This window comes from Pseudophryne corroboree, chromosome 5 (genome assembly GCF_028390025.1).
Source record: "Pseudophryne corroboree isolate aPseCor3 chromosome 5, aPseCor3.hap2, whole genome shotgun sequence".
NCBI lineage: Eukaryota > Metazoa > Chordata > Amphibia > Anura > Myobatrachidae > Pseudophryne > Pseudophryne corroboree.
In genome coordinates, this window is record NC_086448.1 from 198,381,332 (window position 1) to 198,525,510 (window position 144,179).

Consider the following 144,179-nt stretch of genomic DNA (forward strand, 5'->3'; position numbering starts at 1 on the left):
TATATCGGAGGATGATGATGAGGTGGACATCTTGCCTCTGTAGAGCCAGTTTGTGCAAGGAGAGATTAATTGCTTCTTTTTTGGTGGGGGTCCAAACCAACCCGTCATTTCAGTCACAGTCGTGTGGCAGACCCTGTCACTGAAATGATGGGTTGGTTAAAGTGTGCATGTCCTGTTTATACAACATAAGGGTGGGTGGGAGGGCCCAAGGACAATTCCATCTTGCACCTCTTTTTTCTTTCATTTTTCTTTGCGTCATGTGCTGTTTGGGGAGTGTTTTTTGGAAGGGCCATCCTGCGTGACACTGCAGTGCCACTCCTAGATGGGCCAGGTGTTTGTGTCGGCCACTAGGGTCGCTTAGCTTACTCACACAGCTACCTCATTGCGCCTCTTTTTTTCTTTGCGTCATGTGCTGTTTGGGGAGTGTTTTTTGGAAGGGCCATCCTGCGTGACACTGCAGTGCCACTCCTAGATGGGCCAGGTGTTTGTGTCGGCCACTAGGGTCGCTTAGCTTACTCACACAGCTACCTCATTGCACCTCTTTTTTTCTTTGCGTCATGTGCTGTTTGGGGAGTGTTTTTTGGAAGGGACATCCTGCGTGACACTGCAGTGCCACTCCTAGATGGGCCAGGTGTTTGTGTCGGCCACTAGGGTCGCTTATCTTACTCACACAGCTACCTCATTGCGCCTCTTTTTTTCTTTGCGTCATGTGCTGTTTGGGGAGGGTTTTTTGGAAGGGACATCCTGCGTGACACTGCAGTGCCACTCCTAGATGGGCCCGGTGTTTGTGTCGGCCACTAGGGTCGCTTATCTTACTCACACAGCTACCTCATTGCGCCTCTTTTTTTCTTTGCGTCATGTGCTGTTTGGGGAGGGTTTTTTGGAAGGGACATCCTGCGTGACACTGCAGTGACACTCCTAGATGGGCCCGGTGTTTGTGTCGGCCACTAGGGTCGCTTATCTTACTCACACAGCTACCTCATTGCGCCTCTTTTTTTCTTTGCGTCATGTGCTGTTTGGGGAGGGTTTTTTGGAAGGGACATCCTGCGTGACACTGCAGTGACACTCCTAGATGGGCCCGGTGTTTGTGTCGGCCACTAGGGTCGCTTAGCTTAGTCATCCAGCGACCTAGGTGCAAATTTTAGGACTAAAAATAATATTGTGAGGTGTGAGGTATTCAGAATAGACTGAAAATGAGTGTAAATTATGGTTTTTGAGGTTAATAATACTTTGGGATCAAAATGACCCCCAAATTCTATGATTTAAGCTGTTTTTTTAGTGTTTTCTGAAAAAAACACCCGAATCCAAAACACACCCGAATCCGACAAAAAAAATTCGGTGAGGTTTTGCCAAAACGCGGTCGAACCCAAAACACGGCCGCGGAACCGAACCCAAAACCAAAACACAAAACCCGAAAAATTTCCGGCGCTCATCTCTAACGTCAGACAGTCCGTACTTATACTGGCAGGAAAAAGAGTCAATTTGGAGGCCCTTGCACAAACTGGCTTTATTCTACCTAAGTTGCCCTCCCACAAGTGTGTACTCCGAAAGAGTGTTTAGTGCCGCCGCTCACCTTGTCAGCAATCGGCGTACGAGGTTACATCCAGAAAATGTGGAGAAGATGATGTTCATTAAAATGAATTATAATCAATTCCTCCGTGGAGACATTGACCAGCAGCAATTGCCTCCACAAAGTACACAGGGAGCTGAGATGGTGGATTCCAGTGGGGACGAATTGATAATCTGTGAGGAGGGGGATGTACACGGTGATATATCGGAGGATGATGATGAGGTGGACATCTTGCCTCTGTAGAGCCAGTTTGTGCAAGGAGAGATTAATTGCTTCTTTTTTGGTGGGGGTCCAAACCAACCCGTCATTTCAGTCACAGTCGTGTGGCAGACCCTGTCACTGAAATGATGGGTTGGTTAAAGTGTGCATGTCCTGTTTATACAACATAAGGGTGGGTGGGAGGGCCCAAGGACAATTCCATCTTGCACCTCTTTTTTCTTTCATTTTTCTTTGCGTCATGTGCTGTTTGGGGAGTGTTTTTTGGAAGGGCCATCCTGCGTGACACTGCAGTGCCACTCCTAGATGGGCCAGGTGTTTGTGTCGGCCACTAGGGTCGCTTAGCTTACTCACACAGCTACCTCATTGCGCCTCTTTTTTTCTTTGCGTCATGTGCTGTTTGGGGAGTGTTTTTTGGAAGGGCCATCCTGCGTGACACTGCAGTGCCACTCCTAGATGGGCCAGGTGTTTGTGTCGGCCACTAGGGTCGCTTAGCTTACTCACACAGCTACCTCATTGCACCTCTTTTTTTCTTTGCGTCATGTGCTGTTTGGGGAGTGTTTTTTGGAAGGGACATCCTGCGTGACACTGCAGTGCCACTCCTAGATGGGCCAGGTGTTTGTGTCGGCCACTAGGGTCGCTTATCTTACTCACACAGCTACCTCATTGCGCCTCTTTTTTTCTTTGCGTCATGTGCTGTTTGGGGAGTGTTTTTTGGAAGGGCCATCCTGCGTGACACTGCAGTGCCACTCCTAATTGGGCCAGGTGTTTGTGTCGGCCACTAGGGTCGCTTAGCTTACTCACACAGCTACCTCATTGCGCCTCTTTTTTTCTTTGCGTTATGTGCTGTTTGGGGAGTGTTTTTTGGAAGAGCCATCCTGCGTGACACTGCAGTGCCACTCCTAGATGGGCCAGGTGTTTGTGTCGGCCACTAGGGTCGCTTAGCTTACTCACACAGCTACCTCATTGCGCCTCTTTTTTTCTTTGCGTCATGTGCTGTTTGGGGAGGGTTTTTTGGAAGGGACATCCTGCGTGACACTGCAGTGCCACTCCTAGATGGGCCAGGTGTTTGTGTCGGCCACTTGGGTCGCTTAGCTTAGCCATCCAGCGACCTCGGTGCAAATTTTAGGACTAAAAATAATATTGTGAGGTGTGAGGTGTTCAGAATAGACTGAAAATGAGTGGAAATTATGGTTATTGAGGTTAATAATACTTTGGGATCAAAATGACCCCCAAATTCTATGATTTAAGCTGTTTTTTAGGGTTTTTTGAAAAAAACACCCGAATCCAAAACACACCCGAATCCGACAAAAAAAATTCGGTGAGGTTTTGCCAAAACGCGTTCGAACCGAAAAAACACGGCCGCGGAACCGAACCCAAAACCAAAACACAAAACCCAAAAAATTTCCGGTGCTCATCACTACTAGAAACCCATATGGGCTAGGTGCATCAGGGTGGGTGCACTGTGGACCCTATGGACCTCGAAGAAAGAGTTAACGAAGGTAAGCCTACCATTACTCTAGCTTTTTTTCCTAGGGTTCCATTAGGCTCTACAGGGAATACATTGGGGTATGTCCAAAAGAAGTACCGTATATACTCGAGTATAAGCCCACTTTTTCAGCACATTTTTCTATGCTGAAAAAGCCCCCCTCGGCTTATACTCGAGTCAACGGCTGCAGCGGACGCCGTGGGCTGTGTGGGGGTCCGCTGCAGCCAGCTCCAGGGACAGACAATAGAGGTCATTATTGACCTCTAGTGTCTGTGCGGCATTGCTATGGGAGAGACGTCATGACGTCTCTCCCATAGAGATGATCGGGTGCCGGGAAGCGGGCGCCGTAGCGGGCGGCCAGACGGAGCGGAGCAGCGCAGCAGCAGAAGAAGCGGTTGGGAAGCAGGAGCGGGGCAGTGGTAAGTATTGTTTTTGTGTGTGTTTGTAAGGGGCGACGGGGGCACAGCAACAGGGGGCAAAGAAAGAGGGGGCACAACTACTGGGGGCAAAGAAAGGGGGCACAATCACTGGGGGCAAAGAAAGAGGGGTCATAACTACTGGGGGCAATGAAAGAGGGGGCACAACTACTGGGAGCAAAGAAAGAGAGGGCATAACTACTGGGGGCAATGAAAGAGGGGGCACAACTACTGGGGGAAAAGAAGGGGCATAACTACTGGGGGCAAAGCAACGGGGGCATGTTTTTATCTGGCACTGTGGGGGGATATCTGTCACTGGGGGTATATGTGGCACTGGGGGCACAACCCTACCAACAAGCATTACCCCCTGGCAACAAGCATAACACCTACCGCATGAAACCCCTGGCAACGAGCATGACACCCTGAGCATGAAAACCCCTGGCACCGTGCATTTCCCACCCTAGGCTTATACTGGAGTCAGTAATTTTTCCCAGTTTTTTGTGGTAAAATTAGGTGCCTCGTCTTATATTCGGGTCGACTTATACTCGAGTATATACGGTACGTTAAGGGAGCGGAAAGCCAGTGGCACACACAGAAACCCCCCTTGACGGAACAAATGTGGTTTTCAGAGATGGAGAGACAGCTTTGTCTCCATCTCTGCACTCACCGCGGGACACCCGCGGGTGTGATCAGAGCTGCTGTGCTGCTCCCTCTCGCTGTTCCTTGTGAGCCTGAATGTGGCAGAGATCATGCTGCCACTGCTGTACAGCACCTGCCTTCTGGCTGTACCGTGCACTTCAATGCAGAGTATCCACCAAATGTGTAGTTTGTGGACAGGAAACGGGGGAGAGAGCAGCAGCCTGCACACACTTCTCTCTTCCTCCAGCTTCCTGCCGGTTCAAGGCATATGGGTAACTTTCTGTGTGAGTAGTGATTACAGGGGGTTGTAATTATGTTCAGAGGGGTGTACATACACATGTGCAGGGGGTGTATTATGTACATATTGTGTAAGTGTGACCAGGGCTGTGACAGAGGGCAGGGGTGTGGCCAGGGCTGTAACTGCAGGGGATGTACATACATGTGGGCAGGGGTGTTCATACATGTTGACAGTGCTGTAACTGTGCAGGGGGTGTTCATACATGTGGACAGTGCTGTAACTGTGCAGGGGGTGTACATACATGTGGGCAGGGGTGTTCATACATGTGGACAGTGCTGTAACTGTGCAGGGGTGTACATACATGTGGGCAGGGGTGTTCATACATGTGGACAGTGCTGTAACTGTGCAGGGGTGTACATACATGTGGGCAGGGGTGTTCATACATGTGGACAGTGCTGTAACTGTGCTGGGGGTGTACATACATGTGGGCAGGGGTGTTCATACATGTGGACAGTGCTGTAACTGTGCAGGGGTGTACATACATGTGGACAGTGCTGTAACTGTGTGCATAGGGGGTGTACATACATGTGGGCAGGGCTGTAACTATGTGCATAGGAGGTGCTCATACATGTGGGCAGGGCTTTAACTGTGCATAGGGGGTGTACATACATGTGGGCAGGGCTGTAACTGTGCAGGGGTGTACATACATGTGGGCAGGGCTGTAACTATGTGCATAGAGGGTGTCATACATGTGGGCAGGGCTGTAACTGTGCCGGGGTGTACATACATGTGGACAGTGCTGTAACTGTGTGCAGGGGGTTGTATGTACATACTGTATATGTGTGACCAGGGCTGTCACTGAGTGCAGGGTGATGCACATACATGTGTGGGGAGGGCAGTGACTGAGTGCAGCAGGGTTATGTATGTGTGTGTGCACGTCTATCTGTCTATTACAGATATATGTACATTAGGGGTTCAGTATGATTTACCAGCGGATGGGATGCTGGCTGTCAATATCCCGACAGCGGTATCCCACCAGACTGCTGGCAGCGGGGCGAGTGTACAGTCCCCTTGCGGGCTCGCTGTGCTCGTTTTCACGTGGAAACACAGGCTCTGGGTTAAGTACCCAAACCCATTTGTTTTCACAGGTTGCGATCGTGAAAACAGGTAATTTATCATAGATCTTTTTTCTCAGATAACTGCTGGCTTACAGGGTTTATTTGGACAGCACCAGGTGTAGGATACTGGCCTTAATAAGTGAATCCCTTTGACCAGTGGTTCCCAAACTATCAGAATTTTTGTTGCGGCAACCCTAGGCCAAGAGTTTCTTATTGAGAAATTCAGATAAAATATTAAATGGTTCCGGTATGAATGGTCAACAATGTTAAGGTCGACCACTATTGGTCGACATTGACATGGGGGGTAATTCCAAGTTGATCGCAGCAGGAAAATTTTTAGCAGTTGGGCAAAACCATGTGCACTGCAGGGGGGGCAGATATAACATTTGCAGAGAGAGTTAGATTTGGGTGGGTGATTTTGTTTCTGTGCAGGGTAAATACTGGCTGCTTTATTTTTACACTGCAAATTAGATTGCAGATTGAACACACCCCACCCAAATCTAACTCTCTCTACACATGTTATATCTGCCTCCCCTGCAGTGCACATGGTTTTACCCAACTGCTAAAAATTTTCCTGCTGCGATCAACTTGGAATTACCCCCCATGTCAATGTCGACCAATAGTGGTCGACCTTAACATTGTTGACCATTCATACCGGAACCATTTAATGTTTTATCTGAATTTCTCAATAAGAAACTCTTGGCCTAGGGTTGCCGCAACAAAAATTCTGATAGTTTGGGAACCACTGTTCTAAGGGATTCACTTATTAAGGCCAGTATCCTACACCTGGTGCTGTCCAAATTCCTGCTGCGAACAACTTGGAATTACCCCCATGGACTAATGGTCGACACATAAAAATGGTCAACAGATGAAAGGTCGACACATGAAAAGGTCGACATGAGTTTTTTTTTAACTTTTTTTGGTGTCATTTTCATCGTAAAGTGACTGGGAACCCCAATTAGTGCACCGCGTCCCCTCGCATGGTTCGCTTTGCTCGCCATGCTTCGGGCAAGCTGCCTTGCTCCGCTACTGCTGCGCTCGGCACAGGTTACTGTTCCCAATCGCAGTCCTTTCATGTGTTGACCATTTTCATGTGTCGACCATTTGTCCATGTCGACCATGTCAATGTCAACCAATAGTGGTCGACCTAATGAGTGTCGACCCTAACATTGTCGACCATCTGAACGGATACCATATTAAATTACGTAGATAGTATTTATATATCATCCTTAGGTTCAGTTATGTGGTGAGGGACAGGATTCACTGCAGTTTGCCCACATATTTTATGATTAAAAGCCACAAGCAACAAGCACTAGTTTTGCCTACTACATTGACCGTAAATAAATTGATTTGGTCCTGGACCACCAACTCTGGCACCCCTGTAAGTGCTCCGAGACACCCTAGGGTACCAGTGGCGGAACTAGCGAGCGGTGGGCCCAGGTGCGACAAAATGCTTTGCCCCCCCCCCACATCCCATCCAAGTACACCCCCTCACCCCAGGAGAGGATCTGGTGAAGGGGACCTGCTCAGGGCCAGAGAAATGGATACCTAGCAACAGTGCCGTAACTAGACATTTTAGCACTGTGTGCAAGAAACGGCATCGGAGCCCCACCCCTGCATGCAAAACAGGGGCAGTGCGTGCCGTAGGAGCGTGCAAAAATACATAGTGGCATGGCTTCATGGGAAGGGGTGTGGCCACAAAATAATACCAATTCATAAAACGGTGCTCAGTAGTCTCCATTCTTCAAATTACGCCACACAGTAGCACCACTACACCAGGTAGAGACCCTTTTACACCTTACAGCGGACAGATTCCTCTTTTTACACATTACGGCAGACAGCGTCCCCTTTTTACACATTACGGCAGACAGCGTCCCCCTTTTTACACATTACGGCAGACAGCGTCCCCCTTTTTACACATTACGGCAGACAGCGTCCCCCTTTTTACACATTACGGCAGACAGCGTGCACTTTTTACACATAACGGCAGACAGCGTCCCCTTTTTACACATAACAGCAGACAGCGTGCCCTTGTTACACATAGCGGCAGACAGCGTACACTTTTTACACATAACGGCAGACAGCGTGCCCTTGTTAAACATAGCGGCAGACAGCGTACACTTTTTACACATAACGACAGACAGCGTGCACTTTTTACACATAACGGCAGACAGCGTCCCCTTTTTACACATTACGGCAGACAGCGTGCCCTTGTTACACATTACGGCAGACAGCGCCCCCCTTTTTACACATTACGGCAGGCAGATTCCCCCTTTTTACACATAGCGGCAAGCAGATTCCCCATTTTTACACATAGCGGCAGGCAGTCCCCCCTTTTTACACATTGCGGCAGGCAGATTCCCCCTTTTTACACATTGCGGCAGGCAGTCCCCCGTTTTTACACATTGCGGCAGGCAGATTCCCCATTTTTACACATTGCGGTAGGCAGATTCCCCCTTTTTACACATTGCGGCAGGCAGTCCCCCATTTTTACACATTGCGGCAGGCAGTCCCAACAAAGAAAGAAAGAAAGAGACAGAAAGAAAGAGACAGAAAGAAAGAAGAATTATACTTACCCTCTCCGCTGGCTCAGGCTCCTTGGTGCAGCGTCAGACGATTCCCGGGCTGGAGAGAAAGAGGAGGAGGAGGAGGGAGCCGCAGCAGCGCTGTGTTATTGGTGGAGGCGCTGCTGCTGCTGCCCCTCTGCTTCACTATAGGCTGTTCTCGGAAGACAGCCTATAGTGAAGCAGAGGGGCAGCAGCAGCAGCGCCTCCACCAGTAGTAAAGCGCTGCTGCGGCTCCCTCCTTCACCTCCCTCCTCCTCCTTCCCCCGTACCGCTGCTCCTCTCTCCGGGCGGCTGTGCGCTGCGGCAGCGGTTGCCCGCAGCGCACAGCGGCATGTAATGAGTCAGTTTGACTCATTACATGCTTTGGGCCCCTGGACAGAGGCGGGCCCCAGTGCAACGCACTGGTTGCACTGGCGGTAGTTCCGCCTCTGTAGGGTACCACGGTCCACAGTTTGATAACCACTGCCTTAGACATAGATCTATACAATACTTAATAGACTTGAATAATTTGTATTTTATGATAGATGCAAAAATTATACTCAATATTTAAATATCCAAAGAAGCAGTTTATTGACATCCTTTTAACATTTTAATTTTTTTAGTATACCAATAGCTTACAGTAGCAGTCAAATAACCATGTCTCTAAGCACTTAGTACAGTAGACATACACTAACTGTTGATAGCATTTAGAAATGTTAACCAGAAAATCATCATCATCATCATCATCATCATCATCATTAATGACTGACACCAGCTATCATACGTTAGTGAGTATTTGATTGTGTCAGAGACAATAGTGTAGATAAACAAGATCCAGTACTGGATATTTAACACCTGATTACATTATTAGTCATACTATATCATGGGTCAGGTTAAGTTTTCCAATTCTGTAAGTCAGTAAGTCTCCCAATTTTACCTATTCATTTTAGTGCAATAATACAAAACATTTACCTATATGGTACAATAATGTCCATCAATTAATGGGAGTTTCCATGCAATAATGCATCAATCCAGGTCATCTGTAACACCCCAAATAAATGATTGTATACGTAACTTGGTATCAAATAAAGATGAGACTCGTAAAAAATAAATCAGACAACCTAGTTTTTAAAATAAGAATTTACTCACCGGTAATTCTATTTCTCGTAGTCCGTAGTGGATGCTGGGAACTCCGCAAGGACCATGGGGAATAGCGGGCTCCGAAGGAGGCTGGGCACTCTAGAAAGATTTCAGACTACCTGGTGTGCACTGGCTCCTCCCACTATGACCCTCCTCCAAGCCTCAGTTAGGATACTGTGCCCGGACGAGCGTACACAATAAGGAAGGATTTTGAATCCCGGGTAAGACTCATACCAGCCACACCAATCACACCGTACAACTCGTGATATGAAACCCAGTAAACAGTATGAAACAACTGAGCCTCTCAACAGATGGCTCAACAATAACCCAATTTAGTTAACAATAACTATGTACAAGTATTGCAGATAAACCGCACTTGGGATGGGCGCCCAGCATCCACTACGGACTACGAGAAATAGAATTACCGGTGAGTAAATTCTTATTTTCTCTGACATCCTAGTGGATGCTGGGAACTCCGTAAGGACCATGGGGATTATACCAAAGCTCCCAAACGGGCGGGAGAGTGCGGATGACTCTGCAACACCGAATGAGAGAACTCCAGGTCCTCCTCAGCCAGGGTATCAAATTTATAGAATTTTGCAAACGTGTTTGCCCCTGACCAAGTAGCAGCTCGGCAAAGTTGTAAAGCCGAGACCCCTCGGGCAGCCGCCCAAGATGAGCCCACCTTCCTTGTGGAATGGGCATTGACAGATTTTGGCTGTGGCAGGCCTGCCACAGAATGTGCAAGTTGAATTGTACTACAAATCCAACGAGCAATAGTCTGCTTAGAAGCAGGAGCACCCAGCTTGTTGGGTGCATATAGGATAAACAGCAAGTCAGATTTTCTGACTCCAGCCGTCCTGGAAACATATATTTTCAGGGCCCTGACCACGTCTAACAACTTGGAGTCCTCCAAGTCCCTAGTGGCCGCAGGCACCACAATAGGCTGGTTCAAATGAAACGCTGACACCACCTTAGGGAGAAACTGGGGACGAGTCCTTAATTCTGCCCTATCCATATGGAAAATCAGATAAGGGCTTTTATAAGACAATGCCGCCAATTCTGATACTCGCCTGGCAGAAGCCAAGGCCAATAACATGACCACCTTCCACGTGAGATATTTCAGATCCACGGTTTTTAGTGGTTCAAACCAATGTGATTTTAAGAAACTCAACACCACGTTGAGATCCCAAGGTGCCACAGGAGGCACATATGGGGGCTGAATATGCAGCACTCCCTTTACAAATGTCTGAACTTCAGGTACTGAAGCTAGTTCTTTCTGAAAGAAAATCGATAGAGCCGAGATCTGTACCTTAATGGAACCCAGTTTTAGGCCCATATTCACTCCTGCTTGCAGGAAATGCAGAAATCGACCTAGTTGAAATTCCTCAGTTGGGGCCTTTTCGGCCTCACACCATGCAACATATTTCCGCCATATGCGGTGATAATGATTTGCTGTAACCTCTTTCCTGGCTTTAATAAGCGTAGGAATGACTTCCTCCGGAATGCCCTTTTCTTTCAGGATCCGGCGTTCAATCGCCATGCCGTCAAACGCAGCCGCGGTAAGTCTTGGAACAGACAGGGCCCCTGCTGTAGCAGGTCTTGTCTTAGCGGCAGAGGCCACGGGTCCTCTGAGATCATCTCTTGAAGTTCCGGGTACCATGTTCTTCTTGGCCAATCCGGAACCACGAGAATTGTGTTTACTCCTCGCTTTCTTATTATTCTCAATACCTTTGGTATGAGAGGCAGCGGAGGGAACACATAAACTGACTGGTACACCCACGGTGTCACCAGAGCGTCCACAGCTATCGCTTGAGGGTCTCTTGACCTGGCGCAATACCTCTCTAGTTTTTTGTTTAGGCGGGACGCCATCATGTCCACCTGTGGACGACCCCACTGATGTACAATCATTTGGAAGACTTCGGGATGAAGTCCCCACTCTCCCGGGTGGAGGTCGTGTCTGCTGAGGAAGTCTGCTTCCCAGTTGTCCACTCCCGGAATGAACACTGCTGACAGTGCTAGTACATGATTTTCCGCCCATCGGAGAATTCTTGTGGCTTCTGTCATTGCCATCCTGCTTCTTGTGCCGCCCTGTCGATTCACATGGGCGACTGCCGTGATGTTGTCTGACTGGATCAGCACCGGCTGGTGTAGGAGCAGGGATTTTGCTTGACTTAGGGCATTGTAGATGGCCCTTAGTTCCAGAATATTTATGTGAAGGGAAGTCTCCTGACTTGTCCATAGTCCTTGGAAGTTTCTTCCCTTTGTGACTGCCCCCCAGCCTCGCAGGCTGGTATCCGTGGTCACCAGGACCCAGTCCTGAATGCCGAATCTGCGACCCTCCAGAAGATGAGCACTCTGCAGCCACCACAGAAGAGACACCCTGGTTCTTGCAGACATGGTTATCAAGCGATGCATCTGAAGATGCGATCCGGACCACTTGTCCAACAGGTCCCACTGAAAGATTCTGGCATGGAACCTGCCGAATGGAATTGCTTCGTAAGAAGCTACCATCTTTCCCAAGACCCGCGTGCAGTGATGCACCGATACCTGTTTTGGTTTCAGGAGGTCTCTGACTAGAGAAGACAACTCCCTGGCTTTCTCCTCCGGGAGAAACACTTTTTTCTGGACTGTGTCCAGAATCATCCCCAGGAACAGTAGACGTGTCGTCGGGACCAGCTGTGACTTTGGGATATTCAGAATCCAGCTGTGCTGGTTCTGCACTTCCTGAGATAGTGCTACTCCCACCAACAACTGTTCTTTGGACCGTGCCTTTATTAGGAGATCGTCCAAGTACGGGATAATTAAAACTCCCTTTCTTCGAAGGAGTATCATCATTTCCGCCATAACCTTGGTAAATACCCTTGGTGCCGTGGAGAGTCCAAACGGCAGCGTCTGGAATTGGTAATGGCAATCCTGTACCACAAATCTGAGGTACTCCTGGTGAGGATGGTAAATGGGGACATGCAGGTAAGCATCCTTGATGTCCAGGGAAACCATGTAATCCCCCTCGTCCAGGCTTGCAATAACCGCCCTGAGCGATTCCATCTTGAACTTGAATTTTTTTATGTACATGTTCAAGGATTTCAAATTTAAAATGGGTCTCACCGAACCGTCCGGCTTCGGTACCACAAATAGTGTGGAATAGTAACCCCGGCCTTGTTGAAGTAGGGGTACCTTGATTATCACCTGCTGGGAATACAGCTTGTGAATTGCCGCTAGCACCGCCTCCCTGTCTGAGGGAGCAATCGGCAAGGCAGATTTTAGGAACCGGTGGGGTGGAGCCGCCTCGAATTCAAGCATGTATCCCTGAGATACTACTTGAAGGATCCAGGGATCCACCTGTGTGCGAGCCCACTGATCGCTGAAATTTCTGAGGCGGGCCCCCACCGTACCTGGCTCCACCTGTGGAGCCTCACCGTCATGCGGCGGACTTGGAAGAGGAAGCGGGGGAGGACTTTTGTTCCTGGGAACCTGCTGTCTGTTGCAGCCTTTTTCCCCTACCTCTGCCTCTAGACAGAAAAGACCCTCCTTTTCCACGCTTGCTTTTCTGGGTCCGAAAGGACTGAACCTGATAAAATGGCGCCTTCTTAGGCTGTGAGGGAACATGGGGTAAAAATGCTGACTTCCCAGACGTTGCTGTGGAAACTAGGTCGGAGAGACCATCCCCAAATAATTCCTCCCCTTTATAAGGCAAAACTTCCATGTGCCTCTTGGAATCTGCATCTCCCGTCCACTGACGAGTCCATAAGCATCTCCTAGCAGAGATAGACAATGCACTTACTTTAGATGCCAGCCGGCAAATTTCCCTCTGTGCATCTCTCATATGTAAGACTGAATCTTTTATATGGTCAATCGTTAGCAGAATAGTGTCTCTGTCTAGTGTGTCAATATTTTCTGACAGTTTTTCTGACCATGCAGCGGCAGCACTGCACATCCAAGCTGACGCAATAGCTGGTCTAAGTATAATGCCTGAGTGTGTGTATACAGACTTCAGGATTGCCTCCTGCTTTCTATCAGCAGGCTCCTTAAGGGCGGCCGTATCCTGAGAGGGTAGTGCCACCTTTTTTGACAAACGTGTGAGCGCTTTATCCACCCTAGGTGGTGTTTCCCAACGTGACCTATCCTCTGGCGGGAAAGGGAACGCCATTAGTACCTTCTTAGGAATTACAAATTTTTTATCAGGGAAAAGCCACGCTTCTTCACACACTTCATTTAGTTCATCTGATGGGGGAAAACTACGGGTAGTTTTTTCTCCCCAAACATAATACCCTTTTTTGTGGTACCTGGATGTAAATCAGAAATGTTTAACACCTCTTTCATTGCCTCAATCATGCAGTGAATGGCCCTGACAGGCATTAGGTTTGGCTCATCGTCGTCGACACTGTTATCAGTATCCGTGTCGACATCCGGGTCTGCAAACTGAGGTATCGGGCGTTTTAGAGCCCCTGACGACCCCTGAGGCACCTGGACAGGCACGAGCTGAGATCCCGGCTGTCCCACATTTGGCATGTCGTCAAATTTCTTATGTAAAGAATCTATACGTGCACTCATTTCTTTCCATAAGTTCATCCACTCGGGTGTCTGCCCCGCAGGGGGTGACGTCCATTCAAAATGCATCTGCTCCGCCTCCACCTCATTATCCTCATCAAACATGTCGACACAGCCGTACCGACACACCCCACACACACAGGGAATGCTCAACAGAGGACAGGACCCACAAAAAGCCCTTTGGGGGGACAGAGTGAGAGTATGCCAGCACACACCAGAGCGCTATATATATACAGGGACTAACTGAGTTATGTCCCTAATAGCTGCTTTTCATATAATATATGTATATATACTGCCAAATTTAATGCCCCCCCCCCCCCTCTCTTTTCCCTCTTACTGTTACTGTATATTGCAGGGAAGAGCCAGGGAGCTTCCTTCCAGCCGAGCTGTGAGGGAAAAATGGCGCCAGTGTGCTGAGGAGATAGGCTCCGCCCCTTTTTCGCGGCCTATTCTCCCGCTTTTTATGGAATTCTGGCAGGGGTATTTACCTCATATATAGCCTCTGGGGTTATATATTGAGGTATTTTAGCCAGCCAAGGTGTTATTATTGCTGCCTCAGGGCGCCCCCCCCCAGCGCCCTGCACCCTCAGTGACCGGAGTGTGAAGTGTGAGAGGAGCAATGGCGCACAGCTGCAGTGCTGTGCGCTACCTTGGTGAAGACAGAGTCTTCATGCCGCCGATTTTCCGGACCATCTTCTTGCTTCTGGCTCTGTAAGGGGGACGGCGGCGCGGCTCCGGGACCGAACACCAAGGACTGGGCCTGCGGTCGATCCCTCTGGAGCTAATGGTGTCCAGTAGCCTAAGAAGCCCAATCCGACTGCAAGCAGGCGAGTTCGCTTCTTCTCCCCTTAGTCCCTCGCTGCAGTGAGCCTGTTGCCAGCAGGTCTTACTGAAAATAAAAAACCTAAGTCTATTCTTTCTAAGAGCTCAGGAGAGCCCCTAGTGTGCATCCAACCTCGGCCGGGCACGAATTCTAACGGAGGCTTGGAGGAGGGTCATAGTGGGAGGAGCCAGTGCACACCAGGTAGTCTGAAATCTTTCTAGAGTGCCCAGCCTCCTTCGGAGCCCGCTATTACCCATGGTCCTTACGGAGTTCCCAGCATCCACTAGGACGTCAGAGAAAAATACATGAGGTTTTAGTGAGGAACTTGGGTTAAGTATGCAGCAAACTCTGAAAAAATAATTTCCCAGCCTAACTTCTCCCATCATATTAAAATACCATAGTGGATGAGCCAGATCCATAGCAGCATATGCAATGGCTATGGCACCTGGCAGCACTGGTCACCAAGAATAATGATGACATTTATGTTACCCAAAGACAGCACATTCATTTATCCAAGCATTAATCAGATTCAACAACTATTGAAGATACAAGAAAGGAGTATAAAGAACCAGGGGATTGCTGAACTTGGTGGATCAAGAAGACAGTGGTTGTAGAACTTTTTAACTTTCATTATACAGCAGAGCCTCCTCTTGAAAAATTGATTTTCAGTCCCCTTAGTCTCTACATACTCACCAGCTAGCTACATACAGTGCATCCGAAAAGTATTTGCAGCGCTTCACTTTTTCCACATTTTGTTATGATACAGCCTTATTCTAAAATGTAAGAAATTCATTTTTCCCTCAAAATTCTACACACAATACCCCATAATGACAACTTTTTTTTAGATTTTTGCAAATTTATAAAAAAAAATCTAAAAAATAACGTACATAAGTATTCACAGCCTTTGCCATAAAGCTCAAAATTGAGATTGAGCTCCAGTGCATCCTGTTTCCACTGATCATCCTTGAGATGTTCCTACAGCTTAATTGGAGTCCACCTGTGGTAAATTCAGTTGATTGAACATAATTTGGAAAGGCACACACCTGTCTATATAAGGTTCCACACTTGACAGTGCATGTCTGACCACAAACCAAGCATGAAGTCAAAGGAATTGTCTGCAGACCTCCGAGACAGGATTGTCCCGAGGCACAAATCTGGGGAGGGGTACGGAAAAATATCTGCTGCTTTGAAGGTCCCAATGAGCACAGTTGCCTCCATCATCTGTAAATGGAAGAAGTTCGGAACCACCATTACTCTTCCTAGAGCTGGCCAGACGTCTAAACTGAGTGATCGGGGGAGAAGTGCCCTAGTCAGGGAGGTGACCAAGAACCCGTTGGTCACTCCATCAGAGCTACAGCATTCCTCTGTGGAGAGAATCTTCCAGAAGGTCAACCATCTCTGCAGCAATCCACCAATCAGGCCTGTATGGTAGAGTGGCCAGACGGAAGCCATTCCTTAGTAAAAAGCACATGGCAGCCAGCCTGGAGTTTGCCAAAATACATTTGAAAAATGGTTTGTCAGTTCCGCACTGGCTGTGTACAGTAAAGCCACATTGAAATATAGAAAAATCTGAAAATAACCAATATAAACGGTGCCAATATTCAAATCCTTTAAAAGCACCTTGTTTATTGGTGGTGCTCCCAAAAAACTTTTGTAGATTAACTACATAAAAGGAGACAAGACAAAAGAAATCCTTTTCGGGAGCACTCTTAATTGAAAATAGTAATGATAATTAATCAATATATGGTGAAGTGATATGATGATGAATAATCTAAAACTTAACTTTTATTTTATTCCATTAAAATATCGACCTATATGGTCCAAACATATTAAATATCTATTAATCAAAATAGAAGAGAAAAGGAGGTGAAATATAGATTAATGAGTGAGAGTAAGCAGATTAGAACTGCCCCACCAGTGTTTTCACATGAAGATATAAGTGATCATCTTAGTGATATCCACAGTGCCTGGTATTCCTAAGTGGTCCCCCTTCAAAGTACTAACCAGGTCTATCCTATCAGCTTCCGAGATAGAAGATCGGGCTACTCTCAGGATAGTACGACCTTGAATAATGAAGATGACATATGAAGGAAGAGAGAACCCACTTCTGCTGTCTGTACTCTGCCTGCTATACGTCACTGGATAACTTGGCCCCAGGCTTTTCCAGATGAGAGAGTGTTGGAAAAGAGAACCTTCACCAGTTTTAATAGGGGAAGATCATGGATTGGTTGATCTAACTCCCCTTAGGATCAAGGCAGAAGGAAGAAGGAGCACTTCTGCTTTCTGTTGTGATAGCCAAGTGTACGCTGGGAAGGGCAGACCCCGAGCCAGCACGGCTATCAGCCAGATGAGAGAGTGCTAAAAAGAGATAAAGCTCTGATAAATAATCCGAAATGTAAACTTTGTTTGAACTAATTCATTCAAATAACATTCAAAATATTGTAGCTAAACTCCTCTTATTCTCCTATGCCAAAGTGCATAAGAATAATATAGTGATTTTCATATACAGGAAATCAATTAATATTCACACACTTTTTCTGATTGAATTATATCCTAAGCATTTATCAATCAATATATGCTGGTAATACAGATGAGACATTTAGGCAGAGGTGGCAACTTGTGGTAATCATGCAAATTCATAAATATCTAGAGTACCTTAAATTATAAATAGTTGTTGGCAGGAAGGTCCTAATCTCTCACATAAAGGTATAAATATATAAAAAACAGTGTTGCAGAGAAATACTCCAGCAGAAAGTCTGCAGGATCAATTGGTTAAAAAATAAGAGAAACAATGTTGCAAAAAAAGGGTTTTTTCCAGCAATAGATCTACAGAATCAATCACTTGGTAAATTAACCTTGTATAGGCTTCTAATAATTCTGCAATCAGAGAAAACACTGTCTCCTAGGCTTGTAACAGTTTAGCAATTGACAGACCTATCGGTTTTGGTCTTTTGTCAACACAAGAAGTACAGTTAATCAGCAAACTAATTATGATTTATACTGATTGAGAACAAATGCATGACTGTCTGATATAATAATGTCACCTTGCTAGCACCAGAGTACAAAAAGCTCTGTTTTGAAATTTCATTAGTATCAGTTCAGAAATGTATAAGTCACATAAATGGAAAAATAGTGTGCAACAAATGTATCAAAGTGTAACAGAGTATCACATAAGCATGCAACATGTATATTTTTGAATGAAATAAATGCACCTTTTTGATGCTTTCATTTTTGTGCATCAAGTGAGGACAACATAAAATGATCTAAACTAATGAAGATGTTTAGAAGAAATATATATTCTATTTTCTCTTTGTGCATTTAAATATTGAGTCATGCACAGGGGTGTGAATATTATAACCCCTAGTAATGATCCTCGATTGATAACAGGCAATGTGGGAGGAGGGGAGGGAGGAGGGAAGTGGAAAGAGAAAACGTAATGAATGTAGCCGTGAGTGGAAAATATATTTTAAATATATTGTTCAATTGGTCATATACAAGGTTAATTTACCAAGTGATTGATTCTGTAGATCTATTGCTGGAAAAAACCCTTTTTTTGCAACATTGTTTCTCTTATTTTTTAACCAATTGATCCTGCAGACTTTCTGCTGGAGTATTTCTCTGCAACACTGTTTTTTATATATTTATACCTTTATGTGAGAGATTAGGACCTTCTTGCCAACAACTATTTATAATTTACGGTACTCTAGATATTTATGAATTTGCATGATTACCACAAGTTGCCACCTCTGCCTAAATGTCTCATCTGTATTACCAGCATATATTGATTGATAAATGCTTAGGATATAATTCAATCAGAAAAAGTGTGTGAATATTAATTGATTTCCTGTATATGAAAATCACTATATTATTCTTATGCACTTTGGCATAGGAGAATAAGAGGAGTTTAGCTACAATATTTTGAATGTTATTTGAATGAATTAGTTCAAACAAATTTTACATTTCGGATTATTTATCAGAGCTTTATCTCTTCTTAGCACTCTCTCATCTGGCTGATAGCCGTGCTGGCTCGGGGTCTGCCCTTCCCAGCGTACACTTGGCTATCACAACAGAAAGCAGAAGTGCTCCTTCTTCCTTCTGCCTTGATCCTAAGGGGAGTTAGATCAACCAATCCATGATCTTCCCCTATTAAAACTGGTGAAGGTTCTCTTTTCCAACACTCTCTCATCTGGAAAAGCCTGGGGCCAAGTTATCCAGTGACGTATAGCAGGCAGAGTACAGACAGCAGAAGTGGGTTCTCTCTTCCTTCATATGTCATCTTCATTATTCAAGGTCGTACTATCCTGAGAGTAGCCCGATCTTCTATCTCGGAAGCTGATAGGATAGACCTGGTTAGTACTTTGAAGGGGGACCACTTAGGAATACCAGGCACTGTGGATATCACTAAGATGATCACTTATATCTTCATGTGAAAACACTGGTGGGGCAGTTCTAATCTGCTTACTCTCACTCATCTAATCTATATTTCACCTCTTTTTCTCTTCTATTTTGATTAATAGATATTTAATATGTTTGGACCATATAGGTCGATATTTTAATGGAATAAAATAAAAGTTAAGTTTTAGATTATTCATCATCATATCACTTCACCATATATTGATTAATTATCATTACTATTTTCAATTAAGATTGCTCCCGAAAAGGATTTCTTTTGTCTTGTCTCCTTTTATGTAGTTTGCCAAAATACACCTGAAGGACTCTCAGACCATGCGAAACAAAATACTCTGGTCTGATGAGACAAAGATTGAACTCTTTGGCGTGAATGCCAGGCGTCATGTTTGGAGGAAACCAGGCACCGCTCATCACCAGGCCAATATCATCCCTACAGTGAAGCATGCTGGTGGCAGCATCATGCTGTGGGGATGTTTTTCAGCAGAAGGAACTCGGAGATTAGTCAGGATAGAGGGGAAGACAAATGCAGCGATGTACAGAGACATCCTGGATGAAAACCTGCTCAAGAGCGCTCTTGACCTCAGACTGGGGCGATGGTTCATCTTTCAGCAGGACAACGACCCTAAGCACACAGCCAAAATATCAAAGGAGTGGCTTCAGGACAAATCTGTGAATGTCCTTGAGTGACCCAGCCAGAGCCCAGACTTGAATCCGATTGAACATCTCTGGAGAGATCTGAAAATGGCTGTGCACCGACGCCTCCCATCAAACCTGATGGAGCTTGAGAGGTGCTACAAAGAGGAAAGGGGCGAAACTGCCCAAAGATAGGTGTGCCTAGCTTGTGGCATCATATTAAAAAATACTTGAGGCTGTAATTGCTGCCAAAAGTGCATCAAAAAGTATTGAGCAAAGGCTGTGAATACTTATGTACATGTGATTTCTTAGTTTTTTATTTTTAATAAATTTGCAAATATCTCAAAAAAACTTTTTTCACGTTGTCATTATGAGGTATTGTGTGTAGAATTTTGAGGGAAAAAATTAATTTATTCCATTTTGGAATAAGGCTGTAACATAACAAAATGTGGAAAAAGTGAAGCACTGTGAATACTTTCCAGATGCACTGTAAAGTTGTAAGTCTTTTCTGATGCTTGGATAACAACAAAAAAAGAGAAAAAACAAACAAAATAAAAACACAAATTTTGGCGTTGCCAGTCAGTAAATGGATAACCGCTTTAGGACAAAAATTTGAGGCACTATCTGAACATCAGTACACAGTTTAAACAGGATTTAACATGATGCTTAATTGACAACATCACATTTCTGCTACTATGACTTTAATGATTAGAGCAGTGGTTCCCAAACTGTTTGCCTAGGCACCCAGGGGGGCACAGCTGTCACAAGGCTTTTGCACAGGTGCCTCGGGTTGGTGGTCCAGGACAGAATCAAATTATTAATGGTCAAAGTGATAAGCAAAACTAGTGCATGTGGCTGTCAATCATAAAGCATGTGAAAATCAGAAGAATAATTCTGTGCACCACCACATAACTGACCCTAAGGATGACTGGTAGGCACAATTTACTTAATGTAATAGTGTTTTTTACAAATATATCAATAAAAACTTTTATCCTAGGGGCACCGTGATAAAATTGCTGATACTCTAGGGCAGGCATTCCAAACATTGGTCCTCAAAGCACACTAACAATGCGGGTTTTAGTGATATCCAGGCTTCAGCACAGACAGTTCAATCAAAATGACTAATTAAGTCACCTGTGCTCAAGCAGGGATATCACTAAAACCTGCAGTGTTAAGTGTGTCTTCAGGACTGCGGTTGGGAAAGCCGGTTCTAGGGTGCCATGATTCAAGAAAGTTTGGGAACCACTGTATTAGAGGGTAGATTTATTAAATATTCCAAAAAGAAACATTGCTTGTAGCAAGCAATCAGACTATAGCTATAACGTCTAGTACATTCTGGAAAATGAGCTAGAAAGTAACTGGATGCTACAGGCAACACTACCACGTTTGCTACTTGGACATTTTAGTAAATCTACCCCTAGATTCCTTGTTTCTCTTATTCTACAAAAAATAACTCACTTCCTTTTGTACTATTAATTGTATCTAAATTACCAAGCAGCCTTGGCATTCTAGGTAAGGAGTACATATTGATAATCACTGTCAGTTACTGGCTACAATATGTCTGACTTGAAATGTTATTATATAGGTTAGTTCTTTTCAATTGTGAGTATTATGTAATTACTGATATGTAAAAGAGACATTTGTCCCACCACACAAAACCATGCACTGACAAATCCTTATTTATATAAGCATGCCTTAAGGCTAGCTCAGTACAGGATTACATAGGTTTTATTTTCGTAGCCTATAAAGAGTATGCTTTATTTTTTTATTACTAGATAACCACAAAGCTTTATCCTAGAGGAAGAGTCTAAGGTCCCCATACACTACTGTGACTTCTCCGAGGGGAGAAGTCGCATACGATCTCCCTTGAACTGCCCGGCAGCTTCCCGGCCGGCATGGCAAACGATACATGGTGGGTCATTCCGAGTTGATTGCTCGCTAGCAGTTTTTAGCAGCCGTGCAAACGCTATGCCGCCGCCCACTGGGAGTGTATTTTAGCTTAGCAGAAGTGCGAACGAAAGGAACGCAGAGCGATTACGAAAAAAAATGTGCAGTTTCAGATTAGCTTCAGACCTACTCAGTGCTTGCGATGACTTCAGACTGTTCAGTTCCTGTTTTGACGTCACAAACATGCCCTATGTTTGCCCAGCCACGCCTGCGTTTTTCCTGGAACGCCTGCGTTTTTCTGATCACTCCCTGAAATCGGTCAGTTGACACCCAGAAACGCCCACTTCATGTCAATCACTCTGCGGCAACTAGTGTGACTGAAAAGCTTCGCTAGACCTTGTGTGAAACTACATCAGCCACTGTGAAAGTACGACGCGCGTGCGCATTGCGCCGCATATGCATAAGTGGCATTTTTTTGCATCATCGCTGTGCAGCGAACATTTTCAGCTACCGATCAACTCGGAATGACCCCCATTGTACGCAGTCCTTCCCAGCCAAGGCTGCTGGTTCCGATAAATCTATAGTGCAGCCCTTGCGATTATCATCTCTGATCCAATGCGCACGGGACCACGGATCGGAATCGGAGGTAAACACACATGCGATTTGACACTTTTCATCCGATTTCTTGGCCCGATGCATCGGAATCGGATGAAAAGGGCCCAAATTGCACTAGTGTATGGGCACCTTAAGTTTTATTTAGTTTAATAATCTATTTAACAATACAGGTGTAAAGTGTTGCACAACTGCAAACTGGGTAAAAAGTATCAAGTTTAGAGCTGTCTGCCAATCCCCATTTATTTTGTTTCAATTTAAGTCATACAGAAATGAAGTAAAAAAACAGGTGGAGACAAATACTGCGCAATCAAATAAACAGAACACATATTGGTAACCATGAATCTGAAATGAGTCAAATTATAAAGCTATAAAACAGCTCTGGGCGAATGCCACATAAATAGGAAAACAGTAGCTAAACTACACATACTGTAGTTCCTATATGAAAGAGCACTTTTAGCTTTCACAAACACATAAAACATTTATACTTTGGTTTAAGATATTTACGTATAGATGTGAGTATACAGATGGCAAATTATTAGCACACAATAGCCATCAGCTGATAGGTTGAATTTTTTGGTATACCAGTAGCTGCAGTACTCTCTCGTCACACACAGACGCATGATGTGCCGGACTACAGCAAACTATCATGAAACTTTTGAAATACTTTTGGCATTGTCAAAACAATACATGTTCTCCTTGGTCTTTATTAGCAACATGTCATTGCCATTTTGTCTCATGCTCCTCCCCAAATCCTGCACACACAAGCCTACTGCTGTTCAAAACAGGCGGATTGCAGAAATACACAGACTGGGAACCATTATACCTTTTTTTAAAGAGCTCTGCAGAATGGGATAGGTTGAGAGATAAGACGGGTTACATACGTTATATCGGCGGGCGGGATGCTGGCTGTCAATATCCTGCATCCCATCCGCCAGAATGCCGGCAACGGGGCGAGCGCTAAGAGTCCCCTTGTAGGGCTGCTGCGCTCGCCACACTGTGGCCTCAGTAGCTCACCACAGGATCTATTTCCACTCTATAGGTGTGGTGGGCACCCACGAGTGGGAATAGCCTCGGTGCGCCGGGATTCAGTCTGTCAGCTGTCGGGATTTCAGCGTCTGTATCCTGAACGCCGGGATCCCGACAGCCGGCATTTTAACTGCGTCTCGATAAGACAACGTTTCACAAAGTCAGCTTGTATAAATTCAATGCTTGTTATATTATAAACTGATATAGGCAAATAATAACAATGCCCACAATACTACACATTGTATTATCTATAAGTTAGAAATTCCCCTTAATGTTGTTAAACATTAATCAAATGTGGGTGTTGATAGTTTGCTTGTATAAATCAAGGCATTACTTTAGTATTGAAATAGTTTGTGTTGTTTGATATTATTGTCTCGCATTTAAATGGCTTAAACAGGATTTAAATATATATATTCTATAAGCATACAGTATATTGAAACTGTTGCAGTGATATATGCCTCTTCACAAAAATGATAACTTGCAGACTAAGGTTACAAAACAAAATGTCTCTGACATGGCAAAAAAACACACTTAAAAAAGTAGTGTGCATTTTTGGAACGCCCCTTAATAAAATGTGTTTAACTCTTTCCATTACCTTAAGCTGGGAGCCGCTTGTAATAAGACCAATTTGCTGTAGTGTCATTTAAACTTCTTATTACAATCTTGGAAAGAGTCCTCAGGCAATATGAGGTGTGGGGAGGTTAGCAGCCAGCCTGGACCACTACTTACTACAGTGGGGCAAGTAGGCAATATTATGGTTGATTGTTCAAACTGGGACATACCATTTAAACATAACGTAAAAATTATGAATGGATGTCTAGGAGAAAAAAAAAGTGTTCTATCCCTGTAGTATAAATGCAAAATAACATTATTGTAAATGAACTCATTTTTTTTTTTTTTTTTAGCAAATATCTCCATGGTAAAAAAACAATACTCTGTCTGAAAACATGTACACTGGAGAAATTACATATAAGATAATATAAAGTCAGCAACTCCAGCTTGCCAAAATGATAGTCATAAATATATGAAAATAAATCGTGATCAGCCACCAAGACCTCTTCAAAAAGTCTGGATAGAACAAGTACAAACCATAATTTATAGATCAGTAAAAAGACCACATGTATAAATAAAAATAAAATACACCACAATGTACTCAACTAAAGTATAAAAGAAAAACATCTTAAGCTACAAATTGCAAAATGTGCTCCAGTGCGACAGACTAAATCTAAGGTCACTTTGTATTTTAACAATTACGTTCTTTTTCGGTGGCAAGGTCTTCCATCGATTTGCCAAATGTCCATTTTCTCAATATGCTTTCATTTAAAAAAAACTAAAACAAAAACAAACCTGAAAAAATATCCAATTTTACCAGAAAATTGGCCCCCAATTTTTTTACGTTTTCTATTTTTTGCATCTAGATTCTATCATATGTTGTATTCATACATATGAAGGTAACTAAGTAAGCTGCATGACGTAGAACAGCAGATATTAATTTATGGCATACATGGAGGTCTGTACAAGTATATAGCCAGGATAGTAAGGTAAAAGCAGCTTCTTTGTGTTTTTAGAGGACCATTAATAATGTATAGCCAACATCTGAACAAACAACACCACTTTGATTTCTATGCTCTGGTCAAATGTTTAACAAATTATATTATTCCACCTTGCACCACTGCCACTAGTCCTTAGTTATTCATTACCATTACTTAAGGAGGTCAAGGTTCATTTTTGTTTCTTTTCCTTCTGTGTCTCTTTCTTTTGCTCTGATTTGTACAGTCTCCTTGGGACAACCATAATGCTGCCATCACTATTGCAGTGCAAGGCGTACTGGCTTGGATTGACGGGTCTGCCCTGTTCGTCTCGCAGTCGGCTGAACACATCTCGGTACAGGTCATTCAGTTTCTGTTTCATGTGGCTCACGGACTTGCTGCACTGAGCCCGCTCTTTCAACAGCTTTTCCTTCCGTGCTTTCAGCTGACTGACATTGTCCTCCAGGTTCAAAATGACATCCAGCTTACGTTTACGACAATTCTGAGCAGCAACTTTGTTTTTACCCCTGCGCCGAATGTCTCGAATAACGGACACCTGGGTCTCTGTCAAGTAATGCTTGGACAGCATATTGTTAAACATCTCCACAGGCATGCTAACAATTTCGTCCACTGAGAAAGGAATTCTTAGGGATTTTGCCCGCCGTTCGTCTCGACTGAGGCTTTTGTCTATTCCACCAACACATGGGCTTTTTATTCTGTTAGATTTTGTTGGCCAGCTGTAATGATGTTCAGGACTGGGCTCCAACTGTTCAGACAGCTGATAATATGTATGATTATGATGAACGGTGTGTAAAGTCACCTCATCACAATAGTTTGTATTGTCCTGATAATCCATCTGACAAAATTTATTGATTTCTGAGCAACTTCCGCCAACTGCTCCTTCCAATCCATCGTATGAGACTGATTCAGAGTCGCTGCTGTATCCAGCTGCTCCTTCATCCTCCCCAAAGGTGACAGATGACGAGTCCGATATGCTTGCAGATGTTGGGCTATGGCTTGAATTCAAAGAAAGTCCAGAATCTGAGTCCGGCTCTTCAAATAACTGTGAGACTTCCAGTGGATCAAAGCCTTCTTCCAGGGCTAATGACATTAAATTAATTTCATCAAATACATTCTCATCAAGACCAGAAAGAAGATCTTGATTAGTTAAGTTTCTGGAACTGTTGTCGGTTGTTGGGAATAGGGCTGTTAGATTTGTGGTACTTAGGGGTCCTCCAGGTAGAGTGCTTGAATGCATTAAATTATCTGGTCTATTGGTCAAATCCTCACTAGACCTGGCAATGTCGCTAGATGCAAATATGGCTTCCTGCAGACATACGTCTTGGCTTATTGCATCGGTAAAATCCACATTATAAGGTGCTGAAGGGCTGATGGCATTGTGGTTATTGGAAATGGACTGGATGTCTTCCAGTGTAATCTGAAGAAAAATAAATAATTGTATATTAGAAAGAGCTGCCAGTACTTTTGTTGCAACTGATCACAATAGGATACTAATATGTTATGATTCCCAGGACTAGAAAGTGATACATTATACATCCACTATGTCTGTGAATGATGTCATTCACAGACATATCGCGTTCACATATTCACAGACCAAGCCCAATATATTGTTGCATCTGGCTGTTTGTACGAGCAGTCCACTGACCACCTGGACACTGGTTTCAGGGCAGATGTATCACTATGCTGTGTGACACCCGGTGCAGTGGGAAATACCCGGTGCATGCACCGGCAAAAGGGCCCTCACAGACTGACCTCCGTTTTCATCACTCCGGGGATCCCAGGGATGCTGGGCTGCCTCCAGAAACTGTCTGTCTGCTTTGCCGGCTCATACACTGTGACAGGAGCCGAGTGCTGCATGAACCAGGCTCCTGTCACTGAGGAGGTGACGACCCGCACCCCTGTAGTGACATCACTGCTGCAGGGACTGATGTCAGAGCTGTGATGTGAATACCGACATATAGAGCAGCCGATTGGTAAGTGTGTATAGCTTGCCTAATTAGCCGCTCGGTCACTGCAGTTCAGGGGGCAAGTCACTCTAATGTATACCCAGCATTAGGTACTCACCTAATTGCAGCACCATAGTGATGATGCAAGTATCGATTGCATAGATATTCACAGGCCAATCAGCAGCTGCATTATAGAAATGTTATACATGTTCACATTTAATCAATAGAGTAACTTTCTGTTCTGATCTAAACATAATGGGAAATATATGGCCACCTCCCAACCGACTTGCTACAGGCACTTCCACATCTGTATCATTCATCATCATCATCATCATCATCAGTTTAGATTAAAGATGCAAAATGTAGACTACAGAATCTAAACACAAAAAGAAACTTACATTCAAATCAGGCAGAGAAAGGAAATCTTGCCACAACTCTCCCACTGGGTTTCCTGGTCTGGAGGAGGGTTGATCACTATGAAGAGCATTTTCACTTGTACCCTTTAAGAAAGAACAGATACAAGCACAACTATGAATTTATTATTATTTCAATGATGCCACAAGAGCAGCGCCATACATAGTGGGTGAGATATACAGCACAATTACATTGTACGTGGCTGACCTGACAGGACAGTTATAGACAATATCTTGACTGTACAAATATACATAATAACATCATTATAATCTGCACATATTATTATGTAGAGACCACAGTGGGAAAGAGGGTCAAAGCTTACATTGTAGAGTGCCTATGGATGAATACCAAGAGAGAAGGGATTGCAGGCTGGAACATTGGGAATTGCAGGGGATGCAGCATTAGGAGGAAGGGAGGCATTTATTTATTTAGTATCAGTTATTTATATAGTGCACACATATTCCGCAACGCTTTACAGAGAATCTTTGGCCATTCGCATCAGTCCCTGCCCCAGTGGAGCTTACAATCTATATTCCACATGTACACACAGTACATGTATATATTCACTAGGGTTAATTTCGTTGGGAGTCAATTAACCTACCAGTATATTTTTAGATTGTGGGAGGAAAATAAGATTTTACTCACCGGTAAATCTATTTCTCGTAGTCCGTAGTGGATGCTGGGAACTCCGAAAGGACCATGGGGAATAGCGGCTCCGCAGGAGACTGGGCACAACTAAAGAAAGCTTTTAGGTCACCAGGTGTGCACTGGCTCCTCCCACTATGACCCTCCTCCAAGCCTCAGTTAGGACACTGTGCCCGGACGAGCTGACATAATAAGGAAGGATTTTGAATCCCGGGTAAGACTCCTACCAGCCACACCAATCACACCGTATAACTCGTGATACTATACCCAGTTTAACAGTATGAAAACAACTGAGCCTCTCAACAGATGGCTCAACAATAACCCTTTAGTTAACAATAACTATGTACAAGTATTGCAGACAATCCGCACTTGGGATGGGCGCCCAGCATCCACTACGGACTACGAGAAATAGATTTACCGGTGAGTAAAATCTTATTTTCTCTGACGTCCTAGAGGATGCTGGGAACTCCGAAAGGACCATGGGGATTATACCAAAGCTCCCAAACGGGCGGGAGAGTGCGGATGACTCTGCAGCACCGAATGAGAGAACTCAAGGTCCTCCTCAGCCAGGGTATCAATTTTGTAGAATTTTGCAAACGTGTTTGCCCCTGACCAAGTAGCAGCTCGGCAAAGTTGTAAAGCCGAGACCCCTCGGGCAGCCGCCCAAGATGAGCCCACCTTCCTTGTGGAATGGGCTTTTACTGATTTAGGATGCGGCAGTCCAGCCGCAGAATGCGCCAGCTGAATTGTGCTACAAATCCAGCGAGCAATAGTCTGCTTAGAAGCAGGAGCACCCAGTTTGTTGGGTGCATACAGGATAAATAGCGAATCAGTTTTCCTGACTCTAGCCGTCATGGAAACATAAATTTTCAAGGCCCTGACTACGTCCAGTAACTTGGAATCCTCCAAGTCCCTAGTAGCCGCAGGCACCACAATAGGTTGGTTCAAGTGAAAAGCTGATACCACCTTAGGGAGAAACTGGGGACGAGTCCTCAATTCCGCCCTATCCATATGGAAAATCAGATAAGGGCTTTTACATGACAAAGCTGCCAATTCTGACACACGCCTGGCTGAAGCCAAGGCCAATAACATGACCACTTTCCACGTGAGATATTTTAGATCCACGGTTTTAAGTGGCTCAAACCAATGTGAATTTAAGAAACTCAACACCACGTTGAGATCCCAAGGTGCCACTGGAGGCACAAACGGGGGCTAAATATGCAGCACTCCTTTCACAAACGTCTGAACTTCAGGTAGTGAAGCTAGTTCTTTCTGGAAGAAAATCGACAGAGCCGAGATCTGTACCTTAATGGAGCCTAATTTCAGGCCCATAGTCACTCCTGCTTGTAGGAAATGCAGAAATCGACCTAGTTGAAATTCCTCTGTTGGGGCCTTTTTGGCCTCACACCAAGCAACATATTTCCGCCATATGCGGTGATAATGCTTTGCAGTTACATCTTTCCTGGCGTTAATCAGCGTAGGAATGACTTCCTCCGGAATGCCCTTTTCCTTCAGGATCCGGCGTTCAACCGCCATGCCGTCAAACGCAGCCGCGGTAAGTCTTGGAACAGACAGGGCCCCTGCTGCAGCAGGTCCTGTCTGAGCGGCAGAGGCCAAGGGTCCTCTGAGATCATCTCTTGAAGTTCCGGGTACCATGCTCGTCTTGGCCAATCCGGAACCACGAGTATTGTTCTTACTCCTCGTTTTCTTATTATTCTCAGTACCCTTGGTATGAGAGGCAGAGGAGGGAACACATAAACTGACTGGTACACCCACGGTGTCACTAGAGCGTCCACAGCTATCGCCTGAGGGTCCCTTGACCTGGCGCAATTTCTCTCTAGTTTTTTGTTTAGGCGGGACGCCATCAAGTCCACCTGTGGCCGTTCCCATCGATTTACAATCAGCGTGAAGACTTCTGGATGAAGTCCCCATTCTCCCGGGTCGTGCCTGCTGAGAAAGTCTGCTTCCCAGTTGTCCACTCCCAGAATGAACACAGCTGACAGTGCTAGTACGTGATTTTCCGCCCATCGGAGAATCCTTGTGGCTTCTGCCATTGCCATCCTGCTTCTTGTGCCGCCCTGTCGATTTACATAGGCGACTGCCGTGATGTTGTCTGACTGGATCAGTACCGGCTGGTGTAGAAGCAGGGATTTTGCCTGACTTAGGGCATTGTAAATGGCCCTTAGTTCCAGAATATTTATGTGTAGGGAAGTCTCCTGACTCGACCATAGTCCTTGGAAGTTTCTTCCCTGTGTGACTGCCCCCCAGCCTCGAAGGCTGGCATCCGTGGTCACCAGGACCCAGTCCTGTATGTCGAATCTGCGGCCCTCTAGAAGATGAGCACTCTGCAGCCACCACAGCAGAGACACCCTGGTTCTTGGAGACAGGGTTATTAGGCGATGCATCTGAAGATGCGATCCGGACCATTGGTCCAACAGGTCCCACTGAAAGATTCTGGCATGGAACCTGCCGAAAGGAATTGCTTCGTAAGAAGCCACCATCTTTCCCAGGACCCGCGTGCAGTGATGCACCGATACCTGTTTTGGTTTCAGGAGGTCTCTGACTAGAGATGACAGCTCCTTGGCTTTCTCCTCCGGGAGAAACACTTTTTTCTGGACTGTATCCAGAATCATACCCAGGAACAGTAGACGTGTCGTCGGAACCAGCTGTGATTTTGGAATATTCAGAATCCAACCGTGCTGGTGTAGCACCTCCTGAGATAGTGCTACTCCAACCAACAACTGCTCCTTGGACCTCGCCTTTATTAGGAGATCGTCCAAGTACGGGATAATTAAAACTCCCTTTCTTCGAAGGAGTATCATAATTTCCGCCATTACCTTGGTAAACACCCTCGGTGCCGTGGAGAGTCCAAACGGCAGCGTCTGGAATTGGTAATGGCAATCCTGTACCACAAATCTGAGGTACTCCTGGTGAGGATAGTAAATGGGGACATGCAGGTAAGCATCCTTGATGTCCAGGGATACCATGTAATCCCCCTCGTCCAGGCTTGCAATAACCGCCCTGAGCGATTCCATCTTGAACTTGAATTTTTTTTATGTATGTGTTCAAGGATTTCAAATTTAAAATGGGTCTCACCGAACCGTCCGGTTTCGGTACCACAAACAGTGTGGAATAGTAACCCCGTCCTTGTTGAAGTAGGGGCACCTTGATTATCACCTGCTGGGAATACAGCTTGTGAATTGCCGCTAGCACAGCCTCCCTGTCTGAAGGAGTAATCGGCAAGGCAGATTTTAGGAACCGGTGGAGTGGAGAACGCCTCAAATTCCAGTTTGTACCCTTGAGATACTATTTGCAGGATCCAGGGATCCACCTGTGAGCGAGCCCACTGATCGCTGACATTTTTGAGGCGGCCCCCCACCGTACCTGGCTCCGCCTGTGGAGCCCCACCGACATGCGGCGGACTTGGAAGAAGCGGGGGAGGACTTTTGCTCCTGGGAACCTGCTGTTTGTTGCAGCCTTTTTCCCCTACCTCTGCCTCTGGTCAGAAAGGACCCGCCTTTTCCACGCCTGTTTTTCTGAGTCCGAAAGGACTGTACCTGATAAAATGACGCCTTTTTAGGCTGTGAGGGAACATGGGGTAAAAATGCTGACTTCCCAGCAGTTGCTGTGGAAACTAGGTCCGAGAGACCATCCCCAAATAACTCCTCACCCTTATAAGGCAAAACTTCCATGTGCCTTTTTGAATCTGCATCCCCTGTCCACTGGCGAGTCCATAAGCCTCTCCTAGCAGAAATGGACAATGCACTTATTTTAGATGCCAGCCGGCAGATCTCCCTCTGTGCATCTCTCATGTATAAGACTGAGTCTTTTATATGCTCTATGGTTAGCAGAATAGTGTCCCTGTCTAGGGTGTCAATATTTTCTGACAGGGAATCTGACCACGCAGCGGCAGCACTGCACATCCATGCTGACGCAATAGCTGGTCTAAGTGTAATGCCTGAGTGTGTATATACAGACTTCAGGATCGCCTCCTGCTTTCTATCAGCAGGTTCCTTGAGGGCGGCCGTATCCGGAGACGGTAGTGCCACCTTTTTAGACAAACGTGTGAGCGCTTTATCCACCCTAGGGGGTGTCTCCCAACGTGACCTATCCTCTGGCGGGAAAGGGAACGCCATTAGTAACTTCTTAGAGATTACCAATCTTTTATCAGGGAAAGCCCACGCTTCTTCACACACTTCATTTAATTCTTCTGATGGGGGAAAAACTACGGGTAGTTTTTTCTCCCCAAACATAATACCCTTTTTAGTGGTACCTTTATATCAGAAATTTGTAACACCTCTTTCATTGCTTCAATCATGCAACAAATGGCCTTAGTGGACATTAGACTAGACTCATCGTCGTCGACACTGGTGTCAGTATCCGTGTCGACATCCGCGTCTGCCATCTGAGGTAGCGGGCGTTTTAGAGCCCCCGATGGCCTTTGAGACGCCTGGACAGGCACGAGCTGAGAAGCCGGCTGTCCCGCATTTGGCATGTCGTCAAATTTTTTGTGTAAGGAGTCGACACGTGCACGCAATTCCTTCCATAAGTCCATCCACTCAGGTGTCTGCCCCACAGGGGGTGACATCCCTTCTATAGGCATCTGCTCCGCCTCCACATCATTATCCTCATCAAACATGTCGACACAGCCGTACCGACACACCGCACACACACAGGGAATGCTCTAACAGAGGACAGGACCCACAAAAGCCCTTTGGGGAGACAGAGTGAGAGTATGCCAGCACACCCCAGAGCGCTATATAATGCAGGGACTAACTGAATTATGTCCCCTATAGCTGCTGTTATATATACTGCGCCTAAATTTAGTGCCCCCCCTCTCTTTTTTACCCTTTTCTGTAGTGTAGACTGCAGGGGAGAGCCAGAGAGCTTCCTTCCAGCGGAGCTGTGAGGGAGAAATGGCGCCAGTGTGCTGAAGGAGATAGCTCCGCCCCTTTTTCGCGGACTTTTCTCCCGCTTTTTTATGGATTCTGGCAGGGGTAATTATCACATATATAGCCTCTGGGGCTATATATTGTGGTATTTTTGCCAGCCAAGGTGTTTTTATTGCTGCTCAGGGCGCCCCCCCCCTAGCGCCCTGCACCCTCAGTGACCGGAGTGTGAAGTGTGTATGAGGAGCAATGGCGCACAGCTGCAGTGCTGTGCGCTACCTTGGTGAAGACTGATGTCTTCTGCCGCCGATTTTCCGGACCTCTTCTTGCTTCTGGCTCTGTAAGGGGGACGGCGGCGCGGCTCCGGGACCGAACACCAAGGCCAGTTCCATGCGGTCGATCCCTCTGGAGCTAATGGTGTCCAGTAGCCTAAGAAGCCCAAGCTAGCTGCAAGCAGGTAGGTTCGCTTCTTCTCCCCTTAGTCCCTCGCTGCAGTGAGCCTGTTGCCAGCAGGTCTCACTGTAAAATAAAAAACCTAATTATATACTTTCTTTTTAGAAGCTCAGGAGAGCCCCTAGTGTGCATCTAACCTCGGCCGGGCACAAAATCTAACTGAGGCTTGGAGGAGGGTCATAGTGGGAGGAGCCAGTGCACACTAGGTGACCTAAAAGCTTTCTTTAGTTGTGCCCAGTCTCCTGCGGAGCCGCTATTCCCCATGGTCCTTTCGGAGTTCCCAGCATCCACTAGGACGTCAGAGAAACTGGAGTACCTGGAGGAAACCCACTCAAGCACGGGGAGAATATACAAACTCCACACAGTTACGGCCATGGTGGAAATCGAACCCATGACCTCAGTGCTGTAAGGCAGTAATGCTAACCATTACACCGTCCGTACTGCCTATGGGCTGCTCTTAAAAACAGTTTTTTTTAATTACAGTACTGAAGCATAATTATTATCATCTTAAAAATGTATGTAGTGATAAATATGTCTCTCTCTCTCTCTCTCATAGGTAGGCTTCGGTGCTGAAATTATATTTCAGGGAGCATTTGAAGACTAGGTGGAAGGGCGAGTGTCCGATAGACTATGAAAGGGCATTCCATGGGAGTAAAGGGACAAAGGAGAGGAGTTTATCAGAGAGGAGGACAGAGCAGTCATTGGCAGAGTCAGGTGAGTCGGAGGGAGTATGTGGGAATGAGGCTAGAGATATAGGATGGGGAGTAGTGGCTGAAGGTTTTAATAGTGATTCATTAATGACTATGATCTACATTTCCTGTATTAGCACATGAACAATATTGAAAGGCAAACTGCTATATTTAATTAATTTGCATTAAAATTGTATACAGGATATAGTCTGTTAGTGCTCATAAAGAACATATGTCATGGACATCACAATTGTTTCAACTGCTCATAATAGGTGTCTAAAAATAAGTTTGCCTTCCTGATATAAAAAAATGGGCGTAGCCAAATACCACATGGGGCGTGGTCAAAGTAAATGGGGGCGTGATACACATATGGGGAGGCCAGATACACATATGACCCCAATAGTGCCAGATACACGTTGCCCCACAGTGCCAGATATACATTGCCCCCACAGTGCCAGATACACAAATGCCCCCACTGTGCCAGATACATAAATGCCCCCACTGTGCCAGATATACATTGCCCCCACTGTGCCAGATATACAATGCCCCCACCGTGCCAGATATACAATGCCCCCACCGTGCCAGATATACAATGCCCCCACTGTGCCAGATATACAATGCCCCCACTGTGCCAGATATACAATGCCCCTACTGTGCCAGATATACATTGCCCCCAATGTGCCAGATATACATTGCCCCCAATGTGCCAGATATACATTGCCCCCAATGTTCCAGATATACAATGACCCCCCTGTGCCAGATATACATTGCCCCCCCGTGCCAGATATACAATGCCCCCCTGTGCCAGATATACATTGCTCCCCCCCACCGCTGGCTCTGTTTCTTCTATGTCAGGGGAGGAGAGAGCAGCGCGCGCCTCTCCTGCCCATTAATGCTCCAGAAATCCGGTGAGGTCTCCGGCGGCAGGTATCTCACATGAGGCGCCGGTACGTTAGCCAATCAGAGCTCGCGGACCGGCAGCCAATCTGGAGCCGCGGCTGCCGGTCCGCAAACTCTGATTAGCTAGCAAACTGGTGCCCTATTCAGATTGACCCCGCCACTGGATAGTGAGACCGGACATCACAGAGAATTGAGGGGCAGGAGATGCGCTGTGCTGCGCTCTCCTCCCCTCACACAGAACAAAGCCAGCGGGATGCAGTATGGTGGACGGCCCGACAGTACGGCGTACCGGCTGGGAATTTCTTACCGGTATGCCGTACCGCCATACTTGCAGCACTGGCTGTAGCTGTGTCCCTACTCTGGGCGCTCCGCTTGATGTATGGCTGCGCAAAGCTACAAAACAGAGGCTACTATGGAGAAAAGAGTGGAAATGTGCCAATCTTTCCTGCTTTGTTTGGCTTGGTGCATAGACTGGTTTAACAGGAAAATCACAAGTGCCCCTGTTTCACCACTTGTAAAGCTGGTGTCACGAACCGATCTCTCACCTCTGCGGGTTCTGGGGTTCATCCGTTGCCGGTGCGGTTGCTCGCGGTGCTGTGCGGCCGTGTGGGGACGCGGCGTGGTCAGTGGCACAGGTGATGCAGGATCTGGGAGTGCGGAGACCAAATGGCCAAAGGCACCGCTGTGTGTCTGCAGTATAGGTGGCGGCCATGTTGGAGACCAAATAAGCAATACAGAGCAGTTGTGAAACACCTGTGGGTAAGTGTAAGCCAATCCCGTGCTTGTGCTGCCTTTAAGTAGGCTGGGATTATGTTACTCTGAGCCAGTGCTTTGTTGTATATACTCAATGCCCTAGCTCTGTGCTCTCTCCGTGCATTCCCGTGTGATTTCCGTGGTCCAGATATCGCCTCCACTCCCAGAGGTCTGCCTGCAGCCTTCACTGCTAAAGATCCACCAGCTCCCTGCTGTGCTGTCAGTCAATCACTCTCCCAGTGGCAAACAAGTGGATTCCCAGAGTCTTGTAAGAGGTTACCCTGTCTGCCTGCTTCAATCACACAGACTTTGGAGGATTCTACTAACATCAGCTGTTCGTTTATTCTGCTCTAAACTTAACCCATTCATCACCATTGTCGTCTGCTGCAGTTTCATAGTGCTGTGTTATCTTCAGAACTCGCAAGTAACCCATTTCAGTATTGTATTGTCTTTGTTGCTGCGATCAAGGAAAATTCTTCACAGCCTTTCAGTTTAATCTCTAAGCTTCATTACAAGTCTCTACAGTTACTCATTTATGTCTGCATTATCCAGTTAAACACTCTTTACAGTTCAGCATCAAATATTGTTTCTTTTGGACAATTCATTCTTTCACAAGCCTGTTTAAAACTCAGTTCTATGAAAATTTCCTCAATGTATCTTTAAGACTGTTCCTGCTTATCATTCTACCACTCTATGCAATACGTCAGTTTATATATGGTGATTAATAATTTGTCATTTAACTCCTCACTGGAATTGTTGCTTTAAATAAATATATGAAACGGAACTTTCTTCGTCCTCCCTGCTTTCATCATACCCCAGCACCTACACCTTTGGTTGGTCCAGGGTTAACGGATTCACAAAAACACTCGGCCCTGACAGTAAGCACTGACCACATGGATCCGTCGGGTGACCAATTCGCAGGAGGCGGTGCTACGACAGACATCCTTTCCCGTTTGGAAAATCAGGAGTCTATACAGACACAAATAGTTCAGTTTATGCAAACTATGGCAGATCGTTTGGAGGTTCTTCATACGGCTATAAAGACATCTCAAGTCCAAGTTCCAACTCCGGTCGTTTCGGCTACCACAACGGTTTCTCCTGTGACGTTGCCTATGTCCCGTTTGCAGTTACCCTCTCCAAGTAAATTTGACGGGACCCCAAAGCTTTGCAGAGGATTTCTGAACCAATGCGAGATCCAGTTCGAACTGTTGTCCGCTAGTTTTCCATTAGCCCGTTCTAAGGTCGCATATATTATTGCCCTCCTGTCCGGTCAGGCCTTGGAGTGGGTGTCGCCACTGTGGGAGAGGGGAGATTCTCTTCTCTCTAATTACAAAGAGTTCGTATCATCCTTCCGGAAAATCTTCGATGAACCAGGCAGAACCACCTCAGCATCTTTGGAGATTCTCCGTCTACGTCAAGGTTTACGTCCTGTCAGTCAATATATTATTCAGTTTCGCATGTTGTCTTCAGAGTTAAACTGGAATGAGGAGGCCCTGATCGCGGCGTTTTGGAATGGACTTTCAGAAAAAAATCAAGGATGATTTAACCATTCGGGATGTGCCAACTAAGCTGGATGAATTGATTTCTATCTGTAATAAACTTGACCTACGCTACAGAGAGCGATGTTTAGAGAAATCCAAGGCAGAGCGACCTAGTCCGCGCTATCATCCTAGACCTCGACAAGATTCTTCATCTCAGTCTCCTGTAACGACAGAGGAACCTATGCAGATCGGGCGCTCTCGCCTCACAGAGGAGGAACGAATTCGTCGTCGACAGGGTAACCTCTGCATGTACTGCGGGTCCTCCGAACATTTAGTTAAGTCTTGCAAACTCCGGCCGGGAAACTCTTCCTCCTAGCTTATTCAAGCGAGGTTAAGCTAGGAGTTACTTTGGAATCACGTTCTGGGAAAGAGACGACTTTGCCTATTCATTTAGAAGTTCCAAGTTCTACAGTTAAAGTTTCAGCTCTCCTAGATTCCGGTGCAGCCGAGAACTTCATCACCTCAGCCTTTGTCATACGATCTAAAGTTCAAACCATGCCTCTGGGAGCAGCAGTTGCTGTTACAGCAGTGGATGGAAGTCGAATTCCAGACGGCATAATTACTCATCGAACCGTATGTCTCAAGATGAAAGTAGGTGTGCTCCATTCCGGATATATTTCCTTCTTCGTGATACCCAAAACCTCTCATGATGTGATACTTGGATTACCTTGGCTACAGAAACATAATCCACAATTTAATTGGCAAACCATGGAAGTTCTTTCGTGGGGTAAATCCTGTACCAAGGACTGTTTAGCTTCAATTATACCCCTCCGGTCAGTTAGTCTTCCCGAGTTACCCTCAGTCTACCAATCTTTTGTGGATGTCTTCAGTAAATAAGCGGCAGACTCCTTACCCCATCATCGCGAATGGGACTGCCCAATCGTTTTGGTACCGGGCAAAACACCTCCTAGGGGGCGAATTTATCCGCTATCCATCCCAGAGACTCAAGCTATGTCTGATTATATACAAGAGAATTTAACCAAAGGATTTATCAGACCATCTTCTTCACCTGAAGGAGCCGGATTCTTCTTCGTTAAGAAGAAAGATGGTGGGTTACGACCATGCATAGATTACCGTGGACTTAATGAGATCACTGTGAAAAACAAGTACCCATTACCGTTAATTCCAGAATTATTTGACCGGGTAAAGGGAGCTACTGTGTTTACAAAATTAGATCTTCGAGGGGCCTACAATTTAATCTGCATCCGTGCAGGGGACGAATGGAAGACTGCCTTTAATACCCGGGATGGGCATTACGAATACCTTGTAATGCCTTTTGGTCTTTGTAATGCGCCTGCAGTTTTCCAAAGCTATGTGAATTAACTTTTTCGTGATCTTCTCTACAAGTGTCTAGTACTGTACTTGGATGATATCTTAATATTCTCCAAGGATCTGAAGTCTCACCGTCACCAAGTTAAAGAGGTACTGACACGTCTGAGGAAAAATCGATTATATTGTAAGTTGGAGAAGTGTACTTTTGAAGTATCCTCTATACCGTTTCTTGGTTACATTATTTCCGGATCAGAGCTATGTATGGATCCTGTAAAGGTACCAGCTATCCGAGACTGGTCCACTCCTACGACTCTCAAGGGGATTCAGCGATTCCTTGGCTTTGCTAATTTCTATAGGAGATTCATTAAGAATTACTCTACGTTGGCCGCTCCCATCACAACCTTGACTCGCAAGGGAGCAAATCCTATGAACTGGTCTTCTGAAGCAATCAAAGCCTTCTCTGATTTAAAACAAGCCTTCGTGTCAGCTCCCATTCTTCGACAGCCAGATTTGAACCGTCCCTTTCTACTGGAGGTGGACGCATCTACGGAAGCAGTGGGAGCTGTGTTGTCACAAGTCTTTGAAGATAAAAAAGTCCATCCCTGCGGATATTTCTCCCGTAAGTTCCTACCGGCCGAACGGAATTATGCAATTGGGGAGCAGGAATTACTTGCCATCAAGTTGGCATTTGAGGAGTGGAGATACCTTCTAGAGGGAGCACAACACCCCATTACAGTATATACTGATCATAAGAATCTTCTATATCTGCAGTCAGCTCAGTGTTTGAATCCACGACAAGCTCGATGGGGTCTTTTCTTCACACAATTTAATTTTAAGCTCACCTATCGTCCAGGGTCTCAGAACAAAAAGGCAGATGCCCTTTCTCGGTCCTTCAATTCTTCTGAATTAAATGATGCTACCACGAATCAAGCCATTGTGAGTCCTACGTCCTTTTTAATGACTCGAACTTCTCCGGTTCCTCCGCCTGGCAAAACCTTTGTCGCCACTAATCTTCGAAAACGACTGCTTACTTGGGCTCACTCTTCATCCTTCATGGGTCATCCTCGGGTTCTAAAGACTATCAAATTTATTCAACAGTCTTACTGGTGGCCACGTCTTAAAGCCGATGTTCAAGAGTTTATAGCAGCATGTCCTAAATGTGCCCAACATAAGAGTCCAAGGGGTTCTCCGCCAGGTTTGTTACATCCATTATCTATACCCAAACAACCGTGGACTCATATCTCAATGGATTTCGTGACCGATTTACCTCCATCAAAAGGGCGGAATACCATTTGGGTGATAGTGGATCGATTTTCGAAAATGGCGCATTTCATTCCATTAATTGGATTACCATCAGCCCCTTCACTAGCCAGATTGTTCATTTCTGAGATCTTCAAGTTGCATGGCCTTCCTCGAGAGATCATCTCTGATTGGGGAACACAGTTTGTAGCCAAGTTTTGGAGGTCACTTTGTTCATCTTTAAACATTAAGTTGAATTTTTCTTCTGCATATCATCCTCAGACAGATGAACAAACTGAGAGAGTAAATCAAGATCTTGAAACCTTTCTCCGGCTATACATATCGTCCTCACAGGATGATTGGGTTGACTACCTTCCATTGGCAGAATTCGCTCATAATAATCTCTTTCATTCGTCTTCAGAATCTACGCCGTTTTATACTAACTTTGGTTTTCATCCTCGTGTGCCAGAGTTCCATCGATTGCCAGCCGTAGAGGTTCCAGCAGCAGATCAAGAGCTTCAACGTTTATCTAAATTCTGGAGTTGTGTGCGCAAGTCGTTGATCAAATCTTCTGCTCGTTATAAATCTTTCGCAGATAGAAAACGTAAGGCTGTACCAAACTACAAAGTAGGAGACCAAGTTTGGATTTCGATTCGCAATCTTAAGTTCAAAGTTCCTTCTAAGAAGTTTGCTCCCAAGTTTATTGGCCCATTTCCCATTGTAAAGGTAGTCAATCCTGTGTCATACAAAGTCAAGTTGCCACCGTCTTTGAAAATTCCTAACGCCTTTCATACATTGTTGTTGAAACCTTTGATTCTCAATAAGTTTCGTACTACCCTGTCCAAACCTCCTAAAGTTTACTCTTTGCAGGATGAGGAATTTGAAGTTAAGGAGATTGTGGACTTACGACGCCGATATGGACGTCTGCAGTTTTTGGTCGATTGGAAGGGTTATGGTCCGGAGGAGAGGTCCTGGGTTTTTGCCGAAGATGTTCATGCTCCAAGACTGGTACAGAAATTCTATTCCAAGAATCCTGATAAAGCTCAAAGGTGTCCGGAGTCCACCCTTAAAGGGGGGGGGTACTGTCACAAACCGATCTCTCACCTCTGCGGGTCCTGGGGTTCATCCGTTGCCGGTGCGGGTTGCTCGCGGTGCTGTGCGGCCGTGTGGGGATGCGGCGTGGTCAGTGGCACAGGTGATGCAGGATCTGGGAGCTGGGAGTGCGGGGACCAAATGGCCAAAGGCACCGCTGTGTGTCTGCAGTATAGGTGGCGGCCATGTTGGAGACCAAATAAGCAATACAGAGCACTTGTGAAACACCTGTGGGTAAGTGTAAGCCAATCCCGTGCTTGTGCTGCCTTTAAGTAGGCTGGGATTATGTTACTCTGAGCCAGTGCTTTGTTGTATCTACTCTATGCCCTAGCTCTGTGCTCTCTCCGTGCATTCCCGTGTGATTTCCGTGGTCCAGATATCGCCTCCACTCCCAGAGGTCTGCCTGCAGCCTTCACTGCTAAAGATCCACCAGCTCCCTGCTGTGCTGTCAGTCAATCACTCTCCCAGTGGCAAACAAGTGGATTCCCAGAGTCTTGTGAGAGGTTACCCTGTCTGCCTGCTTCAATCACACAGACTTTGGAGGATTCTACTAACATCAGCTGTTCATTTATTCTGCTCTAAACTTAACCCATTCATCACCATTGTCGTCTGCTGCAGTTTCACAGTGCTGTATTATCTTCAGAACTCGCAAGTAACCCATTTCAGTACTGTATTTTCTGTGTTGCTGCGATCAAGGATAATTCTTCACAGCCTTTCAGTTTAATCTCTAAGCTTCATTACAAGTCTCTACAGTTACTCATTTATGTCTGCATAGAAACATAGAAACATAGAATTTGTCGGCAGATAAGAACCACTTGGCCCATCTAGTCTGCCTTTTTTTTTTTTTATATTATTTTTATCTCTAACCTTATTTGATCCTTATTTCTTTGTAAGGATATCCTTATGTCTATCTCATGCATGTTTAAATTGCTCTACTGTCTTAGCCTCTACCACCTCTGATGGGAGGCTATTCCACTTGTCCACTACCCTTTCTGTGAAATAATTTTTCCGCAAATTTCCCCTGAACCTCCCCCCCTCCAGTCTCAGTGCATGTCCTCGTGTCCTATTGCTTCTCTTCATTTGGAGAATGTTTCCCTCCTGGACTATGTTAAAACCCTTGATATATTTGAAAGTTTCTATCATGTCCCCCCTTTCCCTTCTCTGCTCCAAACTATACATATTGAGATTTCTTAGTCTTTCTGGGTATGTTTTGTGATGTAGGCCATGCACCATTTTAGTTGCCCTCCTTTGTACAGTTTCTAATGTATTAATATCCTTTTGAAGATATGGCCTCCAGAACTGAATACAGTATTCTAGATGAGGCCGTACCAATGACCTATACAGTGGCATTATTACTTCTTTCTTTCTGCTGCTGATTCCTCTCCCAATGCAGCCAAGCATCTGACTAGCCTTCCTCATTGCATTATCCAGTTAAACACTCTTTACAGTTCAGCATCAAATATTGTTTCTTTTGGACAATTCATCATTCTTTCACAAGCCTGTTTAAAACTCAGTTCTATGAAAATTTCCTCAATGTATCTTTAAGACTGTTCCTGCTTATCATTCTACCACTCTATGCAATACGTCAGTTTATATATGGTGATTAATAATTTGTCATTTAACTCCTCACTGGAATTGTTGCTTTAAATAAATATATGAAACTGAACTTTCTTCGTCCTCCCTGCTTTCATCATACCCCAGCACCTACACCTTTGGTTGGTCCAGGGTTAACGGATTCACAAAAACACTCGGCCCTGACAGCTGGAAGGTGCACATATTGTCCTCACTTTCCAGGCTGCTCGTGATAACCAGAACTTTTTATATGAAAAGATGAGAAGGCAATTAAGGGTCTCAGTTGACTAAATAATAGTTACTAGTTGCTGGACACAACTGTGGAACTGATTACTGTAAGAAAGCCCAGGAGCACAGCGCACATCTGCTCCTACAGTCATTTGTCTCTGATACTATACACAACAGCAGTACTGGGACAGTAGTCAACCTAGATAGGCTCTTTAATAAAGGCTCTGCTAGCTATATATGTGCCTGCATTGGCAGTTTCTATGCAAACTTGTGTAGTAATGGCATTTTATATACTACCACAGAGATTAACAGTTTTATTTAGAAAATGCGATTCGTCTATTTATGCTGCTATATCATAAGTTAATGATGATGAGTTAATAGCATGTATACTTATATTGGGGATCATTCCAAGTTGATCGCTCGCTAGCTACTTTTACCATCCGTGCAAACGCATAGTCGCCGCCCACGGGGGAGTGTATTTTCGCTTTGCAAGTGTGCGAACGTGTGTGCAGCCGAGCGGGACAAAAACGTTTTTTGCAGTTTCTGAGTTGCTCTGGACTTAGCCCTTGCGATCACTTCAGTCTTTTTGGTCACGGAATTGACGTCAGACACCCGCCCGGTAAACGCTTGGACACGCCTGCGTTTTTGCTAACACTCCGTGAAAACGGTCAGTTGACACCCACAAACGCCTTCTTCCTGTCAATCTCCTTGCAATCGGCTGGGCAAATGGATTCTTTGTTATATCCATCTTCCAGCAACGATCCGCTTTGTAGCCGTACGACGCGCCTGTGCATTGTGGTGCATACGCATGTGCAGTAGTAACCTGTTCGCTGCGCTGCAAAAAACGGCAGCTAGCGATCAACTCTGAATGACCCCCATTGTCCTAACTAGTCATAGAAGTTGAAAAAAAAAAAGTTACATTTTACACTCCGTGATCAGTAACATGACACAAGCTTATGGATTAGTGTGCAGCGTCTAGTGACACCAATGCCAACAACCTCAATGTATTGAGAGAAAGAGCAAGGGCCGTATCAAAGGGCACAACACTGAGTTAGCACCTGCTCAGATGTCAATGAGAAGTGGTTCAGGGCCAATCTTGCCTGTCACAGTGAGTAAGAGACTCTGAACTACTACTCACTCAGATCATCACAGAGAACAACAGCTTTAGGTTAACAAAGGTAAAACAACCACGTAGCGGAGAGCAGCACAACTATCCCCTTTCTGGTTGTATAGTCATAAGTTTGTTGGTCTGTTCCACGCTGTCAGGAGTATGCCTCAATGAAGCTGCACTGCTTGAAAGGGGGACTGCTTGCCTAGAACAGTGCGTTTGAATGAGAAGGGTTGAGCTTAGAGGTAGGCCAACCCTGTAGTGGACAAGAAGCCACAACAACAAGAAAGGCTACCATTTCTATTTAAGTGCCTGATCCACTATGACTGAGTTTGTGACTACATACAGATGACCTAGATATACACAATAGTACTGTTTGCTGCATTTTGGCACAACTTCAAATGCATCATATAGATAAATCTGCAAAGCCTGGTTAATAAGTCAGTTTTCCCAATTGCAAAGTCCATTCACACCAATTCAAAATGATTTACCTCGAGTGCATTTTCTGTCTGTGCTAGCAGCTGTATAAATTCTTCAAAGAAGAGGGAAGGCTCCGATGTGTTCCTGTCAATCTGTCCAATTATAAAGATTTAAATATGGATCAATGTCATTATTACCAAAACAGCATTTCCAAATCTGCTGAAATAATAAGACACTTGTGTAGAATAGTGGAAATACAATCATGAATACAAATAACTCTGATCTATTGGTGATACAGCTGAGATGTGCCAAAGGCTCCTGAATTCAGTTTATCAAACAATACAGCAATAATCTTTACAGCTCTACAGATTATCTACAATGACACATACTGTGACCATCCACTGGCAAGTTGTTATCAGTGGCCAACAGACATTTCATTATTTGTGATTCATTGTATAGGCTCGGAATGACCTGTGAGGCAACAAAGAATACAAATATGCTGTTACCAATTATTAGTTAAAGCAGTATTTGTATATAGGGAGAACAATAACCACTCTACCCATCACTCCTCAGACCGAAACCCTGGGGACCGCTAATTGAAATAGTTTGTATCGGGGTTCCTCCATTTCTGTAACTCACCATCAGCAGATGTTTACCACCATAAATTTACTACTGCAATGGGTGTAAACTGGGGACCAATCAACAGGCGTAATCTTGTTGTTTATACCTTCTTTTTGGACTGTACAGTCATATAGCCCTTAGCAGTCAAATGATGGAACCTCTGGAAAAATGGTAAAGGCCCATATAGACGGGCCGATGTGCGAGAGATGTGTGCTGAGCGAACCGCTCAGCACACATCTCTCACACCGCTCAGCACAGCGCGATCTGTGCTGAGCGTGCGGGGGGAGACGGGGGGGGGGGGCGCTCATTCCACCCAGCGGGTGAAGTGAGCGACCCGCTAGATTGGCCTGCACGGCAGGCCAATCTAGCACCAGCGATAGCGATGCGCGGGGCTGCGCATCGCTATCGCTGTATGGGGTACACACGGAGAGATCCTGCTTCAATTGATTGCTTAGAATATCGCTCCGTGAGTACCCCCCTTAACACAGGGACACCCACAAGAACTACAGTGTGGTATGTAGTGGGTAGGGGGATTTTTTTCCTCCCGATTAAATTATAGATGATGAATGGAAATATCTTAATGGTTGCTGTGGGTTACCGGTTACCGCCCATTTGATATTTCCCTGGTGCAATCAGCAAGTTTGTTTAGGTTCTTCTTATGATTCATGAAATGATTCCTAAATTACTACACAACATATTCAGGGCTCTGGGTATGATTGCCTCTCCTTTGTAATGTAGCACTTCATTTCATAGTTCACTGGTGTACAACGTTTCTTACAAGGTCTGAATCAACACAAACATGAAGAATACGGCATCTTCTCTCTGAGAGCAACTAATCAGCTTCAGGTTTGTCATTTTCTGGAGCGGTTTTCAAAAGACTGTCATGAAAAACACTAAAGAATTGTAAAAGGTGAATTTATCAAAAACTGTAGCCGTCGCTGGTCATTTCAGCTTTCTCTACACGGATGTGATCATGGGCAGAAATGTACAGCGTTACACTGATTTTGATGAAGTGATGTTTTTATTTTATTCTAATTATTTAAATGCACAACGACTTCCCAGCATATGTCCTGGTGCACAGGTGTATTCATTACTAGTTAAGATGTGCTGCATTCATTCATAACTGACAATTCTACAGATCTCCGGGAGGCCTGGAAAACATGAACTGTTGGTAGATATCGAGGACTGGTTTGGTTTGGTCCTATAGTGTTCTGGGCTGTTTCTGCATCAGAGATCAGGTGCACAGATGGTCCAGCGCCCCCTTCTAGGTCTATCTACTCTGCAAGGATCTAAAGGAGGCAGGTGCAGAAAAATCCCAGCACACAAAATGGCGTATGTTGGCAGGTGCCAGGGATTAAAGTAAAGCAGTATCCAACATGTGGCATAGAGTGAAATATGCTGGGGATACAGGAATACAGTTTTTAATCTCGCTGGCCATACTACAATAATCCCTTAAAAGTTTGAAATTTCAGTGTAAAACAGGATCACATGGTCCTCCTTACATGGTAAATTCTCTTCCTAGTGTTTATACTGCCATAGTGTGTAGTGTGGTCTATGTACCATATTAGTCTGTGATTGATGTGACGTCTTCTTACTAACCTAACTAGCTACAAGCTACCCATAGGCTAACCTAGTGTTTAGGCTCAATTAACAGTTGTCACATTGTTTGCTCCTGTTTATTTCATCCAGCAATCCAGCAGCTTTGGTGTATGACATACTGTAGGCTTTGGATATTGTTTTGCATTCACGCTGCTTCCCCTGGCCTTTCTTACTATGATCCAGTCTCCACCTGCCATCAGTCTGCTTCCTAACTTTCCATCTTATCTAGGGCCTACATAACCTGGGAGCCTCAGTGTTCGCTGGTATTAGGCCACTCAGTTTCCTCTGCACTCTTCCTCAGCTAAAAAGTCCACAGGAAACATTCTCATGTGTATAATTCCCTCACAATAATCAGTACTGTTGCTACCAAGTCTGACTGCACCTATGACAATGACAGGCAACTTACCAGACCCCTGAAAAATGCCATGGTGCCAGCACTTTGTAAGAGCACCAGCAGCTGAAGAGAGCCTTGTAATCACTACTGTCTGAATCACAAAGCTTGGCATATAATGGTCTTACCTCTGTTCCTATGTGGTTACTGTCAGCCGAGTCTGTACTTCTAGTGTCACTAGTATGGTCTTCTGTATGTTGCAGCGTTAACTCCTCATCTACTCCAGCTTTCACATTTTCATTCTGAATGTTGTTGTAATCATAGGAGTCTGCACTGTATCCCAGCTTGTTTTCTTGTTTCTGTAATATTGTCAGACTAAGATTATTTCACAGTGGTTTTATTTAGGACATATATGTAGCTATTCAACCACAAGTTACATGGGGAGAGATAAAAGGCAAAACCAAGTTGATTTAAATCTCCTGGCTGAATTGCAAGTCTCAGCACTTGCCTCCATTTGTAGGGTATTAACTCTAAGGGCCGGATGTAATGAAGTCCAAGTTGCCGGAAGGTGCGGGTTTCTGGCCGAACTCGGACGTTTTTTAAAGCAGTAATCATGTACAAGGCAAAACCATGCCTTGTAAATTATTACCGCTTTAAAAAAACATCCAAGTTCGTCTGGCAACCCGCACCTTCCGGCAACTTGGACTTCATTACATCCGGCCCTAAGGGGTCTATTCATGAAGCAGTGAAAGGGGTGGAGAAGTGAGCCAGTGGAGACGTTGCCTTGAAGTAACATTTATAATTTGCATACTATACAATTGTATGGAGCAGCTGATTGGTTGCCAAGGGCACCTTCTCCACAGGCTCACTTCTCCACTCTTCTGACTGCTTCATGAATAGACTCCACAATCTCCACCATTGGGACATATGGAATTAATGTGCATGTTTCAGTGTTGAATTGAATCCTCTGCTCTACAGTATACTGTATAGATCAGTGGAATAAATTAGTATAAATAATGCTGTAAAAAGAGCTTGGTAAACTCTGCTTCATTTTAGTTAATAATTGAACAAAACTCGGCTCCAACTTTGCAGTTTTTTTATCTAGACCAGGGGTGGCAGTCCTCGAGATCTACCAACAGCTCACGTTTTCCAGGCAACCTGTGGATCTGTAGAATGTGTCAGTTAGGAATAAATGCACCACATGTTTGAAAATGTGACAGTTATACCCCTTTTCCACTAGCTTTTTAGAACACGGGTAAATGCGCTGGGGCGCGCATTTACCCGTGTGTTTTTCCCTAGTGGAAAAGGGTTCCCCGGCAAATTCCCGGATCAAGTGATCCGGGAATCCTACACGGGTAGCTAGCCGGGTTGAACACGTGTTCAACACGGCTAGCTGTCTAGTGTGAACGGGAGCCGTGTCAAGGCGACACGGCTCCCGTTCACTGTGTATGGGAGTGCAGCGCTGGGAGATCATGTGATCTCCCAGCGCCGCCCCTGCCGCGTCACTAGCCACGTCACCAATCCGGCAATTCCCGGGTTGGTGAGCGCTGTCATTAGGGGACTGTAGCATGGGTCGCAGCCGTGTCAGGTGACACGGCTGCGACCCGTGCTACAGAACTGGAAAAGGGGTATTAGTAATGACTTCACCTGTGCACTATCTAGGTTGTCTGGAAAACGTGAACTGTTGCCAGATCTCGTGGAGCAGGTTGACCACCCCTGGTCTAGACAAATCTACATCAATTTATAAAAATGTATGTGTGTGTGTGTGTATGTATGTATGTATGTATGTATGTATGTATGTTCCAGCATAACTCTGGAGTGCCTGGAGCAATTTACAAGAAAACTGGGTACACATACATGCCTTACAATCTGGATAGAAATACTGTGGGGGTAAGACACCCCTAGGGGTGGGAGTGGGAAAGGGGTGACATGTAAAAATCCATAGTTTTGGCATAACTCTGGAATGCCTGGAGCAATTTACACAGAGGCACACATGGGTAGGGGCAGTGGCACCCACAGGTAGGGGCAGAGGGTAGTGGCAGAGGCACACACAGGTAGGGGCAGAGGGTAGTGGCAGAGGCACACACAGGTAGGGGCAGAGGCACCCACATGTAAGGATAGAGACACAGGTAGGGGCAGAAGCACCCACAGTTAAGGAAAGAGGCACACATGGGTAGGCGCAGAGGCACACATGGGTAGGGGCAGAGGAACTCACGGGTAGGGCAGAGCCACTCACGGGTACAGGTATAGGCATACGGGTAGGAGCAGAGGTACCTACAAGTAAGGGCAGATGCACACACGGGTAGGGAAAGAGGCACACACGGGTGGGGGCAGAGGCAGACTTTAGTGTCGAAGCTAAGCAAGGAGACCAAGGGCCCTTTGACATAGAGTCAGTCTCCAAACCTAACATATTTACAGGGGGCGAAGCTTGGCCTGTCATCCCAGCATTTACAGCACTGAGCTGTGCAGCATCATAGGCAGGACGGAGCAGAGAGGGAGGCGGTTTATTCTCCTCAGCACCAGCATTCTGACAGCATCAATCCGGGGAAGCCCAGAGGTGCGGCCTGGCAAAGAGTGGCATTATCCTTTAAATTCCGTAGCGAAGCACGGGTATTCAGTTAGTCATTTATAAAACCAGGAATGGTTCAGCACACTGGGCCTGTAATGCAGAGCAGGACTGATCACAGGGGAAGGTAAATCTTGCAGGATACCCTAATTCAAAATGCAAACATGCAGATAGATCAACTTTTACTGTTCAGCAAATGATCAATTCTTTTTTATTATCTACAATTCTTTACTTGCACCATATTACAGCTTATTCTTTATGCACAAGAAACATACAAATATTGGGGCAGAATTAGAAGTGAATGAAAAAGGAGAAATCTGTTGTCAGCATAAGCCACGTTGCAATGCAACGGGCGCAAATGTATATATTCTCCTTTCTGGAGGGTAAATAATAGCTGCTTTTGCATACGATGGACAATACTGGCATCTTAGTTTTTACAATGAAATTTAGAATTAAGTTGGGACATACCCCTCCCAACCAAAACTCTCTCTGCACATTTTAAATCTGCCCCATCTGCAATGCCACTGCCACGAGAGGGCAACGGGTGGCGGGTACTAATTACCCAGGCCTAATGGAGGGGCTTAGGTCCGGCACAATCCCCCTACCTGTCAGTAGCAGCAGCTTCGTTCTTCACCCTGCCTGTGCGGGGCTGAGTGATCAGACTGATCATGCAGCCCTCTGGATTTGCCCCTGGCTGAGGGACATGATAGTGCCCCCAAGAATTGCGCTCAGCGCCGCTTACGTTAATTTATATAAGGGGTGTGGTCACGATTCCCGCTATTAGGTCACGCTAATGCTGCATAAGTCCAATATGCACCAAGACATTTTGGAAAATCGGACTGCAAGTCCTGGACACACATTAAATATATATGTGCACTAATGATCATACTTTAGTTATCCTATTATAAAGAACAAGTTTCCTTTTCTGAGACCTCCTTATTGGACTTCATTATTTATTTATTTCACACCGAGCCTTCAAAGCAAATGTTTGCAGGGAAAATGGATCAGCTATTCTGTAACAGTGTCCCTGATGTATGATAAACTGTGGAACATTAAGGGGCCAAATAAAGTGTGTTTGCCTAGCATAAGGCTAGTAGTATACCACAAATAGCTCTCACTGCAAAGCACAGCAAGTGAATTCATATGGTATCCGGGTGGTAGGTCGAAAGTACTTAGATTGACAGTCAAAAGGTCAACCACTATTGGTCAACATGGACAAGGTCAACATTAGAAAAAGGTTGAAACGGTGAAAACGTGGACAGGTTGACATATGAAAAGGTCAACATAAGGTTTTTTTTTATTTCATTTTTAACTTTTTCATACTTTACCATCCACGTGGACTACGACTGGGAATAGTAAGCTTGACCACTGCCACTCGCCATGCAAGGAGATGCGGTGCACTAATTGGGGTTCCTGGTCATGTTACAGAGAAAACAACACCAAAAACTCATGTTGACCCACTGATCCATAACCATTCATACTGTACGTAGTGCCAAGAATTATCTGACACATTTACACTTTCTTTCAATACAGACCAGGCAGAGTTTGAGCTGCTGGTGGACTAATAGCACTACTCAACAATATTACACTTTTTCAACAACATGAATGAATGAAATAGGGTGATTAGGACTGTGCTCACTGAACACTAATTTGTAACATGTCACATTTTTATGTTATAGTCTGGTGTTCTTTGTTTTAAAAATGTTTCATTATTTTACCAAGGTTAATTAAATGAATAACCTAAAGTAGGGATAATATTGGAAAAACAATAACAATCCCAACAAAAAGGGGGGGTGGATAAATTCAGAAAATATACTTAGTTATTATTTTCACTTATAAGTAGTGTGGTCCTCCCTTATCAAAAACTAGCAATAATCACCTATCACCGCTGGATCAAATCTCCCCTGATACCGTTGCGCCACTGTACAAATAGCTAGATGGAATCATTCCCCATGCTCACCACTCACAGCTCCCAAATGTAAAAAATGTATCTTCAACGACTTAAGGCATCCTAACTTTTTGTAGTTATTCAGTAACTCAGCTATCAACTCATTGTGCTTTTTTCTTTCCAAAAACTAATCCACCACAGGATTTCCATGCAGCTAACCCTGCTACGTTAAGTTTAACTTTAAAGGTTGTCTTTTAAATGTAATACAATTTCGGTGCTTACAAATATACCTTCCTTCCACTTGGCATCACTAAATTTTGGAAATTAACCTTTAAAACACTCAAATTTGTCCATAGCCTTTACAACATAACTTGGGCCCTCATTCCGAGTTGATCGCTCGCTAGCTCTTTTTAGCAGCCGCGCAAACGCATAGTCGCCGCCCACGGGGGGAGTGTATTTTCGTTTTGCAAGTGTGCGAACGCCTGTGCAGCCGAGCTCTGCAAAAACATTTTGTGCAATTTCAGAGTAGGTCTGAACTTACTCAGCCCTTGCGATCCCTTCAGTCTTATTGGTGCCGGAATTGACGTCACACACCCGCCCTCCAAACGCCCGGACACGCCTGCGTTTTCCCTACCACTCCCAGAAAATGGTTAGTTGACACCCATAGACGCCCTCTTTCTGTCAATCTTCTTGCAATCGGCTGTGCGTATGGATTCTTCGTTAAATCCATAGCTCAGCAACGATCCGCATTGTACCTGTACGACGCACGTGCGCATTGCAGTGCATACGCATGCGCAGTAGAGACCTGATCGCAGCGCAGCAAAAATTGGCAGCGTGCGATCAACACGGAATAACCCCCTTAATTTGTAATGGAGGGAGTAGTACCATTTAAGGCTTCACTAGAGATGCATGCTGTACTTGATCTGGGCCAGACTTAAGGGTGTGCAAGTCGTACCGCCACACGGAACACAGGGCCACGAGGGCGGTATCATTGTTGCCCCAAAAAACTAGCATGTTGCTTGCAGGGTTGTTGGAACAGCCACTAGCGCTACTGCGGAGCCGTCCTGCAGCGGATTTAGGATGCTGTGGTCAGTGCTCTACTTACCGGAGCTAGTGGCAGTGTCAGTAGCCTAGCCCCTAGGTGTGATGAAATGACGCCACGGCGGATGTAGGGGCAGGGCCGGCACAGGGTGCAAGTGCTGCCTTGTTACGGCACTGTACTTCATATTGTGCTTTGGGCGGACAAATTACTCTCTTATGGGCCAGTCCTTCATAATGTAATGCTGTGGTGGTGCCCGGCTATTCCATAAGCACAGAAAACAACAATACTTTGTAAAACCACCCTGTAGTCCAAGCAACAAAGCAATAACTTTCAAATCAGCACAGATACAAAAATATTCTAGTTGACAGCATTTAACAAGACACGTCATCAAGTTTCCTTCATAAGCTACAGAATGAATCACTGGCACTGACAGGTTGGTGTTCCCATTATCTGAAAACGTCTTTTAAACTCTGATTAGAAGAACTGATGAATAATCTCTATTCTTCAGGGTTATGTTCAAACCTAGTTCATCCATATGCAATTACATATTTGCAGACCCAAAAGGAACCTTGCATTTAATAGTAACATGCAAGGTTTTCACGTCATTTCCTAAATACAGAAATCTTGGAATGAACTGGATCCTAATATTTCTGCCTGTTGCTTTGAAAGTTTCAAATCCTATAAAATCCTTAAAAACTATGTCGTTTAGCTCAGTTTGGTCAATTAAGTGGGGGTTTTTTGTCCTGCTTCGGACTGCTCTTCTTCTGGAATGCTGTAATACTCCCAGTTAGATGGAGGCACAGAAATCGGGAGTTATGGGGTAAGTGGCACTGGTCTTATAGCAGATGGGAGATTTGGATATTCAGTGTTAAATTTACTTTTCTTTGAAAATCCCTCAGTGTTTGTTAGACAGGAATAACAATCATCTAAGTGACTGGTTGGTTCTCGCCAGACCACTGGAACCGCAAAAGCCATACTATTTTTTTCCCCTTCATCCATTTTATCATACTTACATGCAGCACGTAAGTGGTGCCCATCTTTTATCTTGACCACCCACACGTCAGTCAAAACAAACAGAATAAGCTTATATTAGCTTCTGCATGACTGACTGGCATTGTGACGTCACTGTAAATTGTCCACAAAAATAGCAAAAACTACTTAGTGAGTTTATATACTGTATGCACGTTTTTTCTTCGTTTTAAAATAATTCACAAATCAAACTCCGCACTCAGACTAGGCAGTCTGCCACTGCAGTTTATAAGCCAGAACTATCTCCTGATAACATCTGTATTGTTTGGTTTAAATGTAGACAAACTTTATTGATTAATGCTCTGCTAACAACCGCTTATCTCAGACGGGGGTGGGTCGGAAACATTATGTTTTCGTGTAATAAGTAGTGATGAGCGAGGTTCGGTTTTACTCGGTTCTCAAAACGGCATCTTATTGGCTATCCAAAACACGTGACATCCGTGAGCCAATAAGATGCCGTTTTGAGAACCGAGTAAAACCGAGTAAAACCGAGTAAAACCGAATCCGCTCATCACTAGTAATAAGAGCTTTAACAATACCAATACAATACTGTATGCAATCGCTATTCCTCCACATGTAAACTGGAAAGATTAAGGGGTATATGCAATTGCGGTCGAATTCCCGAAATTGTCGAATTTCGGGACTTTTTCGCCCAAAAAAAAAAAAAAATCGGCAATGCAATTCAGTACTTTCCGTCAAAAAAACGGACTTTCAAAATTCGACTTTTTGAAATTCGACTTTTGTCAAATTCGACTTTTCTGCAATGATACAAGTGCTGCAATTCGACCAAAGTATATTCAATTGAAGTTTGGAAATTCGACAACAGTGCTTTTAGACAGTAAATTCGACATTTTCAATCCGCCACACTTTGGTGGGTGAAACTAGTAAAAAAAAATTAAAACATGTTTTTTTGTGTGTTTTTTTTATTGATAATAGCATATCTATTTATATTAGAAGGGATTAGGTACTTGGTTTGTCTTTTTTGGAGGCACAAGTATTATTTATATATTTTTTAAAATAATATTTTTTTTTAATTTTTTTTTTTTAGATGGAATGGTAAAATTCAGAAAAAAAAATGGCGTGGGGTCCCCCCTCCAAAGCATAACCAGCCTCGGGCTCTTCGAGCTGGTCCTGGTTCTAAAAATGCGGGGAAAAAATTGACAGGGGATCCCCCGTATTTTTAAAACCAGCACCGGGCTCTGCGCCTGGTGCTGGTGCAAAAAATACGGGGGACAAAAAGAGTAGGGGTCCCCCGTATTTTATACACCAGCATCGGGCTCCACTAGCTGGACAGATAATGCCACAGCCGGGGGTCACTTTTATACAGTGCCTTGCGGCCGTGGCATTAAATATCCAACTAGTCACCTCTGGCCGGGGTACCCTGGGGGAGTGGGGACCCCTTCAATCAAGGGTTCCCCCCCCCTCCCAGCCAGCCAAGGGCCAGGGGTGAAGCCCGAGGCTGTCCCCCTCATCCAAGGGCTGCGGATGGGGGGCTGATAGCCTTGTCAAAATTGAAATATTGTTTTTTCCAGTAGTACTACAAGTCCCAGCAAGCCTCCCCCACAAGTACCAGCATGCAGGAGAAAAACGGGCCCGCTGGTACCTGTAGTACTACTGGGAAAAAAATACCCAAATAAAAACAGGAGACACACACCGTGACAAGTACAACTTTATTACACACTGCCGACACACACATACTTACCTATGTTGACACGAAGCAGTCGGTCCTCTTCTCCAAGTAGAATCCACGGGTACCTGAAAATAAAAGATAATTATACTCACCTGATCCAGGGTCCAGAGATAAATCCACGTACTTGTCAAAACAACAAAACGAACACCCGACCAGCGGACTGAAAGGGGTCCCATGTTGACACATGAGACCCCTTTCCCCGAATGCAGACACCCCCGTGACAGCTGTCACTGAAGTGTCTCTTCAGCCAATCAGCGAGTGCAACGTCCTTGCACTCTGCTGATTGGCTCTGTGTGCGTCTGAGCTCAGACAGCGCATCGCAAAGCCTCTCCATTATATTCAATGGTGGGAACTTTGCGGTTAGTGGTGGGGTTACCCGCGGTCAGCGGCTGACCGCGGTCAGCGGCTGACCGCGGGTAACCCCGCCGCTGACGGCAAAGTTCCCACCATTGAAAGTAATGGAGGGAGCTGTGCGATGCGCTGTCTGAGCTAAGACGCACACAGCCAATCAGGTGAGCGCTACGACGTGGCACTTCCTGATTGGCTGAAGGGACCTCAGTGACAGCAGTCACGTGGGGTCCCGGCATTCGTGGAAAGGGGTCTCATGTGTCAACATGGGACCCCTTTCAGTCCGGTGGTCGGGTATTCGTGTTTTTTTTTTTGCCAAGTACGTGGATTATCTCTGGACGTGGATTATCTCTGGACACTGGATCAGGTGAGTGTTTTTTTTTTTACACAGGTACCCCGGATCGTCGGAGTCGAGACGTGGCAGTCAACATAGGTAAGTATGTGTGTGTCGGCAGTGTGTAATAAAGTTGTACTTGTCATGGTGTGTGTCTCCTGTTTTTATTTGGGTATTTTTTTCCCAGTAGTACTACAGGTACCAGCGGGCCCGTTTTTCTCCCGAATGCTGGTACTTGTGGTTCTCCAAGTACCAGCTTGCGGGGGAGGCTTGCTGGGACTTGTAGTACTACTGGAAAAAACAATATTCTTTCAATTTTGACAAGGCTATCAGCCCCCCATCCGCAGCCCTTGGATGGGGGGGACAGCCTCGGGCTTCACCCCTGGCCCTTGGGTGGCTGGGGGGGGCGCCCCTTGATTGAAGGGGTCCGCACTCCCCCAGGGTACCCCGGCCAGCGGTGACTAGTTGGATATTTAATGCCACGGCCGCAGGGCGCTGTATAAAAGTGACCCCCGGCTGTGGCATTATCTGTCCAGCTAGTAGAGCCCGATGCTGGTGTATAAAATACGGGGGACCCCTACTCTTTTTGTCCCCCGTATTTTTTGCACCAGGCGCAGAGCCCGGTGCTGGTTTTAAAAATACGGGGGATCCCCTGTCCAATTTCCCCCCGGATTTTTAGAACCAGGACCAGCTCGAAGAGCCCGAGGCTGGTTATGCTTTGGAGGGGGGACCCCACGCCATTTTTTTTCGGGTTTTTCCCCGTTTTTTTAAATCGCTGCAAAATCCGGCAAATCGGCCGTTTTTCGCCCGCGGGACTGTCGAATCCGTTTTCCATTGAATATGGTGAATTTCGGCAACCACTTGCCGAAATTGGACGGTCGAATTGTGTCGAATTAAAAAACGTCGATAATTTGCCGCGATTCGCCGCTAATTGCATATACCCCTAAGTGTCCATTTTTATAAATACGTTCAACGTGGAAATGGATGTAGTTTGATTGCAGATGGCATCGTACATTTTTAAGCAGTTTAAAGTGTTTTTTAATATATTTTTTGCTTGTATCTAAAAAAAGGCGATAAAATAGAAAATTTTAAGTGTCACACACTGAATCAGCACATAAAAGTTAACACAAAACGATAATTTTCATCCATATTGCCGAAACCTTGCTGACTAGCGTAGTAGTTACAAGTGGTTCCCATATAGAAAAAGACCCACCATAACATAGGTAAAGAAACAGACACATGGGAAAATGGAGTGTACACAAAGAGAGATGGTGGCAGAAAAGAAACAGACATGGATAGGAAGAAATAAATTGCTTGAGTCAGGTTGCATTTGTTTAGTATGGAGGTCAGGCCTACAGAGAGTTCTAATGATAACATTTCTAATTGACAGAATTGCACATATGTTATGTGTTAGTCAAACATGATCTGTCAGAGCAATTACATAGTGTTGGATCAGCCTAATGGTGCATACACACGGTGAGATTCGGGCTAACCCCGATTCTCACTATGCGACAGCGGCTAGGTAGGCACTGCAAACACATAATGACTATGCTTGCGATACTGACTATGTGAGATTTTGGATAAGTGTCAAGTTTGACTATCTTTTCTACGAGTTAGTCAAAATTGACTTGCCTGCACAGTCTATCTAGGCTTGCGATGCCGAGCACAGACCCATTCATTTTCGCAGCTACCATATCTTAGAATACATGTCTGCGCGTACATGGAAGAAAAACCACTCATTAGCAGAAGGCCTTTGTAGTTTCTTGGAGGAAGGAAAAAGACTGGCAGAACGTTCCATGTACACAACTGTGACAAATAAGGAACAGTAATTACCCCATCATATTTTTTATATGAACTGATTAGTATGAGTTTCCTGTGTTCAACTAAGTGTTATTTAGATCTATATTTGTATAATTGGGTTTTAATAAATATATTGCACCAGATCTAATGAAGTCCGAGTTGGCCGGAGGTGCAGGTTCTCGGCAGAACTCGGATGGTTTCTTAAGGTAGCAATCAATGTGCCTTGTAAATGACTGACGCTTTAAAAAAACATCCAAGTTCGGCCAGTAACTCGCACCTCCGCCCAACTTGGACTTCATTATATCCTGACTATTTATTTGAAACATTTTCACACCAGCAGCTAACTTAAGGTTCATACACACCTGCCGATAAAGTAAATTCCGTCACATTTTGTTCTTCCTGAGCAACATCACTTACCATATCGACTAGTGTGTACGCTACCGATCGACAAGCGATGCGCAGCTCTGCGGGTCGTTAATGACCCTCGCTGTTGGCCGTGCATGAAGCTTAATTTGGACTGTTGTCAAAAAGCTGCATGCATGGCCCGGCCGCGACGTGATGTCACTGAGCGATATCGTTTACATAATCGCTCAGTGTGTATGCACTGCCAACGACCGCCCCAGCAGGGAAGGGAACACACTAGGCGACGTCGCTCATAGAGCACATCGCCTAGTGTGTACCCACCTTAAGAGCGCTCTCATTTTTTTTTTTTGTACATACCCCACTACTGCCTGTGCACTTCCCCCCCCCCCCCCCCTACAAGGCCAGTGGCATTAATGTAATGTTTCTATAGCAATATAAGTTGTATTGCTTTCTACTCTCTCCCCACTGTGCTCAGCTAAGCTTAGCAATCAGGTTGTGGATTCAGAACACTTTTTCGGAACTTGATACATTTTGAAAACCTTGCAGTCATCATAGAGTTCTATGGTTCAGGCAATGTTATGCACTAATTTCCAAGTTGTTTAGCAACTCCCAAGACATTTGCACCTCCTAAATAAATAAACTGGCCCCTAAATGTAGAGACTGTAAAACAGTGACAGAACTGACAGCAGCCTCATCTCTCTTTCCAGTGTTATGTGACCTTGGACAAAACGCTTTGCCTCCGTTTCCTGCCAACTAAAAATAAGAGTCTGCATTATCTGTTAATGCAGACATCCATTGTGAATTATTAGCTACTTATAAAGGGTGTCTGACTTCCCAGTGTCTTGAACTATTTTCTCACACTCCACTATTGGAGCAGGTAAATTTGAGTTACAAGAGGCCTACCAACAGGAAAACCTGCCTGGAACAGAACAGTATCATTTGGAAAGAATAATGGCCATGCTAAAACCCACACTGTGCAAGCTACAGCTGATATGGCACAGAGGCCAAGACAGGGCTACTAATTATCACAGGTAATGCAATCTCTACGTAAGGAGGGTAGAAAATAGCTAAACACAAGCCATTCATTATTAACACACAGCAGATGTTAACTTGCATTCTAAGCCTATTGTTCATAAGCATTCTATGGCAGCTGCTGCCCCTTCAGTAGGACAGCTGTCCATCTATCATTACCCAGAATGCTCTGCTAGTTTTCTTATTGGGGGAGGGCAACTCCTGTTAAAAGGTTCTTCAAAGAAAAGTTGGTATATAATAAGAAAGAAAAGAGAAATCGACCCTCATAAAGTAGAAAGAGAGTGTTAGGTTACCTTTCATTTACGTACACTGTTAAAAGGGAGATTCACAGAGCTGTGCCGCTGTGTAGGCTAAGTTGATACCTTTGGGAAATATAATGTCGTTAAAATAGTCTGACTACTTGTATAGTTTCAATCTGAAGTTTATACGGCCTTCTCTAGACGATAGGTTATTTGGCTTCTGACAGATTAACCCAATGTGTGTGTGGTAGGGAATATAGATTGCAAACACCATTGGGGTGGGGACAAAATATTTTCTGTAAAGCTCTACATAATATGTAGGCCCTATTTAAATAACTGTAAATAAATATGCTTCTTCCTTTGCACAACTGACTTCCTGTAAGGAATCTTAATTATGGACACTGAAGCCAACCTCTTAGCAGACAACAGCTGATACTTGTCTTTTTATGTTCTGTACAGAGGGCCTAATTCAAAGTTGATTGCAAAACAACATTTTCCTCTAATGGGCAAAACCATGTGCACTGCAGGTGGGGCAGATATAAAGTGCAGAGAGAGTTAGATTTGGGTGGGGTGTGTTCAATCTGAAATCTAAATTGCAGTGTAAAAATAAAGCAGCCAGTATTTACCCTGCACAGGAAGAATATAACCCATCCAAATCTAAAGGTGCATACACAGAGTGCTTTCCCCCACTGCCCAGCGATGTCAGCTGGGGTGAGCGGCTTTCCATAGCAGGACGCTATGAAAAGCCGGTCACCCCGGCGTTCATCTACTGGTAATACCAGTAGATGAACAGCGGCTGCCGGCGATGAAGCGGGAGCACGCATCAGTGCTCACCGCTCATCGCCGGGGTATACACACTGGGCGGCTTTGAGCTGAAACCAGCTCAACACACCAAAAGTGACCTGCTTTCAGCTCAAAATCGCCCAGTGTGTACGGGCCTTTACTCTCTCTGCACATGTTATATCAGTTATAACTTACTGGGAGTGCATTACTTTTCTGTCCAAACGTCATCTCTGTTTTATAATACACAAAGCTAACATTTAGACAGAAAACTAATGCACTCACAGGCCTCAATGTAACTAGAATATATTGCAGAGATTATAATGACTAAATGCAGTAATATATGTATTATGAATGTATTGAGCCCAGAGGAAACCAATATCAATCTAGTTGCAGCATAATTACTTACGGTTATCCACAGTCAGGAATGCTTGCCTGCACCTCCCTTTGAGATATGTACATTTCTTAAATGAGTTTTTGCCACCTGTGCTAAATGAAATCTTGAATAATGTTCTTCGGTACAAGATGTTCCCGCACGCTTTCCCCAACCTCAGACCTATTTCCCAATATTCTCTGAGTGCTCGGCAGGTTTCTTCATACTACAGTGCAAGGGGGGTAACTACCAATGGGAACATCTGCTTACATGGCAGACCATGTAGCTCCGCTACTGGCCCACACTGAATCTCTAAGGAGCAGAAATCTCATAGGGAGGTGTCACCAACACATTTATATTTACACAACAAGAGGTAATTACGCTGCAACTAGATTGATAATGATTTCATTACAAATAAGCATATGGCCGCATTTACTAACTACAGCCTCTGAATAAAATATACAATAAGGTCTGGGAGTGCACTAGTATTCCATGTAGAGTTTGGGATTTACAGTAAATGTCAGAATGGTCAAATATACTACAACACACTAAATGACATTTAAAGAAGGTCCTGGCTCTCTACTTATGAAATGGTTTAGAAGTGTTCTTCACAGTGACTGTATGAAAAAGCATGGATGACCATATTGTAATGGTTAGCATTACTGCTGCACAGCACTTAGGTCATGAGTTCAATTCCTGGCCATGCCGGTCTATGTGCAGTTTGTATGTCCTCTCCATGTTTGCGTTTGATTCCTGCAGACGCTCCGGTTTTTCTGCACGCACCAAAAACAATACAGGTATATGGGGATCATTCCGAGTTGTTCGCTCGTTGACGATTTTCGCAACGGAGCGATTAAGGCAAAAATGTGCATGGTACGCAGTGCGCATGCGCTAAGTATTTTAGCACAAAACTTAGTAGATTTACTCACGTCCGACTGAAGAATTTCCATCGTTGAAGTGATCGGAGTGTGATTGACAGGAAGTGGGTGTTTCTGGGCGGAAACTGGCCGTTTTCTGGGAGTGTGCGGAAAAACGCAGGCGTGCCAGGATAAAACGCGGGAGTGTCTGGAGAAACGGGGGAGTGGCTGGCCGAACGCAGGGCGTGTTTGTGACGTCAAACCAGGAACGAAACGGCCTGAGCTGATCGCAGTGTAGGAGTAAGTCTTGAGCTACTCAGAAACTGCTAAGAATTTTCTATTCGCAATTCTGCTAATCTTTCGTTCGCAATTCTGCTAAGCTAAAATACACTCCCAGAGGGCGGCGGCCTAGCGTGTGCAATGCTGCTAAAATCTGCTAGCGAGCGAACAACTCGGAATGACCCCCTATATGTGTACATGTGAAAAGGAATATAGGGGGTCATTCCAAGTTGATCGCTAGCTGCCGTTGTTCGCACTGCAGCGATCAGTGAAAAAAACGGCTAATCTGCTCATGCATATGCACCGCAATGCGCACGCGCGACGTACGGGTACGAAGACCTTTGTGGTTTTGCACAAGTTCTAGCGAAGCTTTCAGTCGCATGGCCGAACACAGGAAGATTGACATGAAGTGGGTGTTTCTGGGTGTCAACCGATCGTTTTCAGGGAGTGCTTAGAAAAACGCAGGCGTGTCGGGGAAGACGCAGGCGTGGCTGGGCGGGTGTGTGACGTCAAAAGCCGTCCCTCCGTCGTTAGAATCAATGCACACGAAGAGTAACTACAGGGCTCGTCTTGTTTTGCACAAAATGATGTTGCAGGCGCTCTGCTGCACAAGCACGGCGACAATGCGTTTGCACAGCTGCTAAAAGTAGCTAGTGATCGATCAACTTGGAATGGCCCCCATAGATTGTAAGCTCCACTGGGACAGAGACTGAGGTGAATAACTGATATATTCCCTGTAATGTGCTGTATAATATATGTGTGTTATATAAATAACTCTTAGTAAATAAATACAGTACATGCAGTGGCGGATCCGGGGGGGGGGGGGGGGGGGGGGGCACTCAGGCCCGTGCCCCCCCTGTCATTTGTGGCCTCCGCACCCCCCCCCCCCCCCCCCGGCGCCACACAGGGAGCTGACGGGTGCCCGCTGAGATTGTGTCACCAGCGGGCGCCCGTCTCCCTGCACAGCGGCAGCCGGAGGTAGGAGCTCAGTACTGAGCTCCGGCTTCCGGCGCTGTCACTGTGCAGCGTGCACTATGGGAGAGACGTCAGTCATGACGACTCTCTCATAGTGCTCAGGAGCGGACGCCAAGAGGAGGACTGCAGCGGTCTGGAAGCGGGAACGGGGCTCGGTAAGTATGATGTGTTTTTCTTCCTTAGTGCATCCACTGGGGGCAAACTACGGGGGGACATTACTACTGGGGGGGCATCAACAAGGGGCATTACTACTGGGAGGGGAGGCATTACTACTGGGGGCAAACTACTGGGGGCATTATTACTGGGGGGCATTATTACTGGGGGGCAAACTACTGGGGGGCATCTACTGGGGGCATTACTACTGGGGGGTCATCTTTTGGGGGCATTACTACTGGGGGCAGCTACTGGGGGACATTTTTACTGAGGGCCATCTACTGGGGGCATTATTACTGGGGGGCATCTACTGGGGGCATTACTACTGGGGGGTCATCTATTGGGGGCAAACTCCTAGGGGGCATTACTACTGGGGGCAAACTACTGGAGGACATTATTACTGGGGGGCATCTACTGGGGGCAAACTACTGGGGGACATTATTACTGGGGGGCATCTACTGGGGGCAAACTACTGGGGGACATTATTACTGGGGGTCAACTACAAAGGGGCTAACTACTGGGGGCATACTACAGGAGGGCATTACTACTGGTGGCATAACTACAGGGGCATTACTACTTGGGGGCTAAACTACAGGGGGGGCAAACTACTGGGGGCATAACTACAGGGGCCAAACTACTGGGGGATAACTACAGGGGCCAAACTACTGGGGGCATTACTACTGGGGGCTAAACTACAAGGGGGGCATAACTACAGGGGCTAAACTACAATGGGGCAAACTACAGGGGGGCATTACTACTGGTGGCTAAACTACAAGCAGGCAAACTACTGGGGGCATTACCACTGGGAGGCTAAACTAAAAGGGGCGGGGGTAAACTACTGGGGTCATAACTGCAGGGGCATTACCACTAGGGGCATAACTACTAGGGCGCTAAATGACTGGGGGCATTACTACAGGCAACATTACTACTGGGGGCAATACGAGCATTGCATAAGGGGCACCACTACTATGGGGTCTATATAAGGGGCACTACCAGTACAGTGGACATTGCATAATGAGCGCTACAACTGTGGGCATTGTATAAGAAGCGCCACCTCACATGCACCGAAGCCGCACGCAAATGTACTTGCCCCTTCCATGGTGCCCCCCCTATCATTTTCTTCTGTATCCGCCCCTGAGTATATGTGTATAATATTAACAAATAAAAAAAAAAATTCTCTAGGTTTCAAAACTTTGTGAGTAATGCATTTCCATAGAACAGATCCCATATCTTTATTTTATGGATACTTTACCTAAATGTAATGGGCGGGGTGTAATGAAGTCCAAGTTCGGCGGCCACGCGCGATGCTGGCTGAACTCTGTCGTTTTTTTAAAGGGGCAATCATGTACTGTACAATAACTAATTAATAAAAAAAATGCTTGGGGTAAAGATTAATATGATATCCCAAGGCACAATTCTCATTTTTGTGCTCCCTCCCTACATTCTCCAGTGAATCTTGTAAGACTGCTGAAGCAGTAAACCTCAAACATGCAGAAGCATCTCCACACCTGAGTAATAAAGAAGCTCAAATAACCAGGCTTACAGGCAATGACGGAGACCAACTCATCCTAGAAGCTGATACAAGGGCAGGCAGGGACTGCTAGGGGGAGACGTTAAGAAATAATGCACTCCCTGCTATAAATTATTACAGATATTAGAAGTCAAATGACCACATTAGAATCTTCCCACAGTCACTGCCTGTCGTACTGCTGGTCACTGCTGATTGGTCAGCCTGGCAGCACCCTCTCCCTACCCAGTGGCTGCAGAAGAAGCAGCCCCTTACCTTTCCTCTGGACTCCCGAAGTCTACAGAGAGAAGCAGGTGCCAAAATAGTGAAGTGTTATTCCGTCCATGTTTTTACCGACGTACCGTTTTTTTTTTTTCAGAATGGAGAGACGTAAACCTGGGCAGCATTCAATATACAAATATACAGCAATAATGTGCAAAATTATAATTCAACCTTTTAAATTTACACTTGTTGTGTATAGAGTATGACAAAACAAATAGTTTGGTACAATACATTTTCCACTTAGGTTTCTGAATGGGATCCGGTCAGCATACCGGCATTCAGAATACTGACGCCGGAATTCCGACATAAATCAAAATGCCAGCGCCGGAATCCTGACTGATGGCATCCTAATGTATGCTGGGGCTCCTTAGAGTCAGGCCATGCAGGAGGGGACAAGGGGCTTAGGTTTAAGCTGCGGGGAGGGGGCTTAGGTTCAGGTACCACCGTGGGAGGGTTAGGGTCAGGCTGCGGGGGTGGGAGGGTTAGGTTTAGGCTTCAGACTGGGGATTGGGTTCAGGCACCACCAGAGAGAGTTAGGGTAAAGCTGGGGGGGGGGGGGGGGGGAGCAAGGGGGTGGTGGCACTTAGTTGGGGCCAGACTGCGGGAAGAGAGGGGAGGGTTAGGATACTTACCTCGCTGGCGTCGGGATCCTACGCGTCGGGATGCCGCTGTCGGATGCCCTACTCATCACCATTAGTACTAGCCAATGATTTTATTAGGTCTGTAAATTCTCAATAAAAGTCAGTATTTATCATGCAGATCTGGTTTCACGCAATTATTAAATGGCTTAAGTAGAAACACACCATGCCAGATGACAGCATTAGTTAGATATGCATTAAATTGATAATTGATGATGGTATATGTATGCACTGGAACAAACGAGGCGGCAGTCCCAGATTCAAACGGCTAAAAAAGGCTTTTATTCCTGTAACAACGTTTCGGGCAGTTTCACCCCAACATCAGGTTAACTCCCCGAAACGTTGTCACTAAAAGCCTTTATCACCGTTTGAATCTGGGAGTGCCGCCTCGTTTGTTCCAGTGTATATATGGGTTAAACACCCTGGGATGGCACACCAGTAAGTTGCATCTACCTCAGGGTCATGCTGCCCTGGGTGAGTGCCGGGTTTGGACTTGTGTGTGTGTGTGTGTGTGTGTGTATATATATATATATATATATATATATATACTAGGTGCTCATCGCGCCCTACGGGCGCTCTTCACACCGTCGCAAGGGGCTACTCCCCCTTAAGCCTTGCACGTGTTTGAGTGTGCAATATGTTGATTATATGGAGTATTACCTCCAAACATAATTGTGTGATTGGTTAAATATTGTGCAGACAAAGGGCGTGTGATGGTTAAGGGGCCTTAGCCCCTTGCGGCTGTGTGAACAGCGCACGCAGGGCATGATGAACACCTAGTAGGTGCTGTGATTGGGGGTGTGGCGGGTGCGGGGGAGAAACGGATGGTGGAGGGGGGCCAGGGGTGTTGCAGGTGGGGGAGGCGCGGTTGCAGGAGTGCTTTGAGTGGTGGAGGGGCGGTTGAGGGGGGGGGATTGCGGATGGAGGAGGGTGTCTGTAGATGCTGCGGGTGAAGGGGGCGGCAGATGGGGGAGGAGGCCGGAGAGATGTGGATGGTGGAGTGTCGGGTGCAGGATAGACGCGGATGGGGGAGGATGTCCTGGGGTGCGGCGAGTGGGGGAGAGTCCTGAGCCACCGTGGTGTGGGGGGTAGCGGGGGTGCCGCGGGGGGGGTTGGGGGTGGTGGGTGGGGGAGGGTCGAGTACGTGGGTTGCGTGGTTGGGGGAAGGGCGGATGCGGGGGTGCCATGGTGGGGGAGGTGGACCGGAGCCACCACGGGTGGGGGAGGGTACGATGATGCTGCGGTTGTGGGATTGCATGAGGTGCATCCAGCTGGAGCACCGCAGAGGTGACAGTATAGGGGACACAGGCACAGCATAGGTGACACCTGGTGCCGCAAGGTCGTGACCGGCAGAGCCGGGACACAGCAGCGGAGCTCTCCCGGAGACAGGCAGCGCAGAGCCGGGCCATGTGTTGTGCACGGCAGGAAAAGGGAGAGCAGCAGCACACTGCCGGCCTCCTGCAGCCCTCCGCTGATGCAGCCGCACTACTTACTGAAGTCCAGCCGGTAGTCTCCTGTGTGGACACGCCCCCTCTCCTGGGTGCTGTAACGCGGCATGCAGCCGAACCAGCCGCGGTAACACTCTACGGTGCTCTCTCCACGGCACGGCTTACGGCCAGCATGAGCAGCTCAGCAGAGGCTAAACGGCGATCCGGAGCAACACAGCACGTGCATGTTACTCTGGTGGCGGAGGCGCGGGCCCTACACACAGCCGCAGCAGCGCTATCCGACATTTCCAGTAATACCAAGTTGTGAAGTGACCTCTGACGTCACCAGGGGGAGGAGCTACCCTGGTGGTAACCCAATGAGAGCTCCTAGCCACGGCCAGCGTTAGCCACACATCACTCTGGGCAATTATGTAGGAGATGGAGTATTACCTGCATGCCTAGTTATGTTAGTGGTAAAATATTGCAAGACGAAGGGGCGTCCGATGGCGAAGAGGGCGTAGCCCCTTGCGACAGGGAGATGGTGGGGGCTGTGGATGCTGGCAGGGGTCTGGAGGCACTGCGGTTGGTGGAGGGGCGGGTGCGGGGGAGCCACAGGCGGGGTAGGGGGTCCAGAGGTGGCGCGGGTGGGAGAGGGGTAGGTGCGGGGGTACCGCGGATGGGAGTGGAGATATAATATATAAAATTGTACATACTATTAAGTAGAGAAAATCGCGGGTGGGGGAGGGGTTGGTGCGGGGGGTGCTGCGGGTGGGGTAGGGAGTCCGGAGGTGGCGCGGGTGGGGGAGGTCAAGAGATTAATGTTAGTGGTTAAATATTGATGCATGGGCAGGTGGAGGGGTGCCGCGGGTGGGGTAGTGGGTCCGTAGGTGGTGCGGGTGGGGTAGAGACGTTGGTGCAGCGGATGGGGGAGGAGATCTGGAGATGCTGCGGTTGGTGGAGGGGCGGGGGTGCCGCGGGTCGGGTAGGTGGTCCGGAGGTGGCGTGGGTGGGGGAGGGGTGGGTGCGGGGGTACCGCGGATGGGGGTGGAGATATAATATTATACATATTATTAAGTAGAGAAATTCTACATTGGACCACACAGAGTACTGCCCTACATACACACATATGTAGCTGCAGACACACATGTACACTGACATGTATGACCCCACATGTCACAATGTCCCCCTAGTTACAGGATACATATAATGGCCATCCTCATCTAGTGCCCAGCCATTGTGTCAGCAGCAGGGAGATTGCAAGTGATTGGGTGGCAGCAGTGACCCTGGTGCAGCTGGAAGGGACACTTCCCGGCGCTGACACCAGGCAGAGAGAGAGGAGGCGGCTCATTGAGCGGGGCCGAGGCCAGACCCGGCCGCTCCCCTCGCGTAGGTGCAGGGCCGGGAGGCGGGGGCAGGGATAGCGATAAGCCTCAGTGCTATAGCGGGTGGTCTTCAGTATGCCGGCGGTCGGGCTCCCGGCGACCAGCATACCGGCGCCGGGAGCCCGACAGCCGGCATACCGACACTTATTCTCCCTCGTGGGGGTCCACGACTCCCCTGGAGGGAGAATAAAATAGTGTGGCGCGCCCGTAGCGTGGCGAGCGCGAGCCCGCAAGGGGCTCATTTGCGCTCGCCACACTGTCGGTAAGCCGGCGGCCGGCCTCCCGGCGCCGGTATGCTGGTCGCCGGGAGGCCGGCCGCCGGCAGATCGTAGTGAACCCGCTATAGCTGTACGCACTGATCTCTGTGGTAGCTGCCGCCTCCTGCTGCACGGCACCCATCGGACACACAGCAGCAGGCAGGCCAGGAGAGGGGAAGAGGAAGGTGGCCGGCGGCTCTTACCTGCTCCCGGCACACGCCGCTGATCACCCGCTCATGTGAGACGGACGGGTGAGGACAACGGGGCGGTGTAGGGGGGTCGGTCTCCTCTGTTGGGGTGAGGGTTTTTTGGGGGCGTTAATTGGAGGCGGGGTGATGGTGTCTGTAACCTATAGATTAGGCCAGATCTGTGACTCCGCCCAGCGTTAGCACATGAGTCACAAAGTCACAGATCTGGGCTAATATATAGGAGATATATATATATATATATATATATACAGAAATGGTATCAAGTTGCGCTCGGGATAAATACAAGCAGCTCCTCTAGAAGAACCCCTCGTCAGCAAGGATTCATTGTGTGTGTGTATATATATATATAAATATATAAAACCAGCTTTGTAGTTTGAGGCTTCACATTTACTATTGAATGGCCCATATTTTTACATTGGAGAATATTTTCAGGGCTTCACAGAGTCTCATTGTTTGTACTATGCAGAGTACACACAGTTAAAGTGTACCTGTCACCTACACACAGGCAGGAAAGGCAGTCACTGGTTGAGCTAAGCCAATATTCAGTCTATCAAGTCACTAAAAGCCAGTGACATCACTTAAGACATGAAGCACAAAGTTCTTGTGAATTGGAACAGGCTGTATTCTGCTGCATATTGGTTCAGCCAGAAGTGCTTATTGCTCACATAATCTTTGCTTTGCACAATCCAGTGATCATGGAGCTGAAAGCAAATCACTAGCTCTTTGGAATCAGTTTAACCCCAGCAGGATTTCGGTATCGGTATCATCGATGACCGAGCTATAGGAGGAAACCTAGTGAGGTCACTATTATTAACTTTCACAGACTTACCTGATTCAAACCTAATAAACTACTATCAATAACAAAACCCTCAAAGCTAAGGTTATTCTTATGCGCAGCATAGCACAAATACAAATTGTGGAATCATATATACGCTACTTTCGTTAAGGCTCCTATCTTCAAAATCAGTGATATGTTCTTATAATATACCTTCAGAATTGGCCATACTTTCTGAAGCTGTTCTAATTATTCTCCCCTTTTTACTTTTTGTTCTTTAGTTGTCCCTCATCATATAAATATGAGGGGAAAAGCATAGCACAGAAAAGCAAGCAAGAAGAAACTACAACACAAAATGCTATAGCCTTTAAAAGAAGCAGATGAAAGGCTCAGATAACAATCAAATAGTAAAATCTCTACCCAAAATACTCAAGTTATTTAGTCAGATTTATACTTACGTTAGGACAATGATAGTATTTATTCTAATTTAAAAAAGTCCATATTTATCCCTTGAAAAAATTATTCTTTAAGAATATGCTTTGACTTTGATAAGGGACAGCGACATCTGCAGGTACTAAGGTAGTATCACAACATACAGTATAAAATGAATACTGAATGAGAGATTAGTATTTCACTGGGTAGACATTCTGTGCTAGGTGCCACAGCTCTTATGTTTCTATAGTATATATTTCCTAATTATTAATTGACTTAGTTCTTTTTTTATCCCTGGGACTACTATATTTAGATGTAATATTTTTTTCCCATCTATATACATATTTAATTACAATTTTTTATATTTGAAAGTGGAAAAAACTTGTCCATTGTTGCAGATTTCTGTTTACAACCCACATAAAAAAAAAAAGATTAAAAAAATTACAACAATGCTCAGAACTGAATATTTCCATTATGAACCTGTCTTTGTAAGCTAGGCACAGTACAGGTAACAAGTGACATTGATATGCTGCATCTGAATTGTGCAAGTACAAAGCATGCAACGGCACAGAGCTGCATTCCTCCAGTTGTATCAGTGTAACGCCCCATACACACTAGGCGATATTGTTCACAATATTGCTCAGAAAGGGCTTTCTGAGCGATATTGTTCACAATATCGCCTAGTAGTGTGTACACTCATTATCATTAACGATGCGCACTCCCAGGCGTCATTAACGACCCCCTCCCTCATCTGAACATGTACAGATGAGAGAGGTCCTCGTTAACGCCTGCGTACCGCTAAGGAATTGTCAGCCAGTACGCAGTACCGCCGGGCCGTCCACCATACCTGCAGCCGCTGCTATGTGAGGGGAGGAGAGGAGAGAACAGCGACTCTCCTGCCTCTCAATGCTCAGTGATGTTGCCCGGTCTCTGGCTGTGGCGGCGGGGCAGGGTGAACCTCAAATGAGGCACAGGTTTGTTAGCCAATCAGAGCTCGCGGACCGGCAGCCGCGGCTCTTGATTGGCTGCTGGTCCGCGAGCTCTGAATGTCTAACGAACTGTCGCCTCATTTACAATACCCGCTGCCGGAGACCGGATTCACTTCACTCACTGAGCATTGAGGGGCAGGAGAGGCGCGTGCTGGGCTCTTCTCCCTCAAATAGCAGCAACAACAGAAGCAGCGGTGAGCAGCAGGGGGGCACTGTGGGGCAATGTGTATCTGGGACTGTGGGGGCATATATATGGCACTGCTGGGGGCATTTGTGTATCTGGCACTGTGGGGCAATGTGTATCTGGCACTGTAGGGGCATATATGGCACTGCTGGGGGCATTTGTGTATCTGGCACTGTGGGGCATTTGTGTATCTGGCACTGTGGGGGCATATCTGGCAAGGTGGGGGTATATGTGTATCTGGCACTGTGGGGGCCATATGTGTATCTGGCACTATTGGGATCATGTGTATCTGGCCCCCCCATATGTGTATCACGCCCCCATTTTCAATGGCCACGTCCCATGTGGCATTTGGCCACACCCATTTTTTGGCGCACACAGTACCACTAAGACATTTTAACTACTTGCACCACTGCTCACAGAGGAATCACAATAGTTATTTTCCTTCTCAGATAATAAGCAGCACTAACTTTCAATATTCTAGGATTATCTGTATCTTCTTTTTATGAAAAGGCATAATATAACGGTTCATTTCCTTCCAGGAAATCAGCCTGTCTCCATTGCTAGGCTGCGAATCAAGGATATGTGATTACTAGCTGGAGAACTACTGTACACGTTAGGAAAAAACCTACTTACCAATATACAACATATATTCACTTAGCTGCTATAACGTGGCCATTTATTGCGATGGGACTTTTTGCGGACATCGCCAGTATATTACCATGAAGAGTGGCTTATCATGGTTTGCACACTCCCGCAATTTACCCTATTCAATTGCAAATTGTCGAAAAGGAATTCTTGCAATAATTCTTGCCATCAAAACCAGAGGAAAGTGTAGGAGATAATGGGGAAATCTGTCTGCACCTCCAAAAAAGCCAAACTAATATAGAATAACAGTATAGAAGTCTATTAGTGGCCATAATAAAAAAAAGATCTGGGGTACTTAAATTGTGTCAAATGACTGTTATATGCATTTTCCTAAAAAAAAAAAGTAAATAAATGATATAAAGAAAGTGTTTTTTTTTAGCAAAATAAGTGCCTGCAAGCCTAAAAACACTTGGACGCCTCATAAAGAACCCCAGTATACCTGTCCTGTAACTTGTACCCCAATTTCCATCATTTTGAATTTTTTATCCCAAAAATGACGCCATTATTGGCCAATTAAAAATAATTAACAACTACCAAGTGCCTAATTAGTCATTCAGGGGCGTGTCCCAGGGCATCGGAACCAAATACTTAAATTTTTACCTTAAAATAGGGATTTTCCCCAAGCTTATCACCTACTCATAGAAGTGAAATTCGTGGTAAACCTATGGAGAATTATCGCTGGCAATTAATCGCAGACAATTGAATAATGTATTTTCACGAGTCTCGATGAAAGCCCCATTTTTACCACGTCGCTCATATACAGGTGTAGCCATGCTCATCTTACTGCAATGCGGCATGTTGCATCACGAAATGCTACATGGAGTGGCAGGCTGCGACTATTCGCATATGGCGATCATTTCATTAATTTCATGCAGCAAGCCGTGTTGCAGCATGCTGCATCGCAGCAAAGATGAGTATGGCTACATTGTTAGTAGTCAATGTTAATCGAACTTCTAAGAGTTTGTAATACAACAATGGACAATTCACAACCGGATTTCGCTATGTATTAGTTATTCACCACCAGACACATTTTTAACTCTTGAACGGTCGATCTGCTACTCGCTAAAGTAGGAGCACATTTATCATCTTCAAACAATGGAAACATTAATTGTGCCCTCTTCATTTTACTATTGATTTCCATGTGGATGAAATTCTGCTAGTGAACATGTGGAGTATTTAATAAACATAATTATCTCCAAAAAAGAAAGATAAAATAAGAATTTACTTACCGATAATTCTATTTCTCGGAGTCCGTAGTGGATGCTGGGGTTCCTGAAAGGACCATGGGGAATAGCGGCTCCGCAGGAGACAGGGCACAAAAAGTAAAGCTTTCCGATCAGGTGGTGTGCACTGGCTCCTCCCCCTATGACCCTCCTCCAAGCCTCAGTTAGGTACTGTGCCCGGACGAGCGTACACAATAAGGGAGGAATTTTGAATCCCGGGTAAGACTCATACCAGCCACACCAATCACACCGTACAACTTGTGATCAAACCCAGTTAACAGTATGATAACAGAGGAGCCTCTGAAAGATGGCTTCCTAAACAATAACCCGAATTAGTTAACAATAACTATGTACAATTATTGCAGATAATCCGCACTTGGGATGGGCGCCCAGCATCCACTACGGACTCCGAGAAATAGAATTATCGGTAAGTAAATTCTTATTTTCTCTATCGTCCTAGTGGATGCTGGGGTTCCTGAAAGGACCATGGGGATTATACCAAAGCTCCCAAACGGGCGGGAGAGTGCGGATGACTCTGTAGCACCGAATGAGAGAACTCCAGGTCCTCCTTAGCCAGAGTATCAAATTTGTAAAATTTTACAAACGTGTTCTCCCCTGACCACGTAGCTGCTCGGCAAAGTTGTAATGCCGAGACCCCTCGGGCAGCCGCCCAAGATGAGCCCACCTTCCTTGTGGAGTGGGCCTTTACAGATTTAGGCTGTGGCAGGCCTGCCACAGAATGTGCAAGTTGGATTGTGCTACAGATCCAACGAGCAATCGTCTGCTTAGACGCAGGAGCACCCATCTTGTTGGGTGCATACAATATAAACAACGAGTCAGATTTTTTGACTCCAGCTGTCCTTGCAATATATATATTTTTAATGCTCTGACAACGTCCAGTAACTTGGAGTCCTCCAAGTCACTTGTAGCCGCAGGCACTACAATAGGCTGGTTCAGATGAAATGCTGACACCACCTTAGGGAGAAAATGCGGACGAGTCCGCAGTTCTGCCCTGTCCGAATGGAAAATCAGATATGGGCTTTTGTAAGATAAAGCTGCCAGTTCTGACACTCTCCTGGCCGAAGCCAGGGCTAGTAACATGGTCACTTTCCATGTGAGATATTTTAAATCCACCTTTTTTAGTGGTTCAAACCAATGAGATTTTAGAAATTCCAAAACCACATTGAGATCCCACGGTGCCACTGGAGGCACCACAGGAGGCTGTATATGCAGCACTCCCTTAACAAAAGTCTGGACTTCAGGAACTGAAGCCAATTCTTTTTGAAAGAAAATCGACAGGGCCGAAATTTGAACCTTAATAGATCCCAATTTGAGACCCATAGACAATCCTGATTGCAGGAAATGTAGGAATCGACCCAGTTGAAATTCCTCCGTCGGAGCACTCCGATCCTCGCACCACGCAACATATCTTCGCCAAATGCGGTGATAGTGTTGCACGGTTACTTCCTTCCTTGCTTTAATCAAAGTAGGAATGACTTCTTCCGGCATGCCTTTTTCCTTTAGGATCCGGCGTTCAACCGCCATGCCGTCAAACGCAGCCGCGGTAAGTCTTGAAACAGACAGGGACCCTGCTGAAGCAAGTCCCTCCTTAGAGGTAGAGGCCACGGATCTTCCGTGATCATCTCTTGAAGTTCCGGGTACCAAGTCCTTCTTGGCCAATCCGGAACCACTAGTATCGTTCTTACGCCTCTTTGCCGTATAATTCTCAATACTTTTGGTATGAGAGGCAGAGGAGGAAACACATACACCGACTGGTACACCCAAGGCGTTACCAGCGCGTCCACAGCTATTGCCTGCGGATCTCTTGACCTGGCGCAATACCTGTCCAGTTTTTTGTTGAGGCGAGACGCCATCATGTCCACCATTGGTCTTTCCCAACGGGTTACCAGCATGTGGAAGACTTCCGGATGAAGTCCCCACTCTCCCGGGTGAAGGTCGTGTCTGCTGAGGAAGTCTGCTTCCCAGTTGTCCACTCCCGGGATGAACACTGCTGACAGTGCTATCACATGATTCTCTGCCCAGCGAAGAATCCTTGCAGCTTCTGCCATTGCACTCCTGCTTCTTGTGCCGCCCTGTCTGTTTACATGGGCGACTGCCGTGATGTTGTCCGACTGGATCAACACCGGTTTTCCTTGAAGCAGAGGTTCTGCCTGGCTTAGAGCATTGTAGATTGCTCTTAGTTCCAGAATGTTTATGTGAAGAGACGTTTCCAGGCTCGTCCACACTCCCTGGAAGTTTCTTCCTTGTGTGACTGCTCCCCAGCCTCTCAGGCTGGCGTCCGTGGTCACCAGGATCCAATCCTGTATGCCGAATCTGCGGCCCTCCAATAGATGAGCACTCTGCAACCACCACAGAAGAGATACCCTTGTCCTTGGAGACAGGGTTATCCGCTGGTGCATCTGAAGATGCGACCCTGACCATTTGTCCAACAGATCCCTCTGGAAAATTCGTGCATGGAATCTGCCGAATGGAATTGCTTCGTAAGAAGCCACCATTTTTCCCAGGACTCTTGTGCATTGATGTACAGACACCTTTCCTGGTTTTAGGAGGTTCCTGACAAGCTCGGATAACTCCTTGGCTTTTTCCTCCGGGAGAAAAACCTTTTTCTGAACCGTGTCCAGAATCATCCCTAGGAACAGCAGACGAGTTGTCGGCATTAACTGGGATTTTGGAATATTCAGAATCCAGCCGTGCTGTTTTAGCACTTCTTGAGACAGTGCTAATCCCCTCTCTAGCTGTTCTCTGGACCTTGCCCTTATTAGGAGATCGTCCAAGTATGGGATAATTAATACGCCTTTTCTTCGAAGAAGAATCATCATCTCGGCCATTACCTTTGTAAAGACCCGAGGTGCCGTGGACAATCCGAACGGCAGCGTCTGAAACTGATAGTGACAGTTTTGTACAACGAACCTGAGGTACCCCTGGTGTGAGGGGTAAATTGGAACGTGGAGGTACGCATCCTTGATGTCCAAGGACACCATAAAGTCCCCTTCTTCCAGGTTCGCTATCACTGCTCTGAGTGACTCCATTTTGAACTTGAACTTCTTTATGTACAGGTTCAAGGACTTCAGATTTAGAATAGGTCTTACCGAGCCGTCCGGCTTCGGTACCACAAATAGAGTGGAATAATACCCCTTTCCCTGTTGTAGAAGAGGTACCTTGACTATCACCTGCTGAGAGTACAGCTTGTGAATGGCTTCCAAAACCGTCTCCCTTTCTGAGGGGGACGTTGGTAAAGCAGACTTCAGGAAACGGCGAGGCGGATCTGTCTCTAGTTCCAACCTGTACCCCTGAGATATTATCTGCAGGATCCAGGGATCTACCTGCGAGTGAGCCCACTGCGCGCTGAAATTCTTGAGACGACCGCCCACCGCCCCCGAGTCCGCTTGAGAAGCCCCAGCGTCATGCTGAGGCTTTTGTAGAAGCGGGGGAGGGCTTCTGTTCCTGGGAAGGAGCTGCCTGTTGGTGTCTCTTCCCCCTTCCTCTGCCTCGTGGCAGATATGAATATCCCTTTGCTCTCTTGTTTTTAAAGGAACGAAAGGGCTGCGGTTGAAAAGTCGGTGTCTTTTTCTGTTGGGGAGTAGCTTGAGGTAAAAAGGTGGATTTCCCGGCTGTAGCCGTGGCCACCAAATCTGATAGACCGACTCCAAATAACTCCTCCCCTTTATACGGCAAAACTTCCATATGCCGTTTTGAGTCCGCATCGCCTGACCACTGTCGCGTCCATAAACTTCTTCTGGCCGAAATGGACATAGCACTTACCCGTGATGCCAGTGTGCAGATATCCCTCTGTGCATCACGCATATAAAGAAATGCATCCTTTATTTGCTCTAAAGACAGTAAAACATTGTCCCTATCCAGGGTATCAATATTTTCAATCAGGGACTCTGACCAAGCTACTCCAGCACTGCACATCCAGGCTGTCGCTATAGCTGGTCGTAGTATAACACCTGTATGTGTGTATATACTTTTTTGGATATTTTCCATCCTCCTATCTGCTGGATCTTTAAGTGCGGCCGTCTCAGGAGAGGGTAACGCCACTTGTTTAGATAAGCGTGTGAGCGCCTTGTCCACCCTAGGAGGTGTTTCCCAGCACGCCCTAACCTCTGACGGGAAAGGGTATAAAGCTAATAACTTCTTTGAAATTAGCATCTTTTTATCGGGGGCAACCCACGCTTCATCACATACATCATTTAGTTCTTCTGATTCAGGAAAAACTATAGGTAGTTTTTTCACACCCCACATAATACCCTGTTTAGTGGTACCTGTAGTATCAGCTAAATGTAACGCCTCCTTCATTGCCAAAATCATATAACGTGTGGCCCTACTGGAAAATACGGTTGATTCGTCACCGTCGCCACTGGAATCAGTGCCTGTGTCTGGGTCTGTGTCGACCGACTGAGGCAAAGGGCGTTTTACAGCCCCTGACGGTGTTTGAGGCGCCTGGACAGGCACTAACTGATTGTCCGGCCGTCTCATGTCGTCAAACGACTGCTTTAGCTTGTTGACACTATCCCGTAATTCCATAAATAAAGGCATCCATTCTGGTGTCGACCCCCTAGGAGGTGACATCCCCATATTTGGCAATTGCTCCGCCTCCACACCAATATCGTCCTCATACATGTCGACACACACGTACCGACACACAGCAGACACACAGGGAATGCTCTTAACGAAGACAGGACCCCACTAGCCCTTTGGGGAGACAGAGGGAGAGTTTGCCAGCACACACCAAAAGCGCTATATATGACAGGGATAGCCTTATAATAAGTGCTCCCTGTATAGCTGCTTTTATAATATAATTTTTGCCACTATTTTGCCCCCCCTCTCTTGTTTTACCCTGTTTCTGTAGTGCAGTGCAGGGGAGAGACCTGGGAGCCGTCCTGACCAGCGGAGCTGTGTAAGGAAAATGGCGCTGTGTGCTGAGGAGATAGGCCCCGCCCCTTTTCCGGCGGGCTCGTCTCCCGCTCTTTAGTGTATTCTGGCAGGGGTTAAATATCTCCATATAGCCCCCGGAGGCTATATGTGAGGTATTTTTTAGCCAAATAGGTTTTCATTTGCCTCCCAGGGCGCTCCCCTCCCAGCGCCCTGCACCCTCAGTGACTGCCGTGTGAAGTGTGCTGAGAGGAAAATGGCGCACAGCTGCAGTGCTGTGCGCTACCTTTAGAAGACTGAGGAGTCTTCTGCCGCCGATTCTGGACCTCTTCATGTTTCAGCATCTGCAAGGGGGCCGGCGGCGAGGCTCCGGTGACCATCCAGGCTGTACCTGTGATCGTCCCTCTGGAGCTGATGTCCAGTAGCCAAGAAGCCAATCCATCCTGCACGCAGGTGAGTTCACTTCTTCTCCCCTAAGTCCCTCGTTGCAGTGATCCTGTTGCCAGCAGGACTCACTGTAAAATAAAAAACCTAAGCTAAACTTTCTCTAAGCAGCTCTTTAGGAGAGCCACCTAGATTGCACCCTTCTCGGCCGGGCACAAAAATCTAACTGAGGCTTGGAGGAGGGTCATAGGGGGAGGAGCCAGTGCACACCACCTGATCGGAAAGCTTTACTTTTTGTGCCCTGTCTCCTGCGGAGCCGCTATTCCCCATGGTCCTTTCAGGAACCCCAGCATCCACTAGGACGATAGAGAAATATCTATTTTCCAGTGGCAGTTGCAGCACAGTCCAAAATTCAAATAGGGAAGCCACACCAACTGCCAGTGAGTCCCGGCCAGCAATGTCTGGCAGCGTTTGCTGTGGCAGTTGGTGTGGCTCCTCCATTTGAATTTTGGGCTGTGCTGCAACTGCCACTGGTTATTTTTTTGTGATAATTATGTTTATTAAATATCCCCCATAAGAATGTCTAAACACTGCCATAACTGACTGTTTAATGGAAGAGATCCCCTGCAACAGCCTACACATTTATGGTACATTCTAAGATTATTTGCATAACTTTCACTTTAAACCTATGCTTTCTTTTTTGGGTCTGCCATATTATTCACAATGCAAATACATAGGAAGACAAATTGATATATATGCAAATCAGAAAAAGTTTGTTTTACCAAGAAACAGACACAAATGAGATCCAGGATGTTGGTTTAATTGCTGTTCAGACTGAGAGTAAGGTACATGCAACATAAAGACTGTTTGTTTTTAGAGATGAGCGCCTGAAATTTTTCGGGTTTTGTGTTTTGGTTTTGGGTTCGGTTCCGCGGCCGTGTTTTGGGTTCGAACGCGTTTTGCCAAAACCTCACCGAATTTTTTTTGTCGGATTCGGGTGTGTTTTGGATTCGGGTGTTTTTTTCCAAAAACACTAAAAAACAGCTTAAATCATAGAATTTGGGGGTCATTTTGATCCCAAAGTATTATTAACCTCAAAAACCATAATTTACACTCATTTTCAGTCTATTCTGAATACCTCACACCTCACAATATTATTTTTAGTCCTAAAATTTGCACCGAGGTCGCTGTGTGAGTAAGATAAGCGACCCTAGTGGCCGACACAAACACCGGGCCCATCTAGGAGTGGCACTGCAGTGTCACGCAGGATGTCCCTTCCAAAAAACCCTCCCCAAACAGCACATGACGCAAAGAAAAAAAGAGGCGCAATGAGGTAGCTGTGTGAGTAAGATTAGCGACCCTAGTGGCCGACACAAACACCGGGCCCATCTAGGAGTGGCACTGCAGTGTCACGCAGGATGGCCCTTCCAAAAAACCCTCCCCAAACAGCACATGACGCAAAGAAAAAAAGAGGCGCAATGAGGTAGCTGTGTGAGTAAGATTAGCGACCCTAGTGGCCGACACAAACACCGGGCCCATCTAGGAGTGGCACTGCAGTGTCACGCAGGATGTCCCTTCCAAAAAACCCTCCCCAAACAGCACATGACGCAAAGAAAAAAAGAGGCGCAATGAGGTAGCTGTGTGAGTAAGATTAGCGACCCTAGTGGCCGACACAAACACCGGGCCCATCTAGGAGTGGCACTGCAGTGTCACGCAGGATGGCCCTTCCAAAAAACCCTCCCCAAACAGCACATGACGCAAAGAAAAAAAGAGGCGCAATGAGGTAGCTGTGTGAGTAAGATTAGCGACCCTAGTGGCCGACACAAACACCGGGCCCATCTAGGAGTGGCACTGCAGTGTCACGCAGGATGTCCCTTCCAAAAAACCCTCCCCAAACAGCACATGACGCAAAGAAAAAAAGAGGCTTTTTACTGATATTTGGTGTTTTGGATTTGACATGCTCTGTACTATGACATTGGGCATCGGCCTTGGCAGACGACGTTGCTGGCATTTCATCGTCTCGGCCATGACTAGTGGCAGCAGCTTCAGCACGAGGTGGAAGTGGATCTTGATCTTTCCCTAATTTTGGAACCTCAACATTTTTGTTCTCCATATTTTAATAGGCACAACTAAAAGGCACCTCAGGTAAACAATGGAGATGGATGGATTGGATACTAGTATACAATTATGGACGGGCTGCCGAGTGCCGACACAGAGGTAGCCACAGCCGTGAACTACCGCACTGTACTGTGTCTGCTGCTAATATATAGACTGGTTGATAAAGAGATAGTATACTCGTAACTAGTATGTATGTATAAAGAAAGAAAAAAAAACCACGGTTAGGTGGTATATACAATTATGGACGGGCTGCCGAGTGCCGACACAGAGGTAGCCACAGCCGTGAACTACCGCACTGTACACTGGTTGATAAAGAGATAGTAGTATACTCGTAACAACTAGTATGACACTATGACGACGGTATAAAGAATGAAAAAAAAACCACGGTTAGGTGGTATATATTATAATAATAATACAATTATGGATGGACGGACTGCCTGCCGACTGCCGACACAGAGGTAGCCACAGCCGTGAACTACCGCACTGTACACTGGTTGATAAAGAGATAGTAGTATACTCGTAACAACTAGTATGACACTATGACGACGGTATAAAGAATGAAAAAAAAACCACGGTTAGGTGGTATATATTATAATAATAATACAATTATGGATGGACGGACTGCCTGCCGACTGCCGACACAGAGGTAGCCACAGCCGTGAACTACCGCACTGTACACTGGTTGATAAAGAGATAGTAGTATACTCGTAACAACTAGTATGACACTATGACGACGGTATAAAGAATGAAAAAAAAACCACGGTTAGGTGGTATATATTATAATAATAATACAATTATGGATGGACGGACTGCCTGCCGACTGCCGACACAGAGGTAGCCACAGCCGTGAACTACCGCACTGTACACTGGTTGATAAAGAGATAGTAGTATACTCGTAACAATTAGGATGACACTATGACGGTATAAAGAATGAAAAAAAAACCACGGTTAGGTGGTAGGTATATAATAATAAATAATACAATTCTGGTCGGACGGACTGCCTGCCGTGTGCCGACACAGAGGTAGCCACAGCCGTGAACTACCGCACTGTACACTGGTTGATAAAGAGATAGTAGTATACTCGTAACAATTAGGATGACACTATGACGGTATAAAGAATGGAAAAAAAACCACGGTTAGGTGGTAGGTATATAATAATAAATAATACAATTCTGGTCGGACGGACTGCCTGCCGTGTGCCGACACAGAGGTAGCCACAGCCGTGAACTACCGCACTGTACTGTGTCTGCTGCTAATATAGACTGGTTGATATTTAAAGAGATATTAGTAGTATACAACAATACTATACTGGTGGTCAGGCACTGGTCACCACTCCTGCAGCAAAAGTGTGCACTGTTAATTAATATAATTGTACTCCTGGCTCCTGCTAACAACCTGCAGTGCTCCCCAGTCTCCCCCACAATTAATTATAAGCTTTTAATTTATACATTGATGACTGTGCAGCACACTGGGCTGAGCTGAGTGCACACAGACTGAGTCACACTGTGTGACTGACTGTGCTGTGTATCGTTTTTTTTTTCAGGCAGAGAACGGATATAGCAGAGAGAAGTGAACGGATATATTATATTAAATAAAAGTTAACTAGCAACTGCACTGGTCACTGACTGTGGTAAACTAACTCTGTCTGCGACTCTGCACAATCTCTCTCTATCTAATCTATCTATCTCTATTCTAATGGAGAGGACGCCAGACACGTCCTCTCCCTATCAATCTCAATGCACGAGTGAAAATGGCGGCGACGCGCGGCTCCTTATATAGAATCCGAGTCTCGCGATAGAATCCGAGCCTCGCGAGAATCCGACAGCGTCATGATGACGTTCGGGCGCGCTCGGGTTAACCGAGCAAGGCGGGAAGATCCGAGTCGCTCGGACCCGTGGAAAAAAAAGTGAAGTTCGTGCGGGTTCGGATTCAAAGAAACCGAACCCGCTCATCTCTATTTGTTTTCGCATTCATTCTCAGACACAGATCATATTATACAAATAGCTGGTGAAATTTGCAAGGCAAGTGAAAGCGATCACTTATTTAGGCCCGGGTTACAAAGATAAAGCTGGCCAAACACATGCAGATTTTGTTGGTCAATTTAATCAACTGACCAAATCCACTTACCAGTTATAGACAGAATTTGATGGCAGATAAGAACCACTTGTCCCATCTAGTTTGCCCTCATTGATTGCACAAATTCCCATTGTGTCAGACTGGAAATTGTTATGGTGGGTGTCCTGACATGTTTAAGACGTCATCTACTGGCCCAAAAGTGTGAGTAAAGTAAAATCTGGTCTTTGGTCCAAGGCAATTTGGCCACTGACTTGAATGACCAAACTGCTTCTATATACAGTATGTCTGACAGACAGTTTTAGTTAGTTATCTTATTATATAGAATATTCATACTCATGAAATGGATGGGATATTTTTTGCAGGATGTTGGTGTAAAGTTAAAGCAGAGAGACTAGGGAGGCCAATCCCGGGCCGTTTTTTCAATCCCCGGATTCGGGATTGAAAAACGGTCAATCCCGGGATTCCCGGGATTACACTAGGGACCAGTGAAAGATGTAGGGAGCAGCGCTGGAGGGAGGGTGTAGGTAGCGGTGCGGGAGGTAGGGAGGGGGTAGGTAGCAGTGCGGGAGGTAGGGAGGGGGTAGGCATAGGTGTGCGCAGACACTGACAGGCGGGTGCCGCTCCGGACTTCCCCCCACCTTCACGGCACGGCATTATAGTGTTCTCTCACCTCCCCTGTCCTGGATATAGACTGCTCACCTGGGCGGCCTAGGTAAGCAGTCTATGTCCAGGACAGGGGAGGTGAGAGAACACTATAATGCCGTGCCGTGGAGGGGGGGGGGGGGGGGGGGGGGGGGAGTCCGGAGCGGCACCCGCCTGTCAGTGTCTGCGCACACCTATGGGGGTAGGTAGCGGTGCGGGAGGGTGGGTGCAGGTAGTGGTGCGGGAGGGTTGGTAGCGGCGTGGGAGGGAGGGTGTAAGTAATAACACTTACTATTAGGCGGGCGGCCGCAGCTGCCATGGACACACTGAACGCGGCGGCATTTCAAATGAAGCGCTGGCCGCCAGCCAACCAGAGCTGGCGGACCGGCAGCCAATCAGAGAAGCTGCCGCAGCAGTCGCTCCTGATTGGCTGCCGCTGCTGCGGCAGCTTCCCTGATTGGCTGCCGGTCCGCCAGCTCTGATTGGCTGGCGGCCGGCGCTTCATTTGAATTGCAGCTGCGTTCAGCGTGTCCATGGCTGCCGCGGCCGCCTGATAGTAAGTGTTATTACTTACACCCACCCGCGCCGCTTCCAACCCTCCCGCACATGCGCACTGTAATCCCTTGAATCCCGGGATTGGAGGCTCCAATCCCGGGATTCAAATCCCGGCATTTTTGGGCCCAAATCCCGGGATCCCGATCCCGGGATTGGCCTCCCTAAGAGAGACATAGGGCTTCAGAGTGGGTGTCTCAGGCCTCGCACATTCGGACAAATAGCTGTACACCAGGGAAGGGTTTTGTAACTGCAGTTGATTTGTTTCATGCAATTGGGGACCTGCAGCCCTAACTTATTTTAACCTAAATAGGAGCATAAAATAAATGCTGATCTCTAATTAATAGGGAGACGCAATGTTCATGGCATTTTCTAACTGTCTTTAAAGAAAGTAACTATTAATATGCACAAATATAGCTGAAAATTCAGATAAGGATTTTCAGAACGATGAAGGGGATTTTTAGGCATACTACACTAGTCAGCACTTACTGTCATTATAGTTGTATGGCCAGTGATGTGTGTACTACTAACCACTTCTAAACTTGTGCCCTGCCCTTTTGTTAACGACATGAATAGCCATTTGCGATCTTAACGGCAAAGGGTGTGACCTAGCAGACAGGCCGTCAGACCTGGAAGCACTTGGCATGGCTTTATTCTGCGGCGCTCTCTCCTGAAACTTTTACCTTTGGCAGCGCCTTACTCCCTGGAACTGTCCTACCTGAGAGAAGTTCCCATGGGCAGGGTTCATGCAGAGAAGTGGCCTGCCTGATGCTGTGGCATGTAGCTCTCTGTTTCCATCAGAGATAATATGCTTCTGGAAACCCCGCTGCACAATGAACTCTGCTGCCATTACAACTGCACCCTGATCTCACATCCCACACAGCTTCTCTGTGCCTGCAGGTGACTGCATGTTTTGCCTAACTTTTCTCTGCTGGAGCCCCACCGGTCTCATTATCACTGAATGGGCATCTAAGGTGTTTGGTGAACACTGAAGGATCACGTGGGGAGGTCTGATGGCATGTGGGGAGATCTGAGAGGCAATAAAGAGGCATGTGGGGAGGTCTGATGGCATGTGGGGAGATCTGAGAGGCAATAAATGGTCAATGGACTCCTTTCTTTATGTTGCCCTACAGGTGACCCCTCTACTTCTTTTACTTGATGTTCCATGAACTTTATTCCATATAGAGGCACTAGTTTGTAGCATGGCTCTAGTCTATATGATACAAACTTCATACATCGAACTTGCTGTTATATATCAGATGTTCTGTCAGTAATCCTACGGAGTAAGACTGCCGCAAAATATGTGGTACTTAAAACTGCTGAGATGACAGGTCTATGGAGAGGAGAGCAAAGTATATATATGTATATATAGTATATATATATATATATATATATATATATATATATATATATGTATACATACATATACATACATACACACAAAACAAATACTCTCCCTCTGCGCTTTCACACGAATAAATATAAAGAGACTACATTGGGCTGCCAGATTCCGCTAAGTCCCTTGTTAGGAGGGACTGTAAATATGAAATATGTGGCAATAGGAGAATTGGCGCCCTTCGGTCGTATTTTCACTCTAGAATTCTATGAGACTCAACAGAGATCACCTAGAAATCGTTGCTCAAAGTTTAAGACCATAAAAATCACGTTAACATGTTCCATATAAAATGTATTAAAACATAAGGCACAAACAACAGGGCAAAATAGTAAAGTATCCTTTCTTAACAGATGACACCAAACAACTATACAGAGGACAAATTGAGTTGACTTTACAGACTCCTCCTTCTCCTTATAGCAAATTCGGAGATTGGTGTTAAAAATAGACAACCCAACGCGTTTCGTCTTGCTCTAAGACTTCATCAGGGGTACATCTCGAGAGCTTGGTAAGTACTGATAGTGTGTCAATAAAATGACAAAAAAACATTCAGGATACTTGGAACCCACCCATACATCAGTGGGGTACAAATAAGATCAAGCCTTATGGTTCAATGCTTGAACAACAAGTTTGAATACACAGGACTCACAAAGGTTCATATAGATGTGAGACCTGATGGTTCAAATGCTTGAATAACAAGTTCGTATACACAGGTCTAACAAAAGTTCATAAGGGTGTGTGAACCTCCAGTACCAGTGTACACTGGTACTTGGTCTACACTACTGATCTACTGGAGGGTCACACACCCTTATGAACTTTTGTTAGACCTGTGTATACAAACTTGTTATTCAAGCATTTGAACCATCAGGTCTCACATCTATATGAACCTTTGTGAGTCCTGTGTATTCGAACTTGTTGTTCAAGCATTGAACCATAAGGCTTGATCTTATTTGTACCCCACTGATGTATGGGTGGGTTCCAAGTATCCTGAATGTTTTTTTGTCATTTTATTGACACACTATCAGTACTTACCAAGCTCTCGAGATGTACCCCTGATGAAGTCTTAGAGCAAGACGAAACGCGTTGGGTTGTCTATTTTTAACACCAATCTTCGAATTTGCTATAAGGAGATGGAGGAGTCTGTAAAGTCAACTCAATTTGTCCTCTGTATAGTTGTTTGGTGTCATCTGTTAAGAAAGGATACTTTACTATTTTGCACTATTGTTTGTGCCTTATGTTTTAATAAATTTTATATGGAACATGTTAATGTGATTTTTATGCTCTTAAACTTTGAGCAACGATTTCTAGGTGATCTCTGTTGAGTCTCGTAGTATTATAGGGTGAAAATACGACCCAAGGGCGCCCATTCTCCTATTGCCATATATATATATATATATATATATATATATATATATATATATACACTGCTCAAAAAAATAAAGGGAACACTTAAACAACACAATGTAACTCCAAGTCAATCACACATCTGTGAAATCAAACTGTCCACTTAGGAAGCAACACTGATAGACAATCAATTTCACATGCTGTTGTGCAAATGGAATAGACAACAGGTGAAAATTATAGGCAATTACCAAGACACCCCCAATAAAGGAGTTGTTCTGCAGGTGGTGACCACAGACCACTTCTCAGCTCCTATGCTTTCTGGCTGATGTTTTGGTCACTTTTGAAAGCTGGCGGTGCTTTCACTCTAGTGGTAGCATGAGACGGAGTCTACAACCCATACAAGTGGCTCAGGTAGTGCAGCTCATCCAGGATGGCACATCAATGCGAGCTCTGGCAAGAAGGTTTGCTGTGTCTGTCAGCGTAGTGTCCAGAGCATGGAGGCGCTAACAGGAGACAGGCCAGTACATCAGGAGACGTATGGGAGGCCGTAGGAGGGCAACAACCCAGCAGCAGGACCGCTACCTCCGCCTTTGTGCAAGGAGGAACAGGAGGAGCACTGCCAGAGCCCAGCAAAATGACCTCCAGCAAGCCACAAATGTGCATGTGTCTACTCAAATGATCAGAAACAGACTCCATGAGGGTGGTATGAGGGCCCGACGTCCACAGGTGGGGGTTGTGCTTACAGCCCAACACCGTGCAGAACGTTTGGCATTTGCCAGAGGACACCAAGATTGGCAAATTCGCCACTGGTGCCCTATGCTCTTCACAGATGAAAGCAGGTTCTCACTGAGTACATGTGACAGACGTGACAGAGTCTGGAGACGCCAAGGAGAATGTTCTGCTGCCTGCAACATCCTCCAGCATGACCAGTTTGGCAGTGGGTCAGTAATGGTGTGGGGTGGCATTTCTTTGGGGGGCCGCACAGCCCTCCATGTGCTCGCCAGAGGTAGCCTGACTGCCATTAGGTACCGAGATGGGATCCCCAGACCCCTTGTGAGACCATATGCTGGTGCGGTTGGCCCTGGGTTCCTCCTAATGCAAGACAATGCTAGACCTCATGTGGCTGGAGTGTCAGCAGTTCCTGCAAGACGAAGGCATTGATGCTATAGACTGGCCCGTCCGTTCCCCAGACCTGAATCCAATTGAGCACATCTGGGACATCATGTCTCGCTCCATCCACCAACGCCAAGTTGCACCACAGACTGTCCAGGAGTTGGCGGCTGCTTTAGTCCAGGTCTGGGAGGAGATCCCTCAGGAGACCATCCGCCACCTCATCAGGAGCATGCCCAGGCATTGTAGGGAGGTCAAACAGGCACATGGAGGCCACACACACTAATGAGCCTAATTTTGACTTGTTTTAAGGACATTACATCAAAGTTGGATCAGCCTGTAGTGTTTTTCCACTTTAATTTTGAGTGTGACTCCAAATACAGACCTCCATGGGTTAATAAATTTGATTTCCATTGATATTTTTGTGTGATTTTGTTGTCAGCACATTCAACTACGTAAAGAACAAAGTATTTAATAAGAATATTTCATTCATTCAGATCTAGGATGTGTTATTTTGGTGTTCCCTTTATTTTTTTGAGCAGTATATATATATATATATATATATATAGAGAGAGAGAGAGAGAGAGAGAGAGAGAGAGAGAGAGAGAGAGAGAGAGAGAGCAAAAGTTGCATAAAGTGAAAAATAGCTTAACTCCTGTCATGCCATGGAAAGTTTTGCATAGAAATTTTGAATGGTTCAATAAACATTTTCATATTCTACCAATTTGGTATTTATACTTCATACACTCTCACTGTTTATGTACCTACACATAATAGCCTATTTAATCTTCTAAATGTGTCATGGAACATGTATTAATGTAAAAGTCACCACTAATCCCCCATTGTACCCAAAATAGAGAACCTTAAAGGACTGGAGTATTGTCATACAACAAAGGCCATATCAAATCAATACCTACTGAAAATGGGTTGGGTTCTTTATGCTGGAGATCGGAATCCCAAAAGGGGAAGGTAAGTATACTAACCTTCCCGCAATGGCCCCCTAACCTCCCGCAGTCTAAACCTAACCGTCACACACACACACACACACACACACACACACACACACACACACACACCCCCGCAGCTTAAACCTAACCCCCCTTTCCACGGCCTAAACCTAACCAGTCCTCTGTAACGGGAGTGTAACGATCGGGATTCTGGTTGTCGAGATTCCAGCGCCGGGATTCTCATTTGGGATTCTGGCGCCAGTTTTCTTAGCTGTGTGGAGATCCCGACATCTGTATTTTGACTGCCAGGATCCCAACCATCAGGATCCTGACCAGATCCTCTGAAAACATATGATCTGAATAAGACTTGCACGCTCTGACATATTTGGGTTCCCCCACTCTCTGCATACATTCCTTATTCTACGGCAACATTTTCCATTCACCACATACTTCAAATCCTTCCATTTAAATTCATATATGTTCACTACACACTGTACCCTTTCCCTGAACACTTTGGAACGCGAGACCTGTTTGTAACAAACCCATATCCACCCATGAATTACTAATCCCCTGATCATTACCTTCCTTGACATTACATCCCCGGCATCAGTGTCCTACAGGGGACTCTCCCTCAGCCAGGAACAGACAATATGGTGGAACAAATATTCTGCTTTCTCCTAGCTGTAACTTCCGACTCACACACCCAGAGCCGGCCATAGGCATAGGCAAACTAGGCAATTGCCTAGGGCATTTGATATGCCTAGGGGCATCAGCAGCTTCTGCTGATTAAAAATAAGAATTTACTCACCGGTAATTCTATTTCTCGTAGTCCGTAGTGGATGCTGGGGACTCCGTAAGGACCACGGGGAATAGACGGGCTCCGCAGGAGACTGGGCACTCTAAAGAAAGATTCAGTACTATCTGGTGTGCACTGGCTCCTCCCTCTATGCCCCTCCTCCAGACCTCAGTTAAGGAAACTGTGCCCGGAAGAGCTGACATTACAAGGAAAGGATTTTGGAATCCAGGGTAAGACTCATACCAGCCACACCAATCACACTGAACAACTTGTGATAAACTTACCCAGTTAACAGTATGAACAACAACTGAGCATCACTCAACCGATGCTACATAACCATAACCCTTTGTTAAGCAATAACTATTTACACGTATTGCAGAAAGTCCGCACTTGGGACGGGCGCCCAGCATCCACTACGGACTACGAGAAATAGAATTACCGGTGAGTAAATTCTTATTTTCTCTAACGTCCTAGTGGATGCTGGGGACTCCGTAAGGATCATGGGGATTATACCAAAGCTCCCAAACGGGCGGGAGAGTGCGGATGACTCTGCAGCACCGAATGGGCAAAAACAAGGTCCTCCTCAGCCAGGGTATCAAACCTGTAGAATTTTGCAAAAGTGTTTGAACCCGACCAAGTAGCAGCTCGGCAAAGCTGTAATGCCGAGACCCCTCGGGCAGCCGCCCAAGAAGAGCCCACCTTTCTTGTGGAATGGGCTTCCACTGATTTCGGCTGCGGCAATCCCGCCGCAGAATGAGCCTGCTGAATCGTGTTACAGATCCAGCGAGCAATAGTTTGCTTTGAAGCAGGAGCACCCAGCTTGTTGGATGCATACAGGATAAACAGCGAGTCAGTCTTCCTGACTCCAGCCGTTCTGGTTACATAAATCTTCAAAGCCCGGACTACGTCCAGCAACTTGGAGTCCTCCAAGTCACGAGTAGCCGCAGGCACCACAATAGGTTGGTTCAAATGAAAAGATGACACCACCTTTGGCAGAAACTGCGGACGAGCCCGCAATTCTGCCCTGTCCATATGGAAAACCAGATAGGGGCTTTTACATGACAAAGCCGCCAATTCTGACACACGCCTAGCTGAAGCTAAAGCCAACAGCATGACCACTTTCCACGTGAGATACTTTAGTTCCACGGTCTTAAGTGGCTCAAACCAGTGGGATTTCAGGAAATCCAACACCACGTTAGGATCCCAAGGTGCCACTGGTGGCACAAAAGGGGGCTGAATATGCAGCACTCCCTTAACAAACATCTGAACCTCAGGCAGTGAAGCCAGTTCTTTTTGAAAGAAGATGGATAGGGCCGAAATCTGGACCTTTATGGACCCTAATTTTAGGCCCATAGTCACACCTGACTGTAGGAAGTGCAGGAATCGACCCAGCTGGAATTCCTCTGTAGGGGCCTTCCTGGCCACACACCAAGCAACATATTTTCGCCATATACGGTGATAATGCTTTGCTGTCACGTCCTTCCTAGCCTTTATCAGCGTAGGAATAACTTCATCCGGAATGCCCTTTTCTGCTAGGATTCGGCGTTCAACCGCCATGCCATCAAACGCAGCTGCGGTAAGTCTTGGAACAGACAGGGCCCCTGTTGCAACAGGTCCTGTCTGAGAGGCAGAGGCCATGGTTCCTCTGTGAGCATTTCTTGCAGTTCCGGGTACCAAGTCCTTCTTGGCCAGTCCGGAACAATGAGTATTGTTTTCACTCTTCTTTTCCTTACGATTCTCAGTACCTTGGGTATGAGAGGAAGAGGAGGAAACACATAGACCGACTGGAACACCCACGGTGTTACCAGTGCATCCACAGCTATCGCCTGAGGGTCCCTTGACCTGGCGCAATACCTTTTTAGCTTTTTGTTGAGGCGGGACGCCATCATGTCCACCTGTGGCTGTTTCCACCGACTTGCAATCTGCGTGAAGACTTCTTGATGAAGTCCCCACTCTCCCGGGTGGAGGTCGTGCCTGCTGAGGAAGTCTGCTTCCCAGTTGTCCACTCCCGGAATGAACACTGCTGACAGTGCATGCACGTGATTCTCCGCCCAACGAAGAATCCTGGTGGCTTCTGCCATCGCCACTCTGCTTCTTGTGCCGCCCTGGCGGTTTACATGAGCCACTGCGGTGATGTTGTCTGACTGAATCAGCACCGGTTGGTTGCGAAGCAGAGGCTCCGCTTGACTCAGGGCGTTGTATATGGCCCTTAGTTCCAGGATATTTATGTGCAGACAAGCCTCCTGACTTGACCACAACCCTTGGAAGTTTCTTCCCTGAGTGACTGCCCCCCATCCTCGGAGGCTCGCATCCGTGGTCACCAGGACCCTCCTCGCATGGAACCTGCCGAAGGGAATGGCTTCGTATGATGCCACCATCTTCCCAGGACTCGCGTGCAGTGATGCACCGACACCTGTTTTGGTTTTAAGAGGTCTCTGACTAGAGTCACGAGCTCCTGAGCCTTCTCCGCCGGGAGAAACACCTTCTTCTGGCCTGTGTCCAGAATCATGCCCAGAAAGGGTAGACGCGTCGTAGGAATCAGCTGCGATTTTGGGATATTCAGAATCCAGCCGTGCTGTTGCAACACTTCCTGAGAGTGTGCTACGCTGATCAGCAACTGCTCTCTGGACCTCGCCTTTATGAGGAGATCGTCCAAGTATGGGATAATTGTGACTCCTTGCTTTCTCAGGAGCACCATCATTTCCGCCATTACCTTGGTAAATATTCTCGGTGCCGTGGAGAGCCCAAACGGCAACGTCTGGAATTGGTAATGACAGTCCTGTACCACAAATCTGAGGTACTCCTGATGAGGTGGATAAATGGGGACATGTAAGTAAGCATCCTTGATGTCCAGAGACACCATAAAATCCCCCTCTTCCAGGCTTGCAATGACCGCTCTGAGCGATTCCATTTTGAACTTGAATTTCTTCAGATAAATGTTCAGGGATTTTAAATTCAAGATGGGTCTGACCGAACCGTCCGTTTTCAGTACTACAAACATAGTGGAATAGTAACCCCTTCCCTGTTGAAGGAGAGGAACCTTTACAACCACCTGCTGGAGGTATAACTCGTGAATTGCTGCCAGCACTACCTCCCTTTCCATGGGGGAAGCTGGCAAGACCGATTTTAGGTAATGGTGAGGGGGCGTCACCTCGAATTCCAGTTTGTATCCCTGAGACACAACTTGTATAGCCCAAGGATCCACCCGTGAGCGAACGCACTGGTGGCTGAAATGTCGGAGACGCGCCCCCACGGCTCCTGGCTCCGCCTGTGGAGCCCCAGCGTCATGCGGTGGATTTAGTGGAAGCCGGGGAGGACTTTTGTTCCTGGGAACTAGCTGCGTGGTGCAGCCTCTGTCTTCTACCCCAGCCTCTGGCAAGAAAGGATGCACCTCTGACTTTCTTGCTCTTTTGCGAACGAAAGGACTGCATTTGGTAATACGGTGCTTTCTTAGGCTGTGGCGGGACATAAGGCAAGAAATTTGACTTCCCAGCTGTTGCTGTGGAAACTAGGTCTGAGAGACCGTCCCCAAACAATTCCTCACCCTTATAAGGTAAAACCTCCATGTGTTTTTTAGAGTCGGTATCCCCTGTCCATTGCCGAGTCCATAAGACCCTTCTGGCAGAAATGGACATTGCGTTTACTCTAGAGCCCAGCAGGCAAATGTTCCTCTGGGCATCCCGCATATATAGGACCGCGTCCTTGATATGTGCCAGGGTCATTAGAACAGAGTCCCTGTCCAGGGTATCTAACTCCTCAGACAGAGTATCCGTCCATGCTGCTACCGCACTACACATCCAGGCCGAAGCAATTGCTGGCCTCAGCAGCGTACCAGAATGTGTGTAAACAGACTTCAGGATAGCTTCCTGCTTCCTATCCGCAGGATCCTTTAGGGCGGCCGTATCCTGAGACGGCAGGGCCACCTTCTTAGATAAGCGTGTCAACGCCTTGTCTACCCTGGGGGAAGATTCCCAGCGTAACCTGTCCGTTGGCGGGAAAGGATACGCCATCAGCAATCTCTTGGAAATTACTACCTTCCTATCAGGGGAATCCCATGCTTTTTCACATAATTCATTCAATTCATGTGACAGGGGAAAAGCTACTTCTTGCTTTTCTCCCCATACATATAAATCCTCTTGTCAGGGACAGGATTTTCCTCAGAAATGTGTAACACATCCTTCATTGCCACAATCATGTAGCGGATGGCTTTAGTCATTTTAGGCTGCAACTTTGCATCATCGTCATCGACACTGGAATCAGATTCCGTGTCGACGTCTGTGTCAACTAACTGGGATATTGGGCGCTTTTGAGACCCTGACGGCCTCTGCGCTGTGGGAGCAGGCATGGGTTGAGACCCCGACTGTCCCAAGGCTACAGCTTTTTCCAATCTGTTATGTAAGGAGCTTACATTATCATTTAACACCTTCCACATATCCATCCAATCAGGTGTCGGCCCAGTCGGGGGCGACACCACATCTATTTGCACTTGTTCTGCCTCCACGTATCCTTCCTCATCAAACATGTCGACACAGGCGTACCGACACACCGCACACATACAGGGAACGCTCTGACTGAGGACAGGACCCCACAAAGGCTTTTGGGGAGACAGAGAGAGAGTATGCCAGCACACACCCCAGCGCTATATAACCCCGGGATTACACTGTACCTTAGTGTTTACCCAGAAGCTGCTGTTTTTATATATATCTCTACGCCTAAATTTATGTGCCCCCCCTCTCTTTTTTACCTCTATTGCACCTGTATACTGCAGGGGAGAGCTTGGGGAGCGTCCTTCCAGGGGAGCTGTGAAGAGAAAATGGCGCTGGTGTGCTGAGGAAGAATGCCCCGCCCCCTCAGCGGCGGGCTTCTGCCCCGCTTCTCATGTGTAAAAATGGCGGGGGCTAGCAAATATATACAGTGCCTGACTGTATAAATGTATGCTTTTGCCATCAGGTATCTTAATTGCTGCCCAGGGCGCCCCCCCCTGCGCCCTGCTCCCTACAGTGACCGGAGTGTGTGGGTGTGCTGCGGGAGCAATGGCGCACAGCTGCAGTGCTGTGCGTTACCTTAAGTGAAGACAGGAGTCTTCTGCCGCCGATTTCGATGTCTTCTTGCTTCTGCTGCTTCTGTACTTCTGGCTCTGCGAGGGGGACGGCGGCGCGGCTCCGGGAACGGACGATCAAGGTTAGGTACCTGTGTTCGATCCCTCTGGAGCTAATGGTGTCCAGTAGCCTAAGAAGCGCAACTTAGCTGCAGTGAGTAGGTTTGCTTCTCTCCCCTCAGTTCCACGTAGCAGAGAGTCTGTTGCCAGCAGAAGCTCTCTGAAAATAAAAAACCTGACAAAATACTTTCTTTTCTAGCAAGCTCAGGAGAGCCCACTAGGAGCACCCAGCTCTGGCCGGGCACAGATTCTAACTGAAGTCTGGAGGAGGGGCATAGAGGGAGGAGCCAGTGCACACCAGATAGTACTGAATCTTTCTTTAGAGTGCCCAGTCTCCTGCGGAGCCCGTCTATTCCCCATGGTCCTTACGGAGTCCCCAGCCTCCACTAGGACGTTAGAGAATTTATATGCGGCATGCCTATATTCTGTATGTAGCATTTCATATGCAGATACAGCCACAGTCTCACACAGTATATAGGCATGCTGCATATCAGTTTAATCAGCAGAAGCTGCTTGTGCATCCTAGTCACATAGCAATGCAAATAAGATGCATTTTCATAAAAAAAGGTGCCCAACGTTAGCAAGATTTGTGAGGACGCATCTGTATCCAAGCAGAGGCAGAGGTCACAGTATTAGTGGAAGTGTGAGCGCTGTGTGCATGTGAGTGGGTTGGTTGTGCAGTAGTGTTCGGAATATGTGTAAGGAGCATTATGTGTGTCATGTAAAAATGCATTAATAATGTGCAACATATGTGTAAAGGGCCACTATGTGTGTCATTATGTGTATAAGGGCATTAATAATGTGCGACATATGTGTAAAAGGGTACTACTGTATGTGTGTCATTATGTGTATAGGGGCACTAATAATGTGCAGCAAATGTGTAGGGGGCACTATGTGTGTCATTATGTGTATAAGGGCATTAATAATGTGCGGCATATGTGTAAGGGACATTATGTGTAAAAGGGCATTAATAAAGGTTGTCATAATGTGTAAGGCGCATTATGTTTCTAAGGACATTAATGTGTCTCATATGTGTAAGGGGCATTACTGTGTGGAATTGTGTATAAATGCATTACTAATGTGTGGCATTATGTGTATAAGGTGCTCTACTATGTGGCGTTGCATATAGAAAGGGCGCTACTGTGTCGTCTAATGTGAATAAAGAGCAATAAGGTGTGGTGTAATGTGAATAAGGAGCAATTCAGTGTGATGTAATGTGAACAAGGGGCTCTACTGTGAGGAGTAACGTTTATAAGGTAAAGTGATACTACTGTGGGATGTAATATGAATTATGGACACTATCGCAAGATAAAATGTGAATAAAGTTGCAGTACTGTGTGGCGGAACTGGAATTGGGGTTACTATTGTGTGGCCATGCCCCTTCCCAGCAAGAAGATGCCCCTTTTTGGGCTGTGCGTCAAATGTGTGAACTGTTCCTATTTAAAATATAGGGGGTACAAGGACTGCTATGGGTGAGGGGTGATGGTGCTGGGAAACAGGTGCAAGGTCAGAGGCAGAACCAGCGGTGGTGCTAGGGGGCACCAGCCAAAATCTTGCCTAGAGCATCATATTGGTTAGGGCCGGCTCTGCACACACCCAGGACCCTCTGTCTCTCTCTCTCTCTCTTGCTTTGAAGGACTTACTACACATATTATTCCTGTCTATTTTACCTTTCCAACTTTGTGTTGCTGTCATTTATCGCCCGCAAGTCCTGTTAACAACTTTACTGCCTGAATAAGTTATTTCCTTTCCTGTATTATGCCCAATCTCATACTAGGTGATTTCAACATTCCCATTTACAACTCCACTGTGTCTGCTACCATTACAGTTCTTTCACTTCTTCCTAATGTCTCCCTGTGGACTTCCCAGATAATGTGGTGGACATTTCCTGTCATTCCTCTTCTTCTAATCTGCTTCATCGCTTTCTTGCTCTCCAACCACAGATGGTAATTCGCACGGCTGTTAAAACTAGCCAGCGAGCGATCAACTCGGAATGACCCCCATGTGCACTGCAGGTGGGGCAGGTATAACACTTGCAGAGAGAGATAGATTTGGGTGGGTTATTTTGTCTCTGTGCAGGGTAAATACTGGCTGCTTTATGGTTACACTGCAATTTAAATTTCAGTTTGAAAACACCCCACCCAAATCTAACTCTCCCTGCACATGTTATTACTGCCCCCCCCCCCCCCCCCCCCTGCAGTGCACATGGTTTTGCCCAACTGCTAACAAATTTGCAGCTACGATCAGGTCTGAATTACTCGCACAATCTCATAGAAGCATAGAATTTTGACAGCAGATAAGATCCACTTGGCCCATCTAGTCTGCTCATGTACACACACGCACACAAGGATCAATTTTTGTCGGGAACCAAATATACCAGTATATTTTTGGATTGTGTGAGAATACCAGAGCAGAATACAGGGGTGTAGTATGGTATGCCGGCGGCCGGGCTCCCGGCGACCAGCATACCGGCACCGGGAGCCCGACCGCCAGCATACCGACAGCATGGCGCAAATGAGCCCCTTGTGGGCACGGTGGCGCGCGATTCTCCCTCCAGGGGGGTCGTGGACCCCCATGAGGTAGAGTATCTGTCGGTATGCCGAGTGTCGGGATTCCGGCGCCGGTATACTGTGCGCCGGGATCCCGACATTCGGCAACCTGAAGACCACCCGAATACAGTATGTGGGAAACGTATCCCTGGCCAATTTGATGATGGAGGTCAATGAAGTTTGTTATATGATTGTTCCCCATAGCTATGCTTGTTGGTTAACCAGCTATATGCTCCACGTCTTTAGCAAAGATGATCAAGGTTTCAGTAAAGATACGTATAACAATAAGATAAAACAGGACATTTTAAACATATAAAGTTTGTTTTGATTGGTTATCACAGTTAAATACACTAATGTACTGTTGACTGTTAATTACTAATGCTGAGCATTTCTGTGTTCCTCCCCTATGATGGAACAGGGGAAATGTCAGGAGCCTGACCGTGGCAGCGCATACACTGCCAGATGCGGCCAACCAATTATCGGATCTATCGGGATGAATTCAGCATATTCAACAGACCGATTACTGACTGGTCGCGGCAATACACTGTTCAAGTTATCGGCTGGTCGGGCCAATAATTGGACTCTGTATGCCCAGCGTAATCTTAATATACATGACCTGATCGCTGCTGTGCGTTTTTGCAGCATCCTGCCATCAGATAGCTGCTGGCCATGGAGAGTGAAAACCCGCCCCCGTGCAAGTGTGCGAATGCATGTGTACGGCGTGCGAAAATTCCACCAGACAGGGGACAGCTGCAAATCCGTCCGCAACTCACTCACCATCTAATGATTTTTCCAGTCTGTGCATAGCCCAGGACTTACTCCTACAGTGCGATACAAACAGGTTGTTCGGGTCCGAAGCTGACGTTACATATCCTCCCAGAAAATGCTTGGGAACGCCTGTGTTTTTCCTTACACTCCCTGAAAACGGCCAGTTACCACCCACAAACGTCCGTTTCCTGTCAATCATTTTGCGATCAAAATTTTTGCACCATCCTGTCGCTGTTTGGCAACGCACCTGCGCATTGTGGTGCATACGCATGCGCAGTCATTCCATAATCACCCGCTGTGAGATTTCGCACAACAGCGATCTGGTCTGAATCGGGCCCTAAACCCTCTATGACCTCTGTCATTCCCCAGCAGCAGGTGTCCATGTTAGCAGGAAGGGGCAGTCACAGTGTGACTGACAGTTCCCCTAATTATGGGGGTCATTCCGAGTTGTTCGCTCGCAAGCTGCTTTTAGCAGCATTGCACACGCTAAGCCGCCGCCTACTGGGAGTGAATCTTAGCTTATCAAAATTGCGAACAAAAGATTAGCAGAATTGCGCATAGACACTTCTTAGCAGTTTCTGAGTAGCTCCAGACTTACTCGGCATCTGCGATCAGTTCAGTCAGTTTAGTTCCTGGATTGACGTCACAAACACACCCAGCGTTCGCCCAGACACTCCTCCGTTTCTCCAGCCACTCCCGCGTTTTTCCCAGAAACGGTAGCGTTTTTTCACACACACCCATAAAACGGCCAGTTTCCGCCCAAAAACACCCACTTCCTGTCAATCACATTACGATCACCAGAACGAAGAAAAAACCTCGTAATGCCGTGAGTAAAAAACCTAACTGCATAGCAAATTTACTTGGCGCAGTCGCACTGCGGACATTGCGCATGCGCATTAGCGACTAATCGCTCCGTTGCGAGAAAAAAATACAGAGCGAACAACTCGGAATGACCCCCTATGTTCTGCAGAAATACAAAGGGACAGGACCATCAATGTCACAACAGGAAAATGACAGCATTCTCATCTTTTGACCTACATTAGATCCCAGCAAGACGCTGCCCTAAAGATGTGGGAGGAGCTGCTGCTGTCTGTGTGACAGCAGGGAAATAATGTACTTTTACTACAGCGCTGCCCTGGCAGGTAAACACTGAGCAATGGATTTTACCTTTACCTAATCCTAGAAATGTAAAATTCTGAGGATGTTAGTTGTTCTGCTGGGGATCCGTTGTTCTGCTGGGGATCCGGTCTTTAGGTCAACAGCACTTAGGTCGACACCCATTAGCTCGACCACTATTGGTCGACATGCATTAGGTCAACATGGTCTATAGGTTGGCATGGTCGATATGAAAAAAGGTCGACATGAGGTTTTTAAAAAAAAAAAACATTTTGAACATTTTCATACGTTATGATCCACTTGGACTACGATTGGAAATAGTAACCTTGCCCGAAAGGTGCTCGCCGTGCGAGGGGACACGGTGCACTAATTGGGGTTCCAGGCCACTTTATGAAGAAAACTACACCAAAAAAATGAAGAAAACAAAAAACAACTCATGTCGATCTTTCGACCTAATGACTGTTACTGTCGGGTATGGGTCATTGGGTGGACATGCATTAGGTCGACAGTCATTAGGTCGACCACTATTGGTTGACAGTGACTATGTCGACACCTGAAATAGGTCGACACAGTCAAAAGGTTGACATGACTTTTTTTTACTTTCTTTGGTGTCGTGTTCATCGTAAAGTGACGGGGAACCCCAATTAGTGCACCGTGTCCCCATTCAGTCAAGGTGCCTCGCTGCGCTTGACACAGGTTACTATTCCCAATTGTAGTCCACGTGGATCGTAAAGTATGAAAAAGTTTTAAAAAATTGAAAACCGCATGTCGACCTTTTTTCATGTCGACCTAGTATGTGTCGACATAGTGACCATGTCGACCTAATGCATGTCGACCAATAGTAGTCGACCTAATGACTGTTGACCTGAGTGTGGTCAACCTAATGACCGTATCCCGTTACTGTCAACCCTATGATCCACGCCCGTTCTGCTGTTAGTTGTCCTTTAAATGGCTTCATCTTAATCAGTAGGTGGATTAAATTCGAAACACAACTTTCATTATTACACACGTTATAAACTAAAACTGAAAGCAACCCAGCAAGACTTGTTGGAAGTCCCCTTGGCTGTAACACACAAAATAAACAAGTTATGCAAAACAGCAGGTGTCGGTACTTGCTTGAACTCCTCTGGCTCTGTAATACGAAATCAGGAGGTTCTGAACTTCTAGGGACTTACCAGGAAGAAAGGCTTAGCACTGGGAGGATCACACTGATCCCTGAAACAGATTTACCTTCCATGGTGACCTATGCAAGATCTTTTTTTTTTTTATCTAAAAGAAGAGTCCATGGGGGTAATTCCAAGTTGATCGCAGCAGGAAATTTTTTTTAGCAGTTGGGCAAAACCATGTGCAGTGCAGGGGAGGCAGATATAACATGTGCAGAGAGAGTTAGATTTGGGTGTGGTGAGTTAAATCTGCAATCTAAATTGCAGTGTAAAAGTAAAGCAGCCAGTATTTACCCTGCACAGAAACAAAATAACCCACCCAAATCTATCTCTCTCTGCAAATGTTATATCTGCCACACCTGCAGTGCACATGGGGGGTAATTCCAAGTTGATCGCAGCAGGATTTTTGATAGCAATTGGGCAAAACCATGTGCACTGCAGGGGAGGCAGATATAACATGTGCAGAGATAGTTAGATTTGGGTGGGGTGTGTTCAATCTGCAATCTAAATTGCAGTGTAAAAATAAAGCAGCCAGTATTTACCCTGCACAGAAATAAAATAACCCACCCAAATCTAACTCTTTCTGCACATTATATCTGCCTCCCCTGCAGTGCACATGGTTTTGCCCAATTGCTATCAAAAATCCTGCTGCGATCAACTTGGAATTACCCCCATGGTTTTGCCCAACTGCTAAAAAATGTCCTGCTGCGATCAACTTGGAATTACCCCCCATATGCATTGCTACTTGATAATAAATATTCACGTATATTAATTTGAAAAATGCAGTTGCACTTAGATAGGGGTTACAAGTATCATATTAGAAAATAGGATTTTAATACCTACCGGTAAATCCTTTTTTCTTAGTCCGTAGAGGATGCTGGGGACTCCAAAAGGACCATGGGGTATAGACGGGATCCGCTGGAGACATGGGCACTTTAAGACTTTAAATGGGTGTGAACTGGCTCCTCCCTCTATGCCCCTCCTCCAGACCTCAGTTATAGGAACTGTGCCCAGGGAGACGGACATTTCGAGGAAAAGGATTTTTGTTAAACTAAGGGTGAGATACATACCAGCTCACACCACAACACACCGTACAACATGGCTTTTAAGCAATACGAGTTAACAGTATGAACCAAAAACAGCAACAGGCTGAACATAACCAAAACACAACCTTTGTGTAACCAAAGCAATAACTATCAACAAGTACTACAGATAGAGTCCGCACTGGGACGGGCGCCCAGCATCCTCTACGGACTAAGAGAAAAGGATTTACCGGTAGGTATTAAAATCCTATTTTCTCATAAGTCCTAGAGGATGCTGGGGACTCCAAAAGGACCATGGGGTTTATACCAAAGCTCCAGACCGGGCGGGAGAATGCGGAAGACTCTGCAGCACCGATTGAGCAAACATGAGGTCCTCATCAGCCAGGGTATCAAACTTGTAGAACTTAGCAAAAGTGTTTGAACCCGACCAAGTAGCTGCTCAGCAAAGTTGAACCGCCGAGACTCCTCTGGCAGCCGCCCTAGATACCTTCCTGGTAGAATGGGCCTTCACTGACTCCGGTAACGGCAATCCAGCCGTAGAATGAGCATGCCAAATCGTTTTACAGATCCAGCATGCAATAGTCTGCTTAGAAGCAGGAGCCCCAATTTTGTTGGGAGCATACAGGATAAACAGAGCCTCTGTTTTCCTAATACGAGCTGTTCTGGCTACATAAATTTTCAAAGCTCTGACTACATCGAGAGACTTTAAATCAGCCAAGACTTCAGTAGCCACAAGCACCACAATAGGTTGGTTCATGTGAAACGAAGAAACCACCTTTGGCAGAAATTGTTGACGAGCTCTCAATTCCGCTCTATCCACATGGAAGATCAAATAAGGGTTCTTGTGAGACAAAGCCGCTAATTCCGACACCCGCCTTGCGGACGCCAAGGCCAAAAGCATGACCACTTTCCAAGTGAGAAATTTTAACTCAACCTTTCGGAAAGGTTCAAACCAGTTGGACATAAGAAACTGCAACACCACGTTAAGGTCCCATGGTGCCCTGGGGGCACAAATGGAGGTTGGATGTGCAGCACTCCTTTCACGAAAGTCTGAACCTCTGGAAGGGCGGCCAATTCTTTTTGAAAGAAAATCGATAAGGCCGAAATCTGCACTTTAATGGAGCCTGACTTTAGGCCCGCATCCACACCTGCTTGCAAAAAATGGAGAAAACGACCCAGCTGAAACTCTTCCGTAGGAGCCTTCTTGGATTCACACCAAGACACATATTTTCTCCATATACGGTGATAATGCTTCGCCGTTACTTCCTTTCTAGCTTTAAGTAGAGTGGGGATGACTTCACCGGGAATACCCTTTCGAGCTAGGATTTGGCGTTCAACCGCCACGCCGTCAAACGCAACCGCGGTAAGTCTTGGAACACGCACGGCCCTTGCTGTAACAGGTCCTCTCTTAGAGGAAGAGGCCAGGGATCTCCTATGAGTAATTCCTGAAGATCCGGATACCAGGCCCTCCGTGGCCAATCTGGAACAATGAGTATCGCCTGAACTCTTGTTCTTCTTATGGTCCTTATCACCTTTGGAATGAGTGGAAGTGGAGGGAACACATATACCGACTGAAACACCCACGGTGTCACCAGGGCGTCCACTGCACTGGCTTGAGGGTCCCTCGACCTATAACAATATCTCTGAAGCTTCTTGTTGAGGCGGGACGCCATCATGGCTATTTGAGGAATTCCCCAATGACTTGTCACTTCTGCAAAGACCTATGATGAAGACCCCACTCTCCTGGATGGAGATCGTGTCTGCTGAGGAAATCTGCTTCCCAGTTGTCCACGCCTGGAATGAAGACCGCTAACAGAGCGCTTGCATGTTTTTCCGCCCAGCGGAGAACTTTCGTGGCCTCCGCAATCGCCGCTCTGCTTTGTTCCACCCTGGCGGTTTATGTACGCCACTACTGTTATGTTGTCCAACTGAATCAGGACGGCAAACCGCAAAGAATATGTTCCGCTTGTAGAAGGCCGTTGTAGATGGCTCTTAATTTCAGAATGTTTATGTGCAGACAAGCTTCCTGGCTTGACCATTTTCCCTGGAAATTTTCCCCCTGTGTGACTGCTCCCCAGCCTCGGAGACTTGCATCCGTAGTCACCAGGACCCAGTCCTGGATCCCGAACCTGCGTCCCTCTAGGAGGTGAGAACTTTGGATCCACCACTGGAGAGATACTCTGGTCCTGGAAGATAGGCTTATTTTCTGGTGCATGTGCAGGTGAGACCCGGGCCACTTGTCCAACAGGTCCCACTGAAACACCCTGGCATGGAACCTGCCAAACGGAATGGCTTCGTATGCTGCCACCATCTTCCCCAGCACCCGAGTGCATTGATGAATCGACACTCTTGCCGGATTCAGAATCTCCTTGACCATGTTCTGGATTTCCAGAGCTTTTTCCACTGGGAGAAACACTTTCTGCAGTTCCGTGTCTAGGATCATGCCCAAGAATGACAGCCGTGTTGTCGGAACCAACTGTGACTTTGGCAAATTTAGGAGCCAACCATGTTGTTGCAGGACTGTGGGGGAGAGCGCAACGTTTCTTAGTAACTGCTTTGAACCTGCCTTTATCAGGAGATCGTCCAAGTACGGGATAATTGTGACTCCTTGCTTGCGAAGGTGAATCATCATTTCCGCCATTACTTTGGTGAAAATCCTCAGAGCCGTGGAAAGACCAAACGGCAATGTCTGAAACTGGTAATGACAATCCTGAACAGCAAACTTGATGTGGAGGATATATTGGGACATGTAAATAGGCATCTTTTATGTCGACTGATGCCATAAAATCCCCCCCCTGCAGACTGGAGATCACTGCTCGGAGAGATTCCATCTTGAATTTGAATCTTTTCAGATATAAATTGAGGGATTTTAAGTTCAGAATCGGTCTGGCCGAGCCATCCGGCTTCGGGACCACGAACAGGCTTGAATAAAAGCCTTCTCCCCATTGTGGCGGGGGGACCGTGACAATAACTTGCTGCAGACACAGCTTTTGTATCGCAGCGCATACTACTTCCCTTTCCGGAAGAGAAGCTGGTAAGGCTGATTTGAAAAATCGGTGAGGGGGCACGTCTAGAAACTCCAGTTTGTACCCTTGGACCACTATTTCTAGCACCCAAGGATCCAGGGTCGAACGAGCCCAGACCTGACTGAAGAGTTGAAGACGTGCCCCCACCGGTGCGGACTCCAGCAGCGGAGCCCCAGCGTCATGCGGTGGATTTGGTAGCGGCCGGGGAGGACTTCTGCTCTTGGGAGCTTGCCACAGCCGGCGTCTTTTTTCCCCTTCCCCTACCTGTAGCAGCAAGGAAGGAGGACCCTCGTCCTTTTTTGAATTTATTAGACCGAAAGGACTGTATCTGATAAAGAAGTGTTTTCTTTTGTTGTGCAGGGACATACGGTAGAAAAGATGACTTATCCGCGGTAGCTGTAGATACCAGATCCGCGAGGCCCTCACCCAACAAAACACCACCTGTATACGGCAGAGCCTCCATAGCCCTCTTAGAGTCAGCATCACCATTCCATTGATGAGTCCATAATGCTCTCCTAGCCGAGATTGCCATGGCATTGGCCCTTGATCCCAAGAGGCCAATATCTCTCGCAGCCTCCTTTAGATAGACTGCAGCGTCCCTGATATGACCCAGTGTCAAAAGAACGCTATCCCTATCCAGGGTGTCCAAGTCAGATGATAAGTTATCTGCCCACTTTTCAATTGCACTACTCACCCATGCCGATGCCACGGCAGGTCTGAGCAGCGTACCCGTAGTGACATAAATAGATTTCAAAGTAGTTTCCTGCTTACGATCCGCAGGATCCTTTAGGGCCGCCGTGTCAGGGGACGGAAGCGCCACCTTCTTGGACAGCCGTGCTAGAGCCTTGTCCACATTGGGGGTTGACTCCCACTTTTTCCTATTGCCATAATAATTCTCTTGGGAATCAGCAACTTTTTGTCAGGAATTTCCCAAGTCTTTTCAAAAGAGTGTTCAGTTCATGAGAGGGAGGAAACGTTACCACAGGTTTCTTTCCTTTAAACATACAGACCCTTGTCTCAGGAACAGCAGGGTCTTCCGTGATATGTAACACGTCTTTTATTGCCACAATCATGTACTGAATGCTCTTAGCCAGTTTAGGATTCAACCTGGCATCACTATAGTCGACACTGGAATCCGAATCCGTGTCGGTATCTGTGTCTGCTATTTGGGTAAACGGCCGTTTCTGTGACCCTGAGGGAGTCTGCGTTTGGGATAAAGCATCTTCCATGGATTGTCTCCATGTTTGGTTCTGAGCCTCAGATTTATCCAATCTCTTATTCAATGAAGCCACATTTGCATTCAAGGCACTCAACATATTTACCCAATCAGCAGTCGGCGGTGCCGACAGATACACTCCCCCACTCTGTTCAGTCCCACTCCAGCCTCCTTCTGGGAAGAGCCTTCAGCCTCAGACATGTCGACACACTCGAACCGACACCACTATCACACTGGGCTATAGGGGTCAGACCCACAATAAGGCCTATTAGAGAAACACAGAGGAAGAGTTTGCCAGCTCACACCCAGCGCCTATCCGGTCTGAAAGTATATATATATATTATATATATATATATATATATATACATATAATGCCCCAGACCTGTCAGCGCTTTTTATATATTATAATTCAACACCAAATTTGCTGTCCCTCCCCCCGTTTAGCACCCTGTTACTTGTGGCAGAAGTGTAGGAGGCCAGGACCAGCGTCTCTGCAGCTCACTGTGAAGAAAAAATGGCGCTGATTAGAGCTGGGAGGACCAAGCCCCGCCCCCTTAATGGCGTGCTTATGTCCCACTATTTTTTATACTGGCGGGGGTCTGTATACAGTGCCTATGCACTGTATATCACTTTTGCCAGACTGAAATTGAGGTTTTATTGCTGCCCAGGGCGCCTCCCTGCGCCCTGCACCCATGTAGTGCCGCTTGTGTGTGGGAGCAATGGCGCGCAGCGCGACCCCTGCCCGGTACCTCTGAGACTGAAGTCTTCTGCCGTCTTTACTGAAGTCTTCTGTACTTCGGTTACTCACCCGGCTTCTTTCTTCTGGCTCTGTGAGGGGGACGACGGCGCGGCTCCGGGAACGAGCAACTAGGCTATACCAAGTGATCAGACCCTCTGGAGCTAATGGTGCCCAGTAGCCTAAGAAGCAGAGCCTTTAACTCACAGAAGTAGGTCTGCTTCTCTCCCCTCAGTCCCACGAAGCAGGGAGCCTGTTGCCAGCAGTGCTCCCTGAAAATAATAAACCTAAATAAAGTATTTTCCAGAGAAACTCAGGAGAGCTCCCCTGTTGTGTGTCCAGTCTCTCTGGGCACAGAATCTAACTGAGGTCTGGAGGAGGGGCATAGAGGGAGGAACCAGTTCACACCCATTTAAAGTCTTAAAGTGCCCATGTCTCCTGCGGATCCCGTCTATAACCCATGGTCCTTTTGGAGTCCCCAGCATCCTCTAGGACGTATGAGAAAAGATACATGCTCAGATAGATCTAGTTATAGTGTAGGATAGAGAAGAGTCGTGGCGCCAACCGATATAAGCTGCAGCCCGACTGGTCAGAAAGGTAACCCCAGTACCCAAATGGAAGCGTATTAAGATAGAATTAGACCAGAAGATGTGCGCTAATCGGATTAGAGTAAATATGAAATGGTACTTCCCTTACAGAACCTCTGTCGTGGGATTTACCGCATATTTCAAACAACATGGATCCATATGTGGGAAGAAAATAGACATATATAGTGTAGTGTGTTTAAAACAATACAATTTAATACAATACACTAACGAATCACAATAAAACCATTGATTATAGATTGCTGCAAACAAATGGTGGTAGATGGGAAATTACCAGAGGATGGTAAAATGAATGCTTTAAATAGTATATTTGAACTCCTGTTTGCTGGTGAGTATTTCTAAAACATCAAAATCTTGAAGTCAAGTGAAGGTGGAGGTTTACCAGATTTCAATGAAGTGAGTGCGTTTAAGATGTTGTCCAGGGGAGATATCGGCTCCGGAACCTATTCTCCAAAGTCCACAACACTCTGTCCGTCTGGAAAAACTCCCCTCAGCAGTGGTTAGCTTGTCATACAGTGCCGACGCGTTTCGGGATCTCTCCCTTCATCAAGGCTGCAACGATGCAGCCTTGATGAAGGGAGAGATCCCGAAACGCGTCGGCTGCAACGATGCAGCCTTGATGAAGGGAGAGATCCCGAAACGCGTCGGCACTGTATGACAAGCTAACCACTGCTGAGGGGAGTTTTTCCAGACGGACGGAGTGTTGTGGACTTTGGAGAATAGGTTCCGGAGCCGAAATCTCCCCTGGACAACATCTTAAACGCACTCACTTCATTGAAATCTGGTAAACCTCCACCTTCACTTGACTTCAAGATTTTGATGTTTTAGAAATACTCACCAGCAAACAGGAGTTCAAATATACTATTTAAAGCATTCATTTTACCATCCTCTGGTAATTTCCCATCTACCACCATTTGTTTGCAGCAATCTATAATCAATGGTTTTATTGTGATTCGTTAGTGTATTGTATTAAATTGTATTGTTTTAAACACACTACACTATATATGTCTATTTTCTTCCCACGTATGGATCCATGTTGTTTGAAATATGCGGTAAATCCCACGACAGAGGTTCTGTAAGGGAAGTACCATTTCATATTTACTCTAATCCGATTAGCGCACATCTTCTGGTCTAATTCTATCTTAATACAGATAGATCTAGTTACCTATAATAAGGCATCAATTAACAGGAACAAATATTTGTTGTTCTCATTTCTTCTAGCTCGACATGAAATCGATATCACCAAATATGCTGATCACGTAATAGAGTATCAGTAATCGATCATCATTTATATGCCACTAACATTTCACAGCTGAGCAATATTTGCAATAGATCACACGCGAAATTACATAACAATAGCAATAGGCCAGACAAGCCCTTACTCATATAATATTGTAATTCATAAAATCCCATCTAGTGATGTCAGCAGTTCCACGTCAAATGATTGGTTGTATACTGATACAGGCAACTAAATGGCTAAATTCACTGTGTACTGTATGTAGGCGACAGCTAAGCATAAAACATAACTCATCACTGTCAAAAATAACAGTTTTGTTAAACATGATATATTCCAGGGCCCTTAGATGTGGTCCATATTTTCCATGGGTTGGGAATGGGATTGATTTGCCGGCGGTCAGGATGCATTCAGAATAACGAATATTTTGATTGCCGGGATCCCGATGGAATCCCGTTTCCATAAAGGGACAGAAACAACTATAGCAAAGAATAACAAAGTTACCCATATATTTTTTACCAGTTGCAGCCTAGCATTGTTTCAAGTTAATAGGAGACAAAGGACATGTACTAAGCAGTGATAAAAATTGAGAAGTTAGCCAGTGGAGAAATTGCCCATGGCAACCTCTGCATACTTTTATAGTATGCAAATTATAAATGTTACGTCAATGCTGATTGGTTGCCATGGGCAACATCTCCACTGGCTCACTTCTCCACTTTTATCACTGCTTAATACATGTCCCCCGATATATCTTCATCCAATCATGCTTCTTTGGCTACCCAAAGTGTATATTTTACTTTGGACAGGAACAGCATGTATGGCGGACCTCTTGCCATTCTCATACTCCACAAGAACACTACCAATACTACTAAACTACAAAAGTATAGTACCAATAAACCTATATTACACTTATTCACAATTAAATATGTAGTAAAATGTTGTATATGTAGTAAAAAGAGATCAAATGTTACAAGTAACATTATTATGTGACATAGCTGAGTGTAAGCTGTTACTCACTGATATCAGCCATTTCAGATTAAAAGACCACCCCTGCCATATCAATTAATGCACTTGAATTCAGGAAGCCTGTTATGCACACAAAAATAATCGTCCTTCACCAAGGCTTGCATTCTGTGCACAGTTTTATTTTCTAAAATGTAATAGAAAATAAAAAAATGCTATGGTGCAGATGTATTGAGACGGCATAAGGGAGTGATAAACCAGTGATAAGTGCAAGGTGATAAATGCACCAGCCAATCAGCTCCTAACTGTTAATTTACATATTGGTGCAAATTGGCTGGTGCGTGGTAGTTTATTACTTCCTTTTGCCGCCTCCAGGCTTAATACATCTGCCCCTCATTTACAGATATAAATCTTGAGTATATACCATAGAGTAGGGAATTACAGAGGTTGGTACAGTATAATGGGGCAGATGCATTAACCTGGAGAAGGCATAAGGAAGTGATAAACCAGTGATAAATGCAAGATGATAAACGCACCTGCCAATCAGCTCCTAACTGTTAATTTACATATTGGAGCTGATTGGCTGGTGCATTTATCACACTTCCTTATGCCTTCTCCAGGTTAATACATTTGCCCCAAAGGGCCTATTTACCAATGATCGCATTTGAAATGCAATCATAGGCGCTAATATCACGCCCACATTGCACTGCATAATAGGATCATATCGGGTGGATGTATCACCTGGAACAGGCAGGGACAGGGGCTCTGAAAGGGGCTCTTCCCTGTGATACACAGAATGAGGTGCCGGGGCCACTATGCATATACAGTCATAGTGACCGCCTCGAACAGGGGCCATTTCTGCCGGAGGGTTCCTGGGGAACTCTGCCGGAACTACATCTCTCGAAGTGTATCCCACAGGCTACAATAGGGGTATCAGCAGGAGCTACTATCAGGAATGCGGATATTGGGCCTAATTCAGACCTGATCGCAGCAGCAAAATCTTTCTCTAATGGGCAAAACCATGTGCACTGCAGGTGTGCCAAATCTAACATATGCAGAGAGAGTTAAATTTGGGTGGGTTATTTTGTTTCTGTGCAGGGTAAATACTGGCTGCTTTATTTTTACACTGCAATTTAGATTTCAGTTTGAACACACCCCACCCAAATCTAACTCTATCCGCACACATTATATCTGCCCCACCTGCGCTGCACATGGTTTTGCCCATTAGAGAAAAATGTTTCTGCTGTGATCAGGCCTGAATTAGGCCCATTGATATACCGGACAGCATCACATTCTCCATAGAAACCTTCGGGCAGAAATGGAGGGATCGCAGCACGTATATCCTTCTTACATTGGGGGATACATAATATTTGTGGCTAGCCCCGGAAAACAGGTGTTTTCGAGGGCATAGCCGCAAACATTGCATGATAAATGGGCCCCTAAGAACCTAAACACAGCCATTTAATCAAGATGCCCCAGGGCCTCAGATTTATATTACTGTAAAAAAGGATAGCTGTTGAGTACATCTGGATGTAACCGATTATACCTGACTTGTTTACCCCTTTAAGGTACAAAGCTTTGAATGATGTGAGATAAAAAATCTCTCAAATGAACTTTATTGCAGTGTCAAGGATCTCATAAGGTTATCGTGAAGTTTCTTATGTGATGCAACACCCAGAAAACTGAACGTTCTTGTTCGCAGGATGATCAACACCCATATATGTAAATGAACAGCATGTGCTTCAGGAGACATGCCTAAAGCAAACCACCACCTCTCTTCTAGAAAAGAACACAAACATTGCAATAATCTACAATCTACTGTAAAGGAGACATTCTCAGAATGTTATTACATTAACATGCCTTACTGCTTATTACTAAATTAACCATGGCAAACTTTGAAATTGCGTAGGTTTACCAAACTAGTTAGATCAGTAGGGCTGTGGCCTGTTCTGTATTTCTTACATACAGTACAGTATAAGGAGAGAAGAGAATTGGACAGGGCGTGGTACTGGATACAACAGACACACATTTGCATTGTGGAGAAATAAACAGATGATGCCTTGTTCTTATTTGTTTGGGAGCTAATGCACAAGTGTCTGTGTATACACTACATGTGTATAACAATAATCTGGGCCATGCACCTGGAATGGTGTGATAGTATTACAGAATGTCAAAGTATCTATATTGTCTGCTGCTATTTATTTCTGCTGAGGGCTAGTCAGTGTCAGTACTGAATGCTGCCTGTCACTAGATTGCAGTAATAACAGAAGCGGTGGCCCTTTGGACTCTCCCTGTTATCTATGGACCCAGATGTGACTATAACGTGGTGCCTGACAAGATGGGCTCGGTTACCTCTTTGGTATAGTCTCCAGGGCTGGGGGCAGCCCCTGTGCCAATGTGTGGCTGTGGAGGGGTAGGACTCCTAGGCTGCAGGCTGCTGCTCCTTGCTGCAGGTGGCTGGCTGGGGCCTGCATTGTTACTGGGGGTGTCTGTGCCGCCGCTCTCCTCCTCACTGTGCAGCGCACTGACCGAGCCAATCTCCGCAGCATCCCCGGGCACTTCATGCACCAGCCAGGCGCTGACCTCAGTCCTGGGGATGCGGGTGTCCCCCAGCGCCCTCACCTCGTCCAGCAGCCTCCGGGCAGTGAAGAAGGAGTCCAGGTCCGGGCTCTTAGGGTGCAGGCTGGAGCCTTCCCAAGTGTCCCGCAAGCTGTGGAAGGGGATCTGGGAATAGGCAGAGCTGCTCCCCAGGATGATCTCCCGGATGGGGGGCAGGTACGAGTCGAAATCCACCCTTACCCCGACCAGGCTCAAGAGGATGGTGACCTGCAGCAGACCTTCTGTCAGATAGCCCTTCAGCTCCTTCATTGTATCCCTGCCGGGCCAGGAGAAGAAGGAGGAGGAAACTTCTCAGCTCCCCTGGAAGTGTCCTCTGCCTCCGCTGCTGCTGCGAGGGGCGATGGGGTGGAGAATACGGGCAGCGGGCAGCATAACCAGGGGCTGCTGTCAGGTCCTGGGCACCGGCGGGGAGCAGCCGGCCGGGGTGGGGGTCGCCCGCAGCGGGTGAGCAGACAATAGAGCACGCCGGCTGCCCCGCTCCTCTGCAGTGAGACACAAAGGCGGCGGCATCAATGCACAGTGACAATGCCGGGCACAGATAGGCCGGCGGGGCGGGAGGCAGGGAGAGGAGGGAGGAGATGGGGTGGATGAAGGTGTGAGCACACCCGGCTGTGTACTGTGTGCTGCTGAGGGACTGATCACCCTCTATAGCTCCATCTATAACACCCCCCTCCCGCTAGCTGGGATTAGGGAGATACACTCTGTTCATATATGAAGATAAATGAGAATAGCACCTACAGCTGTGCACCCACCTGCTAGTGTCACTGCAATGGCACCTATACCTGGCAGCACCTATCATTTGTGTTTTACAGTAAGTGGATAAGAAGTCACCTCTTGAATGTACAACGTTTTTGATTTGTCAGATTATGATGATGTTAATGGTGGGACATCATCACCTTCATGATGCCAGTTTGTTCCAACTAATACGGATGAATAAGTTACAGTATTTAGGGTTTGTACACACAGGTGTTTGAAAAATAATGCTAATTAAACTTTAGTAATTTGCACACACAAGCCTGTTCTATATGAATTGGAAACATGTTCATTAACCCCAAATCTCCAAGGTTCCCACTAGAGTAATGTACAAAGAGCTTGTAATGTAATGTACAAACATTCATCCTGTTAAATATACTGTACTTCCTTGAAAACACAGGATGTGGAATTGAGGGTGGCAGGAAGTGGTTTGTTGGGGAAGTGTGGAGAAATGGTTGTTTTGATTATTTCATGATTTATATTTTACATATGAGATGTGGCTATTAAAAATCGAGACTGACGCTATGATTTACGTTTAATTATATTAAGTATATTTTAACTCCTTTTCCTTTCTATGTACTCCCCTTCTGCATCCACACACCACAGCATTCTTACTTTCTATTGGTCAAAGCCATGCTGTAGCTCATTATCTGTCAGCTGTCTCATCAGCCCCATTGTTTTATTCTTTTCCTCAGTAACAGATGCAAAATGAGTTCCTTTGAGCACAGATTTGACTTCAGGGAAAAGAAAGTCACAGGATGCTACTTCTGGTGAGTATGAAGCACTGCAATCTGTTTCTCGGCCAAAAACTGCTTCACAGGGAGAGCTGCGTGGGATGGTGCGTGTCCTGATGGAGGAAGTATCCATTTTTGCACAACTCTGCCTCTGGATCTCGGTGACCCTTCTACTCGTAGATTAAGTAACAGCCTAAATGGGCTTTTAACTATTTTTTTTTTCTGAACTTGAAATTGAACCCCTCCCCCATATACATAAATTGAAGTACAGTTCAATCCTGGAAATCCTGGAATTGAGTTTCTTTTTTAGATCCCGAATCCATGGATGGAAAAAATGGCCTGGATCTGGCTTCCGTACCTGTGTGGTTCACAGCAGGATCCATTGTGACCACTGCTTTTCCAATGGAGCTCTGTGGTGAAACTGCAGAGTTAATCGGCTTTGTCCTGGGAGCCCTTCTTACACCTGCAATAGGGGACAGGATAGCTTCCACCTGGTACCGCTCAGCCTCCATTGTAACAAGCGACAGTGCAACCGCTGCTGCTGCTGGACTGTGAGATCAGACCCCCTGCTGAATGCTGATTCTGCATGCTGCTGACGACTGTATCTCGTGAGTTTGACCCTGACCCACCAGCCGTTGTCACACCACGTCCTGCCAATTCACTAAATGCCCTGCCAATTCACTGAAATTCAGCTAAAAGTCGTGTGTGTGTGTGTGTGTGTGTGTGTGTGTGTGTGTGTGTGTATATATATACTCCACAAACACTCTCCTGCGCTAATTGGTTTAAAAATAGACGATTAGGTATAGCTATCTCTAGGATGGGCTTCCTGGTTCCTCTTGAGTTCCTTGTTAGGAGGAACTGAGCAAAGAAAATAGAGTATAGAAATAGAGGAAAAATGGCGCCCCAGGGGTTTACAAATACCCTTATACAAAGACTATTGCTTAACAGGATTTGCAATCAATATTTATACAGGTTTTTAAAACACATAACGGACTGTTCTTTTCATAAAAATTTATTAAAACAATTATACAAAAACATGAAGTATATCCATCATTATTACATGTACATTATGATGTAGTTTCTCCTACAGAAATCCATCAATGGGATATGGAGGAAAGAAGGCAACCTTTCTGTTGTATCCTTATTCTTCCTCATTAAATATTCAGAGATAACATCAACAAGAAATACAGTAACCCAACGCGTTTCGTCTAGGAACTAGACTTCATCAGGGGTGCGTCTAGAAATTATAGAACAACCATTCAATAAAATATACAAATACATGAAAATACATAAAAATACATAAGAAAATGTACAAACAATCCGAAAGAACAGTCCGAAAAAACAAAGATGGGCAAGACAAGGAAAAACCCGAAAACATGGAATGAGCAGTTGATGATCTCACATAATTAGAAGAGACTTTAAGATGTTATTCATAAATATGGTCCACCGAAAAAGATTTTATGTTAGACATACCTTAGATAATAATGTCTATCCAAGAGAGCGATAGGCCTAGATCATTGGCCGAATAGGTTCATACGTGGGCTTCCAAACATCAATGAGGCGTGAAATAAGGGCATAAATTCAGCCTAATTGGGAATATAACAAATTCTTAAAGGGATCTATTATCTAGATTCAATTAAACCGTAGAGGTTGAATAATGTACCACATACCTCGTGAATCTGGTAACTCAGATTACGAAGAGCTCAAAAGGGAAGCATTCGTATGAAAAAGAGGAATCAGCAACTTCATGCACACATGGAGGACCTAATGAGTTAATTATCATTCGTTAGTGTCTCACCTTATCATGGTGAAAGGTATACATAAAGGGAGGGCCTAGACTCAGATACCACTCATTTCAAGAATCACTGGTATATGAATGCCTTCACATCTGAAATGTGAGGACTAGTGTCATGTCATGGTGATGGGAGTCACTAACGTGATGATGTATTACGTGTTTGACGCTAGGGGGAAGTTCAAACGGACCTCCTGGCGCGAATTCACTCTGGGTGCATGATTATAAAGGTATGTAATGTCATTTATGTGCATTGTATCCTGACGATAGTGCAATAAAGCACTGAAACGTTGTAAGACCTGACTGGTTTATTGTTTATTCATCAAGCCGAGTGCCACACCATTGCGGGACTGTATATATATATATATATATATATATATATAGTTACATATGAGGTCCAGCTCTCCCAAATATGACGTGTATCTGCTGGGTGCCCGCTCAATATAGATGCACATATACTCCACGGGGGGTGCGGCACTCCTGGACTTCAAACAATCACTGATGCCATTTTAATCAGCAACGTTTCAGTTCCTTTATTTGTAAAACTGTCATCAGGCTAACCTGAAAAGTGAATGTGTGAACTTCTATGTTATCATGACATAAATCGTTACACCATCAGCAAGAACCGCCAATTGGCGAAATAAAACGCTTAAAATCTAATATGACAAAATTGTTCCACTTATTTCACATATCTATTAAAAATTCATAAAATATAGCAAAAAGAGGTGCCCATTGTTTCACAGATAACCTTTTTCTACTCCCTCTATTCTTGTAGATTGGAGGTCACAATAGGAACAGACTTCATCAGGGGTATATCTACAGAAGTAGAAAAAAATATTAAGATATTTGCTTATACAATGGTTTTAACAATTCTTTGACATTAAACAATTAAAACAACTAGAATCGGAACAAATATAATAAGATACATAATATGGCAAATCAGGCTGATGATATGACAGCACAAATGGAGAAAAACAGATAGAAATAGGCAATTAAGAATAGATCTTCAATCATTATAAAGGCACACACCTTACTACAAATGATTCAATCATCAAAGTTAATTTATGTTTGGACACTCTGGTCTAACCGATTGAGCAAAGTTCTTATACACGTGGCCCAATCACCTATTGAAGAGACATTAACATGACATTTGTATAAACACCTTATAAGGTTCATCTCAACATAAAAAGACTCGAATTAGTATAATAGGCTCACTTAGGGGTCTATTTATTAACATTATTTTTACTAAAATAATGTGAAAAAGGGTGTTTTCATACCCTTTTCACATTATTTTAGTATCACTTAAATGTATTAAAGGGCATTTGGAGCAGTTTTCATGAAAAACTGCTCCAAACCCTTTAATTCACTTTTTTTTTAGTAACCCACATCGCATTCCCCATACTTACAAATTTACTAAAACAAAAATGTGAAAAAATACAGCAGTGTGCCCTGTGATAATCTCGCCAGCTCAGGCTGGCGAGTTCACAGGGCAGCACTGCGATAAGCACCCTTTTTCCTAGCTTTCTCTGCCCCTGGCAGAGAAAGCTGAGCGGGACCCGGCAGAGTGATCAGCTATGTGTGTCCGATGGACACACAAGCTGATCACAGTGTAAAAAAAACCCCAAAACATACTCACCTGTCCAGGGAGCCGGTGTCCGCTGCTCCGGTGAGAGCTGCCGGGCTCCGGGTCCCCCATATGCTGCAATATGACCCTGGTGCAGTAAAGTGACGCTGCAAAATGGCAGCGTACTTTACAGCACCGGGGGTCACAGCGCAGGAGAAGGACCCAGCGCCCGGCAGCCTCCTGAAGCAGTGTGGACTGGCTCCCTGGACAGGTGAGTATATTATCCTACTTGGGGGGGTCCGTGGCATGCGGGAGTAGTCAGGATGGGGTGGGGGGGTCGGCCGGGTAGCGGCGATGTCGGCGGGGGTGGCGCATGCGCAGCAGGACATCGGGGTATTTTTTACCAAAAATACCCCACTGATGTTGAGAAGTGGCATCGCAGGAACAGAGCTTGACCGCAAGCTCTGTTCCTGCATGCGATAATTGATACATCCCTGCGATGTAATCAATTATCGCAGTGTGAGTTTGGGCAATTTTATCACCTGTCATCAGCATCCTTGATGCGGATGGTGATAAATAGGCCCCTTAGAGAGGCACATACCTGGTTAGTTCAAAAGGACGTGTGATAAATCAGATACTTAAGACAGTCAGGTTCAGGCAAAAATCACAAATGTGTTCAACCTGAATGCATTATTGCACAACATCAGTATCAATGCATCTAAAATACTATTGAGACCAAGTTAGATATACTGTTACATGTGTCCAACTGGTACCTAATTATATATAATATATTGGTTACTAGTATTCTACCGTATTAAATATAAAATACTTTTACTTAAATACAAGGCTATTAACCAAACTGCACCAACATACATCTCTTCACTCATCTCAAGATATCTTCCTAACCGACCTCTTCGCTCTGCACAAGATCTGCGTCTCTTATCCACACGTATTACTTGTTCCCACTCAAAATTACACGACTTTATCCGGGCTTCACCCACTCTGTGGAATGCCTTTCCACGCACAATAAGACTCACCTCTAGTCTCCAAACCTTTAAACGTTCCCTGAAAACTCACCTCTTCAGACAAGCCTATCAAATTCCAGACCCACGCTTATAAACCTTCAATGCTTCCCTATCTGATTACATCCTCTCTGTACAGTACACATAACCTCACATAATTTGTCTTTGTTTACTCTCACACCCTCCTGACCCTTTGCCAATATTGCTGTGTGATCATATCATACAACCCATTAAGAACCTAGCAATCTGGTGGACCATTATGGTAGCATCTGTCCTTGTGTATCAATGCCTATTTCCCTATTGATTGTAAGCTTGTGAGCAGAGCCTTCCTACCTCTATGTCTGTATGTTTTTACCCAGTTTTGTTCTATTACTTTTGTTCTAATTGTAAAGCGCAACGGAATATGCTGCGCTATATAAGAAACTGTTAATATATATATATATATATATATATATATATACAAGCACTGTTGGGCGGCACTCATGAGACTTGAAACAAGAGTAATCAGACGGACAGCGTCACCGTGTTCAACGTTTCAGTCGTGTTTGACTTTTTTCAAGAACATGCTCTTGAAAAAAGTCAAACACGACTGAAACGTTGAACACGGTGACGCTGTCCGTCTGATTACTCTTGTTTCAAGTCTCGTGAGTGCCGTCCAACAGTGCTTTCATATTATGGGGTCTTTTTGGATTGAAGGAGGGCACCCGAGCCAATATTCATTTGGTCAGTAATGGGAGTGCCAAGTTATGTTTATATATATATATATATATATATATATATATAAAACTAAAGCTAAAGGGGTATAAGGGGTACAATGCACTCACCCATCAGTCAACGATACAGTTTCAATGGTGCTCCCACCTTCTTCAACTTCTTCAAGGACTGCCTCCATTATTATCTATTATTTCTCTTTTTCCCCAAGTGGTAAAACCTCTGGTAACGCATTGTAGCTAGGCTTGCCACCTCATCCCTTTAATTCTGGACACATATTAATAACACAGGTTCTGTGACTGGCTGACTTCAAGACTCCGTTTCCCCTGGTTTTATTCAGCCACAGAACCTGTGTAATCAATATGTGTCCAGAATTAAAGGGATGAGGTGGCAACCCTAATTGTAACCCACTAATCCTCATAAAATGCAGACTTTAATGAATTTCCCTATGCATTAATTACCAGAGGTGCATTTTTACCCTGGCTTTTCCTCACAGCTCCTGAAGCTGTGAAGTAAGGTGTACCCTCTGGTTATTAATGTGCGGGGTATCGGACGCTAGTTGAATTAGTTGCCGTCAACAATAAGCCCTGTAATTGAGCATAATTACAGTATACAAGATAATACTAAAAACGGGGTAAACACACTATGAAATATGTGTAATAGCTGTGAGTTGTACGCAGCAATGGGGACGGGGTTGTTAGCAATTTAGCACTAGATTAAGAGGGGCAATTCTTTAAAAAGCAAAACCAAACTAATTTTGCCTTTTAAAGAATTGCTGCTTTAAAGTCTAGAGTGTAAATCAACTAGCCGGCTATCACATATACTCTTATAACTCTTCTGTTTACAGTTATTATATGCAACAAGGGGTTTCCTATATTCCTGTTATTAGACTTGCTAACATATTATTACGTTATACAGGTTGAGTATCCCTTATCCAAAATGCTTGGGACCAGAGGCATTTTGGATATCGGATTTTTCCGTATTTTGGAATAATTGCATACCATAATGAGATATCATGGTGATGGGACCTAAATCTAAGCACAGAATTCATTTATGTTGCATATACACCTTATACACACAGCCTGAAGGTAATTTTAGCCAATATTTTTTATAACTTTGTGCATTAAACAAAGTGTGTCTACATTCACACAATTCATTTATGTTTCATATACACCTTATACACACAGCCTGAAGGTCATTTAATACAATATTTTTTAATAACTTTGTGTATTAAACAAAGTTTGTGTACATTGAGCCATCAAAAAACAAATGTTTCACTATCTCACTCTCACTCAAAAAAGTCTGTATTTCGGACTATTCCGTATTTCGGAATATTTGGATATGGGATACTCAACCTGTATATGCCTACACTCCCTCTAAGTTTTTGATATAAACATGAACCTTTTACTTTTCAACATTGTATCTAATGCTCCCATTAAAAAAGAGGTTTACAAAAAAAAACACATCATACACTAGAACTATATGCCAATGTTTTTATTTGTGGCATTTTTTTTTCTGTATGTTAATAAACACTATACATAAAATGATAACATGAGTTCATGACCCATTTAAATAAATAATACAGAAATACAGCTTTGAATGGTAGGAGAATAGCACTAAGTTTATATCACGTAGGCGTTAATACGGTCTCTTTATAGCAGTGGCAGTATTTCTAGATTTCAACAACAAAATAAATAATAGATAAAGGAGTTCCATAGTTATAAAATGTATAGTTGGGGAATATAAGCTGCCACTTATACAGCCCCTGGTTGTGGAGGTATCTTAGCTGGCTCTGAAAGTATTTTATACTATTTGGAATTGTCTACAACTAGGAATAATATAACAGTTTGCATGCACAAACAATACAATCTAGGTGTTATGGATTCATTTACTGTAGTGTTGCTGCAAATTATGCAGATTCTTTACTAATCATCATTTATGGATATAAAATCAGTTACTCTCTCAGCCCCAGTCAGCTCCTAAACATCATGAAAATGGCTCCCATGTGTCCCTATTTTCACAAGATAAAGAAATGTCTACAGTAACTCACATCATATTGCCACACAATCCATATTCTTGATACACCATAATTAATGTGGGGATAAGTTACTTTCCTTAATTGTTTTATTTTATTTGTTACACAAAGAGCATAAAAAGTATGGAATGGTCACATAACTGTCCCAGTTTGGCACTGCCAAATTATGGGATCTGTAGTTATGTACAGTACATCTCTGGGACTGGGGTATATTTGGAGTTGTAATTGGTCATCTCAGCAATAGAGAGTCAACACTCAAGGGAAATGGTGGGTGGTCGGAGCTTAAAAGTCGCTGAAATTCAAACAAAACAACTTTTTAATTAAATAAATGTATAAAAGGCATTGTATTGTAAGGTACAATTATATTATTAAAGATGTAACAGGTCCTCTGTAATAGGCATAGTCTGCTATCTTTTTGTTTTACCAGCAGTTCAGCCACAGTAGGTTGCTGCCCTGGTTCTCTGCTGTATCAGAGCTTAATGTCTCTTTCAGCCTCCTGCTAACTCAGTTGTATCTAGATCTCCTTCAGCTAAAATGACCTGGTTCATTCTATGGATTGAAAATAGCACAGTCTAGGGCTTATGTAAAGTTGAACTCATGCCTCTTCTTTGGTGTAAAACACATTCTCGTATTGCACATGACACATGCAGAAAAAGTGTAATGCAAGGCATAGTAACATTATGCAATTATCCAGCCTATAATCGCGTGGTGTATGACGGCGACCAATCAGTTATGATCAGCTGGTTTGGCATGAGCAATATTTCAACATGTCTGACTGATCCAGTTATTGGTCGCCCGCCCCTGGCAGTGTATGCACTGCCGCTGCGGATTGCCCAACATTTTTTCTCCTGGTCCTTCACAGAGGACGAATGGGGAAATTATTTCTACCCAAGGGAGGGACCCAGATATTGTGTGGCCATACACTGTGAAAGATCTTACAGTGTATGGCCACAAAATCTGATGGTGTCAGGTTGTCAGATAACATGTCTGTCAGTCTGACAGACATTTTATGTGACAATGTACTGTATGTCGAGCATTGTATCTCCTTCCAAACATACTGTAGGTCTGAGTACAGTACGGGCATGTTCTCATAAATTAAACTTATGCTGGCCATACACGGTTTGATATAACTCACTGTCAGACAGATAAAGCCATACACTGTTAGATCATTGGTCTGTCTGTCTGATGGTGAGTATATACACTATCAGAGCTGAGCACCAGTTATTAGTCAGGCATGCTGAAAATGTGTTATCCCCGACAGAGATAATTGGTGCTCAGTCGTGGCCCTGTCCTGACCAGCTAATAATCAGCTGATCGCATCGATACAAAGGATATGGCCTCCTTAAGCCAGGCCAGAGCACTGACACAGTGCACCTGTGAGGAATCATTTATATTGCAGGTTCTTGACCACTGGTTCAAAATCTAACCCTTATGATGATCGTCAGCTGCTTCGCAGTGTGTTTTCAGCCTTCTCACTGGTAGTATATACATTATTAATGTGACTACTGCAGTCTACTTGCGTTATTTGACATTTGCATTCAGCCTGTGGCAGGAAAAAACATTTCCATATGATTTGCAATGTATGTGTATTCATTTAAACTCAATAATATTATTTTCTATTATTTTCTATTTTTAATTATTATTTACGTCTGTATTCAATTGTAATTTAAATGGAAAATGCCACAGTATTTATTAAAGTCCAGACACAATTTTACTTTTTTACTTCATTAAAGTACTATATTTTGTATAAACTGTATACTCTATCTCAGTGATTTTCAACCTTTTTTTACTCGCGGCACACAAACAATATTTTAAAATTGCCAAGGCACACCATCAGTTCCCCACAGAAAAAAAAACAAAAACACATTGGTACTCATAGTAAAAAAAATCCACGCATACATTGCCTACACAGAAAAAACAATCACATTGCTCCCCACATAAATCATATTGCTCCCTATATAAATCCTATTGTGCCCCACATGAATTATTCACATTATTCCCACCATAAATCCTTATTCTCCCCACATAAATCCTATTGTTCCCCACAGGAGAAGAAAAAAAACAAATATTATCCCCTACTGGTCAGCTGTCCTCCCTGTCCCTCAGTGGCGGGGGTTGTTCATAGTGGGGTGCTGCGAATACTGAGCAGCGGGCGGTCGGGCAGGTGTGGATGTGGGTGGACAAGGAAAGCTGTGTATGCAGGCAGGAACTGGAAGATGTGTATACAGGCGGGTGGGCTGGCTGGATGGGGAGACACGGCGGCCGTGACCTATGATATCACACCGCCGTGTCTTCAAGGCATACATTACGGCCAGAGCATGACTGATCCTCTAAGAAGAGCCTGGGCCAACAGTTTACTCTGAAGGTGCAGTAAGCTGCTCTGGCTCCGCGGCACACCTTGCAACTGGTCGCGGCACACTAGTGTGCCACGGCACACTGGTTGAAAAAGCCTGCTCTATCTTATTCATTTATTAATAACACTGTCAAGCTACATATCCTTGCATAAACTAAACACATAAGCTGCTGTTTTGTCCTATCACAAACCTGGCACATACACAGGACATTATTAAGCATCAGTTGCAGATTTTCTAATTTAGGGCAAGACCACCCAGCATGCTAATTGCCTCCCATCACTGCATTCGCAAACTAACTGCGATTGCATCGGAATTATATCGCGATCGCAGCAACTAGGGTTGACCCCTGCCTGCGCAGCCTGTCTGCGAAAGTAGGCACAGCCATGTATCCATCTGCAGCAGCCCCAAATACGGCCCGGACCCACCTGCGGTTTTTAAGCCACGCTCCAGCAATGCCACATCGCCAACCCCGACTGCCAGGCAAACGCCAGACAGAGGCAGGGCCGGAGTGGGACTAAAAATAGGCCCTGGCATTTTTTGAAGCACACAGGCCCAACTCGGTGTCAGCAGCTGACTCCTCCCCTTACTGTTCCTGACTCCTACTACTTATTAGTCTATGCTCTTACAAATATAATTAATATGATAACAACATACAAGCGTACATCATTCTCTATTAAAATACACACAACAAAGCTCATGCTGCAGTGGATTCCAACATGTGCCATAGTCAGACATTTGGTTGGTTCTGTTAGGTAAAGCGGAGACTTCATTGGTGTAGATCACACAAAAAGAAAAAGGAAGGCATTTCCCCAATTGACCAAGGCCTGGCTTAGCAGTTGTAGAGGATTAGATAGTCCTCACTGTAGGAATTATTTAGGGCAGGGGGTTGATCACAGAGGACATGAATGCCCCCACCCCAGAATGTTAAAAAACATGGCTCCTATGAAAACAACTAAATACACACACAATGTGGGAAAAACCAATGCAAAACCCTGTCTCAAAATAAATTGGCTCTCATGGTAACCCTCACCTTCATGAGAGCCACTCAGATTTTAATCTGTGTTCAGCAACACCAACCTTTAATCGATTTAATGGCCACCCCTCGTACAGAGATGCTGTCAGCTGTGAGGTGAAGACATGAGACAAGAAAAAGAGAGAAAGAGAGAGGTGAGGACATGAGAGGGAGAGAGGTGGAGACAAGAGAGGGAGGTGTGGGCAGAGATAGATAGAGAGACGTCAGGACCTGAGAGAGAGAGAGGGCAAGAGAGGCAGAGTGAGAGAGAGGTGGGGACGAGAGAAAGAGTGAGGTGAGGATGAGAAAGAGTCGGGAACAAGATTGAGAAAGAGGTGGTGATGAGAGAGAGCGAGAGGTATGGGCAGAGAGAGAGGTCAGGACCTGAGAGAGAGAGGTGAGGGCAAAAAAGAGAGAGAGGTGGGGATGAGAGAAAGTGAGGTGAGGATGAGAGAAAGAGTGAGGTGAGGATGAGAGAAAGAGGGAGATGAGGACAAGAGAGAGAGAGGTGGGGACAAGAGAGGGGTGAGGACAAGAGAGAGAGTCAGTAACGACAGAGAGGTGGGGATGAAAGAAATAGGTGGGGGCGAGAGAGAGAAAGAGGTGGGGGCGAGAGAGAGCTAGAGGTGTGGGCAGAGAGTGAGAGGTCAGGACGAGAGAGAGGTGAGGCCAGGAGAGAGAGGGGTGGGGACGAGAGAGAGGGGTGTGTGGACGAGAGAGGTGTGTGGACGAGAGGGAGAGAAAGAGAGAGAGATGAGGACAATAGAGAGGTGAGGACAAGAGAGAGAGATTGAGAGAGGTGATGATGAGAGGGAAAGAGGTGAGGTCAAGAGAGAGAGAGAGAAAAGAGGTGAGGATGAGAGAGAGAGGTTAGGATCTGAGAAAGAGGTGGGGATGAGAAAAAGAGTGAGGTGAGGACAAGGGAGAGAGACGTCACGAGAGAGAGGTGAGGACAAGAGAGAGAGAGAGGTGCAGACAAGAGAAAAGGGTCAGGACCTGAGAGAGAGGTGAGGGCAAGAGAGAGAGGTGAGGTGAGGGCAAGAGAGAGAGAGGTGAGGGCAAGAGAGAAAAGGTGAGGGCGAAAGAGAAAGAGACAGTGGTGAGGACAAGATAGACAGCCAGTGCATGTATACATCTGCACTCACCCGGGGGACAGCACTCTCCCTGCAATGCTGATGCTGCAGCTTGTCCTGTGCTGTGGCGCTGCTTGGGCTGGGATCCAGGACTGTGTGGGTAATGGGTCTCCTCACCAGGGGCTCAGTAAGGCAGACTGCAGACCGGGTGCTTGTGGGCGGCCGCATGTAGTGCCATCGCCCAACGCCGTGGTCCTAGGACTTTTCTTCCCCGCAGCCACTCCCAGAATGCTGTGCGCAATGATGAGAGAGAATGGGGTGAGGACAAGAGAGGGGGTGTGGTGAGGACCAAAAAAAAGAGAGGGGAGAACGAGAGAGAGAGAGAGAAGGGATAAGGACAAAAAGAGAGGGGTGAGAACAAGAGAGAGAATGAGAGAACGGACGAGGACAAAAAGAGAGGGAGTGAGAATGAGAGAGAGAGAAGAAGAAATGAGGACAAAAAGAGAGGTGAGAGAGCGAGACAGAGAAGGATGAGGGCAAAAACAGAGAGGGGGTGAGGAGAGAGAGAAAGAGAGAGGGGAGTGGAGTGGAGAGAGGAGGGGAGGGGGAGAGAAGAGAGGACAGACAGAGAGAGTGAGAGTCAACCAGGGCATGTATACACCCGCACTCACCCTGGCCAGGGGGGCAGCAATCTCCCTGCAGTGCTGATGCTGCAGCTGGCTGCTGTGCTGTTGGGGCCAGGATCCAGGGACAGGGGCTCAGGCAGGCAGACTGGGTGCTTGTTGGCGGGTGGCTGCTTGCTTATAGGCGGGCGGCTACTTGCTTATAGGCGGGCGGCTGCGTGCCGGGCTGCTGCTGCTCCTTGTTCTTCTTTGCTCCTCACTCGTCTTCTCCCACCACCGCGGTTACTCCCAGAATGGTGTGCGGCTAAGCGCAAGTTCACACTGGCATTCTGGGAAGGTGGGAGGGAGAGGAGAGCAACACTTTACTCCAGAGCACAGCGGCCAGATGTAGGCGCTGGGAGTGTCGAAAGGGGGGCGGGGCTACTCGGACAGGCAAGCAGACAGTCAGACCAGCCCATGTGACCATCGGCCCTTCTGGCTTTTGCCAGAAGTGCCAGATGACCAGTCTGGCCCTGGACAGAGGCGTTCACATTAGATGCGATACGATCGCATTTCCAGGGCTGAGAACAGGCTCTGCACGTTGGCACTGGCCCTATACGGGAAAATGCTATTACATAGCAGGTGTGATCCAACGTGAATAACGCCCACTATGCAGTGGTGCCGCGAGGAGGGAAGTGGGTGTCTTTATCTGGGCCCGGGGCTTGTTAAAGGGGTCTGGCAGGGTGGCGGGTCCAGTTGACCCCCCCTCCTTCCCTTTCCCAGTTGCAGATAAACAGTCAAGGTAGAGAGAGAACTGGCTGCTGCTGCTGCTGCAGCAGACACTCATCACCAGCCAAGCAGTTGCTGCTGATTGCTTGGCTGCAGAGAGAGGCAGCTGCATCAACAGTCGGTCCTCTCTCTCCCTGCATGGGGAGTGATCGCACTCACACACCCCGCAGGATCGGTCACTGGTGCAATTTTGGACGGATGGGATCTGACCACACTTCCTCCTCATTGGCCATACCCACTCCTTGTACCAGGACCCGGCAGAGCTGTCGGTGTCCCTGACGGGTGTGGGTTGATAGACAGTGTCTAGTTAGACAGTCAATAGATAGACAAAATATGTTAGACAGACATTTGGTCGACAGGGTCAAAAGGGCGACATGAAAATGGTTGACACAAAAAAGGTAGACACCATGTTTTTTGCATTTTTGTGGTTTGTGTGGATAGTTTTGTCATCTGGGACCCCCAATTGTAGAAAGGCATTCGCTCGCCACGCTTCGGGATCGGTGGCTTGCTGCGCTCCACACAAGGTTTCTAACCAACTCTATGCCGACATGGATAAAGAAGATATGAAATAGTCCAAAAACATGTAAAATAAAACGTGTCTATCTTTTTTATGTCGACCATTTTCAAGTCAACCTTTTGATCCTTTTGACCCTGTCGACCTTTTGTACTGTCTACCTTTTTCATGTCGACCATTTGACCCTGTCAACCTAACGTCTGTCTAACACAGGGGTGGGCAATTATTTCAGCTGGGGGGCCACCTAACACTCTCCGGTAAATATTCGAGGGCCGCCCCGCCCTCCCTTTGTATTTCACCCCCCCCCCCCCTTCCCCAATATACAATACATTTTTAATTATTCACATAATGGGACAGGCAAAAATAAATACAAATGTCTAAAATAAATAAAGAAACAAACAGAAGTGCCTTAATTCAGGTACAGAAACCTCTATAAGCCAATAATAATAATAATAATAATAATAATACAGTGCTGAAAACAAACAAACAGCATCCAGTATAATGCTGTTAACAATACCCTCCCTGGACACCGTTACAAGTTCCCCTCCCTCCCTCTCCCTGGGTACAGTAGCTATTTCCCCCTATTCCTCCCTCCGTTGGCACAGTTGTCAGCTCCCTACCCACCCCATACTGTGCACCCTGCCCCTTCCCTCGCCAGGCAGGTCCCACTGCCACCTCCATGTTTTTATATATATATATATATATATATATATATACACGTGTGTGTGTGTGTGTGTGTGTGTGTGTGTGTGCGTGTGTGTGTGTGTGTGTGTGTGTGTGTGTGTATATATATGATATGACAGTATAATACCGTTGGCTGTAGACAGTAAGAGAGTACTTTAATAAAAAATAAAAAAAACACATAACAGAAAGCCCCATGTTACCCCGGTTACTCCAGCTTCCTGATGTCACCTCCAGGACGAGTCTGATTTTAACAGGACCCCTGAACGAGAACAAATGACACACATGGGAACTTTGTGGTCAGCGGTTGACCGAAAGTAACCTCACCGCTGACCACAAAGTTCCCACTATTGGTTACAATGGAGCGCATAGGCGCTACATTGTATCACTGCCGTGTGCTGCCTGACAGACACTACAGGAGCACACAGCCAATCAGGAGGGTGCCACGACGTGGCGCTCCCTGATTGGCTGAAGGAACCCTCTTAGACAGAAGTCAGGGGGGGTTCCTGGCAGTCGGGGAAAGGGGTCCCATGTGAAAACATGGGGCCCCTTTCAGTGCGTGGTTGGGTGTCCGTTTTTTTATTTTGCAAAGTACGTGGATTACATATAGAACAGAAGAGGACCGATCTACACTGGATTATGTGAGTATAATTTTTCTTACAGGTACCCCATGGATTCTACATGGAGAAGAGGACCGACCCTCGTGTGAACATAGGTAAGTATGTATGTTTGGTGGTGTGGATCTATGTAATAAACTTTTACTTTCAAGGTGTGTGTCTCCTGTTTTTATTGGGGTATTTTTTTTAGTAGTAGTACTACAGGTACCAGCGGGCCCGGTTTTCCTCCGCATGCTGGTACTTGTGGTTCTCCAAGTACCAGCTTGCGGGGGAGGCTTGCTGGGACTTGTAGTACTGCTACTAAAAACAATATTCACATTTTGTCAAAAAGGCTATCAGCCCCCCATCCGCCGCCCTTGGATGGGGGGGACAGCCTCGGGCTTCACCCCTGGCCCTTGGGTGGCTGGAGGGGGGGGGACCCCTTGATTTAAGGGGTTCCCACTCCAGGGTACCCCGGCCAGGGGTGACTAGTTGGGTATGTAATACCAGGGCCGCAGGGACCAATATAAAAGTGTCCCCCGGCTGTGGCATTATGTATCTGGCTAGTGGAGCCCGGTGCTGGTTTCAGAAATATGGGGGACCCCTACGCTTTTTGTCCCCCGTATTTTTGGAACCAGGACCAGGCGCAGAGCCTGGTGCTGGTTCATTAAATATGGGGGAACCCCTGTCACTTTTTTCCCCATATTTTTTCAAGTAGGACCGGCTCAATGAGCCTGAGGCTGGTTTTGCTTAGGAGGGGGGACCCCACGCATATTTTTTTTTTTTAACAATGTTTTATTTTTTACGAAAGGTGCACAATGAAGCCCAGCACAGATCTCACAGATCCAGCAGAGATTCATTGTGTTAAAGTCGGCAGTGTTTTACAATTCACTCCCGTAAAACACTGCCAAAAAATACGAATGACATCGACATCGGTAAATACGAAAATGCAGAATACGACAGCTTAGTAAATTAGTCGTAATAAATTCAAAAAGTTGCAAATACACTTTCGATGTCATTCGTGTTTGAACTTTAACCTCATTCGGAAAAATACGAATTTTAGTAAATATACCCCATGGTGTCTATCTATTGACTGTCTAACTGGACACTATCAACCGGATACCGTCCCTGACACCCTCATACAAAAGTAAACTCTGTTTTGGAGAATGTAACTATGCAAATTACATAGAAATAAGGGCTTATGAGTACACATCTTTTTAAAACACTTTGGCACAGATTTATCAAGCCATGGAGAGTGATAAATAGTATGGTGATAAAGTACCAACCAACCAGTCAGCTCCTAACTGTCATTTTTCAAACACATCCTGTAATATGTAAGTTAGGAGCTGATTGGCTGGTACTTTATCATTATTATTATCCTTTATTTATATGGTGCCACAAGGGTTCCGCAGCGCCCAATTACAGAGTGCATATGCACATAATCAAAACAGGAAAACAGTGACTTACAGTTGAAGACAATAAAGGACAAGTACAGGGTAACTAAGCATAACTACACCAGTAAATGACAGAGATAAGTTCCAGGTGACCAAAAAACTGGGGATCTGGGCAGTTGAGGATTATTAAAGTAAGAAAAGTATAAGCACATGAGGGAAGATGGCCCTACTCGTGAGAGCTTACATTCTAACCATCATGCTATTTATCACTCTCAAAGGCTTGATAAATGGGGATCTTTTTTTTCCATGCTCACTTTTGATGTCTCTCTTTCAGTGTTTTTAACATATAATTGTAGTAGAAATTTCTCTTGATAAATTGCAAATAAAAGAAATAAACAAGTAAAAAAAAAAAAAAGTTACGTTTTATCATTTGCTCAATAGTTCATCATCTTGTCCAAATTATTTTCTTTTTTGGAATTACAATCTACTATTACATTTGCGTGACTGCACCTCCATCTCCTATATAATATCCCAGATCTGTGACTTTGTGCCTGTGTGTATAACGCTGGGCGTGGCTAGGGGCTCTCATTGGGCTAGCAGCAGGTCTATCACACCAAGTCCACAGCTGATTGGGCAATAAACGCCCTCCCACACAGGTTACATCCAAGGGGAGGCTCTGCCCTTTGGCTGCTGTGTCTTCCCAGAGCAGGATTAACAATGGGTCTGATGGAGCTGCAGCTCCAGGTCCACACCCCAAAATAGGCCCACTGCATCTGCAGCAACATACCCTCCAACAATTTACACATACAAATTTGGACAAAATTGAAAAGGGGGCGTGGCCACACCCCTTTTCCAATACTTTCAATAGAAGTTTGGAGAGCCCAAAAACGGTACAGACCATAAAAAAAGGTACTGTACCTGCCAAAAAGGTACAGTTGGAAGGTATGCCACTACGTCTGCAGCAAGTCTCTGTGCTGTAGATGGGGGGAAAAAATCCTTTTACTGCAACGTCCTATGTCCTGATGCCAGTCCACCTGCCCCCTCCAGCATCAACAATCCCCACTCCCTAGCCACGGCATAGATGGAACAAAAGCTGCTGCAGCCACCGGTATAGATGTGTATGAAAGCGGCGCAGCGGAAGTCTTTCATAGCCCTCCCTGTGCCGCATACTCTCTGAGCCCCGGAGCCTCCTCTGCGCGTGATGTCACAGAAGTGCCTCCCCGTCACAGCCACGCCCAGATCACCAGAGGCCCTGACTCCGCAACACAGCACCTGGGCTGCCGGCCTGGAAGCCCCGAGATGTCTAATGTACTGGATAGAGTGGGTGATATCGCGGAGGGTAATTTCTGGATGATGAATCAATGTAAAAGATGACAGTGCTGTGCAGTGCAGTGGGTGTGCAGTGTCACTAACACTGAACAGCACTCTCACCTTTTACATTGATTCAGCGAATTAGTTCTGCCAGCCAGTCACTATTGTTAGCGCCGGTGTCCCAATGAACCGCATTACAGGGAAGTAGGAGCACTAAATAAACTACAGCTCCCAGCAGCCCTTAGCGCCGAAGTATTCCGACGCTATGAGCTGCTGGAAGCTGTAGTTTATTGAGTGCATCTTCTTCCCTGTAATGCGGCACGTTGGGACACTGGAGCTAACAATAGTGACTGGCTGCTGTGCAAGCCTCCAGGAGAGCCACTGCCAAAGAGAGGACAGCAGCTTAGCTGCTTCCAGAAGGAGAAGCATTACCCGCCCCTCCCCCACTCGCAGTACCTCCGGGCCCCATCCGCGGAACCCCCACACACTCCCCTTCACCACCCGCGGTGGCTCCAAACCTCCTACCCCACCGTGGCACCTCCCCCACCCGCGGCACCCACCACTCCCCCACCCGCGGCACCCCCGCAACCACTCCTCCCCCACCTGCTGTGGCTCTGCATCCCCTCCCTTCACCCGCGGCGCCACCGCACCAGCCCCTCCCCCACCCACGGCACTCCGCAACTGCCCCTCCCCCACCCACGTCTCCCCTGGACCCCCATCCGCGTCTCCCCCCGCACCTGCCACTCCCCCAACCACAGCACCTCCTAGGTGATATATCAGGCCCTGTGTGCGCTGTTCACGCCGTTGCAAGGGGCTACGACCCCTTACTCATCGCACGCCCTATGTCCGTGCAATATTTAACCACTCACACAATTATGATTGGTGGTAATACTCCATATAATAAAAATATTGCAGCTACAAGAGCGTGCAAGGGTTAAGGGGGCGTAGCCCCTTACGACGGTGTGAAGAGCGCCCGTAGGGCGCGATGAATCACCTAAAAAAAATTAATATATATATATATATAAACATAAAGAAATGTTTTGAGTCTCGGTTTAAATAAAGGGCTGGTCTGGTTGTTAGAAACTCTGAGGCTGATATGTTAAGCCTGGAGACGGCATAAGGAAGTGATAAACAAGTGATAAGGGCAAGGTGATAAATGCACCAGCCAATCAGCTCCTAACTGTTAATTTACATATTGGAGCTGATTGGCTGGTGCGTTTATCACCTTGCACTTATCACTGGTTTATCACTTCCTTATGCCTTCTCCAGGTTAATACATCTGCTGCAGAGTCTGTCTTATTGTGGCACATGCTATTCTTGCATAGCTAAATATATATTGAAATGTATCTGACTCAGCATACTGCACAAGATGGGTCCTTTTAAGGCGCCTTTTATGTCTGATGCCCCTTTGTATGACCCAGCTAGATAGTTGGTTAATAATTGAGATGGTATTTACCCAGCTCAAATTACCAGATACTTTTCAACCCTTTTCCCATGAATAGCTGGATATTTGAGCAATGGAGTTTAGCCAGCTTACACTTAAATGACTAATGAATCTTTTTTTCACTTACATTGTTTATTATGCCTGTAAATTACTAAGGAGATGCCTACTACTGTTAGAAAAAGTGAAGGGGAGGTGGAGACAGAGGTAAGAAAAGGAGCTGTTAGTGAGGTGGAGTTGAACCATGATAGGATAGAAGCAGAGAGGAAATATACTGTATCTGTGGATGGCTTCAGTTTTGGTAGGAAAGTGAGTATTGAAGTCAAGGGGAGAGGGGGAAGATGGCACAGTGCTATTCGGCATCAGTCCGATCAGATCTAGGTATGTGGACCAATCATTTTCTTTGGCCCCTCTAACCCAATGCTGGGTTTGTATCGAAATCCCGACAGTCATGATCCTGACCATCAGAATGCCGACAGTGGCATCCTGACGGTCAAAATACTGACAGATCCCGATAAGTATTTTAACCCTAAGCCTCCCCCTAGTGCCTAACACTAATGGGCCCTACACACTGGGCAATAATACTGAAAGATATGAATGATCTCGTTCATTAATGAATGAGATACCATTCATATCTTTCAGTGTGGAGGCACCAGCGATGAACGATGTGCGGCCCTGCGCTCGTTCATCGCTGGTGCCCCATCGCTTGTGCATGCAGGCCAATATGGACAATCTCGTCCATATTTGCTTGCACTGCTATGGATCCGGGTGATGGGGGTAGTGAAGAAACTTCACTCCCCCCGTCACTGCCCCCCGCCGCCAGGTCGCCCGTCGGCCGTATCCACCGTCGGGCAGCTCGGCGGCAGATCTGTCAGTGTGTAGGACCCATAACCCTTCCCCTAGAGCCTAACCCTAACCCTGGTACCTACCAATGGAATTTTATTCTGTATTCTGACTGTCGGGATCCTGACCCGACAGTCAGATCCCGACAGTCAGATCCTGAGTAGCACAGGGTTCTGATAGAATGAAGAGGATAATAACCTATGTTTTACCATCCAATGTTACCATGCAGTTTTACCTCTGTTGTACCATACGGTTTTACCATGCAGTTTACAATTTAGGAGTTTGAAAATAGCCACATACCACATATAAAATCATGGTTTAGTAAAGTTACCCACTATTCTTCTTGCAGGTATGAAGACAGAGGCCATTCATCTTCTCAGACCAAAGAAGACAATATAAACCATCAGAGACACAGATAATCTATTAACCTCTTCTCTCAATAAATGGTAATAATGATGATACAAAAATTAAAGTGAGGAGAGGATAAAAACCCTGTCTACCCAGAGCTAACATCATTATATAGCTGACATCATTACATAGATGACATCATCACATAGCTGACATCATTACATAGCTGACATCATTACATAGATGACATCATTACATAGATGACATCATTACATAGCTGACATCATTACAACTTTTATAAGAGCTGTATGTAAACTCTGAAAAAATAGCACTTGAACAATCAATATAAATTGAACTCAAATATATTAAATATTCATTAAGTATGAGATAATCCAAATATGTAGACCAGAACTTGACTTATCACAATACTTATATTTATGTTTTTAAATATGATAAAGGAAAATGAACAGCAACATGGAACAAATCCAAATACATCAAATATGTAGAATGATTAGAAAGCCACTAGAAATTCTTCATGTGCCTAATGTGGTCAATATATGGTCCCTGATTCAGAGGTGGACGCAAATCGAATCTGTGCCTCGTCTTTGGTAGCAGCAGATATGAGAAGACATGCAACTGCTTCAGGAGCCATCTTTTGTAAAGAGATGCCCACTGGAAGCTTCTCGGATGCTGTCGCACATCAAGAACATTGGTCCCATCATTGGACCTCTGAGTAACCCTAGGGTTGCTGAGAATGTCAGTTGCAACTTAGACACTGGGGTCAGAAGCACTGCATCCAAAGACGCAGTTGCCAGCTGCCAGTTACGACACTCTATTTTGGTCACCACTTTCCATTACATCCCTCAAACGGTTGCTGGCTGTCAATCAAACTGTGTCTAAATCCACACTACAACCACTGTTGCAAGACCATTGCAGCACATTGGCAGTGCAGCTCAGATAAACGCACAGTAGACAAAACATTGGGCCGTTGCGAAGCACTCGAAACTGCACCCACCGCTTAAAAGGGCCCATAGCTAGTGTAGATTTTAGTAAAAGATTTCAAAATCAGCATTACTGGTTTAGGGATAAACCACCTTTAGTTCGAACAGCAACGTCCAGCTCTGAAAATAGTGGTTTTACCAGTCTCTTCTACTTCTGGGGCTCAATTAGTAAGAATCCTTCCACAAGATGAATCTCCCCAGCAGACTTTAATAGCTTGAACTGAAATTCAGCAAGTGTCCTCGCAAAACAGTAATCTTCCACAGCATAAGTATTCAATATGGTGGTAAATGATCCACATACAATTAAGACCATTGGTAGGCAATAATGAAAGTGTAGGCCTACTCCAGTAACACGTTTCATTGTATATACTGTACTACAACTTCGCCAGAGGAAACATGACATCTGTAATGTGAGCAGCATTCTGCTTTATTGTGCAGTATAAAATGTAGATAACGAGATTTATGGTAAGAACTTACTGTTGTTAAATCTCTTTCTGGGGGGTACACTGGGTTCCACAGGGAATAACATCGGGGTGTAGAGTAGGATCTTGATCCGAGGCACCAACAGGCTAAAAGCTTTGACTGTTCCCAGAATGCATAGCGCCGCCTCCTCTATAACCCTGCCTCCGTGCACAGGAGCTCAGTTTTGTTAACCAGTCCAATGCAGTAGCAGGTAAAATAGACAGCAACCGTTAACAGCCACATACACCACATTCTCACGACAGGAGAAGGTATCAGCGGCTAATGCCATACAAACCCAAAGAAGCTAAGTGCGTCAGGGTGGGCGCCCTGTGGAACCTAGTGTACCCCGTAGAAAGAGATTTAACAACGGTAAGTTCTTACCATAAATCTTGTTTTCTGCTGGGGGGTACACTGGGTTCCACAAGGAATAACATCAGGGATGTCCTAAAGCAGTTCCTCATGGGAGGGGACGCACAATAGGGGGCACAAGAACCCGGCGTCCAAAGGAAGCATCCTGGGAGGCGGATGTATCAAAGGCATAGAACCTTATGAACGTGTTAACTGAGGACCACGTAGCCGCCTTGCACAATTGTTCAAGGGTCGCACCATTGCGGGCCGCCCAAGAAGGTCCAACCGACTGAGTAGAATGGGCCTTGATGGTAGCAGGAGCTGGATGGCCAGCCTGTACATAAGCATGTGCTATCACCATTCTAATCCATGTGGCCAGGGTCTGCTTTTGAGCAGGCTAGCTACGTTTTTGAAAACCAAACAGTACAAAGAGAGAATCGAACTTCCGAATGGAAGCAGTTCTCTTCACATAGATACGGAGAGCCCGTACCACATCCAAAGACCGCTCTTTGGAAGACAATTCAGGAGAGGCAAAGGCCGGTACCATGATTTCTTGATTAAGGAGGAAAGAAGACACCACCTTAGGTAGGTACCCGGGACGTGTTCAAAGAACCGCCCGGTCACGGTGAAAAATCAGATAGGGGGACCTACAGGACAAGGCACCCAAATCCGACACCCGTCTAGCAGAGCCAATAGCCAGCAGAAACAATACCTTAAGAGAAAGCCACTTAAGGTCTGCAGATTCAAGAGACACCGCAGAACAGTCTTTATGTGAAATTGGATATGTTAGGGAGGTAACTGGGCGGCAACAATGTGAGTGCACAGAACCGCCCTGACTTGTGGGCGTGTGATGGGTGTGCATCTATTGCTCCATGTGATTGGAATTCATGCATATGGGGTAGGGAAGCCCGTCTCTGGCGGAGCTCTGGTACCTAGAATGGGGCTGGTACAAGTGCTGTTACTAATCATGCTAGCTGAGGCGGCTGGTGCCAGTTTCCACTTTAACCCCCGCATTACCCCTTCTTACATTAGTGTATGGTAGTAAATCAGGCTTCTGTGGCTGGCATGCCACTCAATACTCTGTAATTTAGTACTCTGTCATTTAAGGACAAAGTAAGCTCCATAGCAGGAGCATTTTCTTACTGTCATTATTTTTGTCAATCTTCTAAAACTTTCTTAGATGCGAGTTTGTAAAAGTGAATGCGCATCATAAAGCTGGCATGCATCATGGCAATTATGCACATAAGAAGGGCCGGGTGTAATGGAGGGCGAGATGGCCGAACTTTTACGTTTTTTTAAAGCAGCAAACATTTACAAGGCAAAACCAGGTTAGTTTTGCCTTGTAAATGTTTGCTTTAAAAGAACACATGGTTTCGGACAGAATCTCAGCGCTCCGGCCGTCTCGCCCTCCATTACACATACCTCCCAACATGACTCTCTCCAGGAGGGACAGAATGCTCTGCTGCTGGACTTCTCTTAATTTATGCTTGCAGTCACCTGTGTTGAACAGGTTAATGGATAAGAAAGGTGATGGCAGTCATACATTAAGAGGGAAGTCCAGGAGCAGAGTATTCTGTCCCTCCTGGAGAGGGTCATGCTGGGAGGTATGCATTACATCCGGCCCGAAATGAGAGATTCGATTAGAAATTAAGACATTGGGGGTAATTCCAAGTTGATCGCAGCAGGAATTTTGTTAGCAGTTGGGCAAAACCATGTGCACTGCAGGGGAGGCAGATATAACATGTGCACAAATAGTTAGATTTGGGTGGGTTATTTTGTTTCTGTGCAGGGTAAATACTGGCTGCTTTATTTTTACACTGCAAATTAGATTGCAGATTGAACACACCCCACCCAAATCTAACTCTCTCTGCACATGTTAAATCTGCCTCCCCTGCAGTGCACATGGGCCCTGATTCCGAGTTGTTCGCTCGTTGCCGATTTTCTCTATATTGCGATTAGTCGCTTACTTCGCATGCGCATGGTTCGCAGAGCGCATGCGCTTAGTTATTTTACTCAAAAGTTAGGTATTTTATTCACGGCATTACGAGGATTTTTCTTCGTTCTGGTGATCGGAGTGTGATTGACAGGAAGTGGGTGTTTCTGGGCGGAAACTGGCCGTTTTATGGGTGTGTGTGAAAAAACGCTGCCGTTTCTGGGAAAAATGCTGGAGTGGCTGGAGAAACGGGGGAGTGCCTGGGCGAACGCTGGGTGTTTTTGTGACGTCAAACCAGGAACGAAACTGACTGAACTGATCTCAGTGGCAGAGTAAGTGTCGAGCTACTCAGAAACTGCTAAGAAATTTCTATTCGCAATATTGCGAATCTTTCGTTCGCAATTCTGCTAAGCTAAGATACACTCCCAGAGGGCGGCGGCTTAGCGTGTGCAATGCTGCTAAAAGCAGCTAGCGAGCGAACAACTCGGAATGAGGGCCATGGTTTTGCCCAACTGCTAACAAAATTCCTGCTGCGATCAACTTTGGAATTACCCCCATTGCACAGTCTTTCCACAAAAAGAGACCTGGAAGAAGTGCATGAGAAAGTGGGAAATCACCGAAAAGAAACAACTAACACATTAGGACAACTTATACATTAGGACAGTATAGAGGGCAGTTATTGGCCATAATAAAGTTTTGAAAGTTCTTAAAAGGTGTCAAACGGTTGATTTTTCCATTTTTTAGCAATGGTGGGGAAATTATAGTAAGTGTTTTTCAGCAAATTAAAGTCTTTACATTATTTTGGGGTACTGAAAAATGTCTGTAAAGTGAGTTTTCAGTTGTAACTCCCATCTGCAAGTTCAAAAAGCAATGTTCCATCAATACAACACCTCTACATACAGTACATGCCATTTTCTCCTGCAGAAACTCCAGTGTGAAGCTCCGGAACGCTGTTTCTCCTCATGACAATGCTGATACAAGTACAGGGTGTTATAGAAGGAGCAGAGAGTGTTCATTATAATTAGGTCTGCTGTGGGCCTATTATTGGTATATGCGCTGTAAGTGGATAATATTTCCACAATTCACAATAAGGCGCAGTGTGTGGACTGGCAAATCCCTCTGTGTCTCTCTGACAGATTTTAGTGTGGGTCTGTCCCCAATAGCTCCCCTGTGTGATAGGGGTGTGTGTGTGTGTGTGTGTGTGTGTGTGTGTGTGTGTGTACAGGTGTGTAACATGTCAGACATTGGGGAGGGTTCTTCCCAGGAAGAACCCATTTTGGATGCACAAGAGGGTAATGTGGTGGCCCTTCCCTCTCAGAAGGAGCAGGAGTGGGTGAGAATGTTGCAAAAGAATATGTCAATGCTTGCAAAGAAATTCTCTGAGTCTGAACAACACACTAAATATTGGAGGCAGTCTGTGGAGGATGCACTGTTTACTTGACCCCTCCATATCATCCACTCGGGTCCCATCCAGTTCCCAGAAAAGGTCTCTGGCCCAGATAATGCTAGGGAACACAGACACAGAGTCCGACTCTGACGTCGACACTGGGGATTTGAGAGGGGTAGACCCCAAATTAGCCAAAAGCATACAATGTATGATAGTTGCTATAAAGGAAGTGTTGGAGTTTCCTGAAACAACACTGGTCCCAGGGGAAAAGGATTATTTTAAATTAAATAAAAAGCAGGTTGTGACGTTTCCTCCTTCAAAGGATTTGAATGCGTTCTTTGAAGAATCCTGGTCTAACCCTGAGAAGAAATTTACCCTTCCCAGAAGGATATGTGTAGCGTACCCTTTCCCTGAGGAAGACAGGCACAAATGGGAGACACCCCCAATGATAGACACCTCAGTTTCTCGGCTGTCTAAGAAAATAGTTTTGCTTGCCCCTGGTTTAGCCTCTTTAAAAGATCCAGCTGACCGTAAATTAGAAACAACCCTAAAATCCATATATACGGCTAATGGAACGGTGCTCAGGCCCACCATTGCTTGGGCGTGGGTAGGTAACGCTGTGGAAAAATGGTCGGACAACTTGCTTGTTAACATAGACACAGTTGACAGGGATGAAATAGTCCTAACTCTCGGCCATATCAAAGATGCTGCAGGTTACTTAGTTGAAGCTATGAAGAATATTGGGTTGCTGAGTTCAAGATCCTCCGCTATGGCGATTTCAGCCCGCAGGGCGCTGTGGATCCGCCAATGGAATGCTGATGCAGAATCAAAAATAATATTGAGGTGCTTCCTTACAATGGAGAAGCCCTCTTTGGAGACAAGCTGGATGCCATGATTTCAACAACTACATCAGGCAAGTCAGCATTTCTGCCTTCCGCAGCTGCTCCACCTAGGAAAGGATTTCATTCTCATACGATGCAATCCTTTCGGCACGACAAGTCCAAAAAGGCAAAGGGTACCCCCTTCTTCGCAGGAAGATGTTGAGGAAGAGGTAAAAAATCTACAACATCATCAGGCTCGCAGGAGCAGAAGTCAACAGCTACTTCTGCTAAAAACTCAGCATGACGCTGGGGCTCCCCTGTGGGAGTACGATCGGGTGGGGGCACGTCTACTGTCTTTCAGCCAGGTCTGGGTTCACTCAGATCTGGATCCTTGGGTATTGCAGATAGTATCCCAAGGGTACAAATTGGAATTTCAGGACCTTCCCCCATGCCGATTTTTCAAATCAGCCTTACCAGCTTCTGTTCAGGACAGAGCAAAAGTGCTGAACGCAATACAGAAATTATGTCAAGACAACGTAATTTCCTTAGTTCCTGTGTCACAACAGGAAGAAGGGTTTTATTCAAGCCTGTTTGTAGTGCCGAAACCGGATGGCTCGGTCAGACCGATTTTAAACCTAAAGACTCTGAACCTTTATTTGAAAACGTTCAAATTCAAGATGGAATCCCTGAGAGCGGTGATCTCTAGCTTGGAGGAAAAGGAATTTCTGGTATTGATGGACATTAAAGATGCTTATTTACATGTTCCCATCTACCCGCCGCATCAGGCATACCTGAGGTTTGCGGCGCAGGACTGCCACTACCAGTTCCAAACATTGCCTTTCGGGCTCTCCACGGCTCCGAGAATATTCACCAAGGTGATGGCAGAGATAATGGTTCTTCTTCGCAAGAAAGGAGTCAAAGTCATCCCATACTTGGACGATCTCCTCATAAAAGCGAGATCCAGGGAGAAACTAGTGCAGAACATTGCACTTTCCCTGACGGTGCTTCAACAGCACGGTTGGATCATAAACCTTCCAAAATCACAATTGGGACCCACAATGAGGTTATCATTTCTGGGAATGATATTGGACACGGAAGCACAGAAAGTATTCCTACCGGTGGAAAAGGCTCTGGAGATCCAGAGGATGGTCAAACAAGTTTGAAATCCAGCACGCATATTGATTCATCAGTGCATCCGCCTGCTGGGGAAGATGGTAGCGGCCTACGAAGCTCTACAATTTGTCCGATTCCATGCCAGGGTATTCCAATGGGACCTACTGGACAAGTGGTCCGGATCGCACCTACACATGCACCTGAGGATAATCCTGTCAACAAAAGCCAGTATTTCACTCTTGTGGTGGCTTCAAAGTTCTCACCTCCTGGAGGGATGCAGGTTCGGGATTCAGACTTGGATCCTGGTGACCACAGATGCAAACCTCCGAGGTTGGGAAGCAGTCACACAAGGGCTAAAGCTTCCAAGGACGATGGTCAAGTCAAGAAGTACTCCTTCACATAAACATTCTGGAATTGAGAGCTGTGTACAACAGCCTTCATCAAGCGGCACACCTTCTTCAAGGTCGTCCCATACAGATCCAGTCGGACAATGTAACGGCAGTAGCTTACATTAACCGCCAGGGCAGAACAAAAAGCAGAGCGGCAATGGCAGAGGTGACAAAGATACTCCTCTGGGCAGAAAGACATGCAAAAGCTCTGTCGGCAATTTTTATTCCAGGAGTGGACAACTGGGAAGCAGACTTCCTCAGCAGACACGATCTCCATCCAGGACAATGGGGCCTCCACCCAGAAGTCTTTGCAGTGGTAGCAGATTGTTGGGGAGTTCCTCAAGTAGATATGATGGCATCACGTCTCAACAAGAAGCTTCAGAAATATTGTTCCAGGTCGAGAGACCCACAAGCAATAGCAGTGGATGCACTGGTGACCCAGTGGGTTTTTCAGTCGGTGTATCTGTTCCCTCCACTTCCACTAATACCAGAAGTTCAAGGGTTCGAGCAATTCTCATTGCTCCAGACTGGCCAAGGAGGGCTTGGAATCCAGATCTTCAGGAGTTATTACTGGAAGATCCCCAGCCTCTTCCTCTTCACGAGGACCTGCTTCAGCAGGGGCCGTTTGTTTATCAAGACTTACCGCGGCTGCGTTTGACGGCATGGCTGTTGAGTGCCAGATCCTAGCCCATAAGGGTATTCCCATTGAAGTCATTCCCACACTTATTCTGGCCAGGAAAGGGGTAACGTCCAAACATTACCATCGTATTTGGAGAAAATATGTATCTTGGTGTGAATCCAAGAAGTCTCCTGCGGTGGAGTTTAAATTAGGACGTCTTCCCCATTTTTTTACAGGCGGGTGTGGATGCTGGCTTGAGATTAGGTCTATCAAGGTCCAAATTTCGGCCTAGTCCATTTTCTTTCAGAAACAGTTGGCTTCCCTTCCTGAGGTCCAGACGTTCGTGAAGGGGGTTCTGCACATCCAACCTCCCTTTGTGCCTCCTGCGGCGCCATGGGATCTTAATGTGGTGTTGCAGTTCCTTAAATCGGACTGGTTTGAGCCTCTACAAGAAGTAGAGTTGAAGTTTCTCACTTGGAAAGTGTTCATGCTGTTATCCTTGGCCTCAGGCAGACGAGTGTCTGAATTAGGGGCTCTGTCACACAAGAGACCTTATTTGATTTTTCATGAAGATAGAGCTGAACTGCGGATGCATCAGCATTTTCTTCCAAAGATTGTGTCTTATTTCCATATCAACCAACCTGTGGTGCTTCCAGTGGCTTCTAACACCTCAGCCGTTCAAAGTCCTTGGATGTCGTCAGAGCGTTGAGTACTTATGTTGCAAGAACGGCTCGGATAAGGAAAACAGAATCTTTGTTTGTCCTCTATGACCCCAACAAGATTGGGGGTCCTGCTTCTAAGCAGACTATTGCGCGCTGGATCAGAGGTACCATTCAACACGCATATTCCACGGCAGGATTGCCGTTACCGAGTTTGGTAAAGGCCCACTCTACAAGGAAAGTGGGTTCTTCCTGGGCAGCTGCCCGGGGTGTCTCAGCGTTGCAAATTTGCAGAGCAGCTACTTGGTCAGGGGCAAACATGTTTGCTAAGTTTTACAGGTTTGACACCTTGGCTGCTGACGACCTTCAGTTTGGTCAGTCAGTTCTGCAGGAACATTAGCACTTTCCCGCCCATACTGGGAGCTATGGTACATCCCCATGGTACTAAAATGGACCCCAGCATCCTCTAGGGCGTAAGAGAAAATAGGATTCTAATTACCTACCGGTAAATCCTTTTCTCGTAGTCCGTAGAGGATGCTGGTCGCCCGCCCAGTGCTCATTTTTCCTGCAGAATTACGTTTTATATTTTTACACAGGTTCTCATGTGTTAAGATGTTCACAGCTGTTGCTGTTGCGTTATGCATGCACGTTAGCATGGGTTATGTTGAACGCCATGTTAGGCGGCATGTTTTGTATGGTGTGAGCTGGTGTGAATCTCGCCACTAGTTTAATGTAAATTCTTCTCTCAAAGTTGTCCGTCTCCTCGGGCACAGTTCCTATACTGATAATGGGTTTTCACAGGTGCGCCTGGTATCTATGGTGTCTGTAAAGAGGTATATAGTGGTTTGATTCCTAAAACAATATGCAGTTTGTTGTTCTTAACAGAATGAATGACACAATATTGATATTGAAACAAATGCAATAAACAGTATTAAAGTGAAAAAACTCTGTTTTTATTCTACAATGATTATAAATGCTATGAATGGAATAAAAAAAGCCCACACCAAATATGGCGGAAAAGGACTCCCTGACGAAGGCCAACACTGGCCGATACGCGTTGGAGCAAAACGAACATTACCACTTTTACCACTTTCCTACATCAGTTTACCTACTGACCATTTAACTAACAGAGCGCTAGAATAAGAGACCAGAAGGACCGAGGACGGAGAAGGCGACGAGAGTTAGACGGGACCCGGAGTAACCCGAGACTGGTCACGCGGACAGACCAACCCGGAAGTGCGGGGGAACGCCGGGCCGTGACCGACACGGAGAAGACCGCTGGCGGAGGGACAAGGAGATGGAGCAGCAGCTAACAGGTAAGGGACTCTGTAGGAGAGGAGAAGGCGCGGCGGATAGCACTAACTGTGCTAGAAGCAGCCCCTACCTCTCTCTCCAAGACTCATGACTGTTCCCCTTCTGTCCAGGGCACCGTGTTGCGCTCATTAGAGCGACATCAGGGTGACCCAGGGCGTAGAGGGGCACAGCCTGTCCGGAGTCCTCACTACCATAGCACTCACCATACCCTGACCCCTTATCGCCAGCGGCAACTTAGGGGTACCCCACATATTTTTCTTGGTCCTTTTTTCTTTTTACCGGATCCAAAGACATTAAATACTTCACCCGAAGCTCTGGACAATCATTCTGCACGTATACTAATTCACTCAGAGGTGGGACGCCACCATTCTGAAGTGATCGACATTATAGAAAATTCCACCTTTATAACAAGGAACTCCATCACTGTTTTTGACAGCAGAGGAACATCTTCATACCCAGTTACCCCCCCCCCCCCTTTTTTTTTCTTTCTTTTTTTCTTTTTATTCCATTCATAGCATTTATAATCATTGTAGAATAAAAACAGAGTTTTTTCACTTTAATACTGTTTATTGCATTTGTTTCAATATCAATATTGTGTCATTCATTCTGTTAAGAACAACAAACTGCATATTGTTTTAGGAATCAAACCACTATATACCTCTTTACAGACACCATAGATACCAGGCGCACCTGTGAAAACCCATTATCATTATTGTCTACGTGAAGTATTTTTTGGAGGTGCTTCATCCACAGGTTGCAGCCCACACAAAGTACCCAGACACACGAGCGCCATTCATCCCCTTTTGTACATTACAGTTCCTATACTGAGGTCTGAAGGAGGGGCATAGAGGGAGGAGCCAGTTTACACTGTTGAAAAGTCTTAAAGTGCCGAAGGCTCCTGCGGAATCGTCTATACCCCATGGCACTAAAATGGACCCCAGCATCCTCTACGGACTACGAGAAAAGGATTTACCGGTAGGTAATTAAAATCCTATTTTTTGCTATTTTTAGGGTAAATGGGGATTCGCCCTATTCAATAGCAGGGCTGTTTTTTTACCTAGGCGAAAAATTGAGCAGGAGCGGAAAACATGTGGATCGGTGAATCCACATGTTTTCTTATCTACACCAGAGAAAATGTGGGACGTTTCCGCTGATTTTGAGGCATTTTTCGCCAATGCCTTTTCATTATAAAAAAAAAAGGTTGAAAATGCCTTAAAAATGGGCAAAATGTTCAGCAATTGAATAGACAGGGGGCGAAATCAACAGCTCCGAGATTACCCGAGCTAATTGAATACCCCCCAGGTGTCCTATTAATCGTTGGAAGGAGTGAAAGAAATAAACACAAATTTGCTGGGAAAATGGATTGACTCCTTGAACTGATTTGCACTGTACTTTGGTTTTGAAGGTTAGAGTGCCCTGCTTTCATCTAGCTTTATTTAGGTGATTATATTTTTCCATAACAATTAACTAATATCATTGGTTTCTTAATACAAATGCACAAATCAAGTTTTTCATAAATACTACTAGGCACATAACCCATTTACTTCCCTACACAGATGTGGAAAAGTGATGGAATATACTTTCCCTACCATGCATGTACTTTAGGTCCCACAGTGAATGGCTAGTGATACTTTGTATGTGTGTATTTGTAAGTGTTTAAATCTACATGTTTACATGCCCTGAAAGGACTGTAGCCACACCACGCCGAAACTAGGGTTTTTTGTCCACCGGGGAAAGTCAGCAATTTGCCCCACCCCGGGGTGACATCCACAGCAACACAGAGTATAACAGCATCTGGTAAAAGGGAGACATAGTAGCCACAGTACATGTATA

General features: G+C 45.8%; 1 protein-coding gene and 1 long non-coding RNA gene across 2 annotated transcripts; one reads left to right on the plus strand and one right to left on the minus strand.

The window, feature by feature from the left end:
- Positions 1-20,257: 20,257 nt before the first annotated feature.
- Positions 20,258-110,980, minus strand: NFE2L3 (NFE2 like bZIP transcription factor 3). Its single transcript, XM_063922008.1, has 5 exons — positions 110,465-110,980; positions 46,768-46,938; positions 44,100-44,180; positions 27,212-27,313; positions 20,258-26,284 (listed from the first exon to the last, which is right to left on the minus strand). Exons 1-5 carry the CDS (start codon positions 110,978-110,980, stop codon positions 25,040-25,042), a joined length of 2,115 nt encoding a protein of 704 aa, XP_063778078.1. The 3' UTR covers positions 20,258-25,039.
- A 473-nt stretch (positions 110,981-111,453) lies between these two features.
- Positions 111,454-113,168, plus strand: LOC134927498 (uncharacterized). Its single transcript, XR_010177659.1, has 3 exons — positions 111,454-111,542; positions 112,180-112,254; positions 112,529-113,168. It is a non-coding gene; the product is annotated as an uncharacterized LOC134927498 (long non-coding RNA).
- Positions 113,169-144,179: the final 31,011 nt, after the last annotated feature.

Bases quoted from the DNA above. Each gene is read 5' to 3' on its own strand.
- NFE2L3 (XM_063922008.1), bottom strand. From the start codon at position 110,980: ATGAAGGAGCTGAAGGGCTATCTGACAGAAGGTCTGCTGCAGGTCACC. The intron at 46,939-110,464 runs GTAACCGAGCCC...ACAATATTACAG, and splicing joins CTGGAGACTATACCAAAGAG to AAACAAGAAAACAAGCTGGG. The intron at 26,285-27,211 runs GTAAGTTTCTTT...ATTTTTCTTCAG, and splicing joins TTTCTCTGCCTGATTTGAAT to ATTACACTGGAAGACATCCA.